The 144179-nt window shown below is 47.1% G+C and overlaps 1 protein-coding gene and 1 long non-coding RNA gene across 4 annotated transcripts; one reads left to right on the top strand and one right to left on the bottom strand.

The window, feature by feature from the left end:
• Window positions 1-14157: 14157 nt before the first annotated feature.
• Window positions 14158-81791, bottom strand: LZTS1 (leucine zipper tumor suppressor 1). 2 transcript variants are annotated; one of them, XM_086414400.1, is made up of 5 exons: window positions 81517-81750; window positions 36709-36843; window positions 23492-23969; window positions 21339-22127; window positions 14158-17943 (listed from the first exon to the last, which is right to left on the bottom strand). In XM_086414400.1, exons 3-5 carry the CDS (start codon window positions 23834-23836, stop codon window positions 17290-17292), a joined length of 1788 nt encoding a protein of 595 aa, XP_086270526.1. In that variant the 5' UTR covers window positions 23837-23969; window positions 36709-36843; window positions 81517-81750; the 3' UTR covers window positions 14158-17289. The 2 variants fall into 2 exon arrangements, with proteins under 2 accessions (XP_086270526.1, XP_086270525.1); XM_086414399.1 differs by lacking the exon at window positions 36709-36843 and having other exon boundaries at window positions 81517-81791.
• A 9240-nt stretch (window positions 81792-91031) lies between these two features.
• On the top strand, window positions 91032-119554 carry LOC147367297 (uncharacterized). 2 transcript variants are annotated; one of them, XR_015169183.1, is made up of 2 exons: window positions 91032-91249; window positions 100318-103195. It is a non-coding gene; the product is annotated as an uncharacterized LOC147367297 (long non-coding RNA). The 2 variants fall into 2 exon arrangements; XR_015169182.1 differs by lacking the exon at window positions 100318-103195 and adding an exon at window positions 118829-119554 and having other exon boundaries at window positions 91048-91249.
• Window positions 119555-144179: the final 24625 nt, after the last annotated feature.

Here is a 144179-nt window from a genome sequence, read left to right on the forward strand (position 1 = left end):
GTGGCTTCTCTTGATGTGGAACACAGGCTCTAGGCACTCGGGCTTCAGCAGTTGCAGCAACCAGGTTCAGGAGTTGCTAGTCCTGAGCTCTAGAGCATCTGGGCTTTAGTTGTTGAGGCACTTTGACTCAGTAGCTGTGGGTCCCAGGCTCTAAAGCACAGGCTCAGCAGTTGTGGTGCACGGGTTTAGTCAATCCACAGCACGTGAGATCATCCGGGATTGGGGATCAAATTGGTGTCTCCTGCATTGGCAGGCAGATTCTTTACCACTGAGCCACCAGGGAAGCCCTGTGGCCCTGGGATTTGAGGTGGAGTCACACGGTGTCACTGGACAGCCAGGTGGGACCCCCTTCTGCCACCCCGGTGCTCTGAACCTCCTTATCACCAAGCTTGCCCAGGGCCGCCTGGAAGTCAGCTGCCTTGAAACAAAGGGCCGCCCCGTGCCCTTCCTCCCCTCCCCCGTCACACACACACACAGCCCCGCGGGGACAGCAGGTATCAAAGCAAATGGGTAACAGGACGGCAGCTGCCGCCGAGCCTGGGCAACACTCGGTTTTCTTAATTCCCTTTCCCGCTAAGTGGTGATTACGAGACAGCCTGGGGCCTGATCCTTCCAGCCACCTGACTTCAGCCAGAGGGGCTGTGGGAGCGCTGGAGCAGCTGGCGGGGCGCATTTCCGGCGGCAGGGAGAGTGGCAGCAGCAGATGCCAGGCCCGCATTATCCCCGGAGGGGCCGCATTTGCACTTCAAAGGGGGTCAGGCCCCAGCGCCCCGTTCTAGGGAGCTGGGTCTATTCTGGGGAAAATCCAGTTGCTTTGAGTGAGTTCCCCACCCGGGTCCACCCTCTTTTTAACAGGAGGGCGGGTTTAAACAACCCAGGGAGTTACAGCCCACCCGCTGGGCCCTCTCAGGGACCCTCTGTCTGTCAGCTCTACTTCTGGTGGGGTCTATTCCAGGCTAAAGGGCTCTGGCGTTTAGCCCCCACTGTTTGAATGGCCTTTCATCTCAGTCCTCCCAACATCCCTCTTTAGGGGATAAATCACCAGCCCCCTATCCCCCACCCCACCCCACCCCCGCAATGTTGACGTCCTAACCCTCAGTACCTGGGAACATGAATTTATTTGGAAATAAGCTCACAGCAGACATAATTAGTTAAGATGGGACAGACCTCTAATCCAAGATGTCTGGAGTCCTTGCGAGAAGAGGAGCGAGACACAGATGGGAATGGCAGGCAAAGACAGAGAGGCGCAGGGAGAACACAGCCAGGGGGAGATGCAGGCAGAGATGGGAGTGATGCTGCCACCAGCCATGGGACACCAGGGAGGCAGAAGCTGGGAGAGGCGGAGAGCAGGTCCCCTAGTGCTTTCAGAGGGAGCATGGTCTTGCCAACACCTCAATTTCAGAAACAGACAAGACATGAACTTGCCCAGTTCTATCCCCCACTGCTAAAAAGCCACTGTCCTGGTTAGCCTCTGGGCAATGGGGCTATAACAGGCACACCAAGCTCAGGTGTGAGGGTCTTTGCATGCTGTAAATGCTGTTGTAAGCAGATAAGGATGTGGGGGCGGGGGGCGGTCCCTAGAGAAAGAGAATCAGACATGGCTCTCTCTCGACAGAAGAAAGGCCATTTTGGGGCTGAGTCATTTTGTGATCCAAGCCTCCCACAGTGAATGTTGAACCATTTCAGTCGTGTCTGACTCTTTGTAATCCCATGGACTGTAGCCCATCAGTCTCCTCTGTCCATGGGATTTCCCAGGCAAGAAATCTGGAGTGGGTTGCCATTTCCTTCTCTGGGAGATCTTTCCGACCCAGGGATTGAACCCGCATCTCTTACATCTCCTGGGTTCTTTATGACTAGTGCTACCTCGGAAACCCTTAGGTCTCAGTAATTAGTGATTTTAAGGGAAGTAAGGGAATGGCAGAACAAAGGGAAAGTAGTCAAAAAGCAACAGTTCAGTGATAAAGCAGAGTCCTAGTTCCTCCTCAAAGAACATATGTATTTTTGAGTTCTGCAGGGACTAAGACCCACACCCAAGTAGAAGATGGAATGATGATGCTGACCCTCCAGACTCTCATCAGCTAAAGCCTGGATTCTGTTCATCTTTGCCCCAGTTCTATGCTGAATTCTCTTCTGCTTAAGCCCCTTAGTGAATATGCATGTATCTTTAGCGTAAGTGTTAGTCACTCCGTTGTTCCTGATTCTTTGTGACCCCATGGACTGTAGCCCACCAGGCTCCTCTGTTCATGGGATTCTCCAGGCCAGAATACTGGAGTGGGTAGCCATTGCCTTCTCCAGGGGATCTTCCTGACCCAGGGATCAAAATCGGGTCTTCTGCATTGCAGGAGATGTGATTCTTTACCTTCTGAGCCACCAGGGAAGCAAAATTTCCCCAATTTTGCTGTTCAGGGAGGCACTGGTTTGGGAAACATGCCCAGTGTTCTCCTGACTTGCTGTTAGAAATGGGGCCTTCCTTCTCCTGCTCCTTGCCTCGGTTGCCTTTGGGCTCCGCATCCAGCAAGAGGCAAACCCCATTTTCAGGTAACACTGAGTCCTGTGAGACCCCAACCTACTCCCGGGAGTGGGTAACCTAACAGATGGGGTTGTGCCCCTACCCACAACCCAGCCCCCCACCCCCAAACCCCCTGGCTATGGCAGAACCACCCCCCTCCTGGTCCTCCCCTTCCGGAGATGCTGGCCATCAGCTTTCCAGGGCAGGGCTAGTCCAGCACTCAGACCTGCAGAAGTTGCTAACATTTTTAAAATATATATATATTTATTTGTATTTATTTGGCTACATCTGTTACAGCATGTAGGATCTTCATTGCAACACATGGGCTTCTCATCGTGGTTCCCATGCTTGCCTGTGGCATGTGGGATCTTAGTTCTTGGACCAGGGATTGAACCCGCATCCTCTGAATAGGAGGGTGGACTCTTAACCACTGGACCACCAGGAAAGTCCCACTGCTAGCATCTTGGCAGGGTAGGGCAAGAGGCTGTAGAGCTAATATTTCTCAAAGTGTCTCTACTGGGCTCAGAAGGTGCAGAAGGAGAGATGAGGGGGACCGACAGACAAGCAGGAACCAAAGGGAAGTGTTGTTCCAACAGTCACTCGCCGTCTGGGTGACTAGACCTCATCCAGGGCACCAATGAAGTGGGGACAGCATTCCTCACAGTGCAGGGTCACTGTGCATCCTGGGAGCTGTGGACCGGCAGCTGTACCACCAGCATACTTGCCCAGCAGAGTCTGCAGTCATCGGCCTCTCCCCACCAAGAGAAAGGAGGGCCAGTTATTGTGCTTGCCCTCATGGGGACACAGAGCAGGAGGACCCCGTCCCAGCTTCTTTGCAGGATGCTGCGGCAGCCTTAATGACCTCTGCCTCATTAGGCTGCTGAATGGACATTCGCTGCCCTCCCCAGGCCAGCCTCCCCATTGTCTGGCCATTTGTCCCCTGGCCTTTTCCCTTTCCGTTATGAACAGCACAATAGCCTGGAAATGGCCACTTCCTCTGTCATTTACTGTCTGGGACAGCCTCACCAGGCAGTCTGAGGATGAGAGCTTTGCCAAGTACTCTCCAGATCACCAGGGCCAAGGGGGTGGGGGACCCAGACCCTTGGAGGTTAAGGGGTTTGATCAAGGTCATTGTGAATTGTGGTGCTGGAGAAGACTCTTAAGAGTCCCTTGGACAGAAAGAAGATCAAACTAGTTGATCCTAAAGAAAATCAAACCTGAATATTTATTGGAAGGACTGATGCTGAGGCTGAAGCTCCAATCCTTTGGTCACTTGATGCAAAGAGCCAACTCACTGGAAAAGACCCTGATGCTGGGAAAGATTGAGGGAAGGAGGAAAAGGGGGCAACAGAGGATGAGATGGTTAGATATATCACCTACCCAACAGACATGAATCTGAGCAAACTCTGGGAGATAGTGAAGAAGAGGGGAAACTGGTGTGCTGTAGTCCACAGGGTTGAAAAGAGTCAGACCAGCTTAGTGACTGAACAACAACAAGGTCATTTAGGGGAACAGGCAATTGAGACCTGCGGGAAGCCTGACCCCCATCCAGAGCCTCCCTCTGAGCACTTGCTGTGGCCAGAGAAGTGCCCAGCCAGTTTCAAAGGCCCCTGCCCAGAAGTCACCTACAGCTGAACTGGTGGGCTGGCTCTTGGGCAACCCTCAAAACACAGAACACAGCACTCCCCAAACCCCCTCCCTTGCCAGCCCCAATTCCTCCCCATTCCGAAAGTCCCAACCCTGGAGATTTGATTGGGACAACCCAAGGGTCCTTAAAAGTGCCCACCATCAGGTACATCAGACATATCCAACCAGTTTTCCTTTTCTTCTCTGTAATTGACCCAAATGTGTAAAAAAGTATGGTTCTCGGCAGGCTTCCCAGGTGGCGCTAGTGGTAAAGAACCCATCTGCCAATATAGGAGACAAAAAGAGATGCAGGTTCTATCCCTGGGTTGGGAAGATCCCCTGGAAGAGGGTATCTCAACCCATTCCAGTGTTCTTGCCTAAAGAATCCCATGGACAGAGAAGCCTGGTGGGCCACACTCCATGGGGTTGCAAAGAGCCAGACACGACTGAAAAGACTTAGCACACATGCATGGTTCTCAGCAGTGAGTGTTGCTGAGTATCTACAGAGTTGTATTTTGGATGTGGAAAGAGCAGAGTTGTGGATGTAACCTGCACTTGAGCTTTGCCAGCTCAGGACTGTTGGCTTGATCTTGGTGGTATCCATGAGGGCTTGGAGGCTGTGGTGGAATAAGCTGGGATGGAGGCCCCCATCCATGAAGCTTTAGTTGGTGGTACTGGTGTTGCAGAAAGGGAGACCCCTTCTAGGACCCAAAAGTGGCCTCTTGCCTGACACTTGGAAATAAATTGTCCGAGGAGACACACATGCTGACAAAACAAGAGACTTTACTGGGAAGGGGCACCCAGAGGGAGAGCAGGAGGGTAAAAAAACCCAGGAAAACTGCTCTGCCACGTGGCCCGCAGTCTCAGGTTTTATGGTGAGGGAACTAGTTTTGGGGTTGTCTCTGGCTAGTCACTGTGACCCAGGGTCCTTCCTGGTGGTGCACACATTGCTCAGCCAAGGTGGATTCCAGCGAGTATTCTGGGAGGACACCTATGGGGTCACACAGAGTCGGACACGACTGAAGTGACTTAGCAGCAGCAGCAGTAGGAAAGGTGGCCTCTCCTTTTGATCTTTCCTGAACTCTTCTGGTTGGTGGTGGCTTGTTAGTTCTGTGTTCCTTACCAGGACCTCCTGTAGTAAAGTAACATACACATGGTTACCGTGGTGCCCGGCCAGGGCGGGCTGTTTCCGTCAGTGCTTTCTTTAACACAGGGTTCTGAGGTGAGGGCGGGCGGTGAAGATGCAGAAGGGGAGGGGGGAGAGAGAGAGGAGGGGGTGTGGTGATCTGGTAGCCCAGACCCCTCCCTCCACCCCCCACCACAGGAGGAGCCTCACCCCCGTCCTGTCCAGGGTGTAGTGGCTGCCACGCTCAGCCGAGTCCTTCTCTGAGTCTTGCCTTGTGTCTACAGCTGCAGTTCAGCCCAGGACTGGGAACAGGAGTAAAGACCCAGCCCTCCTGCTCCACCACGCACTAAGATTAGCGGAGGCTCACAGTGAAGTCTACCTCCATGCCATCCTGCTGGCTTCCTTCTCTGCCATGCAGCCGGGAGAGATTCCTCCTCCAGGGAGACATCCAGGGGAAGCTCGTCTGTGTCAAAGGCACTTTTTGGAAGTTGATCTGTGCCCAGATGAGAGGTGAGGGTGAGAGAAGAGACCTGCAGGGCCTTTCCCCATTTAGAAGTGGCCTCCATCTCAGCCTTTCCCCCACACACCTACATACTCACACCTCTCGAGCCTTAATTTTCTTTTCCTTCTTTTTTTTTTTTTTGGCTGTGTGGCATGGGGTATCTTAGTTCCTCAAGATTAGTTCCAGGGATCAAACCTATGCTCCCTGCATTGGAAGCTCAGAGTTTTAACCACTGGCCCACCAGGGAAGTCCTGGGTCTTAACTCGCTTTTTAAAAATATTTATTTATTTATTGGCTGTAGTGGGTCTTTGTTGCTGTGCTCGGGCTTTCTCCAGTTGTGGCGAGCTGGGGCTCCTCTTCACGTGGTTTCTCACCATGGTGTGTCGGTTTCTCATTGCATTGGCTTCTTTCGTTGCCTCCAGTCACGCAGGCTCCAGTAGTCGCAGCTCTTGGGCTCTGTAGCTTGGACTCTGTAGCTGTGGCACATGGGCCACACGTGGGATCTTCCTGGACCAGGGATCAAACCAGTGTCCGTTGCATTGCAGGGTGGGTTCTTAACCACTGGACCACCAGGGAAGCCTGTGGGGTCCCAATTTTCAACATCAACTTTAAAAACATCTAGAAACCAGAGAAAAGTAGCACTGTTTTTTTGCTGCTTTAACCTTCTGCGTGTGTGTATTTGTGTGTTTAAGAAACGTAAATTAGCTTAGTAGGCATTTCCTTTTCTGTTTTTGGGGGGGCAGTTATAATTAAATTTACTTATTTATAATTGAAGGTAATTGCTCTACAATATTGTGTTGGTTTCTGCCATACGTCAACATGAATCAGCCGTAGGAATACCTATGGCTTTTTCTTTTCTCATAGAGGTATGCCCTTTGGGAATCTGTAGAATTCCCTATGAAACAAAGATATTTGAAAGAAGATGGCAGTGTGAAATTGAGCCTGAGAACGTCTACTTTTCTCGGGTTCAGGAAGAAGGAGGAGGGAGGGAGTAACCAGATTGAGAAAGACAGGTTTTGGGCTGGGGTGGGGGTGGGGGTTGGTTTACTTCAGTTTTCCCGGAGCTGTGTCTCTTTGCAGTGCCAGCTCTCGTTTGGAGCTGGCCAGTTGGCATCGCCGTGGCCCCTCCCGCTTTCTAAGTATAGTCTTTGAGGCCCAGCCAGCTGGGAGGCAGAGCCAGAATTTCCCTGGAAAGCATTTGCTTTCACAGGCCTGGGTAGGGGAAGCTGGTACAGGAGGCTGGGGGTCTGGATGGTTGGCAAAGGTGCTCAGACTCCTCCTGATTCTTGTTTTCTTGGGTGGGCCTGGTTTCCTTGGGCCCCCTGTCTGTACAAGAAGGGCTTGGAGGGATGGTCCTGGGGCTCCTTCCAGGCTGGACCTCTGGGTGGGCAGCCTCTCCTCCCATCTGCATGCTTACTAAGTCACTTCAGCGACCATATAGACCTCTCCTCTGTCCATGGGATTCTCCAGGCAAGAGTATGGAGTGGGTTGCCAGGCCCTCCTCCAAGGGATCTTTCTGATCCAGGGATGGAACTTGTGTCTCTTATGTCTTCTGCATTGGCAGGGGGGTTCTTTAGCACTAGCGCCACCTGGGAAGCCCCTTCTCCCATCTGATGGTGACCAAAGCAGAGGCCAGGAATGGCCGTGCTCTGTGCTGCTCAGACAGGCATTTGCAGGGGCTGGGGGTCAGGTGGCCCCCAAGGGAGCCTGAGCCACTCAGATGGGAGTGAGGGAGAAAGGCAAGGTAGCCTTGAGCAGCTGACCCCCTTGCTGAACCCCTGTCCCATCTGCCCCCCATCCCAACCCTGAAGCCCAGCAATCTCACATGACCTCACTCATCTCCAGTTTGGGAAATACTTCAGAAACCAGTTCACTTCCTCTGGGGTCCCTCTCATGGGATATTGATACTTCTGAAAGCCCAGCCTAAGGACAGGCATTGCTAACAGTGGAATTTCAGGACTCTGTAAGGGACGAGCCTGATTGAGGGGAGGTGGGGAAGAGGAGCTCAGAACACAGCCTTTTATGGCGCTTCCAGATCTGCCTGCTGGTGGAAAGAAGGGTGAAAGGAAGAGACAGGCTCATGCCAGAGCGAGAGACTAGGCAGTGGCCACAGTCAGGCCTGATGCACTGGGGCAGAGGGTAGGGGGCTGGCTTCTCTGAAACGCAGCTTGTGTGTGTGTGTGCTCAGTCATACTCAACTCTTTACAATCCCATGGACTGTAGCCTGCCAGGCCCCTCTGTCCATGGGATTCTCCAGGCAAGAATACTGGAGTGGGTTGCCATCCCCTCCTCCAGGGGATCTTCCCAACCCAGGGATTGAACCCGTGTCTCCTATGACTCCTGCATTGGCAGGCAGATTCTTTACCACTGTGCCACCTGGGAAGCCCAAACACAGCTTCTTCACGTATAAAATGCAGCCCCCAGTGAGGGGCAAACCTCATGTGGATTTGGGAAGTCATACAGCCCCCACCCAGGAACTGGTAACTTCCCTTTTGGGAGTGACTGCACCCACTGGTCCCCACCCCACCGTCTGCTTGCTCTGTTGTTCTCATCGTTCAGCCTGGAAGAACCAATTAAGCCAAGGGAACCCTGGGCCTTGAACCCTCCGGCTACATACTGCCTTGCACTTGGCCCCACAGCCCAGGAGGGTGCCACCGGGTGACGGATGCTGGCAGGCAAATTGTCCTGTTATTTTTTGGTGCAAGGAATTTAATTTGCCTCACCTGTCACTGGTTACAAAAGCTGGCGTGAGCCTACTTACCGCTCAATTAGCCATAATTAAGGCAGTGGAGTTGGGAGCATGGGGAGACTGGAAGGGAGAATACGATGGGGACTGTGTGTGTGTGCATGGGGGCACATGCGCATCGGTGTGTGCAGGGTGGAAAGAGGGGAGGGGCTGTGAGAGCAGAGGGGCTGCCCTGGGGAAGCTGGTGAACTGCCTTCTAACTGGCTCCCTCCAGGCATGGGGTTTGGCCTTTGTCACAGTCTGGCCGGGGCTCAGGCCTGCTCCATCATCACCTCCTCCCCCATCATCACCCCCAACCCCCCGTGCCACCCCAGCAAATCCTTCTTTGTTCCTTTCTTCCCTCAGCTGCGCCCTCTGTCCCAGGAGCTTCTCCCCACAAGTCAGTCTTCTGGAGTTTAGAGCTGGGGAGACAAAGCTGTGGGGTGGTGGGGAGACAGCTGACCAGAGTAAAGTCAGCTGTTCTCCAAGGCAGGGAGCTTTGCTGGGGCTGCAGGAGCCTGGGCCACCACTGCAGTTTATCCCAGCTTGAAGCAGTGACATTATATTAACAAATAATAATAATTATGGTGGGCTTCCCAGGTGGCGCCAGTAGTAAAGAACCTGCCTGCCAATCCAGGAGATGAGTTGGGTTGGGTTGGGTAGATCCCCTGGAGAAGGAAATGACAACCCACTCCAATATTCTTGCTTGGAGAATCCCATGGACAGAGGAGCCTGGTGGGCTAGTCTATAAGGTTGCACAGAGTCAGATATGACTGAAACGACTTTGCATGCACACACAAGCATGCAATAATTATGGTAACAATAAAGTATGATAGCAGTATAAAAATAATAGCAATGCTCGGGCTAACTTTTATTGGACATCATCATCTCACTGAATTGTCAAAACCACCCTCCAAAGCACAAGGAGGTTAAGTCACTTATCCAACATCACACAGCTCAGTAGCAGCAGAGGCTGGAGGTGAACTCAGCTAGCTCTGAGTCTGCATTTGACCCTTGCCGTGCTGCCTCCCATTGAGGCTCCTTGGCGGGGTCTCAGGGTAGAACACAGGACTGGGCAGCAAAGTGTGTTTTATTTATACACTTATTTATGGCTGTGTTGGGTCTTTGGTTGCTGCATGGACTCTGTCTAGTTGCAGTGAGCAGGGCCTACTGTCTAATTGTGGTGCACAGGCTCCAAGTTGCAGTGGTTTCTCTTGTGGAACTCGGGCTCTAGGGCATGTGGGGTTCAGTAGTTGTGGCATGGGGGCTTAGTTGCCCTGAGGCACATGGGATCTTAGTTCCCTGACCAGGAATCGAACCCATGTCCCCTGCGTTGGCAGGCAGATTTTCAGCCACTGGACCACCAGGGAAGTCCGAACGGGTTTTTTACTTTTCATAAATATTGTGTCTGACAAGAAATGTCTTCATGTTTATTGAGCTTATGATGGTAGTTGTGATGTTTTAGGGCTCTGCACTTTGACCTGTGGTTAGTCAGATTTGCTGAGATAGATGTTGGAACCATAAAAGGCAGAGACTTAAAGCCAGCTAAGGGGGCTCAGCCTTATCCTGAGGTTTGAGGGGAGCCCCTGAAGGTTCTGAGCAAGTGGGGAACCTAGTGGGAGCAGCACTGGGGGTATAAACCCGAGTGTTGTGTGTCCCTGGACTTAATGGACCAGAGTTGGGAGGGAGAAACCAGTGGGCATCTGAGAGTCATCAAGGTGACTACGCTCTGTCATTCACTAGCTGTGTGACCTTGAGAAAGCCCTCTCCCCTGTCTGGCTAGCCTCTCTTTTGCACATTTGTAAAAGTGAGGTGGTTGGAACTAGAAGACGTCTAAGATGTCTTGGGCATTCTGTGATTCTTTGGATGACCTCTGCTGGGTCAGTAGATGTTGGAAGAAAAGAGGACAGGAGGAGGGCTTTAAAGAGGGGACTCTAGAGGATGTGGGATCTAACTGGATAGACAGGATGATGGAAAAGCGGTGGTGGGGATCAGTGATGGCTCCAACCTGCAAGGATATATTGAGAGAATAGGGACATTGTGGGAAAGCAGTTTGGATTATACAATAGGCTGATAAACTTCTGCTTTCACACCCAGTAAGGCAGACCTCTCCCACCAAAACAAACAGACCAAAAAATACATAAATACATAGAGAAAGAGATGGCTAAGTTAATTGGCTAAGTTAGTTAAAATCGAACATTTCTCTATCAAGTTACATGGAAAGATGCTCTTTTAGCACTTATGTAAGGATTGTGCTATTTCACAAAATTTGGTTTTTAACTTTTACATGTGGAAGAACAGCTTTTAATGCTCCAGACTTCTCAAGGGTCTTCATGGGACATGCTGGGCGGAGTTGTTTTTGAGTGAAAGGAAAGGGAGGTTCAAGGTTCCTCAGGACTAGGGATGTTTGGGGCCAGTTAACAAGTGGATGCTAAGGTTATGGGAGCATGGTGAGCCACCTACCAGGAAAAGGTCTGCTGAGACCCTGCGAGAAGGTGAAGTTCCCAAGGGAGAGAAATTGGGGTGAAGAGGAGTCCTTGTTAGGAAAGGACAGTGGTTGGCACAGTCTCCCCAAATGTTGAAATGAGGGGATAATTTGGTTTTCTGATCTTCTTTTCCTGAACCAATTCCCCCCACCCTTCCAGACACAGTACCACCTGGGTCCCACTGGCTCAATCACCCTATTTACTTCCTTCATCTCATTTCTCAGAAAAATCACTTGATTTTATTAGTTTAGTTTTTTATTATTAGTTTAGTTCCAGAGTGTGAACTCCATCAGGAGAAAGAACCTTGACTATATTTGTTTGCGGCTGTATAATTCTTGGCCTTTAGAACAGGGCTGGGCATAGAGTTGGAGTTCGGTCAACATGTGTTGAATAGATACATGCATGCAGGCTTTCCAGGTTGCGCTGGTGGTAAAGAACCCACCTGTCAATGTAGGAGACATAAGGTTTCGGGTTCAATCCCTGGGTCTGGAAGATCCCCTGGAGGAGGGCATGGCAACCCACTCTAGTATTCTTGCCCGGGGAATCCTGAGGACATAGGAACCTTGCGGGCTATGGTCCATGGGATCACAAAGAGCTGGACACAACTGAAGCAACTGAGCACAGCACAGCACAGCAGATACACGCACGCACACGTGAATAAACGCAATGGTGATATTTCAGGCCTTGAGAAGCCTGGGCTGGGAAGAAATTTAGGGCAGCATGACCTTCCTCATATAACTCAGAAGGCACCTGCTGCGGGGGCTGCTGGGGACTTTCGCTGGTCTGCCTCCCTCCTGATGGGCACAGCACACACAGTCTGTCTATGGCTCTGTGAGAAACTCTGAGAAGCTATATATATAGTTCCCCTTTTGTTCTATTTTTTCCTAAAATAATAAGGAGGTTTGAGGTGTGTGTGTGGGTGCTCAAGGAAGGCTTACAGCCTTGACAGCACTCCAGAGGAAGTGGCGTGGGGAAAGTCTTTGCCCCCCACCCCTCACTTGGCTGCCCCAGCTGCAGCTGAAGTGGTTTCCCATGGCCCTGTCCCTTTCCAGACACCTGGCTTTTCTGTTAGCCCTTTGGGGCTTCCCAGATGGCTCAGTGGTAAAGAATCCACCTGCAATATATATAGGAGATGCAGGAGATACAGGTTCAATCCCTGGGTTGGGAAGATCTCCTATAGGAGGGTATGGCAACTCACTCTAGTATTCTTGCCTGGAAAATCCCATGGACAGAGGAGTCTGGCAGGCTACAGTCCAAAGGGTGGCAGAGTCAGACACGACTGAGCACGCGCACAAGCCCTGTGGACGGAGAGGGGGTTGCCACGAGGTGTTTCTGTGAAGTGAAAGTGTAATTTTCTCAGTTGGGTCCGACTCTTTGCGACCCCATGGACTGTAGCCCACCAGGCTCCTCTGTCCATGGGATTTCCCAGGCAAGAATACTGGAGTGGGTAGCCATGCCCTCCTCCAGGGGATCTTCCCAACCCAAGGATTGAACCTACATCTCCTGTATTGCAGGTGAATTCTTTACCATCTGAACCACTAGGCAAGCCCACCCTTTTCTGTGCCACATGGTAAATCACCCCCGGTTTACTAAGAGGCTTAAAAACATTGCCATTCCATGTGCTCTGGTAAAGACCCTAGAAGGGCTGAATGGGGGAAGTGAACCTCTGCTTCATGAGGGTTAGCTGGGTCCTGGTCATTCGCAGGACAGTAGGGCCTCTCTTGCTCCAGGGCGTCTCCCAGCAGACTTGAAGGTTTCTCAAATGGCAGCTTGGGGGCCCCAAGTATATGTAAAAGTGGAAGCTGCCAAGCTAGGCTGAAACTGGTGGAGCAACACTTCTGCTGACTTGGATTAATTTAAGTGAGTCCCAGGGTTTGCCTGGACTAGAGGGGAGAGGGCTACACAGGGTCATCAGTGGGGGCATATTCCCATGGGTGTCACCAATGCAGCGGCCTGCCAGCCTTGGGCCAGGTCCAGGAGAAGGGGAGGGGTCCCCCAGGCCTGACATGACATGCCCCAATACTGGGGTTCTGGATTTAGATGTGGGCTCCTGTCCAGGCTTGGCCAGCTGCCTGCCCTTCTTTGCACTTTGATAGCTCATCCCCTACAACCCCCCCCCCCCACCGACCCCCTGCCCACTGGTGGGAAGGGACATCACCTTTCTTACTTCAAATGCAGGAGCTCCAGGGAGCTTCCAGGACACAGCCAGGGGAAGGAGGGTAGCTTGCTTGGGAGGGTGTGACTGCCTCCCCCGCGCCCACCCCCTGCACATCCCCATCGGCCTCGTTGGCCTCATGTGCTCCTCGCTGGCCTGTCACCTATGCAGACAGGCAGGGAGACCACAGCTATGGGAAGGCCGCCCTGGGGTGCGTTTCTTGTCTTCCCTCTCCTCTCCACTTCTCTAATGTTCTACTCATGCCACCAAAGCCCCCTCCGCCCATCACCTTCCCAGAGACCCTGATCTTTCCCACCCAGAGGCACTTACATCTACCCAACACATGCTCCACAGGCTGCCTCGTATTTTTAATTCCCTCTTTACAAGTCCCTTCTGTCTCCTGCCACCTGAGTAGAAAAGCCCTTTGAGTTTCAAATCTGGGCCCAGAGCGGTAGGGATTGCTTGTCAGTGAACAAGGCAGGCTGGCACGGAGAAGGCTGGACAGATGGCCATTGTGGTGACTGCACCTTCCTAGCTGGGAGGCCCGGGGGTGGTGACAATAGCCACCCTGGTCTCCAGCCAATGAGGCCATATGTAATAGGCCAAGGAGCTGGCTGGCAAGGTGAGAGGCTGGAGGGAAGAGGCAGGGAGGTCTGAAGTTGGGGCTGGGGGAAGGGGGCTCTCTTTCGGAGAACCTCTGCCTTTGCAGGGGACCACAGCCCTTGGTTTCCTTTCCACCTCCTCAGGTTCTCCCCAAGACCTGGTCACACAGATAAGGTCACAGGGTTGGTGAGGGGCAGGGACCAGCTGAAGGTCTATCTGATGCCAAGGCCCCTGCTTTCCTACCAGCCAATACAGCCACTATCAAAGCTGTCCCTACCCCTCCACCCCACCCCAACACCCCTCCCCCAACCCGCTGCAAACCACCCCCACCACTGGTGAGAAGGGACATCACCTTTCTTACTCCAAATGCAGGAGCTCCAGGGAGCTGCCATGCCACAGCCAGGGGAAGGAGGGTAGCTTGGGAGGGCATGAGAAATGGCATTCTTTATTCATAAATAAAAACATAAAATTACCAGAAATAGTTTACATGGCCAAAAGGGGGCATCAAAAATAAATCAAAGCTGTCAAAAGCAGAGCAAACCAAACAAGACACAACCAAGAGAAAAATAACTCTGTACATAGTCTTCCAAATGCTAGTCCATCCATAGCCAGCCTGGGCCGGAGTTCCCGCTTAGCCTGCAGAGCAAGCGCAAGGGGGAGCACAGATAAATGAGGAAGGCGGAGCATGAAAGCACACAGGTGCATACACAGGTGCGTGTCCTCCTGGCAGGGACAGCTGCGGCTCTGACCACCCAGCCTGCCTGACCCCTAGGATCTCTCTCCCAAGAAGTGGCCCAGGCTAGGCCGGGAGTCGAGCAGGGGCAGAGGCTCGGTGGGTGCTTCTCAGGGGAGAGGTACCCCCCAACGCAGTCCCCATGGAACTCGGTATTCATGGGGACCGACTGTGCCCAGCAGGGGTTAATCCAAATGCAGAGACCACAGGATAAATCCAGGGTGGGAGCCACATGAGAGTCTGGTCACTCTAAAGCCCAGAGGCAGAGCCCCCCTCGGTGTGGCTGCCTCCTTGCTCACAGCAGAGAGCTTCACCCTCCTTTGGCTAGCAGAGCCGCAGCTCTGATCCAGTGAGCATGCGTCTTAGCAGCCACTCTCGGGGGAAGAGGCGGCGAGCTCCCGCTGGCCCTGGGCCAGGCCGCCTGTTCCGAGGCCTGCGTGGCCGACTTCTCCAGTCCTGCTCAGCCTCTGCTGCTCAGAGGCTCCTTCCGGAGAGAGGCTGGGTCTGGCAAGGTCCAGGAATAGCATGGAGGTTTCAGCACAGGGAGGGGAAGGGAAACCACACCGCGGCGAGGTCGCTATGTTACAGGACACTCTCATTCTGGTGCAACTGGGCCACCCTGGAGCCTTGGGCTGGTGGCACCCCAGGGAGGGCTCCATGGGTTGGCCTGGGGCAGAGATGGGGACAGGGGTGCAGGGCACTGTCACACTGAGGTGGAGCTGCTGTGCCCCTGAGCGCCCTCCCCTGGGGCTTAGCACCCACCTCTTTGCAGCGAGGTCTTGAGGGCAGAGCAATGGGCTTTTGGCTGCCCTTTGGGGGGGTGGTTTCCAGCCCGAGGAGGGGGCAGCAGCCTCTTTCTATCCATCAGGACAGCCTCTGGGAGGAAAGGACTCAGACAAGGCACAGGCTGGTAGAGATGAAGCAACCAGGAGACAAGGGGTGGGAAGTCTTTGATTTGGGGAGTGGGGGTGATCTGCCTGTGTCCTGTGGAGGGGACTGGCCTCCAGGCAGAGAGGGAGCTCTGGGCCTGTGGATTCCGGGTTTAAGTCTAGCCTATGACTAAGAGTAATGGCTTGAAATTCCAGAGAGGCTCCTCTGTCACGTGAAGGCAGGACAGGCACAGCCTAACTTGGGGAATGGAAGGCAGAGCCAGCATCCGGGAAGGCGGCCCTGCTCTCAGTCCAGGCTCAAGGAGGGACTGTGGGGGGACCCTGGCAGGATGGGAGGCTGGAGGAGAAGCAGCTCCCCACTACCACCTGGGGCCTGGAGGGGTCCACAGTCGGGGACAGAACTGGGGAGCAATGGCCTGGGGCTGCTGCATACTCAGACATTCAGTTAACCCCCCTCAGCATGCGGGCGTGAGCCCAGGAATCCAGCCGGGGCTGGCTGTCCCAGGAACAGCAGCTGCAGCTCGAGGCAAAAATAGAACATGGAACAGCCTGGCTGCCTGCGAGATCTGGCTTGTGTCTGAAAAGACAAGAAAGGAAAAAGAAGAAGAAAATTCCCTGAACCAAGCAACTGAGAAACAATCTTTTCTCCGCACATCTTTGAAAGGGAAAACCAGCCTTCTGCAGGCCAGGAGTCCTTGATTATGGGGCTCAGGTGGGGCTAATGCAAGCAGAGGGGGGTGCAGCCGGGGGCCCCAGGGCTGTTCAGAGGCTGTGTTTGAGCCTCTTACTGTCTTTGGACACTGGCACTTTGGGGCCCCTCCCTGACCTGTAAAGACTCTGTCTGTACTTAGCCCTGGAGGTGACAAGGGACATGACCGGCAGCAGGATGGAGCTGAAGGTGAAGGGGGAAGGCCTAGCCCAGATGACCCTGTGCCATCTCAGTGGACAAAGGTTATTCTGAGTTCAAGCAAAGACTTGGTTCTTAGGAATCAAAACCAATGCAGGGTAACTGCTGAGCAACTTGAACAGGAGGGGAAATCCCTATCTCTGGTCTCATGATGAAAAGATCTGGGGGCTCCCCTGGGGACAGCTTGGAGTCACACACTCCCTGCATCATCTTTCTTCCTCAGCACCCATCCCAGGGCCTTGGGGCTATGGCTTTAAGAAGAGATCAAAGGCCACCAGTCATCCCGAGGCTGCTCACGTCCAGTCAGCAGGGCTAGAGGGTCTGGCTGTCACCACCTAGCTTCTCCTTCAGACACCCTCTGGTCTGGCTGAGTCTCGACATCCGCCGGGTAGCCCCAGCTCTCCCCTCCTTTCTGAGACCTACAGTGTTGGGAAGCTCTGATTGCTGTTCAGCCAGGTTCTCCACATCCCACTCCAACCCCTGTCTCTCCATGGCTGGGGGGAATAGATGAGGTATGACCAGGTCAGATTCCAAAGCTTCTGGTCATAAATGCTTGTGTTCTGTTCCCAAGGGGCAAACCCAGTGTGTTGGGAGCGGGGGTGGGAGTCAAGAAAAGTTGTAGGAAAAGAGGTGGAAGGGAGCTTCCGTCAGTCACCACCCTCTCTGGGAGAGCATTTAGGGAACCCTCTAAATGCTTAGAGGGTTCAAAATCTCTAAGCATTTTGAACAAAGACCAAGTTTTAGGAAGCCAGTAACCAAATCTTGATGATCCCAGGACTCCTCTCTTGGCAAAGCTGGAGGTCTGGCCGGCTGCAGGGTTGCTAAGCGCTGGATCTTGGGAAAGGCCAGGAGAGGCCCTGTAGCAGCAACCGTTCCCCACCCCCACCCCGCAACCAATCTCCTCGCCTTGAAGTCTGTACTTCTCTCTGAGGCCTGAGCAGGGAAGCAGGGCAAGGGAGCCCCCATTGACAGACTCAGCACCCCTGCCTCCCAGTGCCAGGTCCCCGGCCCTCTCCCAGGAGGCCCCTCAGATCTCGGTGGCGATGATGTCCTCGTAGGGGATGTCAGCCCCTTCAAGGTCGATCTCAAAGGGCTCCCCTGCGCCGTCCCCCCGGGCCAGCTGCTGCAGTGCCTTCTCCAGGCGCTGGTTCCGTTGGTACATGGCCAGGTAGCTCTGCTGCAGCTGCTTCTGGTACTGGATCACTTTCTCCTTCTCCTCCTTCCACACCAGCCGCTCGTGCTGGAAGCCAGAGGACATCTGGTCATGCCCCTGCCGCTCCTCCTTGAGCTCTGCACGCAGCCTCTCCAGCTCGCGCTGAAGGGCGGGCACGTCGTCCGCGGAGGCGGGACCCAGAGCAGCCGCGTCCCTGCTCCGCTGCAGGGCGGCCTGGGCCCGCAGCTCCAGCAGCTCCTGCTCCAGCAGGTTCACCTTCTCCCGCAGGAGCTCCGCCTCGTTCTTCTTGCGCTGCAGCTCGTTTTCGCACACCTCCAGCTCCAGGCCCTTGGTGCGCAGCGCGTTCTCCAAGTCCTGCGTCTTCAGCTCCAAACTCTCCAGCCGGCCCCGCGTGTCCTTCAGCTGAGCCTTCAGGTTGAGGATCTCGCTGGCCTTGGCGTTGATCTCTGTTTGGGACTCCTTCAGCTGCTGCTTCAGGAGGGAGATCTCTCCGGACTTCTGGCACACCTGCCACGAGGCAGGGCAGGGCAGGGACAAGAGAGAGCCAAAGGGTGAGAGTCCGCACGTACGGGGCACCTGATTGCTTAAAAGCACTTAATCCTATGTGATCCAGTGATTGGGACTCGTGGTTTTCACTGCCGAGGACGTGGGTTCCATCCCTGATCCGGAAACTAAGCTCCTGAAAGCCACCCAGCGCCGCCAAAAATAAAAAGAACTAAACTAGTCCTCACACAGTGCCTGGAAAGAGCCCCCAGCATGGTGGTCTGGGCGACCCACGAAGGCCAAGCCCTGCTGTGAGGCTCCTTTCATTCTGAATCTGGCTAGGTCTGTCCACAAGCCTGCCTCACCCCCCATTCAGTCTAAATCTCAGTCCATACCCAAACTCGTGTCCCTGTTGTTTGGTCGCTAAGTCCTGGTTTTGAGACCTCATGGACTGTAGCCCGCCAGGCTCCTCTGTCCATGGGATTCTCCAGGCAAGAATACTGGAGTGCCATTTCCTTTTCCAGGGGATCTTCCTGACCCAGGGATTGAATCTGTGTCTCTTATGTCTACTACTTTGGCAGGTAGATTTTTTTTTTTTTTTTTTTTACCACTGGGGAAGTCCACCCAAACTTATAGCTATGTATATATTAAGGGCCAGTGGTTTAATCTGCCCACAGCCGGTAGCTCCACTATCTACATTAACATCGATGATGTCAATTTTGGGTCTAACTTCTATCATCTGTGTATATGCTCACACCCTCTGGCCTCACCCCTGCACATATTCTCTTCTCTTTCCTCTTGGGATAAAGACAATATTCACACAATCATGGCTGCACCCCAGCAACCTATTGGGCTCAGAGACAGTGCCCAGCTGGCATCTGCCAAATGATGAGCCGCTGTTCTCCCCAGTGCCCTCCACCATTTCTGCTTCAGTCTCCATCAAAAGTTGGCTGAGAGCAGCAAACAAAACTAATGACACTAATGAGACTGACTCAGACCCGTGTGTCTATGGAGTCCTGGCCACTGGGGGTCACGTGTCCAGGGCCAGTCTGGCTGGCTGTGTCACAAGAGCATTTTCTGCCAGCCTGCAGGAAAGATGGCCAGAATGAAGGCCAGGGTCTGGGCCTCCACAGAATAGATTCTTTGAGCAAGACTGGAAGTATTAATATTTCCTCTTTTCTTCTTGAGGCAGAACCACCCCTTTTTCTCATGCACCACCTCTGAAGTGTGCACAGCCCTACCACCATGCTTGGCTGGGACTGAAACAGCCTTCCGAGGGTGAGCCTGGATTTGCATCATGCAGGGGGCAGCAGAGCCGTGGCTGAGGATGGGGCCTCGCTTTGAATCCTGGCTCTACCAGAGTGACCCGGCCAATTCTGCATCCATTAGCACAGTAGCATTATGAACATAAAACTCTGAACTCTGGGACCTAATTCAGGATCAGATCCTGCCTCTGATATCTGTTATGTGGTGACTTTGGCAAGTCATCTAACAAGCTCTTTGCTATTATAATTGTTCTCCGTGCTTCAGTGTCTTTAACTCTAAATTGAGTTTCACAGGGCTGTTGTAAAGGTTAAATGAAAGAACCTGAGGCCTGGCATTAATAAACACTCTATGAATTATTGTTGTTATGTTTGTAATATATTTCTATGTTTTTGTGAAAATTTACTTCATTTATTGTTTTACTAATAGTCTGACTGGACAACCTGGGAATGAGGTCACAGCCATGTCCAGCTTAGTTCTGGATTAGACAAGCAAGAATGGATGCATAATGCTAGCGTTGGCTTATGTTCTGAGATGGGCCAAAGTGTTCCCAAGTCCTGGCTGAGAAACCATGGCTGGGAAAGGGTCTCCTGAACCAACACTGATGAGAAGAAAGGCACTGGTCCCATGGATGAGGTCCTTTCCTCTTTGGGAAACCTGGCAAACAGAAAGTGACACTCCCTGCCCACCTGTCTAGCGCCTCTATCCATCACTTCCTCAGAAAGGATCTTTTTTCTCTACCCTTGATAACACCTGTCACTCTAATTTCCAGAATAAGTACAGGAGATCAGTTCAGACAGATGGCTGCATGGCTGATGGTGTGTCACCCCTACCTAGGGGTGATGCTGGTCTAACCAGACCCAGTGAGTCCTCAGCCCCTTCCCAGGGCAGGAGTCTTTGAGGTGACTGCCATGTACACGCCTCTTCTGGTCCTTGCAACATCTTTAGAGGCCCATCAGGTGAGAAAAGTGAGCAGGATATGGGGGTTAGGCTGTTCTCCAGTGAGACCAGGTGCAGCCACCTAATTTCCAGGTGTGCCTGAGGATGTGCATGTGTACATGAGTCCTCTTTCTTCCTGTTCTATGCTTCCATCTCAGTCCACCAAACAGAAGCTCCACTTGCACTTCTATGAGGACTGGCCAACTCTGTCCCTGAGACCTGCACAGATGTGACCACTCCCACCAGTGGGTGAAGTCCCTTTCCTCAAATGTCACAGATGAGGGACTTCCCTGGTGGCCCACTGGTTGAGACTCCATGCTCCCAACGCAGGAAGCTTGGGTTCGATCCTTGGTCAGGGAACTAAGACCCCACATGCCGTGTTGTAGCCAAAAAGTTAAAAAAAAAAAAAAAAAATCCCACAGCTTTGGAACTGTGTTTTCAGAGTGCACACAGAACCTTCCATAAAGAAAACAACAACAAAAAGATGAAGAAAAAACATCGCAAATAGTGCTATGGTCTCTTGTGGCTTTGGGACCATCAGGAACCAGGGATGGTTTGCGGTCCTGCAGAGCCTCTGCGATGCACAGAGGTGGCCCTCAGACAGCCTGGCTGGGACTTGGTTCTCTTGTTCTAGTTTCTCAGCCAATGACTCAATTAGTAAATTCAATTCTGGCCATGAGGCATGGGGTTGGGGAGATGAAGAAGCCCAGGCTAAGAAAATCTTCAACATGGTTTACTGGGAAGCCCTTTCTTCGGGTCAGGGAGCCATCATTCCAGCCCAGTTTTCCGGGGCAATTGTGTTCCCACCCCTGTTGCTCCAGTAGCTCAGCTGGTGAAGAATCTGCCTATAATGCAGGAGACCCCGGTTCGATTCTTGGGTTGGGAAGATTCCCTGGAGAAAGGATAGGCTACCCACTCCAGTATTCTTGGGTTTCCCTGATGGCTCAGATGGTAAAGAATCTGCCTGCAGTGCAGGAGACCTGGGTTCGATCCCTGGGTTGGAAGATCCCCTGGAGGAGAGCATGGCAGTCTGCTCCAGTATTCTTGCCTGGAGAAGCCTGGCGGGCTACAGTCCATGGGACTGCAAAGAGTCGGACATGACTGAGTGATTTCACACTTCTCCCTGTTGCTTAGAGCCTGGAGGAGACCTGGAGAAAGTGGTGGGGAATGCAGGCACTGAACCCCTGCCCGTCCCCTGCCCACGCCCTCATCCTCACCTCCCACTGCGTCTCCTCCAGTGCAGGGGCAAAGCTGGTCTTCTCTTTCTCGTAAGACCTGAGTTTGGTCTCCAGCAGGTCCTGCTCCTTCATGAGGCTCTCGAGTTCCTGCCGGAGCTGCCGTTTCTCCTGCTGAAGCTGGAGCACCTGGAGATGCAGGACCTGCTGAGCCCGCTGGCTCTTCTGTGCGGCCACCTTCATCTTGCCCTTGGCCTCCAGCCCCTCCAGCTCGTCCTTGCAGCGCCGCGGCCGCTCCTCGTAAGGTTGGCTGGCGGCCAGCTCCTTCTCCTCGAAGCTGCGGTGCAGCCTCTGCAGCTCGCCCTCCCTCTCCAGCAGCTGCTTCTCCAGCTCCTGGATGGTGCACTGGTCCGTGGAGATGGGGGAGCGCACAGAGCCCTTGTCTTTGCTTGCGTGGGCCAGCTTGCTGCCCCCGTCAGAGAAAGACAGGGCCTTTAGGCTCATCATGTTGCTGTCTTGGAGGACAATGCCCTGTGTGATGTTGTGGGCTGAGCCCCCAAACCGGCTGGCGGGCCCCACAGGAGTGACCAGCGGGTCCAGCTGGTAGCTGCTGCTGGTACTGTGGGTGGGCAGGCTGGACATGGAGTTCCGGCCGGAGTCGGACAGTGCCCCGGAGCACAGGCTGGGCTTCAGCTCCTGCTCCTTGGGCTTGTCCAGAGGCGCAGGATGCAGCTGGTGGCCGGCGCTCTCAGGGGATGAGTGGAGGATGGCGCCTGACCGTGGCAGCACCGGCTTGAAGGCGGTGGGTCTCACAGCACCCTTCTCAGAACCCTGGGGAGGAAAACAGCCATACTGACCCTGTGTCTCCCTGCGATGAGCCCTGAGTCAGGTATGCAGGCCAGCTACATGGCACCTTCCTGGTCAGGGGCTGCAGGTGACCTCACCCGTTACTCTGAAGGGACCAGAAGTGGTGAATTTCCCTCAAGAAGGAGGAATTCCTCCATGACTGTCCTTAAATATCATCAGGCCCTTTGTTCTGCAAACTGCCAACCAGTTTGTCACCAGTTTCTCCGAGATGACAGCCCTTTTAGGTTCACTGGCTGAGACCCCTGTGCCAGGGTTCTGGGGCTCTGCGTGCTGCAGGTAAGGATGCTGGACACACTTTCCTCGGGGAAGTTCATCCCTGCTTCTTCCCCATTACTTCCAGTTGGCCAGCAGCTGGAACTCTGGCCGTGGCCTCCCCCAATGGTTGGGAGAACCGCTTGAAATAACAGTCTTTTCCCTAAAGCCATCATTTTCATTATTAGAGGACTTCAAAGTTTACAAGCTCTTTACTTTGAAAAGTTGAAACTCTATCCAACATGTGGGCTGTTTCCTAGCACATCAATGCATAGATTCATCCTCCCAGGTGAGGCCAGGGTGCTGAACAGGAACAATACTTCTAGCACCGACTGGCAGGACCCATGAGAACTTAAACTGGGACGTGGGCTGGGTTTCTGAGCACCTGGGACTCTGCCCTCATCCTTGCTAGATTGCTGATGATAACAAACCCGAGGGACTTCCCTGGTGGTCCAGTGTTTAAGACTCCATGCATCTACTTCAGGGGGTGCGAGTTCCATTCCTGGTCAGGGAACTAGGATCCCACAAGTCACGCAGCATGGCAAAAAACTAACTACCAAACTCACAGCTCTTATCCCAACAAAGATGCTTTAGGGCTGGTTTGAGTGAGAGCTGCTGTCCCACCAGAGAAGCAAAGGAGGAGAAAGCCCACCTCTGTGAGTCCTCTAACAAGAGAGCCTATCAGATCTCTTCAGGTGGGCTCTCCCCCTGCTTTTCCAGATGGTAAGGGAGCCCTTCCTGCTTCCCATGCACTTGAAAACATGGCTATGGGTCCTGCCTTGGCAATCCTGAGTTATAGCCCAGCAGAGTTCAGAAAGGCTTGCATTCTCTGATTGCTCTGTGCTAAAAAGCTCACCCAGGACTTTTGCATTATGAGACTGATCAATGTGTTCATTCCTTTGTCCAATCTTGCTCTCTGGTGTGGTTAAGTACTCCTGCCCTCTCTGCATCATTCAGTAATGTAAGCGTTCTCAGTGATGTAAGCACTTAAGACCTTCCCCACCACCGCTCTCAGCCCCAGGCCTCTTCCCTGCCTTTCCAATCCAGCCACCCACACCAGAGACCCCTCCACTTACCATCTCTAGCTGATTGGAGAAGGGCATGAGCTTCGGTGGGGTGGATGGGTCAAAGTCCACTCCTGCCTGGCCCCCTAGGTCCCCACTGGACAGTGCCGTGTAATCAGGGCGGTGGGAGCCCCGGGCCTTCTGGCTGACCTTGATGTAGAAGAAGTCTTCGCTCTTGCCCATTTTGGAGCTGGACTTGCCATGTCCCGAGTCTTGGGAGAAGCCGAACCTCAGCAGCCCGTCTGAATAGCGGTTGAGCTTCTTGAGGTGGGAAGACTTGCGCAGCTTGTACTGCGAGGCCCGGCAGTGCTTGCTGTGGAAGCCGTGGCCAGAGATGAGGCTGCTGACGCTGCCCATGGTGACACGGGGGCCGAGGACAGGTGGGGCAGAGCGGGGACCTGGCGTGGCAGGGGCGGCGAGGGGCAGTCCTGGCTCCGAGAAGAGACTGCAGTCATAGCAGAAGCCTCACAGAGCCTGGGAGAGCTGAGACCTGGAAGAAGACATAAGCAGAAGTCAGCCTGGATGGGGTAGTCATGGCACGTCCCCACTGGTGACCAACCTCGAGATCTGGGCAGCAGAAAAAATGCATGTTTCCCTTAACAGAGGCTCAGCCCTGTCTCTGTCTCAATGGGCCCCCCTCTCATTCTTCCTTTGTTCTCTAATTCAGCAAACATCTGCTAGAAGCCTACTATGGGATGGCTCTCTTCTTTTTTTTTTTAATTTTTATTCTTTTTTTAACACCCAAAACATTTTGTATTGGGGTACAGCTGATTAACAATGTTGTGATAGTTTCAGGTGAATAAAAAGGGACTCAGCCATACATATGCATGTATCCCTTCTCCCCTCAAACTGCCTCCCATCCAGGCTGGCACATAACACTGAGTAGAGTTCCATGTGGTATACAAAGGTTTTTGTTGGTTATTCACTTTAAATATAGCAGTGTGTACATGACCTTCCAAAAGTCCGTAACTATCCCTTCCCCCCAGCAACTGTGAGTTTGTTTTCTAAATGTTAGCTTTTTTCTGTTTTGTAAGTCAGCTCGTTTGTATCGTTTCTTTTTGGATTCCACATAAAAGGGATGTCATGATATTTCTCCTTCTCTGTCTGATTTACTTCACTCAGTATGATACTCTCTAGGTTTATCCATGTTGCTGCAAATGGCCTTATTTCATTCTTTTTAATGGCTGAGTAATATTCCATTGTATCTATGTACCACATCTTCTTTGAGATGGCTCACTTCTCAGCACTGGGATGCAGGGGTGAACAGTTACAGTCCCTGCACTCATGGGGCTTGTGTGCGGTGTAGTGTGGACTGGCCATAAACAGATCAACGTATGTGACCTCAAGCGATCTGTGTGCTACAGGGGAAATAAAGCCAAGTGAATGGGATGGAATTCTGTTGTTGTACTAGTTGCTCAGTCAGACTTCTTGTGACCCCACAGACTATAGCCCGTAAGGCTTCTCTGTCCATAGACTTTTCCAGGCAAGAATACTGGAATGGGTAGCCATTCCCTTCTCCAGGGGATCTTTCCAACCCAGGAATCGAACCCAGGTCTCCCACACTGCAGACAGACTCTTTAGAGTCTGAGCCACCAGGAAGAGGAGGTGGTTGTTTTACGCAGGAAATACAAATGAAGCCTCTCTCTGTTTGGTGTTATTTGAAGAGAAATGACACCAAGAAAATGAAGAAGAAAGCATGTGGAGACCTGTGGGGAGAAATAGGAAGCTCAGGGGTAGACCCAAATGCAAAGCCCTGAGTCCCTGAGTGGAATGTGTTGGGCATTTGTGAGATCAGTAAGGAGGCCAGTCTGGCTGGAGGGTAGTTAGCAGTGGGGGTTTGGAGGATGCAGACGTCAGAGAGATAGTAGGTGCCAGGCAACAGAGAGCCTAACTGGCCATAAAGGTTTTGGCTTTAGTCTGAGATAAGAAGCCCCCAGATGGCTTTAAGCAGCTGACAGCTTGATCTGACTTGGGTTGTGGAGGGTCGTTCTGGCTGCTGTATGGAAAAGAGCCACTGGAGAGCTTGGGTGGAAGTGCTGGGCCTGTTATAGCAGGTGAGTGACTAACATGGCTAGGCTAGTGTGGTAGCTGTGGATTCCATTTTTTTTCAATTGTATTTATTTATTCTTGACTGTGCTGGGTCTTCACTATTTTTCTCTAGTTGTGGAGAGAGGAGGCTATTCTCTAGTTGTGGTGCACGGGCTTCTCAGTGCAGTGGCTTTTGTTGTAGAGCATGGGCTCTGGGTTGCACAGGCTTCAGTAGCTGTAGCACATGGGCTCAGTAGTTGGGCTCCTGGGCTCTAGAGCACAGGCTCAATATTTGTGGCACGTGGACTTAGTTGCTCTGCCACATGTGGGTTCTTTCCAGACCCACATGGGTCCAGGAATTGAACCCATGTCTCCTGCACCGCTGAGCGAGCAGGGAAGAATTAAATTTTAGATGTAATTTTAAGGTTGAGCTGATGGTACTAGTTAAAAGACTGAATGTAGGGAGGGAAAGAGTGGAATCTAGGATGACTTCAATGTTTTTTATCCAAGTATCCAGAAGAAGTAAGTTGCCATTTATTGAGATGCAAAAGACCACAGAAGGAACCAGTTTAGGATGAAGAGGGGGTGGAAATAGGACTTTGGCTTAAGACATTAAGATTGCAAAGCCCATTAGAGATCCAAGCAGTGATGTGGAGTAGGATGGGTGTGGAGCAGGGCAAGCTGCAGATTTCCCTGTGTGAGCTGTTTGTGCATAGTCTTGGAGCTTGGTCTGAGACTAGATGAAAAAGCAAGGGCAAGAAGGCAAGAGAAAAGTGAGGACTGGTTCACTGAGGCCGGGAAGATGAGTGGAAATGAGGAAGAGACACTAAGGGGTCTTTGACAGACATGCAGGAGATGCGTGAAAGGTAAGGATGAAGATGGTGTCAAGTGATGCTGAACTAAGATGGCGACTAAGAATTGGTCAATGGATGTGGCTATGTGGAGGCACCAGTGACCTTGACAAGAGTGGTTTTGGTGGAATGGTGCGAACAAAGGCCTGACTGGAGAGGGCTCACAGGAAGAAGAGAGAAACAACTGTACCCCTGAACAATAAATAGTAACTTGGCCGACTTGGTTTGGATTCCCAGTTATGCTCCCTGCCAGCTATGATGTGGGAGGTAAACTCTCTTACGTCTTTACCTTCTGTGTCACAAACCAATTCTAAGATACACTTAAAGTTGTTTTTTTTTTTTTTTAAGTAATAGGACTGCATCTTATAATCAATGCTGAAAACAATAACAACGGCCTTGCTGGTCACCAGACAGAGGAATGCAATAGAAGGCAATGTGGGCACCCTCGTGGATGTAGGCAAATCGCTCAAGCCTGGGTCACCTGATTGTCAGAGCTTGGAAATGCTGTGTGATTGTCATGCATTGAGAAGGAGTATTTCTTAGTCAGTCAAAAGACAGATGATTCAATTAAGAAGCGGGGGGAGGGGAGGGACACGGCAAGTTTAATAAAATAGGAAATGCAGAAGGAACCCTGCATTCTTTATTCTGCTCTAAATTACCCTGTCAACTGAAAGGGGCAGAAGACATCCCAGGTGGGTGATAAGGGGGTATTATGACTGAGGGAGCCAGAAGACTCTTCAAACTCTGAAGACGAAGGCTCAGATTCAAACATGCATTGTCATCTTGAAGAATAAAGTAGCTATGACATGAATAAATACATCCTATATTCCAATCATAAGAGCAACCACACAACAAAACAGCGTTCCATAAGTGTAATATATGCTTTTCTATGAAAAGCTTTTATTATATTGATGGTCTCTTAGAATCAGGGAAACATGATGATACCTCATGGGGCCTTTGCAAGCAGTTTATTGGATCTTACTGGAAGCTAATAGGTCTGATACATTTATTTGAAGCCTAGTATATAGTAGGCACTCAATGAATAGGAGGTATTTTCACTGGCATCTATGATTTATATTATCATTATTGTTCTCTCCAGGCATACATCAGCCCTGTGTTATCTTCAATGGCCACATCTCATTTTCCAGAACTAGTTCTCTCCTCTCCAAATGCAAGTTTCCTGCATCCCATTCCCTGACAGCACTACTTAGGCGCATGAAGTTCCTCTGCTAATTTAACAGCTGACAATGACAAAATGTGTTTCTCATGCCCCAGGTCATCCATCTCTTGCTTAGTTGAGGCCCCAGGGGCCTATGAGGCAATATTTTACTGCTGTCCATATATTGGGAAGCTATTTTTGGCCAAAAGACTCTTGCGCACTCTGCATGCTCTAACAGTTGGACAACTGGTGACTTACTTTTTGCTCATCCAGTTACACATTTGTGAACATCTGCATGGACAGTGTTGTAGAGATAATACCATAGGCTATGGTATCAGAGAGACTTGGATTTGAAAATTAACCTCTCTGAGATTTCTTTGCCACAGAATGGAAATAATCAGAATTTCACAGGCTCAGTATGAGGATGAAGCAAACTCACAGAAGTCAAGTGCAATGCCTCACACATGGTAGGTGCTGTCCAGGGAGTCCATGATCAACTGAAAGACAGGATTAGGGTGCCTTCTAGAAGTATAATAGCTGGAACAGAACTATAATACCAGGAAGACATGTGAAATGAATCTGTTTGCAGCTCATATAATTCAATAATAAAAAATGAACAAACTTAATTGAAGAATGGGCAGAAGATCTAAATAGACATTTTTCCAAAGAAGACATACAGATGACCAACAGGCACACAAAATGATGCTCATCATCGCTAATAATCAGAGAAATGCAAATCAAAACTATAATGAGGTACCACCTCACACTGCTCAAAAGGACCATTATTAAAAAGTCTACAAATAACAAATGCTGTAGTGGATATGGAGCAAAGGGAATCTTATACTGCTGATGGGAATGTAAACTGGTGCAGCCTCTATGGAAAACAGCATGGACGTTCCTCAAAAAATGAAAAATAGAGTTGCCATATGATCCAGCAATCCTGTTACAGGATGTCTATCTGAAGAAAACCATAATTTAAAAATATACACACACCCTGGTGTTCACTGTGGCACTATTTACAATAGCCAGGGCATGGAAGCCACCTAGACGTCCATCAACAGACAGGAATGGTTAAAGAAGAGGTGGTACATATATACAATAGAATATTACTCAGCCATGAAAAGGAATGGAATAACATCATTTGCAGTAACACGGATGAACCTAGAGATTATCATCCTAAATGAAGTAAGCCAGACAGAGAAAGACAAATGACACATGAATACCACTTACGTGTGGAATCTAAAACATGACACAAATGAACGTATCTACAAACAGAAACAGACTCTCAGACATACAGAACAGACTTGTGGTTGCCAAGGGAGGGTGAGGGAAGGATAGATTGAGAGTTTGGGATTAGCAGATTCAAACTTAGTATGTATAGGATGGATAAACAACAAGTTCCTACTGTATAGCACAGGGAACTATATTCAATATCCTGTAAACCATAATAGAAAAGAAAATGAAAAGAAAATAAATACAGATAACTGAATCATTTTGCTCTACAGCATAAATTAACATTGTAAATCAACTATACTTCAATAAAGTTAAAAAAAAAAAAAAGAATCTGTTTGCAGCTCTCCTGCTGCACCACCATCTCCTTTCACTTGGACCCTGAGACAGCCTCCAAATTTATCTTTTCCCCATCTGCTCATCCTAAGCATCTGAAGTGTCGAAGTTCTCCCGCTCACAGGTGAAAACCTTTCAAGGCTTCCCATTACTCGTAGAGTGAAGCAGGCTCCTCATGAGTTCAGTGGGTTTGGCTGATTTGCCCACCACTCCAGACTCCTCACCTCAGTGACGGCCACATTGTTGTTTTTCTGCTGGTGGAACACACCAAGCCTCTTCTCATCAAGGAGTTTCATGCCTGCTGTTGCCTTGCTGACAACTCTCTTCCCTTAGCTCTTCCTCTTCACACAAATTTCCCTTTCTCACGCTTTAGTTTTGAATTCGAATATCACCTCCATGGCTTTCCTAGTTACTCATAGAAAAATCCATTTCTCCCCTTCCTCTCTGTTAGAACCAATCTGTTTATTTCCTTCACAACACTTGATTTAATCAGTCAATTCTAAAGAAAAATCAACCTTGAGTATTCATTGGAAGGACTGATGCTGAAGCTGAAGCTCCAGTATTTTTGCCACCTGATGCAAAGAACTGAATCATTGGAAAAGACCCTGATGCTTGGAAAGATTGATGGCAGGAAGAGAAGGAGGTGGCAGAGGATGAGATGGTTGGATGGCATCACTGAATCAATGGACATGGGTTTGAGTAAACTCTGGGAGATGGTGAAACACAGAGGAGCCTGGCATGCCGAAATCTGTGGGGTCTCAAAGAATTGGACACTGAGCAACAACAAAATCTTTTAAAACAAAACTTTTTATTATATATTGGAGTATAATTGATTAATAATGTTGTGTTAGTTTTCAGGTGTATAGCAAAGTGATTCAGTTATACATATACATGTATTTATTCTTTTTCAAATTCTTGGCCCAATTAGGTTGTTATATAATATTGAGTAGAGTTCCCCATGTCATACAGTAAGTCATTGCCGCTAACCTATAATAATCTGCTGCTAACTTATAATAATAACCACCAGAATTTCAGCTCTATGAGAGCAGAGACTTTGTCTCTAGACTCCTAGGGTGAAAATGAAGCAAAACACAGAGGGGTTAGATGACTTGGCCTTTGTCATTCAACTGGCCAGTGACCAAGGTAGGATTTGAACCCAGACCCAAATTCCATGATATCCACATGTGAGCAGATTGCTGAGGACTATAGGTAGAGGCTCAGAGATAGGGTGCCTAGTTACCCAGTCGCTGACTCTTTGTGATCCCATGGACTGTAAACTGCCTGGCTCCTCTGTCCATGGGATTTTCTAGGCAAGAATACTGGAGTGGGTTGCCATTTCCTGTTCCAGAGATCTTCCCAACCAAGGGATCGAACCTGCATCTCCAGCAGCTCCTGCATTGCAGGTGGATTCTTTACCACTGTGCCACCTGGGAAGCCCCCAGAGATGTTAGGGATCCTATCCTGGAAGGCAGGTCAGTTTCAAGGGTTGACAGAAAGAAAGTCAGGAGGGGAAATTAAGCTCATGGCCTCCAGCCATAGCTTCATTTCCCAACTGGGCAGGAAACAAGGTTCTAGGTATGGGTGAGCTCCTTCACTGACCTGAACGGCAGCCTGGAAGATGTGCGAAGGGCAAGCACTGTGCTGGAGGGAGAAGACAAATGATGCCAGGGAGCAAAGGCATGGAGTGGGTGAAGGATGCTGGCTCTGATCCTGAGAGCATTTCTGTCCCTTAGCCCTGGAGCCTCTGCTCTCCATTCCCCAGGTCTTAACACACAGAAGAGCTTTGAAGTTTGAGATTCTCCCCCAGATATATTTGAAGCTAACCTAATTACCTTTAAATGTCTAGACTTGTTTGGTTTTCGACTTGGAGAGAGCATCACAGAAAACCTGGCCGTGATCCACCCTAGTTCCCAAATCTTGGGTCTTCCCACCCACCCCCTACAAGACTCATTGTCTCTGCCCTCAGGCAGGCAAGGGGAAGGGCACATTTTTCTTCCTGGGAAAGAAATCCTCACTGGCCCAGAGTGTGGGATACGGGATGAAAGTGAGCAACCACACAGATCTTGGAGACTGCAGGAGGGGAAAGGAAGAGGCAAGAAGGACTGGAGAGGAAAAGGTAAAGAAGCTACAGCTCCTCAGGCTGGGCTCAATTACGTGAGCTCCGTGATCTTCATGGATGTTACAAAAGAAATCCAGCAAACATTAGACTTTATAAGAGGAAAGAGAAGGACAGCCAAGAATAGGTCGTGGTAAAGGAGCCCCTAGGACACACGTCTCAGAATCTGGCCCCAGGGAACTGAGGGGACTTGCCTCTAGGAGTGCCATCGCCTCCCCAGCCTGCCACATGACCTTCCCCACCGGGGATGGCTTCCCCACCAGGAATGCAAGGACCTGGAAGCCCTGGACTTTGAGCTGCTGCTACTCCCACGGCAGCTGCTCCCTCCCCATCCATCTTGTACTCTTTTAACCAGGGCTCACGCCAGGGTGACACATTCCTCCCTTTCTGGAATATGGAGCTAGAGACACAAACATGAAAAGGGGTCTGTCAGGACTCAGGAAGGTGAGTATTACTGCATCCCCCCTCATCTCACACCAAGGGGAGAAGCAGATATGGCCTTTTGTTGTTCAGTTACCATTTCGTGTGGACTCCTTGCGATCCCATGGACAACAGCATGCCAGACTTCCCTGTCCTTCACTGTGTCCCAGAGCCTGCTCAAACTCATGTCCACTGAGCCAGTGATGCCATCCAACCATCTCATTCTCTGTCACCCCTTCTCCTCCGGCCTTCAATTTTTCTCAGCATCAGGGTCTTTTCCAAAGAGTCTATTCCTCACATCAGGTGGCCAAAGTATTGGAGCTTCAGTCCTTCCAATAAATATTCAGGATTGATTTCCTTTAGGATTGACTAGTTTGATCTTGCTATCCAAAGAACTCTCAAGTCTTCTCCAGGACCATAGTTCAGAAGCATCGATTCTTCCACTATCAACCTTCTTTATGCTCCAACTCTCACATCCGTAAATGACTCAGGAAAAACCACAGCCTTGACTATATGGATCTTTGTCCACACCAAACCCAGACTTCCTGCCTGGGGAAAGTGAGGATACACAGCTGCCCTCTTGTCTGCCCTCTTTGTCTGGAGAGATCACCTACAAGATCAGGATGCTAGCCTCCAGCCACCCTGCTCCTTCTCATGCCTCGCTCTTTCTCAGTCCAGGTCATTCCCTGACTTCTTTCCTTCCTTTATCCTCTCCCCATCACCACCCAGGCCAGGCTATTGGGCATCTCTATGTTCTCAGCACTCTCCCACCAGGTGCCTCCATCTGGGGCATCCACTGGGCTGGGCTGCTGCTGATGGAGCAGGGGAAGCCCTTGCTGAACCCTGAGGAATTCTCCTCCAGCACCCATGGAGAGGGGGAGGGCGCCCACACCAGAACACACTCCATGGGGTGTTTCCTCAGTGAGCACCAAGTAATCTCACCTTTGGCCTGAGCTGACGGGGTTGCTGTGTAGGGGTTCATTGGGTCACTAATTCAACAAATATTTCTTCCTCATCTGACAAGGGCTAAGTACTATGCAAAGTGCAGGTGGAAGAGGGTGAGGAAGGAAGGAGAGGAGAAAATGCATAGAAGGAAAAAAAGAAAAGCCAGGGATAAGTGTCAGTCGTGTGCGTCTGTGTTCATGTGTGTGTGTGCATGTGTGTGCGTGTGTTCTCCACTTTAGTTGCAGCGTCCAGGGAAGATCTTGGAGAAGATGGTATTTAGGAAGAGTCAGGCTGATGAAGGTTTTGGTAGAATGGTCCCTCGGCTCTGATGCAGGAATGGGCTTAGGGGTTTAGAGCAGAGGGGTCTCCAGGGTGGTGACCTGGCAATATGTGAAGAAAAGACTTCTTTGACTGTCATGACCAGGGGTGCCATGGGCATCTGGTGGCCAGAGCACAGAACAACTCACAGGACAAAGAATTATCTGACCTGAACCCTCAATAGTACCAAGGTTGAGAAACCTGGATTTAGAGGAAAGGAAAGAAAATATGATATTTAGAGCCTCAGGTCTGCCACTCTTGCGGTGTGACTTTGAGTAAGTGGTTTAAGCTCCGTGCCTCTGTTTTCTCACTTGTAAAATGGAAGTAGCCACATTTGCCCTGCCACAGGGCTTTATCATGAAAGGAAGTGAGAGCTTAGAATATACCAGAAAAATCACCAACGCTGGTTATTGTATGATTTCTCACTGTCATCCGGGACAGTTCTCTGAGATATTCTATTATACAATACGGTTTATTTGAGAAGCACCATGTAGCTGCACCCCCAGTACAGACCCTGGCCTGGACACAGAAGTCTCAGCATGATGGCTTGTCTTGCACAGCACCCATGAACTGGGGTGTAGACAGAGACTGGGCTGCAAGATGTAACAATCCTCCCCTCAGTTGGTGCAAAGCTGGGCTCAGTTTCCAACCAGAACAGGAGGGGCTGGATTCAGTTCAGCTCTTCTCTGAGATCTGAGAATTTAATCTCCTAAAATCTCCTGAGAGCTATCCACACCCTCCTCACAAAAATGTCACCTCCCACCCCGACTCCCCCGCACTCCAACATTTTGACTATCATGTCTTAAAATTCCTTGACCCCAAACAGCTCTCGATGGACCTAGTTTAGAAACAGATGAATACATCCTGCTCTGGGGGATCAAACATGAGCTTTGGAGTTCCAGGTAAAGGGGCAATCGTTAAGTCATGGCCAACTCTTTGTGACCCCGTGGACTATAGCTCTCCAGGCTCTCTGTCCATGGAATTCTCCAGGCAAAAATAGTGGAGTGGGTTGCCATGCCCTTCTCCAGGGAATCTTCCTGACCCAGGGATTGAACTCAGGTCTCCGGCATTGCAGGCAGATTCTTTACCATCTGAGCCACCAGGGAAGCCAGAATGAATACTTTGCCTTGGATCATTGACTTAACTAATGACTCCCTGCTTCTCTGTAGAAGCAGGGGAGGAAGTGAACTAAAAGGATTGTGTGTCACCTCAGGGCAGCCCCCCACCTCCTACACTCAGGACCCATGACTTGGACATATCTCAGACCTACTACAAAGGGAGTCATAAGGTAAAAGGCTAGTTGTAGTGGGCAGCTACCTACCTACCTACCAGGGGATGAACAATGCTCCCCCAGGTAAGATTTTCACCAAAGCTTACCCTAGTTACTGATGGGCCATTATTAAAACTTTCTTCTATTCAATTCTAATTTTAATTGATTTTTACAGTACTGAAATCCTATAAAAATCACCTAAGTAACTCATGCAGAACTAACAACTTTGAAAATGTTGTCATATCTGTTTCAGAAATAAAATATCTGCAAGTGGAAATCCCCTTTCCCTGCTCTTTTTCCTGCCCCATCTCTCCCTCCCCAGGGGGAATCCTTATCGTGACTTTTGTGGGTACATTTGTTTATCATTAAATGCATTCTTCACATAAGAGAATATGTCTATGTACTGCTTTGATTTTTGCTTTATAGAAATGTTATCCTGGGACCTAGCCGGTGGTCCAGTGGTTAAGAATCTGCCTTCCAATGCAGGGAGTGAGAGTTCAATCCCTGGTGGCAGAACTAAGATCCCACATATCACGGAGCGATTAAACCCATGCGCCACAACTACTGAAGCCCAAGTGCTTGCTGCTGTTGCTGCTAAGTCACTTCAGTTGTGTCCGACTCTGTGTGACCCCATAGACGGCAGCCCACCAGGCTCCCCTGTCCCTGGGATTCTCCAGGCAAGAATACTGGAGTGGGTTGCCATTTCCTTAGTGAAGCCAAAAGAAATCATCTCCTGTTGTGTGTGTCACTCTGCAACCGTGGTTGCTTTATTCAGTGCTTTATACTCGGGATCCATTTGTATCTTTCCTTTGGGTTTCTAGGTGGCTCAGATGGTAAAGAATCTGCCTGCAGTGCAGAAGACCCGGGTTCGATCTCTGGGTCAGGAAGATCCCCTGGAGAAGGGCATGGCAACCTGCTCTAACCTTGCCTGTGGGGGCAGTGATCCTCACATGTCCTTCACCAGTCTCTGCTTAGATGTTCGCATTTCATTACAAGAACCCTGTTAGGTGATTACTTCTCCACATGTGTGGGAATTTTTCTAAGGTTCATTTTTCTCTGAGTCTTGGAAGCTATTTAGTTTTTAAAGCCACTCCCCACCCCCTTAAGTTGAAATCCTGGAGGAGAGGAAGCATCTGAGACCCTTATGGGCCAAAATGTCAGAGGAGGGCGCCAAGAGTGGGAGGAGCTGGGAGGAGCGCCTCCAAATCACACTTGGAGTGTTACCCTGGGGTGGGGGAGGGGCACACCCGCTGTTATTAACAAGAGAGTGTCACCAGCGCAGCTGAGGCGGGGGAGAGGGACCTGGAGGAGCCTTGGCCAAACAGACAGGTCCTCTGCTGCAGGTGATGAAGCTGCTCTTCCTCGCTCAGAGGCAGCCTGGATGCCAAGGGTAGCATCTTCCCTGATCAAATCCCAGACTCTGGAGCCACATGGGACATTTACCCCAATTCCTTCACCGCCCAAAAGTGACATGGAAGTCCCAGAGCAGGGAAGGGTCACGTCACAACTTCCGGACCTGAAACTAATATCCTTTCCATTCTATCCAGAGCGCAGGACCAGTTGGAATCCATTTTCCAGATGAAGGGTGGGCAGTTCCTGCTTTATGTGGGCCACGTGTGTAAGGAGGAGGTATGGAGTGAGTGTGTGTGTGTGTATGTGTGTGTGTAAGGCTGCCTGATACAAATGAGATTCTGTCCTGTGGGCGGGCGGCATGCTCCATTCAGAGATGCCCAGCCCGTGGGTTCAGTGCTGGAGAAGGCAGAGCCTCAGCCGTGGGTGGCAGGGCTGGCTGGCCTCCAGGAATAGCTGGAATAGCTGGTAGCTGCTGGGCTGGGACTGGAGCTTTGCCTGCATCACCAGCCCAGGACAATTGCTAATCTTGGGAACCACACCTTTGCGTTCTTATGTTCAGTTCCATCTGTGGGACTTAGCAAACTTCACACTCACTATTATTCATCCACATGGTCCTCAGGGTACACCACGTGCAAGCATTGAGTGCTGAGAAGGAGGGGACAAGTCCTCTCACAAAGAACTTGAATGTGGTTGTGAAACCTCAGCTTCCTTTTCTTTTTTCCTTTTTTTTTTTAAGGCTGCAACATGCAGCATGCGGGATCTTAGTTCCCTAACCAGGGATCGAACCCATGCACTCTGCATTAGGAGCATGGAGTCTTCACCACTGGGAAGTCCCAACCTCAGCTTCCTTTGAAAGGAAGACTTCGTTTCCAGACCTGGCTCTTTTCTCTCTACTGTGAGAAGCCCCACTGACCACCGGAAGCCCCCCACTCTGGGCCCAGAGCTGCTACTCAGCTCACTTGGCACTCAGCCTGTAGAGCCTGCAGACAGCTTTTGCATTACTGAGTTTTTCAGAATCTTAGGGTCTTTAAACTTCCTTAAAGGCTGGGATGGCACCCCAAAGCTTCCTTGTATCTCACATGGTATGGTGAACAGTGCTGAGAACACAATACATATTTTTAATGAAATCAGCTCCCAGAGGGCTCAGGCTTTACTGGTCAAGCTCAGTGGGGAGGATAGGTGACTTCAGCTGGGGTCCCATACCTGCAGACTGGAAGCCAAGTCTGTAAAACTAGAATCCAACCCAGACTTCCATCTCTTGGACTTCATTGGAGCCAACTGGTCACCTTGGGAAGAAGGAAATTTACCCTCTCATTGACCTCCCAGTCCTGTTCAAACCTAGGGCCAAAATAAAGAAATACTGGGTTGCCCAAAAAGTTCATTCAGGCTCTTCTGCAATATGAACTTTTTGGCCAACCCAAGAAAAAGCAGAGTTATCTGGTTTCAATTGTTGAGTTGAAAGATAAGACAGAGACACTTAAAGAGAATTTAAAAGGTAGCACCAGTTTAACTAAAGATGCAAGACAAACCAGCAGGAGTTTGCTGGATTAAAGCCAGCTCTCTGACTCCAGCATATGATAAATTTTAAATGTTTTCTCTTATATAGGAGTGAGATAATTGTCTGCTGTGAATGCTTGTGTGCATGCGTGCTAAGTCGCTTCAGTCATGTCCAATTCTCTGTGACCCCATGGACTGCAGCCCACCAGGCTCCTCTGTCCATGGGATTTTCCAGGCAAGAATACAGGAGTGGGTTGCCATTTCCTTCTCCAGGGGATCTTCCTGACCCAGGGATCAAACCTGGGTCTCTTACATCTCTTGCATTGGCAGGTGGGTTCTTTACCACTAAAGCCACCTGGGAAGCCCTTATGAATGTCTGTGTCCCACTAAAATTCATGTTGAAGCCAAAAGTGATGGTGTTGGGAGGTAATTAGTTTTAGATGAACATGTGGGTGGGGTCTTTAAGATGGGATTAGTACCCTTATAAGAGAGAGTACCTGTTTTTGTCTCTTTCCCATTCCCTTGTCCCCCACCACAACCAACGTGAGGATACAGTAAAAAGTCAGCCATCTAAAGAAAAAAAAAAAAAGCCATCTATAAGCTAAGCAGAGAGGTCTCACCAGAGACAGAATCTGCCAATGCCTTGATCTGGGACTTTCCGGCCTCCAGAACTATGAGAAGTAAATGTCTATTGTTTAACTCCCCCAGGCTTTGGCTACTTCATTCTAGCAGTCTAAGCTAAGATGGGCTTCCCAGGTGGCACTAGTGGTAAACAACCCACTTGCCAATGCGGGAGACATAAGAGATGTGGGTTCAATCCCTTTGTGGCAAAGATCCCCTGGAAGAGGACAAGGCAGTCCACTCCAGTAGTTTTGCCTAGAAAATCCCATAGACAGAGGAGCCTGGAGGACTATAGTCTATAGTGTCACAAAGAGTCAGACGTAACTGAAATGACTTAGCATCCATGCACAAGCTAAGCTACTGTCCCTCTCCCTACCCTCCAGACACCCTGGCAGAAGGTGCTGTCTGGGCTGTCAGGTCACCCCATTTCTGGCATTGTCCTTTCCTTATATTCTTCCCTCCTGCTTCGCGGTTCACATGGTGCTGGCAGCCTCACAGCCTGCAGACATGCCATGCTCTGTGGGGAGCTCCATCATGGACAGACACTTGCTGAGAAGTTCAGGTACTCTAATCCTGGTTCTGCACTCCACACCCCTCCACCCCATCCCCAGCTCTCGGACTCCAGCAACCAGGTTACTGTCTGGCCCCAACTGCTATGACTTGCCTGCCCCTTCAGGTTGTGGGTCCACAGGAGAGAACCTCATATATGATAATATATGATAAATACACATTTATCAGATCCCATCCATGGAGCCTGTTCTACTTGCATTATTGTGTTAGGCCCTCAACAGAGAATCACAGAGTGATGGGTCTGTTTTGTCATCTGGCAGAAGAGTGAACCTTTCAGCACCTCTACTTCCTTCTGTTAGATAAGCACAGCTGATTCCCACACCTCACAGAGCAACCGTCAGGATTAAATGAAACCACATTTATGAAAATGCTTGACCACAGTAAAAACAGTACACACAGGATGAATTTAAACCAAGTGCTTGTGGAATTATAAAGCAGTATGGAAAGGTGCTAGAACTAGATCCTCTGAATCTTTAAGTTAAAAGGGCGAATCTTTAGGGAAGGACTACAGCACCCCCACCTTCCACCTCCCACCCCCACCCCCATCTCCTGCTATCTCCCTGTGGCGACAGGCTGGTGTCCTGGGGACCTGGCAGCCGCCAGACCTGCCTCTCAGCCTCCAGAAGGGCAGCTGGGGCTTGCAAGGATGTGAGAGCAGTCTCGTGGCATCTGCCAGCTGGGGCTGGGAGGTGGCTGGGGGAGGGGGCAGCGGGGTGGGGGGCGCGGTTGCAGGCTGCACCAGGCTGGTGGGAGGGCTCCCAGCCAGCTCCCCAGCAGAGGTCTCTCGGGGCTAAATGGGGCACGTGCCCAGGATTAATTGACTCCCCTTTTAAGATGCCTCTCCCCCTGGCCCCTCTGCCCCTCCCCACAGCATGTTGCCTGATTCAGCTTTCCTTATCTGGAATTCCAGTGCTAGTATTCCTGTCCTTGACCTCTCCTCCCATTTGTCACTCCTAAAGGAAGGTCGGGCAGGGGCTGGGGCCAGTGCTGGGGCAGGGGTGAGCCAGGGCGCTGGTTAATCATCTCAGCCCAATCTGTAAACCTCCCAGCACTCACTTGGTTTCTTCTTGCCTGGAGGGCTCCATGTGCAAAGCTACATCTTTTTTTTTTTTTGAGTGAATGGATGAATGAAAGAGAGGCGAGGATGAAGGAGGGAGGGGGTGGCGAGTGTGGGCAGCGAAACGAGAGGTTGAGGGGGAGCAGGGGCCCACGCAGCTCTCAATTAAGTGTACTTGGGTTCCGTGGAAAGGCAGAGAGTGAAAGAAAAATCGCTGGCAGGCTGAGTCACACCATCGGGGTGAACAATCGGAAGCAATTCTCCTTCCCACTGCCGGGGAGGAATCAAAAGCCATTCTGCCCCGCCGCCTTTTGTGTGCAGGCTGGGGCACTGCAGCTGAGCCTTCCTCCGTCCTCGGTGGGCAGCTTGTGTCTTAGCAGTGCTGATTGACGGTTCTCCCCAGGAACCAGATTACCCACCAATCCCAACCTGCCCTTCTCCCTTCCAAAAATAAAGCCACAGTTACATGCAAAGCTCATGCAAATTTAACCCCACAGCTGCTAGAGCAGTGGCTGCTCCCACGTGAGGGAGCAGAAGGCGAGCCTCATGCACATTCATGACTCGGGTACCACCGAGCCCCAGGGCCCTGTGAGCTGGGCAGTGCAGGGGTGAGGGGAGCCGCTTTTCCTCTTGGTCAAGGGGGTGGCATGTAAAGAACCAGATCTTAAGTAGAGGAGACATGAGACATCCAGGAGGGCTGGGAATCTGGCTAGACTCCTTCCCGTCCTCTCTGGTCAGAGATTAAAAACCCAGGACCAGTTGGGCTTTGGAGGCCTGAACGCAAGGGACAGATGGGTCCCCCTGTCTGCCAAACCCTTGCCGGCCTAGAGTACAGACTAAGTGGGTACCTCCTAGAAGAGTAAATTTGAAGGTACTAGGTCTGTGTCAGAACCAACTGGGTCTTGGACAGGCATTCAAACTTAGGTTTGACCTATTTATCATCTCCGAAGTGTTAGTCAGTTGTGTCCGACTCTTTGGAACCCCATGGACTGTAGCCTGCCAGGCTCCTCTGTCCATGGGATTCTCCAGGCATGAATATTGGAGTGAGTTGCCATGCCCTCCTCCAGAGGATGTTCCCAACTCAGGGATCGAACCTGAGTCTCTTACGTCTCCTGCATTGCAGGTAGATTCTTTACCATCTGAGCCACCAGGGAAGCCCTACCTCCCATCTTGGTGGCTGTCTAAAGGATACTGAGTCAGATTCAGGTTCAGTATGGACAGATCTGTGTTAAATCAGCCACGTGGGTCACGGGCTTGGAAAAGGGCCGTGGGGACACGCTGTTGGCTACGTGACACCCCCGGTACATGTGCCAAAGTTGGTACCTGGTTGCTGCTGTTGTTCTTTACTTGCTGACTTCTGTTCAGTGCTTTTGCAACCCCATGGATTGTAGCTTGCCAGGCTCCTTTTTCCGTGGGGCTTCCCAGGCAAGAATACTGGAGTAGGTTGCCATTTCCCTCTCCTGGGAATCTTCCCAACTCAGGGATCAAAACTGAGTCTTCTTCATTGCAGGTAGTCTCCTGCATTACAGGTGGATTCTTTACCACTGAGCCACCTGGGAAGCCCTGGAACCTGGTTAGTCTTTGGCAAATCAGGTGACCCAGCATCTTGAGTGGGAGATGTCTCGAGTTCTCTCAGGATCTCTGACACTGTGGAATGCCTTTGTGGCTCCACCTCTCCAGAATCATGACCCTTCCTTCCCCTGGCCCGGCTCCACACTGTGGTCCTCCTTCACTCTCCAGACCAGGTTCCTGGGTTCTGAGGAAATCAGCAAGGGAGTGACCTCACATTCCATTTCATCCCAGGAGCCAGGGAGAGGGAAATGCAGGGAGCCTCTCACTAGAGGTGCCATTTGAGCAGGAAAAGGGCTTCTGGGGCATCATAGATATACCTACATAATCACTCCACCTGTGCATGAGGTCTATCCTAAGACAGTGGGAGCCCCCAGGGAAATTGGTAGGACAAGAAACAAGTTGGTACCAGACCACAGAATGAAGAAAAGCTTTTAGAGACTAGAGGTGCTGCTTCAATGCTCCCCAGTAAGAGGCCAGAGAGGTGGGGTGACTTGTCCAAGGAAACACAGCAAGGCAAGTACAGAGCTGGGGCTCAAAGCCTGGCCTCCTAACTCCCCAGATGGCTTACTTCCCACTTCCAGCTTTCTCTATCAAGAGAGAAGGAAGGGCAGGAGTGAAAATATCATTCTGTACTGAGAGGTACTGATTTAAAAATACTCAGATTAGGGACTTCCCTGGTGGTCCAGTGGTTAAGAAGCCACCTTCCAATGCAAGGGATGCAGGTTCAATCCCTGGTCAGGGAACTAGAATCCCACGTGCTGCAGGGCAACTAGGCCCACCTCCCACAACTAGAGAAAGCCTGTGGTGTCACAATGAAGACCCAGCACAAAACAAAAAACAACAAACTCAGATCAAAGGATCCAACTAAAGATGAGATGAAGTTCCCCACCCCACATCCCAGCAACCTGCAATGCGTCACCATCAGCCATAAATAGGGGCTGAGGGCAGGTAATAAGTGGTATTTCTCCATGAAAAATCAATGGCAAACTGGAACTTGTAAGTTTGGCTGGTGTAGGGCTGTGACAAGGACTTCCCCGGGGGGCTCAGTGGTAAAGAGTCTGCCCTGCCAATGCAGGAAACACAGGAGATGTGAGTTCAATCCCTGGGTTGGGGAGATCCCCTGGAGGAGGAAGAGGCCATCCACTCTAGTATTCCTGCTGGGAAAATCCATAGACAGAGGAGCCTGGTGGGCTACAGTCCATGGAACTGCAAAAAAGTCAGACACAACTGATCACACACATACAGAGTAGAAAGATCTTGACCACCTACAACACCCTAGGGAGAGCTCTGCCTCAGGAATAAAAGAGGGAGATCTTACAACAAAAGGCTCTGAGTCTTCTAGAAGGTTGGTAGGTGTAAGAGAAGGATGGAGGGTCAGTGCAGGAGGAGAGTGCTTGATCTAAATAAGCTCCCCTTCCCTCCTCACCTCTCCCCTCATCCCCACCACTGACTGGCTTTTATACCCATTGAGTGAATTCAGTACATGGGCTTCCCCAGGTGCCCCTAGTGTTAAGGAACCCGCTTGCCAATGAAGGAGATGTAAGAGACACAGGTTCAATCCCTGGGTTGGGAAAATCCCCTAGAGGAGGCATGGCCACCCACTCTAGCATTCTTGCCTGGAGAATCCCATGGACAGAGGAGCCTAGTGGGTTACAGTCCATCGGGTTGCAAATAGTTGGACGTGACTGAAGTGACTTAGCGTACACAGCACTGAGTGTATTCAGTACGTGTGAGTTTATGCATGGGGTGGGAGTCGGGGTGGGCATCTGGTAAGTTTCAGAACTCAGAAAGGAATTGGAATTGAGGAAGCCCTTGTTCTGGATGCTGGAAATGACCTAGAGGAGCTTGAATAATTTAACCTGGTCCCTTAGGGAATGTGCCCCTCAGTATTTGGAGTTGTCTGTGGGCATCTGACTGTTCTTTGTGGGCTCAAAGGAATGGCCTGTCTGTTGAGATCTCTGTGCATAGCAGGGGAACCTCCCCAAACCCTGATCATTTCTGACGAGTCTCTACAGGTCCTGAGTTAATCCTTTCTTCAGAGCATCTGATGTGTCTGGCTGGGGAGTTTTGACTTCTGCGTCAGTTCTGCCCTGATCTCTCAACCTTCTGCTTCTTCCTCCTCCAGGGCACATTCCTGGCAGTGAACTAGGAGCCAGAATAGGAGCCTCTGGTGAGCATGAAGCACCCCCATACCTTCTTGGAGCCCCTGGCCCACACTGGCCCTGACATTGAAATAGGTAATCTCTCTTCAAAGCCCAGGGATCCCACAGGGCTGGCCCATGGCTGCCCCCTAAGTCTTCATTACTGTCCCCCCCACCACTGTGACACTGTACCTGGTAGACGTTACCACCTGACAGCCACAGGTGTGCAGAGAGGCTCCAAAGTACCACGTGGCGATGCTGAGCCTTGGGGGTCTCTTCCGCTGCGCTTATGACCCTCTTTGCCCTTTGTGCCCCAGAGATGTTGCAGAGCTCCTGGTTGTCCAACTTGCCTCTCAGGGCTTTCTAGCATGCTCCTCCCTCTGCCAGGAGGACCCCCCACCACCACCCAACCTTGGCTACTTCGAGAGGAAAGATGGACAAGCACCCTTCCTTCCCCACTGCCTTCCTCAAATTGTCTGAAGGAAGCAAGGCCAGTTCTGTACCCTGCTAGGAAATCACATTCAAGGACACAAATACCCACCCCCTGCACTCTGGGAAGGAGGAGGGCTGGGTACCTGATTGCTGCTGGGGATGTCCTAGCAGACGCTGAGATCTGGGCTGGGGAAGGGGTTTAGACCAGGAGTTTAAGATTATTGCCCCTGCCCCAGGACTGTCATGAAGACTTCTCAGGCTGAGCTGTCCTCTCAAAATGCAAAACTGGGGCACAGGGTTCTGAGTCCCATTTCCACAGCCCACAGATTCCTTCCAGGGTATCCCTGAGCAGCCTGTGTATTGTAACCCACTGCACTGTACCCAGGTGGAAGAAAGCAGAGGGTATCCGGACTTCCCAGTCCCCACTGGGGCTTTGGGGCTCCTTCCCTGGGGCCTGTGGGCAGTGTCACTGAGAGACCAGGGTGACTACACCCGAGGAGACTTGTATGCAGCAAACATGCCAACCAGACTTGGCTCTCTGTATCCAACTAAAGCCACTGACCTGCAAACATAAGCTTTCCCAGGGACACGCAAACTTTGAACAGAGCATAGGCTCTAGAGAGAGTAGCCATATAATCTGGACACTTTCATAGTTAATGGTTGGGAGGGAGGCTCTAGAGGGAGGGGCTATATCTATACTTATAACTGATTCATTGTTGTACATCCGAAACCAACACAACATTCTAAAGCAATCATCCTTCAATTAAAAATAAAAAAATAAATAAACAAATAAAACAGATAACAATGACAAAAAAAGTTAACGGGATCACTAGAATTAAATAGACTACAACAACGTAACTAGGATGTGTTTACCTATCAACCATATTTCTCGTGAGGGCCAGACCAGGGGTAAGGATATCAAGCAGGAAGTCTGACATCTCTTGACCTCCTGTCCCCTTGCCTTAGTCACTTGAAATTTTGTTGACTACATAAGGGACAAGGAAAGGGAAGCAGCTAGGAAGCAGATGGACCACGTACCAGGTGCTTTGCATACAGTGGTCTGTAGGGAGCTATGGCCCCTGATACTTCAAGCTCCTTTGAATTGGGTCCTGATCTCATCTGTGCTTACTACAACCCTGGTGGCTCAGATGGCAAAGAATCTGCCCGCAATGTGGGAGACCTGGGTTCAATCCCTGGGTTGGGAAGATTCCCTGGAGAAGGAATGGCAACCCACTCCAGTATTCTTGCCTGGAGAATCCCATGGACTGGGAAGCCTGGCAGGAGACAGTCCATGGGGACTCAGAGTCAGACATAACTGAGTGACTAATACACTCCAGGGGTCTCAGCCAGAAGAACTGATTCTAGAAGCCAGGACTGCTGGTCATGGGCCAGAGCTCATCGACAGCCTCGGACAACCTTGTCATAGAGCAGGCAAGGTGAAGGCAGGATGGATCCACCCGGTGGATGCACAACACCTCTCAGTACTTGTGTCAGCAGATGCTTCGACCAGGGTGAACTGCTGGGAGCACCCGTGTCTTTGTTCCACATTCCCAAGTATTTGGTGAGCACTTATTATGTGCAGTCATCATCAGGACCCTGTAGATACAGCATGAGCAGACAGAGTCTTCCTTTACTGACATGTAGAATTGTGTCAGGAAGTGACAAATGTAGCTTGCCTTCAAGGCCCTGTACAATCTCCCTTCTCTCTTTACCTCCCATTATAGCGCTTCCCAACTGGTCAGGGCACAGGGTCGTTGACACTCAGGGGTACATCTGACATTGAGAGTGACCTCCTCGCCAGCATCCCTGATGCCCTCGAAATTTTCCTGTCTCCATGCCTTTGCTCACAGGGCTGCTTCCTATCTGAAGTTCAGATACACACACACACACTCTCTCTCTTGGGTCCAGTCCTCCCTGGTTTCTCCTGTTCAGTAGACTTTGTACTTTTGGGCAGTACTTTTGTCAACCAGATAGTAAATGCCTTTTGAGCCCAGATTCTCAGGGACACACCAAAGAATCAAGATCTCCTAGCAAGCCTGGACTGTGACTACTGCCTTTTGAGCTTCTCAAGTTACATCTATTAAAGCTTCTCTACTCTAAGCCCTGTACGCACTTCTGCATCTTACTACCTGCAGGCAGCTTCATCTCTACAAGCACTGGGAGGAAACTCCATCAAGTTCTTCAACTCCTAAACTTACATGCAATTGACATGATTCTTGCCTGTCTGTGTCTGTCACAGTGAACTTACATCAGGCTAATCCTTCCAGCCCTACTATGATTCCACCAACTCCAACCATCTCAGAGGTCCACCTCTAAGAATCATGTCCTTTTCTTCTATTTCTTCACATTCTTGCTTTCTGTTATTCTTAACAAAGAGCACTCAAATATGCAGAAGCCTGCCAACTCCAAAGCAACATCTGAACTCCATTTTCCCTCCCCAAATTATCATCTTTCCTCCTGTGCACAGCCAGCTTCTGCTACTTCTTTTGTGAAAACATTTATTTCTTTGGTAGCACCAGGTCTTATTTGTAGCACAGAGCATCTTCCATCTTCGATGCAACATGTAAGATCTTTTAGCTGTGGCATGTGGATTCTTTAGCTGCAGCACGCGGGATCTAGTTCCCTGACCAGGGATTGAACCCAGGCCCCTTGCATTGGGAGTGCTGAGTCTTAGCCACTGGACCACCAAAGAGGTCCCCAGCCAAGCTTCTTGAGAAAGAAGGTTATTCTCTCTTTTTCCACTTGTTCCTTCCCACTTGGCTTTAGTCCACAAAAGCTTGGCTTCTGTCCCTCCCAATCCACTAGAATTTCTCTCCAGAGATGTTGCTCATCCAGCTGATACTTTTCAATAGTTATCGAACTTGACCTCCCAGTCACTCCATATTATTTTTTAACACCATCCTTTTGGGAACACTCTTTCCTTTACTTGCTGTGCTCAGTCACTCACATGATATTGTATCTCTTGACTTGTCTCCTATCACCTTCGGCTACTCCCTCTGTCACTTTTATTTCTTTCATCCTGAAAAGCTGGTGGCTCTTAAGGGGTCCACAGTGGACTCTGTTCTCTGCTCCTGGTTGGCCTGTCTTTTACATGGTTTCAGCTGCCCCCACACCATGATTTTTGGATTCAGGTCTGCAGCCCAAACATCTCTCCCAAGCTTCTGACTTGGAACATCCAACTGCTCACCTTCACTGGGATGGGCCAATGCATCTGAAACTAACGTGTCCACAATGGAACTCGCCACTCTCTCCTCCCTGCTGCTACCCACCTCCCCACAACAAATAGGTCGCTCCTTCTGAGTTGCTAGGCTTGAAGAATGGTACAAGCCAGCCAAACCTCTAATTCTGAGAAATCTGACCAAGACGGGAACCCGTGATCCCTTCTTCTCCTTTTACCTTGTATCTGAGCAGTCACTATGTCTTATTTAACTTTTCTAAAACTTAAAAAAATTCATTGCACATCCAGGTGGGAATCTTTAGTTGTGGCATGTTGGATCTGGCTCCCTGACCAGGGATTGAACCTGGGCCCCCTGCATTGGGAGCTCAGGGTCTTAGCCATTGGACCACCAGGGAAGTCCCAATCCCATTTTTATTATTGATTTTCCTCAAAACCATCATTTCCCTCCAAATCCACAGCATTGTCTTAGTCTGTTTCCATTATATTTCCCTTGGGATATTGGTAGGCCTGTATTTTGTGCTTTTCCAAGCTTTCCCAAGGATTCCCTATTGCCCAAAGTTTAAATAAAGTCCAAAGTAGCAGAGAAGCCCTTTGTGATCAGAACTATCTATCTTGTATCTTCATATTATATAGCACCATGCCCTTCCTTCCCTCACCTCCATCCACTTTCTATGGATTTGTTTTGGAAACGTATAGTATTGTCCAATGACATTCATCCAAGTTTTCCCACACTGATCCCTCTACCCAAGTACCCAGGACTTTGCTGAGCTAGGACTTCCAGTCTGAGGCCTTCCTGCATATCCTCAATGTGTCCATATTCCTATCACGGCTTCAATCACCCCACAATGCAGGTCCTCTTCATTCATGTCTCTTTCTCAACAGACTTTTAAGACTATGTTTCATTCAATGCTGTATTCTTAACTCCTAGCATTGTGCCTGATCCAGAGCTTTATAAACATTTTCTGAATGGAGAAGCACATGTTTGAAAATCAAATTTTAGGGACTTCTCTGGTGGTCCAATGGCTAAGACTCTGTGCTCCCAAAGCAGGGGGCCAGGGTACAGTCCCTGGTCGTGGAACTGGATCCTGCACGCCTCAGCTAGGAGCCTTCACGCCACACTAAGACGTGGTGCAGACAAATACACAAATAAAATAAAAACCATATTCTATTTCAGTGCATGGATTCTGTGAGCTGCAACACCACAGAACATTTCACAGTGGTGTTTATAAACATTTTCATCCTAAGCCCGACCCTGGGGGGCTCCCTGGAACACACTAGAGCAGTCTGGAACACAGCTGTGACCATCCCCGCTTGGCCACACTCCAGAGAAGGCTCCTTTGGATGGCACTAGTGTCTCAGAGGCACCACGTGTTGAGTGTCTGGTGGGTACATCGGAGTGTCTTGACCTGCTAGGCCTAAGTGTGTGCACCATATTCAGTGCCCCTATTGGCATCAGGTTTTTCTAAGTCATCTGCACTCTGAACTCCATTTGTGAAGACTGTGGGATTCACAGAGTGACCACCCATCCTGTTGTGCTTGGAACTTCCCTGGGAGGTGAGACTGCAGCACTAAAACCCGGAAAGTCCCAGTAAAACTGAGATAAGTTGGTGGTCTCATCTAGTCTGGAGGGTGGGATTAGTACAAGAGAAGACTGAATTAGTCCTGGCGACACCCTGAGTTGCCGCTTGGCCTCTCACTGAGTGGCTGCTGTCTGGGGTGATGTGACAGGAAACCAAGGAAGGACAGCTGCCTCAGTACCTCTCAGGGCTGCAATCTTGGGCTCCTGGAGGGAAGTGTCTATAGGGAGGGCTGAGTCATGAGTTGGGGTGGGGATTGGCAAAGAAGAATGTACGTGGATGGGATGGGTGATTCGTTACGTTGGAGGGAGAAAGAAAGGGGAGAATTGAGCATATGGGTTAGCCCTCATGCCCAACATTCCAACAGACCTCAGAGAGACAGGGAAGCGGCAAGTGGAGGAAGGACCTGAGAGAGGAAGAAAGGGTGATGAGGAGGAGGTCCAAGAGAATCTGAGATTGGGAGGGTCCAAAAGGCTGAGGGGGACTCTCAGAAGGGGAAAGAGCATGGAAAGGAGACGATGGAGAGGGCGGGAGTAAGACGGGGAGTGCCAGTTGGTCCACTGTGCAGCAGCAGAAGGAAGGACCAGACAAAGCTGCTGGGTGAGGGTGGGGCCTCATTGTGATGTAAATGCAGCGATGGGGAGGGGGAGGCAGCTGCGGAAGGAAGGGGGAGGGTCCACTGCAGAAACAGCAGTGGAGATGAATGCAGAGATTATATCAGAGCTGCTGCTTATGGAGATCTAATTTCTTTTGTGCAGCTGTCACAGGCCGGGTGAGCTGTTATTAACTAAAAGAAGTCAGGGCTTAGCAGAAAGGAGGTGTGTGGTTGAGTGTATCTTAGTATGGCAGGAGAAATCATGTAGCCTGCAGAAACGAAGCTTTCAGGGACAGAGGCACATTTTAATAGCAAGAGACTTCTGAAAAGCTAGTAGCTACTACTCTCTCCCCCACTGCCAAAACCCAAAACATTTAAGAGTAAAAAATAAAGAATAAAGTCAAAATGAATCTTCAAAATCCCCTAAATTAAAACAATTTTTAAATTAAAAGATAAAATAAATTATAGAATCCTTGAAGATACTTGTTTTATTTGTTTTAAAACACAAAATGACTTAGACTTCCTCGGTAGTCCAGTGGTTAAGACTTCATGCTTCCAATGCAGGGGGTGCAGGTTTGATCCTTGGTCAGGGAAGCAAGATCCCACATGCCTCAAGTGATGTGACCAAAAAGAAAAAAAAAAATACAATGACCTGATAAGTAGATAACTATTAAAGGTATTTCCAATACTGGACATCAGAAATGAAGGTAAGTATACAAAAGTGGTGTTTTAACAGGACAAAACCAAGAAAAGAATGGTTTAAGAACAAGGCTTTTACCTGGGGGTTTTCATTCTTGAAAGTCATTGGGTCAAAGGGAAGAGGGAAGAGCACTAGAAAAACCCCAGGAGCCTTGGAATGGCAAACTACTAAAAGCACCATTTTCCTCTTGGGCTTCCCTAGTGGCTCAGAGGATAAAGCACCCGCCTACAATGCAGGAGACCTGCGTTCGATCCCTGGGCTGGGAAGATCCCCTGGAGAAGGCAATGGCAACCCACTCCAGTACTCTTGCCTGGAAAATCCCATGGTCTGTGAAGCCTGGTAGGCTACAGTCCATGGGGTCGCAAAGAGTTGGACACGACTGAGAGACTTCACTTCACTTCACTTCACTTCTCCCCACTGAAGAGCCAAGAATCTCACACAAGCTCCCAAGCCACAGGATGTGTCAGGGCCATCTGTGTCTACTGCTAATCCTGGTTTAGCACAGAGTTTGGGGATGCTGGGGCTGGAGGGAAGAGAGCAGTAAGAGGTTATGTGTGAGAGCCCCTCCGTAAACCAGGCGGGTTCTGGTGCCTTAGCAAAGAAGGGTAGGAATAGCCCCGCTGACTGTGAGTCCCTTGGAATGTGTCACCACTGTGTCATTGAGCATAGTGCCTGGCACACAGTTGGAGCTCAATAAATGTTCAATGAATATATACATAAAACAGATAACCAACAAATACCTACTGTATAGCACAGGGAACTATACTCAGTGTTTTGTAATAACCTATAAGGGAAAAGAGTCTGAAAAAAGAATATATATACATATGACATGACTGAATCACTTTACTGTATACCTGAAACTGACACAAGCTTATAAATCAAATATACTTCAATAAATTAAAAAAAAAGTTTAAAATAACATGTTTTCAAAAAGTTCAACGAATGAATGAACTTCCTACCTTAGAACTCTCCTAGTGCAAATGGATCTTCCCCATTCTAGCAGCTTAAGTTTCATTTCTAAAACACAGACCTGATTGCTTCAGGTTGAGATTCTTTACAGCCTCTCCCCCTTGGCAACAACTGTCCTAATTTCCTTCCTTGGAGACTTGCACTCCCAGGGCACTCATGATTCCACACGACCTACTCCCAGCCCCGCTTTCCAGCTCTGTTTTGCCCTTCACCCTCCACTGACTGCTCACCATTTCCTCCAGACACCTCTCAGTACATCCTACACCCAGGGCTTTGCTCAGGCTGTTGGCTCAACCTAGAATCTCTTTCACCACTTGCCCCTGTCTCCCCAGCCTTCAGCTTGTGAGAACCGCCTCTTCAAGGTCCCACTCAAATATCACCTCCTCAGGAAGTGCTCCTGTGTCTCCCTTGCTACTTTGTCTGTCATTTCACAACGGGGCTGCCTGGAGGAAGATGAAGCCCTGCACTGGTTTCCTTCTTTCTCTTTAAGTCCTTTATTCTTTACTTACATTCTGCCCTAATCTTTGGGCTTCTTGAAGACTAACACTGTTATCTTTGTCTCCATAGACTCAGCTATATGACTCTTAAGAAAGGAGGGAAAGAGAAAGTGTCAGTCGCTCAGCCATGTCCGACTATTTGTTACCCCATAGACTGTAGCCCACCAGGCTCCTCTGTCCATGGAATTCTCCCAGCAAGAATACTGGAGTTGAGTTGCCATTCCCTTCTCCAAGGAATCTTCCAGACCCAGGGATCAAACCTGGGTCTCCTGCATTGTAGGCAGATTCTTTACCATCTGAGCCAACAGGGAAGGAGGGAGGGAGCCAAAGAGGCTCAAAGAGGTTGGAAGAAGAAATGTTAATGGGTTGGTGTATAAAATGGCAGATTTCCCAGACTTCTCTGATAGTCCAGAGAACGATAAGACTCTGCATTCCCAATGCAGGGCCCCGGGTTTGATCCTTGGTCAGGCAACTAGATCCCACATGCCGCAACTAAAGATTCCGCATGCCATAACAAAGATCAAAGATGCCACATGCCACTAAGACCTGGTGCAGCCAAATAAGGAAATAAATATTTTGTTTTAGGGACTTCCCAGGTGGTCTAGTAGCTAAGACTCTGCCTTTCCAATGCAGGGGGCTGGGTTTTGATCCCTGGCTAGGGAACTAGATACCACATGCAGCAACTAAGAGTTGACATGCCACACCTAAAGATCCTGCATGCTGCAAAAAAATAAAACAAAAATAAACCTCAGGTACTTATTCACCTCTAAAATATATAAATATTTTAAAAATGGCTAACTCCCTAGCTTTTTGCCCCAGAAATTGCTGTCATCGGCACTGAACTTCCTTCTCCTGACACAACTTCCATCCCAAGAGGTACAATTACTACTGAGGGGAGCCGGAGGAGGCATGGACCACCCTCCTATCAGGGCAAGAGTGAAGATGCTCTCATTGCCTTAGGCACCCCACCTCCATTCTGAGTTTCATCAGAGAAAAGATGAGGGTGGATTTCCCTCCTTTTCTCAGTTCTTTCTTTGGAAGAATTGGCTGTGATCTTCTTAGAGCATCCTACAGCTGGCCTGTGCCCTTCTTCTTGCTTTAATCTAGCCAGTAATAGCACTAATTGGCAGGACTTGGGCTCTTTCTCCAGTCTTGTTTTGTCAGGCGTAAAAGTCCTCTCTAATTTTCTGGTCGTGGACACTGTTCCCGCTGGCACTCTTCCTTGGGAGCTCCATTGTCACTTGGGCCTCATGAAAGGCCCCTTGCAGCTCGCTCATTTACTGTACCTCATTGTCCACATCCATTCATTGACATTCTTCAGGATAATTCCTTCTCCCTGCTGCCACAGGCAGGGCGGCACGTGCACATGTGTTCAGATCCCTGGTCCCATTAGCAGCGGGGACACTTGAAGCAAAGGACAGTGCTGCCTGAATGGGGAACGGCCCTCCCCCTCTAATAGCTGAGGAGTCCTCTGTGCTCGTGTGATTTCAAGAAGTATCGGGAGGATTGGTATCCTCTGCAGAGCAGGCTGGGAGGAAGGGGCAGGGGGGCTCCTAATCTCAAACACTGTCAGCTACATCAGTCTAGACAGATAGCTTTACCCTCCCATTCCTCCCAGAACCAGCTAGTTCTGTTAGGGGAAACATTGAAACTGTCCACCCTGGCCAGGCACCATAGTAACTTCTCGCCCGAGTTATCTTACAACAGAAGGTTCAGGTAAAGAACACGGAACTAAAAGCTACCACCAACTAGAAGAATTCGGCAAAAAAGAGAGGAGATGCCAGTCCCTATGTCCTACCAAACTCCCAGAATCCTCCTCGCTGGAGTCTATCTTGCCTGAGAGATGCACACACCACCAGGAAGGACCCTGAGTCAGAGTGGTTGACCAAAGATGACCTGGAAACTAACCCCATCACTATAAAACCTGAGACTGTGAGCCATGTGGCAGAGCAGTTCTGGGTTCACGTACTCTGCTGCTCTCTGCCCGGGCGCCCTTTCCCAATAAAATCTCTTGCTTTGTCAGCACGTGTCTCCCTGGATAATTCATTTCTTAGTGTTAGACAAGAGCCCACTCTTGGGCCTTGGAAGGAGTCCCCCTTCCTGCAACAGTTCCAGAGACTCAATCTTCACCTCCCTCTTGGCTGTCAGCCTGGCATTCAAGGCTCCAGAAGACAGCTCTCAAGTGCCTTCCAGGCTTTTCCTCTGTTTCTTCCCTACACTGAATTCCATTCCAACCAGTCAAGTCTGCTTCTAGGATCTGTGGCTCATACTTGGCTTATGCATTCTCTCCAATCACTGCTTAGGGACCAGGTGGTTGTGATGGCAGAATGGCTGTTCTATCTCAGTAACTCAGCAAAAACAGTCTTTCAACAGTTTTTAAGGTAATGGGTAACAAGATGGTTATTAGGACTGTGGAGAAAGTCATTAGAGGAAGCAGAGCAAAAGTAAGTCTCTTATATAGGAAATAAAAGAGAAAATAATCAGTGGACCGGAAGGGCTTTCATTATGACCTAACTCTATCACCTCCCCAGCAAACTATAGGCCCAGCCCCTCCTGACCTGAACCCGGAATCAGGCTTGTTTCTCCCTAATTAGGACAGCAATACTCCCCTGAGTACTGAAATCCCACCACCAGGCCTTCCAGGACCTACTCTAGGCCTGCCGTTTCATGAAAGAACACACTGTTCTGTTCCCCACCAGGGCCTGCAGTCCTTCTGGTGACTGTGGGCTTCATGGCAGTGCCCTCACGCAGCACTCAGAAGGGTCCTGCTTGTGCTAACTGAGTAGGACCCTATGGGGCCTGCCCCAGACAGACCTTCCCGCTTATCCTCGGCTTTAGCTCGTCTGGGAAATACCTAGATAATAGTATTTGATGCACATTTCCTGAGTTGTTTTACTTATTCGAAGCCTCTGTTATTTTACTGCATAATAAACTTGTGAATTAGTTGGAGAAGGCAATGGCCCCCCACTCCAGTACTCTTGCCTGGAAAATCCCATGGACGGAGGAGCCTGGTGGGCTGCAGTCCATGGGGTCACTAGGAGTCGGACACGACTGAGCGACTTCACTTTACAGATGTGACCTGCTCCCCTCCCCCCAAATGGAGGAACTGCTTGATGACCATGAGCACATAGCCCCAGGCGTCCTGGAGCCCAAGGACAGAAAATGCTAAGCCCCATGACATCACCCTCGCCATCAGCCAATCAGAAAACTGTGCACAAGCTGATCAAGCACCCTGTGACTCCCCACCCCACCTCCACCTGGCTTTTAAAAATGCTTTGCTGAAACCTTTTGGAAGCTCAAGGCTTTTTAGGGCATGAGCCATTCGTCTCCTTGCATGTATGCATGAGAGCATATCCAAATGCTTCAGTCGTGTCCAACTCCTTGCCACCCCATGGACTGTAGCCCACCAAGCCCAGAGGTCCATGGGTTTCTCCAGGCAAGATTACTGGAGTGGGTTGCCATTTCCTTCTACAGGGGATCTTCCCAATTCAGGAATCAAACCCGTATCTCCTGCATTGCACTCAGATTCTTTAATACTGAGCCACCAGGGAAGCCTGTCTCCTTGCATGGCCTTGCAATAAACCTTTCTCTGCTCCAGACTCAACGTTTCAGGTTGTTTGGCTTCTCTGTGTGTCGGGTACATGAACTTGTGTTAACACATGTGCACACATAGCTATTCAGATGACAGCCCTGATGTCTGGAGGGAAGAAGCAGGGGCTCATAGCTCTGTGATTCCCTAGAGCACCCTGTGGGAAAAGTCTGCACCACAGCAGCTGCTCCCAGGCTCCCTGGCTGGCGGCGCAGATCCGTGTTTGCTTGCCTAGAGAAATGATGACGTTTGTTCTGCTGGAGATAGGACCTGGTGGGTCACTGCTTTTGCATAGGGGCATTTTGTAGTCAAAAGATCACAGGCTTTCAGATCACACTGATGTGGACTGTACTGTCCCTGGCCATGGACTACTAGCTGTAAGGCCTTGGGGAAGCTACTTAACTGCTTTGAACCCCCAATCTTTCTGTTTTTGAAAATTGCAGTTGAATTTCTTGGGCTAAAGAATTCTTTATTATAAGCTGCAGTCCCATGTATTGCAGGAAGTTTAGCAACATCCCTGGCCTCTATTTACTAGATGCCAGTTGTACTGGCTCTCTGCCCCACCTCCCCTGCCCAGGCATGACAATGAAAAATGTCTTAGGGACTTTCCTGATGATCCAGTGGTTGAGAATCCACCTTCCAATACAGGGGAGTAGGGTTCGACCCCTGATTGGGGAACTAAGATTCCACAAGCTTGGGGGTAACTAAACCTGCCTGCTGCAGCTAGAGAAGACTGTGTGCCACAACAAAGACCCTAGCACAGGAGGAAAAAAAAAAGGCTTAGATAGTGCTAAATATTTCCCATGGGAGGAAAATGGATCCCAGTAGAAAAGCACTGATATATACAGCCTAGGGTTGTTCTGAAGTTTGTGCTTAACTGCTCAGTTGTGCCCAGCTCTTTTCGACCCTATGGACTGTAGCCCACCAGGCTGCTCTCTCAGTGGGATTCTCCAGGCAAGAATACTGAAGTGGGCTGTCACTCCCTTCCCTAGGGCATCTTCCTGGTTCTGAAGATTAGATGGTGTGATAGTGAATGTAAAATAAAGTATCTGCATAGAATAGGTGCTCAAAAAACTTTAGTTCCATTTGCCACTGTAAGTAGAATTTGGCATTTCCCTTCCATCCTTTGGGGCTTCAGAAGTGGGTGGAGTGGGGATGGCTCAGCTAGGTGGAGGATGTTTGAGCCCAGGGACCTCCCCCAGAAGCTTCCTAGGTCTCAGAGGAGACCTTTCATGCATGCTCAGGTGTGTCTGGAAGTATCTGATGGGAAAGGGGCGGTAGACCCGGAGGTCCAGAGATGGATGTGGGTTCAACAGTTTTCTCTAGAAGACTTTTCCAAGGAGACAGCCTGTTTCGGCTTCAATTTCTCCTCCCCACCTGGTTGTTCTGGGGAGACACATGGTCAATTCTAGACAAAGGACCACAGCACACAAAGAGAAGCAGTTCATAGCAGGAAGGACTGTGGAAGTACTGCTGAGATGCTACATTGGGTGGGGCACAGGAAGGCAGGACTCGGAGCCTCCTGGCTGTACTGCAGACCCCAGAGGACAGACTGCCAGCCTGCCTTGGCCTCAGCACATCTGGCCAGTGCAGCTACCAAGTCCTGCCTGCCCAGCTCCAGGCCTTTCCATGGAGGCAGGAAGACAGAGGAAGGAGAGAACTCTCTAGAGGCTTCACTTCCTTCTGGGCCAGAATCCATGGAAATCTTTCAAGTTCACAGTTGGGTTCCCATGGCAGGCAACACTGACCCAATATAGGGAATTTCAGAGTTGCTCATTATACATACCCCTACCACCCGCCTCCCCCCAACTCCTGTGAGAGTTTTTTGGATCTTTTGTTGATGTTGTTGTTTAACGGTGGAGTAGTAAATATTCATCAGAAGGAGTGAAGCTGAAGCTCCAATACTTTGGCTATTTGATGCAAAGAGTGACTCACTGAAAAAGACCCTGATGCTGGGAAAGATTGAGGGCAGGAGGAACAGGGGGTGACACAGGATAAGATGGTTGGATGGCATCACTGACTCAATGGAGATGAGTTTGAGCAAATTCCTGGAGATGGTGAAGTCAGGGAAGCCTGGCGTGCTACAGTCCATGGGGTTGCAAAGAGTCAGACAGGACTTAGCAACTGGACGACAACAACAGCAAGTAATGACAATGGCCTAGAGGCTTAAACTTGCTCCCCTGGGCTGTTGACTAGTGAGGTCTTGCGTGGTTCTGAGTGAGTAATTCTCTCCGAGGCTCCTCTCCATCCTCTGCTCTTGGGCATCGAGGTCAATAGTCTCTCTGATACAGACACTTTAAGAGAATCTGATGAGATCAGAAACCAAAGAGGCTTTCAGTGGAAAGACAGGACTGTTGGTGTATACCCACTGCCAAGTTCAGCCTCATGCTGAGAGCAACAGCCTGCAGCAGAGCCATTTAAAGAGAGTGCTGGGATGAAAGAACCAAGTTAAAAGAGTGAGCACAGACCACAGCTGGCCATCTCTGAGAGACCAGAGCAGACTGTCCTTGGAAGATTAACGAGGTCAGTGTGCTCAGAGGTGGGAGCCCACAGCCTTCTGCTGGGAAAGGGGTCCAGCAGAGCAATGGGCAAGGTGGGGAGAATTTATTGTGTTTGGATTGGCTTTAATCATGAGAAGGGCTTTCCAGGTGGTGCAGTGGTAAAAAATCTGTCTGCCAGTGCAGGAGATACATGAGATGTGGGTTTGATCCCTGGGTCAGGAAGATCCCTTGGAGGAGAAAATGAGAACCTACTGCAGTATTCTTGCCTGGAGAATCCCATGGACAGAGGATTCTGGTGGGCTACAGTCCATGAGGCCACAAAGAGTCAGACATGACAGCACAAAACACAGCAACAACAAGAGAAAGGGTAAAAGAAAGGGACATTTCACAGGTTTTTTTAAAATGGGACACTGAGCTTCAGAAGCCCCAAAGGTACTTTCTTCAAGTGGATCTGTCCTACGCAGAGGGAGCTGTGGATCTGACTGGGTGGGTAACTGACGCATCCTCGCTCTGTACCCACTCCACCCTCCCTGAGCATCTGCATCGTCTCTCCCTGGCACGTGGCATGACCTTTAAGAGGGCCTGCTCAGGGACGTTCCTGGGGGTCCAGCAGTTAAGATCTCATGCTTCTAGTCAACGGGCTCAGGTTTGATCTCTGGTTGGGGAACTAAGATTCCACATGCCACATGGAAAGGCCAAAAAATAATAATAATAACAATTGTTAAAAGGACTTCCCTGGTGGCACAGTAGTTAAGACTCCACACTTCCACTGCAGAAGGTTTTTGGTTCAACTCCTGGTTGGGCATGTTCTGTATGCCATGTGGTGTGGTTGGGGGTGGGGGGAGGGGAGAAAGAGGACCTGTGTCTCTTTCAATTAACCCATCTGAACAAAGGTCTTCTAAACACAGATTTCAACACTCACATCTTATCTTCCTGATAACCTTTTCTTACTCCAAAGGCTTATCTCATCAAGACCCACAGCACCATCTGATAGTATCAGCAAACTTCTGCCTTAAGAGGGGAAATCAAGACTTGTGCTTGATGCCTATCTTCCCACTGACTTCCTCATGGACAGAGCTTGGCCAAGAGTCTTAACTCTCTGAGCCCCTTTCTTATCTTTGAGAAGGACAGAAAGATCTTAGTCAGTCCAGTTCAGTCCCTCAGTCATGTCCGACTCTTTGTGGCCCCATGAATCACAGCACGCCAGGCCTCTCTGTCCATCACCAACTCCCGGAGTTTACCCAAACTCATGTCCATCGAGTCAGTGATGGATCCAGCCATCTCATCCTCTGTCGTCCCCTTCTCCTCCTGCCCCCAATCCCTCCCAGCATCAGAGTCTTTTCCAATGAGTCAACTCTTTGCATGAGGTGGCCAAAGTACTGGAGTTTCAGCTTTAGCATCATTCCTTCCAAAGAACACCCAGGACCTGTCTCCTTTAGAATGAACTGGTTGGATCTCCTTGCAGTCTAAGGGACTCTCAAGAGTCTTCTCCAACACCACAGTTCAAAACCATCAATTCTTTAGGGCTCAGATTTCTTCATAGTCCAACTCTCACATCCATAAATGACCAATGGAAAAACCATAGCCTTGACTAAATGGATCTTTGTTGGCAAAGTAATGTCTCTGCTTTTCAATATGCTATCTAGGTTGGTCATAACTTTCCTTCCAAGGAGTAAGCATCTTTTAATTTCATGGCTGCAATCACCATCTGCAGTGATTTTGGAGCCCCCAAAAACAAACTCTGACACTGTTTCCACTGTTTCCCCATCTATTTACCATGAAGTGATGGGACCAGATGCCATGATCTTCGTTTTCTGAATGTTGAGCTTTAAGCCAACTTTTTCACTCTCCTCTTTCACTTTCATCAAGAGGCTTTTTAGTTCCTTTTCACTTTCTGCCATAGGGTGGTGTCATCTGCATATCTGAGGTTATTGATATTTCTCCCGGCAATCTTGATTCCAGCTTGTGCTTCTTCCAGTCCAGCGTTTCTCATGATGTACTCTGCATAGAAGTTAAATAAGCAGGGTGACAGTATACAGCCTTGACGTACTCCTTTTCCTATTTGGAACCAGTATGTTGTTCCATGTCCAGTTCTAACTGCTGCTTCCTGACCTGCATGTAGGTTTCTCAAGAGGTAGGTCAGGTGGTCTGGTATTCCCATCTCTTTCAGAATTTTCCACAGTTTATTGTGATCCACACAGTCAAAGGCTTTGGCATAGTCAACAAAGCAGAAATAGATGTTTTTCTGAAACTCTCTTGCTTTTTTGATGATCCAGCGGATGTTGGCAATTTGATCTCTGGTTCCTCTGCCTTTTCTAAATCCAGCTTGAACATCTGGAAGTTCACGGTTCACATATTGCTGAAGCCTGGCTTGGAGAATTTTGAGCATTACTTTACTAGCGTGTGAGATGAGTGCAATTGTGTGGTAGTATGAGCATTCTTTGGCATTGCCTTTCTTTGGGATTGGAATGAAAACTGACCTTTTCCAGTCCTGTGGCCACTGCTGAGTTTTCCAAATTTGCTGGCATATTGAGTGCAGCACTTTCACAGCATCATCTTTCAGGATTTGAAAGAGCTCAACTGGAATTCCATCACCTCCACTAGCTTTGTTCGTAGTGATGCTTTCTAAGGCCCACTTGACTTCACATTCCAGGATGTCTGGCTCTAGGTCAGTGATCACACCGTCATGATTATCCGGGTTGTGAAGATCTTTTTCGTACAATTCTTCTGTGTATTCTTGCCATCTCTTCTTAATATCTTCTGCTTCTGTTAGGTCCATACCATTTCTGTCCTTTATCGAGCCCATCTTTGCATGAAATGTTCCCTTGGTATCTGTACTTTTCTTGAAGAGATCTCTAGTCTTTCCCATTCTGTTATTTTCCTCTATTTCTTTGCATTAGTCGCTGAGGAAGGCTTTCTTATCTCTCCTTGCTATTCTTTGGAACTCTGCATTCAGATGTTTATATCTTTCCTTTTCTCCTTTGCTTTTCACTTCTTTTCTTTTCACAGCTATTTGTAAGGCCTCCCCAGACAGCCATTTTGCTTTTTTGCATTTCTTTTCCATGGGGATGGTCTTGATCCCTGTCTCCTGTACAATGTCACGAACCTCTGTCCATAGTTCATCAGGCACTCTATCAGATCTTACATCCATGAAATTAAAAAGATCTTACATCCATGAAATTAAAAGACACTTGCTCCTTGGAAGAAAAGCTTTGACAAACCTCGACAGCATATTAAAAAGCAGAGACATCAGTTTGCCGACAGAGGTCCATATAATCAAATCTCTAGTTTTTCCTGTTGTCGCATATGGATGTGACAGTTGGACCATAAAGAAGTTTGAGCATCATAGAATTGATGCTTTGGAGCTGTGGTGTTGAAGAAGACTCTTGAGAGTCCCTTGGACTACAAGCAGATCAAACCAGTCAATCCTAAAGGAAATCAATCTTGAATATTCATTGGAAGGACTGGTGCTGAAGCTGAAGCTCCAATACTTTGGCCACCTGATCAGAAGAGCTGTCTCATTGGAAAAGACCCTGATGCTGGGAAAGAGTGAAGGCAGGAGGAGAAGGGGGTGACAAAGGATGAAATGGTTGGATGGCATCACTGACTCAATGGACATGAGTTTGAGGAAACTCCAGGAGACTGTGAAGGACCAGGAAGTCTAGCATGTTGCAGTCTGTGGGGTCACAAAGAGTTGGACACAACTTAGCAACTGAACAACAACAACATGGCTATGCAGTGAAGATCAGTTACTCAGTGGATAAAAACTGTAAAGAGCAGTACCAACATTATATCCTGTTCAGGTCTCTGGGACCTCTCTCAAGGTAGATTCAAGGTGGTGTTCTGGGCTCTTCTCGTGTCTCAGTGGCAGTGAATCCGCCTAACAATGCAGGGGACCCAGTTTTGATCCCTGATCCGGGAAGATCCCACATGCTGCTGAGCAACTAAGCCCATGCACCACAACCACCTCTAGAGACTGGGAGCCTCAGCTACTGAACCCACGTGCCACAACTACTGAAGCCCGAACGCCTTAAAACCTGTACTCTGCAGCAAGAGAAGCCGTCACAATGAGAGGCCTGAGCACCTCCACTAGAGAATAGCCTCAGTTCACCACAACTAGAGAAAAGCCTGCCTGCAGTAACGAAGACCCAGCATAGCCAATAAATAAATAAATAAAATTACAAGGTAGTTTTCTTATGGTTCTTGTGTTGTTTCTCTCCATATGGATTCACCTTCCTTCAACTGGACCAGCAAATCCTGCCCTCGAGAGCTCACTGACTTTCCCAACCTGATGGCCTCATCCCCTTACTAAACGTACCCTTAGTAGCGAGTCCCTCACCTGCCTCATCTTTGGCACACAGATAGGAGTTGGCTAGCTCTGACAATGTGCTGGGGGTTTACCCATTATCTCATTTAACCCTTGAAATAAATTTAGAAAAGTCTCTGGATACAAAGCCAGTATATAAAAAACCATTGACTTCAGTATACTAACAATAAAGAAAGAAAGAAAAATTTTAAACATTTTAAAAAATGTGTATGCCTGGAAACAACAGAAGGTATTCATGACCTCCACACCACAAACTGTAAAGTATTATTGTGATAAATTAAAGAAAGTCTGAATGAATGCAGACATATGTCAAATTCATGGATTAGAAGAGTCAGTATCCCAAAGATCTGAATTCTTTCAAAACTGACTGATACGATCCCAGTCTAAACTCAGCAGTTATATATATCAGAATGCAAAAGATCAAAAATAACCAAGACTACCCTGAAAAAGAACAAAGCTGGAGGGTGCATGCAGCCAGATTTCAAGATTTACAAAATAACAGTAATTAAGACAATGTAATTGACATAAAGGCAGGTAAATCAACAAATAGAATAGAGTGGAAATATTCTTGCACATGTACAATTGCGTGATTTATGACAAAGAGGACAATGCAGAGCAATTGAAAAATAAAGATCATTTTTAAAATTGCTGCTGGATCAGCTTGTATCCATCTATTTAAAAAGTGAATCTTGATTCCTACCTCATACTGCACACAAATAATTTCAGATGAACTGTAGATATAAACGCAAAACATCACACACTAAAGCATCTAGAAGGAAGCAGAAGAATAATTTCTTGGCTTTGGATAGGCAAACATTTCTTTACCAGGACAGAAAAAACAGTAACCATAAAGAAAAATTACTGAAAAATGAAGAATCCATCTTCATCCAAGGTCTCCACTGACAGTGAAATGGCCAACCAGAGAGTGGAAGAAGGTATTTATAATACACTTAACTGACAAAGAACTGCTATCAAAACACAGAAAAGAACTCGTACAAATCTCTAATAAAAAGACAGAAGCCAGGGGCTTCCCTGGTGGTCCAGTGGTTAAGACTATGCCTTCCAATGCAGGGGACACAGGTTCAATCCCTGGTCAGGGAGTAAGAACCCACATGGTGTGGAGAAACAGGGCCCACGCACTGCAACTACTGAGCCCACGCACGATAGAGCCCGCACACCACAACTGGAGAGAAGCCTGGTGCCGAAAACCAGGAGCCCACACTGCAGTGAAGACCCAGCCCAGCCAGAAAAATAAAAAAACAGCAACCAAATTAAAAATTAACACCAGATTTGAATTAGGCACTTGATAAAATAAGATATGGAAATGGCCAAAATGTATACACAGGTGCCCAACATGACTGGTTCAGGAAAATGCAAATTAAAACCATAATTGCGTGTGTTTAGTCACTCAGTTGTGTCTGACTCTTTGTGACCCTTAAGACTGTAGCCCACAAGGCTTTTCTGTCCATGGAAATCTCCAGGCAAGAATACTGGAATGGGTTGCCATTTCCTCCTCCAGGGGAACTTCCCAATCCAGGGAATGACACCTCTCCTGGTGTCTTCTGCATTGCAGATGAATTCTTTACCCATGCACTATAAGTGAAGTGAAGTCGCTCAGTTGTGTCTGACTCTTTGCAACCCCATGGACTATAGCCCACCAGGCTCCTCAATTCATGGAATTTTCCAGGCAAGGGTACTGGAGTGGGTTGCCATTTCCTTCTCCAGGGGATCTTCCTGACCCAGGGATCGAACCTGGGTCTCCCACATTGCAGGCAGACGCTTTACCATCTGAGCCACCAGGGGAGCCTATAAAGGCAAATGAAAAAGTCCTCCTGACAACATCAAGCATTAGTGATGATGTAAAGCAAGTGACATCTCCTATACCATTGGTAAAAGTGCAGATACGTTTAGCCACACTTGAAAAATATTTGGCAAGGTCTATTTAAGTTGGACATATGCACACCTAATGACCCAGAAATCTCACTTCTAGATGCACACCCAGTAGACGCAATCACATGTGTTTCCTAAAAAGTCCTAGCAGCACTGTAAGAGTCCCAAACTGGAAATACCTGGAAACCTACATTCTATCCAAAGTAGAATAAATGAGCCATGACCTATTCTTACAGTAGAATGTTATGGAGCAATAAGAATGATGGAATTACTGCTATATGGACCTGTCTCTCAGAAATGAGTGCATACTATTTGATTCTATTAATAAGAAGTTTAAAAAGAGGTACCAATTATGGTGCCATGGTGAGTGACTGGTAGGGGGACCAGAGGTGTTTCTAGAATACTTCTAATGCTCTATATTTTAACTTGAGTTATATTTGTATGAAGTTTTTGAAGTTCACCTAGTTTTTCATTCATGATTTGTGTACACTTCTGTATATAAATTATACTTCAATAAAATTTTCACTTAAAATTATTCTCATAATAACTTCTCCAAGATGGTTCTTTCTTTCTAACTCACCAATGAGGAAATGAAACTTGGAGAAAACAAAGAACTGGTCCAGTGTCACATGGGGATGAGAGGCAGATGAGGATTCAGGTCCACCCTGTGTGCATTCCTGATTTTACATGCAGTGCTGTTCTCTTCCAAGTGTTCCTCACTGGGGCTTTGTCCCCTCAGAGGCAGGAACCCTCATTTCTACTGGTCTTGTGCTCCAAAGGCTGGACACTACAGCCCAACATACGCTCAGTGCTATGGATTGAATATTTCTGTCCCCTAAATTCATGCATCAAAGCCATAACCTCACATGGATGGTATTTGGAGGTGGGCCTTCGAAGGTGATCAGATTTAGATGAGCTCATGAGGGTGGGGCCCCCATGATGGGATTAGTGCCCTAATAAAGAATAGAAAGATATTAGAGCTTCTCCTTCTACCACTCAAGGACACAGCAAGAAGGTAACCATCGGCAAAGCAGGAAGTGAGCCCTCACCAGACACCAGATCTATAGGCAACTTGATCTTTGACTTCCTGGCCCCCAGAACTACGAGAAATGAATGGTCAATTTTTAAGCCATCTACACTATGGTATTTTGTTATAGCAGCCCCAGCTGACTGAGGCACCCAGTGAGAAAGAGAGGAAGGCCAGAAGCTAAATCTATAAACCTGGCCACCTACTCTTTTTCTCTCCCTCCCTTCTACTCTCCTTTACTTCCTGGTTCCCCAAAGTGCTCCCGAGCTTGCCTGGTTCTTGACTTGGCCTCCCTACTTGGCAGAGCGATGTCATCTTTAGGACATGGGAGGCAGGGTGACCTCAGCAGAGCTCCACAGTTGGAGTGGTGGGGGAGAAGGGGGAGGAAGAATGCTGTCCTGGCTGCCTGCCTCTCCCTCAGGCCACCTGCACCTCCCACCACCAGGCAGGATAGGGTCTTTTCCACTCAGCTGCTCCTGGCGAGGTCCTCAGGGTGAGGGGAGGGGCTGGACTGACCTGCTCAGCTCCCCTCTCTGGGCCTCCAGCGCGTGGCCCTGCCTCTTCCACCTCCAAGTCAGCTTTTCTCTTCTGCCCAGAGAGAAGAGGGAGTGAAGCTGCTGTCTGTGATGGCAGATTACCAGAGCAGGGATTCCTTCCCTCCAGCTCCCTCCCTCCCCTGCACAGTTTGGGGGTGTTTGAGTTTCTGCCTCGCTGAAGAATCAGGACCTGGATATAGTCAGGAGCCTCCTCTGAACAGGCTGATCACCAGCCTCCCACAGCTTAGAAAGGGAGTCGCTGCCAGGAAAGGCTGGGGGTGGGGGACAGCCGGCTTCTCCTTCCATTTCCTCTGGCCAGAGGAGAGCGCTCAGCTGACATGCAGAGTCTGAGGATGTCCAGCAGGAGGACTGGTTTCCTCCCAAGCTCCCACTGCTGTCTCCTCAGGTCTTGGGCTAAGCACTATACATACACGATGGGCTGCAAGCTGCACCCCAAGGTGCCCTGAAAGGGCACCATTATTATCCCCATCTGACAGAGACAGAAAATGAGGCCTTGGGTTTGAAACCTAGCAAGTGGCCATGCCTGACTTTAAACCTGGCTGAGGCCAACAGAGCACTAGTTCTTTACCTCCAACGGCGTCACGGTCAGGCATGCAGGGCCTGGCTCAGGGCAGACCTCACCGCCAGTCAGGGAAGCCAGCTCCCACCCAGGCTTGCAGGCTCCTCTAGACCTCACCTTAACTATGTTTGCTCTTTCACCAACCCCTGTACCCCGGGTTGGTCTATACTCTCCTTTAACCCCTTTCATCCCTAGTCTTGGGACCTTGCTCTAAGCTTCTTCCTTGCTTGTAAACTGGGGCTGACCTTAGTATCTACTCCATAAGGTTTCTGTATGTACTGAATGACTTTTTTTTTTAAAGATCAAATGAGAGTTTGTTACAATGCAATTGACAAGAAAATTTAGTTACTTCTGTGTCACACAACATTATAGGATAATAAGAATTACAGTAACATTATACCAGGACATATCATATGTTCTTAAATTTCATGTAATTTCTAAAATACTTACATTAATAATGTTCATCCATACAATATAACCTAAGACTTTTTCCAGGTAATATAAAGTACCAGATAAACCTAATTAACGTAATATGTCTCTTTCTCTCTCTTGTGATGTTTTATTTGCAAATTAGTCAGGATATAATTAAAAGCTTAGTAAATGGCAGCTAGTTTTTGTTTTTGTTTATTCAACATTCAGGATTTGGTAAATCAAGATACTTTGGGGGGTCTAACCCTAGGCTCAAACTCTTGATATATTTTTCTCCAACTTTCCCTGGGCTCTATTTCTTTTCCTTCATTATCTAAGGAACTGGAGACACTTCCATTTTGGACCTTTGGAGACTGTGTGTGCTGTGTTCAGTTGTGTCTGACTCTTTGCAACCCTGTAGACTGTGGCCCACCAGACTCCTTTGTCCATGGGATTCTTTAGTAAGAGTACTGGAGTGAGTTGCCATTTCCTCCTCCAGGGGATATTCCTGACCTAGCAATCCAACCCACAAATCCTGTGTCTTCTGCATTGCAGGCAGATACTTTACCTCTGAGCCATTAGTTTTTTTTTTTTTTTTAAGGGGAGTAATCAGTATCCATTGTTAGTCAATATTGTTCTTAAAGTGCTTAGAAATCACGGATCTGACCAATAGATAGTAAACTCCCTGGGGGGTAAATATCCCTGGGGACTTAGAGTCTGCCAGGCAGGAAGAACTCAGCATATTCAAGGAGAGGAGGAGAGTCAAAACATGGTTCAGTATGTCCAGCATCTTGTTAGGGTGATACAGAAGGTCAGAGGTTAGGGTGCAGCTGGAGCCACCTCCTTGTGCCCCCTGTAAGCCCCCTGAGTCCCAGCCAGGAACACCTGCTCAGGCCCAGGGATGGATGAGATGAGACTTCTCTGCCTCCCCTGGAGGCATTTCTGGGGTCTCTGGCTTTGATGTTCCTTTGGGCCCCCCCTTATCTTTTGCCTCCATGTTCAGCTCAGGTTGTTTTCATCACCACCTCCTTGTTGTTTAGCACGAAGTTGTGTCTGACTCTTTGCAACCCCATGGACTGCAGCACAGCAGGCTTCCCTGTCCTTCACCACCTCCTGCAGCTTGCTCAAACTCATGTCCATTGAGTCAGTGATACCATCCAACTATCTCATCCTTTATCTCCCCTTCTCCTTTTGCCCTCAATGTTTCCCAGCATCAGGGTCTTTTCTAATGAGTTGGCTCTTGGCATCAGGTGGCCAAAGTATTGGAGCTTCAGTTTCAGCATCAGTCCTTCCAATAAATATTCAGGGTTGATTTCCTTTAGGATTGACTGGTTTGATCTCCTTGCTAACAAGAACCCTTGTGGGTTTCCTTTTCACCTGAGTCCAGGGAGGGGAGAGGGGAGGACAGAGCTGAGGAATCCAGGGTACCACCCCCACTTAGCAGCTGAGGGCACGGAGAGTGACATGGAGCAGTGCCAAGGCTGGTATGCACCCAGCAGCAATGCTCAGTTTCCCAAGGGATCTGGTACATGCTGAACACCCTGAGATGAGATTTTCTGGCCAAAGAAACCTTTACAGTTACCACTCTTAGAAACCAGACTCTCCCTCATGGTGGCAACATATTTGTCGCAAAGACTGAGATCTTAAAAGGCCTTTCTGGTCCTCAGAAGCGGCTGATCACTGGAGTCCCTTTGCTCCTGTGGCCTCAAAAACGCTGAGCAGCCTGGACAGGCCTGTGCAAGGCAGGGAGACAGTGCTGTTGCTCCCAGAAACCGCCATGGCCTCCTTGTCCCTATCATTCAGCCATTCCTGGGCCAGGCAATAGAGCACGGTCCTTGTTGCTGGTGGAAAGGATGGCAGGGAAGAAAGTGAGGGAAGAAGGGTTCTGGGCTAGTGTTGTCATCTCTTCATCTTAACTTCCTGTCTTAGGACACATTTCCCTGCGGCCCTGCTGGGTGGAGAATCTTAACATATACCACTATATCCAACTCTTGGCAGACTTCCCTAAAATCACATCATGCCAATGAGACAAGACCTAATTTTGGGTTGCCTCATGTGGCTTTCACAAGCTCTACATCTCAGCTTCTGAATCCAAGAAGCAAGGTCAAGTGGGAGTTTAATAGCTGCCGGCTGGGATGGTGCAGAGGGCAGTCCTTTGAACTATGTCTCCAAGGTTCAAGGGAGGTTCCCACCATCCCTTAATTTAAAGGAGGAGACAGAGATAGCCTGGAGGCAAGTCCCATGGTTTCCTTTGTTCTAGGCAGCTCACTGAGGTCTCTTCACGTTCTCTAAGTCTTAGCACTTGCTGGCCCCTCAGCTGAGTTAGCATCCCCTCTCCCAAAAGCTCCTAAAAACCAGGTGCTCTGTCCTCAACAGATCCCAACATGCTAGAATGGAGAAATTGCTGGACTCTGAAGATAAGACCTAATGTCAGATCAGGTACAGGAAGTCACCTCAATTTTCTGGGTCATGCCATTACCACGGGAAAGCTTTCTTCACTAAACACACACACAGGGACTTTCCTGGTGGTCCAGTGGTTAAGAATCTGCCTTTCAATGCAGGGGACCAGGGTTTGATCCCTGGTTGGGGAACTAAGATCCTACAAGCCTCAGAGCTACTAAGCCTGCACCATAACTAGAGAGCCCAGGCACTACAAGGAAAGATCCACAGGACACAGAAAAATCTTCATGACAAAACTAAGACCTAATGCAGCTAAAAAAATGAATATTTACACACAAACACATACACACAACCACAGAGGAGGAGGATAAAGAAGGCAATATTGAGCTCTCCTGGAAGGAGCATGAAACACCAGTTTGCTTGTTTCACTAGAGAGGACTCAGGTATGGGATCCTGAAACTGACTCTGTCCCAAAAAGGAGCCATTTTTCCTGGGTCCCCCCAGACTGCCTGCTCCCATCTTAAGTGCCATTTGTGTGCGTGCATGTTCAGTCACTTTAGTCATGTCCGACTCTTTGCAACTGCATGGACTGTAGCCCACCAGGCTTCTCTATCCATGAATTCTCCAGGTAAAAATATTGAAGTGGGTTGCCATGCCCTTCTCCAGGGGATCTTCCCGACCCAGGGATTGAAACTGCATTTCCTGCACTGGCAGGCAGTTTCTTTACCTCTGAGCCACCTGGGAAGACCTAAGTGCCACTGCTGCTGCTGCTGCTGCTAAGTCACTTCAGTCGTGTCCGACTCTGTGGGACCCCAGAGACAGCAGCCCACCAGGTTCTGCCGTCCCCGGGATTCTCCAGGCAAGAACACTGGAGTGGGTTGCCATTTCAATAAATGTCCCTCAGATTCTCCAATGTGGAATTCAAACCCCTCAGCCTTTTGCATCCTCTTATGGGAGTCTCTGCCAGACCTGGACCGTCTTGCAGCTGTGCATCTCCCACGGACAGAGTGCAGAGACAGAAGTTTCATTTTATTTGTTTTTCTTTCTTCCCCCTTTCCTGACCATACATGCTATCTAATCCAGAAAACATCCAGATCGTAAAAACATTGCCTTTGAAGCCAGAGGCAGGAGAAAGAAAGGGATGCAACCTAAACTGCTTCTCTCCAGCCATTCACCCTGGGGAGAAATCTTCCTCTCCTAAACTCTGCCCCACACACGTGCACAAGATGGCTTTGTGGGGTCTTCCTGAGGCAGCAGAAAATCCCAAGGTTTCTGAGTACCCCCCTCGCCGCTCATCCTCCTCTGCACACACATTTGGTACACGCCAATGTGAGCATCAGGGCTTACCTGGTGGCTCACAAGGAGAAGAATCTGCTTGCAATGCAGAAGAACCGGGTTTGATCCCTGGGTGGGGAAGATCCCCTGGAGAAGGGCATGGCAACTCACTCCAGTATTCTTGCTTGGGAAATTCCATGGACAGAGGTGCCTGAGGGCTATAGTCCACGGGGTCTCAAAGAGCCAGACACTATTAAAGCGATTTAGCACAATGTGAGCAAGAGATTTACTTTCAGTGCTGAGCCTTGATGTCGGAGCAGTCAAAGATGTCCTGTTCATCTGTTCTACATAATTTTATAAGTCAATTTTAATGTAGTCAATTTGACAATGGCGGTGGAGATCCAGAGTGACAGAGGTGGTAGGGATTCCCTCCCATCTGTTTTCAGTTACAATTACCCCCTTGCACCAGAGTGAGCAGACAAGAGGGAAGCTGTCACAGGCATCATTGCCTGACCCCTTGGCCATGTACCTGGGCCAACGGTTCATGACCCTTCTGCATGGACAACTCAGCCTCCTGCTGGGTTTCTGCCCTTGGAGCTGATGGAAAGGGGATGAGACTGACATAAATTGAGCTCCTACTATGTTTCACATGCTTTGACTTATACTCACTCTTGTAATTTTCATAAAAATTCTATGTGGGACACAAAAAATCTTACAGATGAGACAACTGAGGCTCAGAGAGGCTAAGTGACTTGCCCAGTATCACACACAACTCTTATGTAGCAGAGGTGAGATGTGAACGCTGGTCTGATTCCCAAATATACATTCTTTCTGCTGTCCCCTCCCAGACTCATCCATAGTACTGGCAAGCATGAAAAAAATCTATGCTTTACCTCTATTAGGATTTACCTACTCTCTCTACTAGAGCTGAAGGTTGCCATCCAGGTGAGAAAGAACTGCTTTGGGAGCCTAAGAGCAGGTGGCATAGGCTGGAGTGTTTTGGGAGAAAGAATCTGTGTCCAGGTGACACCTCACTGGAGACGTCACAGGACACTGCCACAGCCTTGCCCCTCCCTTGGCTAGCCAGGTTTTAGCAGGTAAGAGGTAGCTAGCTCTTGGGTAGATATCTTGTTTGAGGAACCTTCCAGAGGAAGATGAGGAATGGTGTTCCAAGAGCTTCAGAGATAAGGGCAGGGGACCCCTGGCATCCTGTCCTTCTGAAACTGAAGGAGGTCCCTGATTGATGAGACCGGCCTCTCCAGGCCCTGGAATGCACACCTGCCTCCTGTCCAGGAGTCTCTCCTGATGTGGCATCAAACATGCTGGGTGGCTACAGTGACTGGTGGCACCTGCAATCTTCCCATTTAAATGTCCCAAGCTGAAACTGAGCTCCAATCCTTTGGACACCTAATTCGAAGAGCTGACTCATTGGAAAAGACCCTGATGTTGGGAAAGACTGAAGGCAAAAGGAGAAGGAGGCAACAGAGAATGAGATGGTTGGATGGCATCACCAACTCAATGCACATGAATCTGAGGAAACTCTGGGAGATAGTAAAGGACAGAGGAGCCTGGCGTGCTGCAGTCCATGGGTTGCAGAGTCAGACACGACTTAGCAACTGAATAGCAACAACAAATCTTCTCATTTAAACTGAGCACATGTGAGACAGAGGCAGAGACCTCATTTCTCATTTTTGAAAGACGGCAACTGGTAACTACAGCCAATGGCCACGTAAACCTTACTCTCATGTTAGCCAGGAGCCCCTCAGAACTCTTAAGACAAAGGAACCATCAGAGGAAGAGAAGGAAATAAAGCATCTGAAGCACTCAGAGAAACAAGACAAGAGAGAAAAATGGAGACTGTGGGTATCAGCTGTCTCTGGCATACAAGGAGAAAGCCTCAAAGACTGAGAGCATCCCACCACTGACAAGCTCTCAGACATGCCCTTGGGCAAACCTTCCTGAGGCCCCAGGTTGGAGGACCTGATGCATCCTACTAGCCCCCAGTCCTTGTCTGCAATTAGCAGTGGGTGAATGAAAGGAGTCTGAAGTGGGAGCACCAGTCCTGGTTCTACACAAACTAGCTGTGGGACCCTGAGCAAGTAAGTCCCTTTCCTGCCTAAGTCTCTGTCTCCATCCATTAAAAAACAACAACAACAAAAAGCCCTGGGCTTCCCTGGTGGTCCTATGGTTAAGAATTCATCTTGCAATGCAAGGGACACCGGTTCGATTCCTGGTCTGGGAAGATACCACATACTGCGGAGCAACCAAGCCTAAGGGTCGCAACTACTGAAGCCTATGCACAGAGCCTGTGCACTGAAAGAAGAGAAGCCACTGCAATGAGAAGTTCGCACACTGCAAAGAAGAGCAGTCCCTACTCGTGCAACGAGAGAAAGCCCTCATGTAGCAATGAAGACCCATCACAGCCAAAAGATCCCTCCCCCTCCCCCACCCACTCCCTCATCCTCCTTGATTTCTTCCAGGTCCAAAGCTATGAGGTGTTGCCTGTATCTTTTGTCATAAATAAGGCCTAGACCCTGCACACTGACCTCTGACCTTTGAACCTGGACTAGGAACTCCTCTTTCCTTGAAGCCTCGGCCACACTATGTTTCCAGACTGCGTGGGATCTCTGGGAATGTGTTCCATCAACTGGGACATGGGAGGAGACTAGAAAAGCATTCTAATAAATGTTATTTCTAGAAAGAAGCCTCTCTACCTCAAATCCATCCTACACTCCGTTGCTAGATGAACTTCTCAAAACCAAGGTCTGTTCAATGTCACTCTTCTCCCTAGGACTTCAGTGGCTCCACGCTGCCTGCCGAACTCTGAGCCAGGCACACAAGACCATTCTTGATCTAACTCAACTTGCTTTTGTCTCCCTGCCATTTCGGGTCCCTATCTGTGCCACCCACTCCCCCATCTCTTTGAATCACACCCAACCCACAGGGTCCTTCTCAAATCTTCCAAGATGATTTTAGACCAGCTGGGCTTTGTACTGTGGTTTTGTAAAATGTGTCTGTCTCCTGTCCCAATACAGGATGCTCCAGGATTCAGCAGAGTATTTGACACGAACCTAGCATTCTGTGACTTTAAAAGAATGAAACTAAAAGAGAATGAATTGTGTTCCTGGATTCTGATACAGCAGCTCTTAGGGGTAAGCAGAAAAAAGACTTGAGGAAGGTTTTGTTGCAGATAGATTGGGATTTAAGGAGATTCCCTAGCGGTCCATTGGTTAGAACTCTGTGCTTTCACTGCCAAGGGCACAGGTTTGATCCCTGGTCAGGGAACTAAGATCCCTGTAAGCCCTGTGGTGTGGTCAAAAAAAAAAGATATTTAAGGGTCCTTTCCACCCAGAGACTTTGTGTTTTATGCAGAGTAGGTTGCACTTCTTCAAAGAAGGCTCTTTAATTTCCTAATAAATCTTGGAACGCTGGCCTTGATGGTCCTGTGACAGCTCTACCATAGAAGTGAGTCTATCATCTAGAGAAGGTTCTAAGTCAGCAGATGGCTGAGGCAAGGCTAGGAGGCCTGGGGACACTGACAGCCCTGCACTCCTGGTTATCCTTGTAGATGAGACATCGGCTCGGGAAAAGCCAAGCACCCTGTCCTTGCCTGACTGCAGCTGGCCCGGAGCCTTTGAGCAGGGCAGCTGCAGGCCCTCTGAGGGGAGGGGCGCTGGCAGCTGGGGTGCCTTCCTGGGTCCCTAGGCTGGGGTCCTCCCTTCTCTGTGCAGGTGGAGGGCTGGGGACTCTGCCCACTGGCTCTTGTTTTCCCCACCTGCCTGCAGTGCGGTTTGCCTGCCGGCGCCGACAAGGCGTAGGGGCTGGGGGAATTTGATCAGCAAGGAGGGGGAGGTTGTCTCCCTGAGATATGAACACAGTCTAATCCCTCCCTCCCTCCTCCAGGGCAGGCAGGCTTGCTGCTGAGATGCTGGGCAGGCGGGGGAGCAGACAGGAGCTGAGGCTGAATTAGCTGAAGGTTACCATGGGTCAAGAGGTGCCCTGGTTGCCTAACTGTCCTTCTGAACCTGTGCTGCCCTGACCTCTTGACTGCTAAGGTGCTGAGGCAGATGTGGCCCAGGCATCCTCCAGGCGCTGTCTCTGAGCGATTGGTGGAAGGTCAAGGGCAGGTTCAGGGCTCCTTCACCCAGACTTATGCCCTTTGATATTCTCAGCATGGTTCCCTGGTGTCCCTACCTCCCTAGCTGTGCAGAGGCTTCTGTTCACAGGGTTTTCCCATTATCTTTCTTGAGAAAAGGGTGGGAGGGAAAGGAGGCCAGGTCATGGGCCCACCAGGTTTTAAGCCAGCTGGGGTTGGCACTGAGTTCTTCCAACCTCTCCCAAGAGACCAAAAAAATGTTATCAGTGACTCAGAGAGCCTCCTGTCAAGGTCACTCTGTTCTGCCTGATGCTGTCTCTGCTGTTTGACGAGAACTGACTCTGCTGTCCACCTCCCACCAGCTCCAGTGCACTGCCCAGGCACTGGGTGACCTCTCTCCATAACAGTCTTGACCCCTGGCTGGAGATCACGGGGCCTTCCATGCCAGGACAGAGGGCCTCCAGGTTTCTGCTTCCTTCGCTGTTCTGTTCTTTTGTGGTATTAACCCTTTCCCTCCCTGAAACTTCCTCACCCAGATAGGAGACCAAGCCCTGAAAGCTCCCTTGGGATTCCTCCTCTTCTCATGTGCCTGAGATCCCAGACCCTATGGTCCTAGGGCAGCAGGTAAGGAAGTGTTAGTCTCTCAGTAGCCCCCCATACTCCTCTGTCCATGGAATTCTTCAGGTAAGAATACCTGAGTCGGTAGTCATTCCCTTCTCCAGGGGATCTTCTCCACCTAGGGATCAAATCTGGATCTCCTGAATTGCAGGTGGATTCTTTACTGTCTGAGCCACCAGGGAGGGAGACCTGAAATGGCTGGCTAGGAAGGACCACCATAGCCCTCACTACCCTCAATCTCGACTATGTGGGGCTCAGCCCTGAGTATGTCCAGGGCCTGGTGCTAGGCACAGGGGGCATGACACACTTTCCTTTTCAAGAAGTTTATCTCCGAGAATTCCTGGGCAGTTCAGTGGTTAGGACTCCAGGCTTTCACTGCTGAGGGTCTGGGTTCAATCCCTGGGTGGGGAACTAAGATCCCACCCTTGCAATATTGCTAAAAATAAAATTTTAAAAGTTTATCAACTAGGCAGGGAGGAAGGATATATAAGTTACATTTTAATTCATGGGAACAGATGTTCAAGGGAGAAATAAAGGACCAGACTGGGCAGGGCAGCCCCAATAGTGAGCATACCCCTCTCACCCTGGAAGGCCTGGGTCTCCTAATAGTCCAGCACCCACTCACCTATGGCCCATTGCCCCACCACCCAGGGTGGCTGGGGTCACAGGGACAGGTGCTGGCAAGCCTGAGCTTTGTTCTCCTGCCTCCCTTGCTTTCTCTTACCTCCTTCCCTCTCCCCTTTCCTTGCATGCCTATGCTCAATTCTCTCTCTTCAGCAGGAATATAATGTTCGGCTGCTTTCCACCCACTCTCTGAATGCTGCCAGCGAATAATGACTAAGGTGGTGGGTGGAAGTACAGCAAGTTGAGACCAATTTAGCAGTCCGGGGTGCCAGGAGGAGGGTGATTTAGCAGCAAATAGCTTTGCAAACAGCAAGGAGAGTGAAGATGCCCCCAAAGCCAACAGACCAGTGAGCCAGGTGCACAGCCCTGCCCAGGTGCCTAGGGCAGGGACTGCCTCAGCTGCCTGGCAGCCTGTGCAGGGAGGTTAGGTCATGTGAGGGGCAGGACTTGTCCTGAAATGCCAATTCATTTTCAGAGTCATGCCCACCCCCAATCTCAGCTCTATTTTGGACGTCTTTGAGGGGTCCACGTTCCTGTACACCCCTGGGGCTGGCAGTTTCACTAGTTAGGTCCTTCTTCTAATGGATGCTGGGGCCTCAGAGGATCTACAGCCCTGAGGGGCTGATGGGAACTGGAAAGACTGCTCTGGGCATGGAAGAAACAGAGGTCCTGTGGTTTTGGGGGAGGGGGCTGCCCCCAGCATGCTGTGGACCATGGCCCAGAGAGAGGCCAACCCAGGTGGACACTGGTGTGGGGCTTGCAGGGCAGGCCAGCTGGGAGTCTTGAGGACTGGTATTATGGGATATGACTGCAAGTGTGGTGGGTATCAGAGGAGAGCTTACCTGAGATGAAGAGATGATGAGAATGCATGGGATGTGTGTGTGTGTGTGTATGCGTGTGCGCGCGCGCGCGTGCATGTGTGCACATGTCTGCCCACAGTCATCTTAAAGGCAGTTCTCTTCTTCCACAGTGATTAGCTGACATGGAAGCAAATCTGTGGGTGATCTGGGGAGGGCGGCTCTTTCCTGCCTTTGTTCCAGACGCTGGACGAAACCCACATCACATCTGTTCAGACACCAATTTGGCCTGTCACTTATGAAGAAAAATCACCTCTCTGCTGGACTGATTAGGACAATTAGTTTTAGCTGTTAGGGTACGTATGCACCCGCACATAAACACACACACTCACTCTCTCCTCTGTCTCTTTCACCCTCTCCCCATTCCCCGCCCCGCCCCCCCCCACCCCCGACTCCCTTGCCTCCCCTACTTGGAGCCCCACTGCACTCTCTTGCCACCAACCCTCCATCCAATTCTGTCATCTGGGAGGCAGCCTCCGTATGTGACCACCCCTGAAGTCTGGTTTCCACACGCTGCTCACACTACCAACGAAGAGACCGCTAATCCCATTTTAGTTTAGGACTTTGTTGCATATGGATAAGGTGGGAACACTGAATTAGATTATAGATGAAAACTCGGTATTCCAATGAAACGTCATTAATTCAGACTCTGTGAAGACAAAATCTGCATAATTTCAACACGGCATGGACTAAACCTTATGAGTTGACTAGCTATAAAGAGAAAGAACCGACATAAAATACATTTCATTCCTTAAAGTGCATCTCAAGTGGAGATGCCATTATGCCAGATACTTATTTCTTGTTTATTGAGCTTAAGCTATATGCATAACGAGTGCTTGGGGATAAGAAGGGGGCGAACAGAAAAAGGGGAGAAAAGTCTAAGACTTTCATCAAGCTTGAATTATAATAAATATGGAAGTAAACAAGTTCTTATAATTTTAAAAATCTTTATTCTTTCCGTACGTTAAACACTTGACAACAATTCACTGAACCTAAATCTATTTACTTAATTCGGCTGCGTGGTTACTGCTCAGATTGGGAGTCAAGATAGCCCAGTTCAACCCTGAGCATTCCACTTAAAGTCTTGGGTAAAACTCCTTTACTTCTCATCTAATTTTCTCATCTGTCAAATTGCAGAAGAAATCTCAGAGTTGTAAATAATAATAATAATCCTTTTGAAGTTAAAAAGTGCTATTAAAATCATTACAATAGGAAACCCAGGGATGGTCAGGCTGTCTGGTGGGAGCCTATCATCTGGCAGGAAGTAAGAAAGAGAAGTAGGATGAAGATTGCAGGTACACAGGCAACTATGCAAAGCAGCAGCAGCTAGAAGCCCAACTCACCCCACCTGACTCTGGATGACAGTCAGCAGGCCGACTTTTCCGGACCCCTGGAAGAGCCCATCCGTGGCTAAGCACTCACTCTGCTGGAGGCAGTTGTAAAGAGCAGAGTTACCTCCCACCCGGCATTGCCCAGTTTTGTCTGGTCTGCATGGCTGGTCAAGCCAGTTTAAAGGAGGTAACAGGCTCCCTCCAGGGGCTCCCCTTGGAGAGAGAGACTCATCTCCTGGACTGTGAACTTGCATCTGGGAGCTATGACCTTGTTGCTGCTATGCTTCCTCTCTATAGGAAAGGTATAAATTCCTTCCTTAGGTTCAACTTCAAGGTCTCATTCACAGCCACCTCCACCCTAGAGTCTTCTAGCTTACCTCCCTCCTGGGGAACAGCTGCCATATTCAAAGTTGTCCCGATCTAGTTTTCAACGTACTTGTCACTGACTCATGGGGGCTGGCTCCTCCTCAATCCTCATCACAAGTTTTATTTAGCAAGACCATTATTTAGTCATTTTGTTTATCCCCCATCACCTTGGCACCTTGCATGGATAAGACTTTTAATAATGAAGCAACTTAGGACGCATGCACCTCCATATAAGGTGCCAGGGAGATGAGGGATAAACTGGGCTTCCCTGTTGGCACAGTGGTAAACAATCTGCCTGGTAATACAGGAGATGCGAGTTTGATTCCTGAGTTGGGAAGATCCCCTGGAAAAGAAAATGGCAATCTATTATAGTATTCTTGCCTGGAAAATTCCATGGACAGAGGAGCCTGGTGGGTTATAATCCATGGGGTCATAAAATAGGCAGACACGACTGAGCAAAAGAATGAAAGAACGCGACACATGAGATTTTCAAACTTGGGTGATGATCTTTGAAAGGAAAATGAAAATCATCAAGGATCCCTGAGAAAGCATGTGAAATACTGACATGAGGAATAACGGGGTGGTGCAAAGAGCATGGGAAAGGAGTCACCGGACTCTGAACCGTGTGACCTTGGGCAAATCACAGCCTGATGACCTCCCCAAGCATGGGAGCAACTCATACTCCCAGCAGAACTGTGAGAGTGTCCATTCCAGAACAGTGTTTTTTAAACTGCAGCAGCACAAAAATCTATTCAAAAGCCAGATCAGTGACCCACCATGTAAATCGTCTTAAGATGTCCCAGGCAGTTGGAAAGATTTCCCAGGTTTGTTGGCCAGACCCCAGAAACACCTCATCACTGCCCTGGAACCACTGCCCCCTGGGGGTTCCAACTGCAGGATTTTGAAACCTCAAATCTAGATCACACCTATCACCTCCTACTTGTATAATTATACTTCTCGGTCGAAGGACCTGGAGATATAGTGCGTAGGCTGGCAGGGTGGATGGAGGCTGGGTTTTCTTTAGGCTCCCAAACTACTGGAGGCAGGAATCAGGATGGAGGAGCTCCAGTTAGGCAGAAGCCCTGAAACAGCTGGCCCAGTAATACAGACAGGAAAATCAGAGGTCATGCCAGTCAAGTGTCCTTCAGCAGAAACCTGATGCTGGGAAAAGTGCTCCCACCAAGTCTCTGATACCTCTTTTCTGTCCAGTTATTTTATTAAACACGCATTTCCTAAGGACTTCCTCCTAGAAGCCAAACACTACTCTGAACTGGGAATTGATGACATAATCTCTGCCTGTAGGAACTTTGGAGGCTCTTCAGGAGCCTGTGGGTAAATGTCAGGAGAGCAAGGAATGACGGGAAGGCAGGTGACCCAGACTTAAAGAGAGAAGGGACAAATTGTTGGAGGAGTTGCTCCTGTATGGTTAAAACCTGAAGTACAAACGGGGGCTAATTGGGTGGAGGTAGAGGAAGAGGGCAAGAATATTTTGCACAGAAGAAACATGTTCAAAAGTAACAGAAGAATGTGCAAAGAGCCAGGGTCAGCGCTAAGCTGAGCTGAGACCCTTGCTTCTCCATTTCCTATCCTAGCAATGGGATTGACGTCTCCTCCTCTAATAATCATACATACCCTGTGGGGCTGTGCTGAGAATTAAAGGAGATAATGAGCCAAAAGTACTGGGCACACAGGGTACTTAGTGAAGGGTATTAAATGTTGCTAAATATTTCCCACTACACTAGTCTGTAAGCTGTGTAACCACTGGCTTGCCATCACAGGTTTATTCATCCTTGTAGACTCACTTTTAGGCCCAGGGCCTTGCCTTTTGTAGACACCGAATGAATATTTTTAAAATGAATGTTGAAAAAGTGCAAAGGAGTATATCTATGTTTTGGGGATCAGAAAGCCATTTTTCCATAGCTAGAGCCCATCTATCTCTGTGGCCATATAGGCAGATGCATGGTTTCTCGAAATAGCTCAGCAAATTTTCCCCTCACATGGTCCCAATGCACTGGCTCTCCCCAAGCCACACTACCCAGCCGCCCCCCTTCAACGGCAACTATCCTGACACATATCCACAGGGACGCATGGGCAGACAAGGGGCTCTTCCTATAGACAGACAGGAGCAGAAGCTGAACTATTAAAACAGGTTCTACCTTGTGAAGCACAGAGGCTGCCATCAACATTCAAAAACCCCACCATCTCAAATGTCCCATCCTCCCTCTTGCTCACATGCTGGAACCTTCAAAGAGACACCCTTCTTTTCCAACCTGAGTTTCTTCTCATCACCAACAGATGAGTGTCCCCGGCTCACATCCACCCAGCCCTGATCCCTTCTGCTTGGACTCCTATTTGTTATGCCTGACTTTGCTCCCATGAACTGTGGACCTCAGGAAAGTCCTGCCGCTCTGTGGCCTCACTTTTTTCACTGTCAGAACACAGAGAGTCAGCGATGCTCCATGCTCACCTGGTAGTTATGTCTCAAGGGTAAGGGAGATAACAAATGAGATAACGTCTATGATGCACAGAAAACACCTCAAGAAGAAAGGCTCTGGATAAATACAAGGTGTAAACGCCACACCTGATTAGCGTGTATGCCTCTGTCCACAGACTTCAACCATAGATTCCTCTCTCCTCCATCCCTGAACATAAACACCCTTCCTGCCTGTAATCACTGTCTCTGCTACACATCTTCACGTGCGTACATATACCCACAGACTTTCAGCACCTATATTTCCCCCAACATGCCCAGGGAAAATTTTTTTTTTAACTCAGAGGAAGCTCAGGTTACAAACACTCCCTTGCCCCTACACACAGGCTCTTTTTCAGGACGCAGGAAGAAGTGCCAAGCAGACAGCTTATCTCTCAAGCAGGGCATTTCAGCTCCCACCATGTGGCTTCAGGAGATCCTTACCTGGCACAGCTCCTGCCAAGGGCTTTCCAGGACGAGGTAACTCCTTACTAGTTTGCCAGTACCCAAGACCAGAACAGAGCAGCTGATGGCAGCGAGAGGATGTGGCTGGAAGGCCAGAGCAAGGACCCAGACACTTTAGATGCTCAGCGCCCTAAGTACTGCTCATTCCTGGGAAATTAAGGCCCCGAAATCAACGAATCAGGAGCACTTTCCTAGGCACGACACAATCGTGAGCAAGCAGACCGCTCAGGTCCTCCCAGTTTAGTCCTTTCCACTTGGAGCAGCAACCGGAAAGCCTGTAGTGGTTGGTGTCTGTTGCTGCTGAGTTCTGTGCTCTAAAGGCTGGAGTTAAGCGTGTGGAAGGGTGAGTGTGTGTGTGTAGGGGAGTGGGGAGAGAGTGAGGGGCTGGCTGCCTGTGGTGGGTGAGGGAAAGAAATGAATGTGATATGTGTGTAGGTGGGAGACTGTGTGTGTGTTGCTTTGGCTGAATGAGTCCAGGCAGTGCTAATTTGCTTCACTCGTGTCCGACTCTGTGAGACCTTGTGGACTGTAGTCCTCCAGGCTCCTCTGTCCATAGGATTCTCCAGGCAAGGATACTGGAGTGGGTTGCCATGCCTTCCTCCAGGGGATCTTCCTAAGCCAGGGACCGAACCGGTGTCTCTTACCTCTAACCTGCATTGGCAGGGAGGTTCTTTACCACCAGCGCCACCTGGGTAGCCCCAAGCAGGCAGGGGGCCACTTAAATACCCAGGTTCATCACCCACCTTCTCTATCGATCTCAGCCCCTGTGACCTATTCCTTCAGTGGAACATTCTAAACCTCCAGCTGCACCCGTGTCCCCGCCACCAGTGCAGACACACACAGCCCGTCTCTAAAGTTCCAGACAGCAAAGTTCAGTGGCCCGGCCGCGGCTGTCAGACCCTGCCTGAACATCTCCCGCTTCCTCATTTCTGGACTTCAGTGTCACCCAACAACTCTGCCCTCGTAGATCAGACTCGGGACGGGGAGTAGATAAACCCGGTCTGTAGGAGACAAAGCCGGAAGGACGGGCGCACCCTCCTTTCTTCCAGGCGGGGACCAGACTCGCCGCACGAGCCCGGGCAGAGGGGAGACCCTGACAGTTACATGCGGAGACAAAGACACCTGGACAGACGCCGGCACAGACAGACAAAGACCCACTGACGCGCTGGCACGCCGCGGGGAGCGCAGTTTCCCGGGAGCCCGGCTCCCTCCTTGGAAACTGAGCGAGACCCCTGTCCACCTCACCTTATCTGTCCCTGCTCCTGGGGCTGACTTCAGGTTTTTTTCTTTTCTTTTCTTTTCCAGTGTGTTTGGCGATGTGCTCCCGTCTCTCTTCTCGCGCTGGCCGGGCGGGTCCCGAGATTGCTCTCGGCTCCGGCTCGCTAGATGAGGCGAGCAGAGAAACTTTCTACCTCGCCTCCCGCCCGGCGCCGCCCGGCCGCCTGCCCGCTCGCTGGCTCCCTGAGCGCCGGCCCCAGCGCGGGTCCGGGAGCCTCGGGCAGGCGGGAGGGCAGGGCGGGGCGGGCGGACCGGGGCGGGGTTGGGGCCGCTCATTGGCCGGGGCGGGGCGGGGCGGGGCGGGGCGGGGCCGGCGCCGGCGCCGGCGCCGCTCGTTGGCTAGGGCTGCCGGCGGCTCTTCCCAGCGGCTCGGCGGCCTTTGTTCCCAACTGACAGCTGGGGTTGCCCTCCACCTCCCGCTCGCCTGCATCCGCCTACCGCGCGGGGTCCCGACTCCCCCAACTCTTCGATCTCACTTTCAGCAGATCCCTCCGGGTAGCCCCGTCTGCTCGATCTTTTTCTCCCCCCTCTTTTTCTTCCCCCATTCCTTTTTTGTCTTTTTCTTATTTCCCCCTTCTTTTCACAGCCTTCTTACAATGTTTCATTTTCCCCAGCACCATCTCCCCACTTCAGTCCCCTGGATTTCTAGGTTCAAAGAAGGTACCAGCAGCCTGGTAAGAGGCATTGGCTCGCCAGGATTGCAGGTTGGAGCCTAGACCACTGGCACTCCCACTCCGAAAAGTTTCAGGTGAAAGTTGAGGACTGTTTATAGCTAGTAATCTTACCCAGTACCTTTCTAACACTATCATTTTCTCCACCACCCACTTTCAACTTCTAGCATTTGAGGTAGGAGAGGACCCAAGTTTACAAGATTTGGTTGGACAAAGGGCCAGTTTATTGGGTTTCCAAGGGTTGGATGAGGCTGGGGTCCTGAAGATGCATGGAATCTAATTCATTAAAACCAGGCATGACTCTGCCCAGGGAGTGTCGAGGGCCGGGGCGGGGGGGGGGGGGTGTGGGGAGATTGAAGTGCCTGGCTTCTGATTATAAGTAGAATGATGAGGGAAGATGGCCTGAAGGGAACCACACCATATTGTTTCTGCCATTTCTCCACCTGAAACCCTGTAGAGGATCCTCACTGTCTCCAGTTCTTGATCCTAAAGACTCCATCTTTCAATCCTTGGCTTCCTAGGAGACAGCGAGGCATGAGGTTTAAGGGGTCAGTCAGACAAGCTCTGCTACTTATCAACTCTATGACCCTGAGTCACTGCCTTAAATTCTTTATATCCCAGTTCCTTCCTTTATAAAATTGGGATAACAATTCCCAGAATGTAAACTCCCTGAGAGCAGGGACTTTCTCTTTTATTCATGAATGAACAACTTGATTCCTTTTGTTCACATATATCCCCAACACTCAGAACTTGATACATAGTAGGCACTCAGTAAATAATTGTTGAATGAATGAATTACTTATTTATGGATTTGTTGTGAGGATTAAATAAAAATCCCAGTATGTGGTAAGTATGGGCTTCCCAGGTGGTACTAGTGGTAAAGAATACACCTGCCAATGCAGGAGACATAAGAAACGTGGGTTTGATCCCTGGGTTCAGAAGATCCCCTCGAGGAGGAAATGGCAACCCGCCCCAGTATTCTTTTCATACTGTCATGAGGTTCTCAAGGCAAGAATACTGAAGTGGTTTGCCATTGTCTTCTCCAGTGGACCACATTTTGTCAGAACTCTCCATTTTGATCCGTCCGTCTTGGGTGGCCCTACACAGCATGGCTCATAGTTTCATTGAGTTAGACAAGGCTGTGGCCCATGTGCTCAGTTTGATTAGTTTTCGTGATTGTGGTTTTCATTCTGTCTGCCCTCTGATAAGGATAAAAGGCTTATGGAAACTTCCTGATGAGAGTCACTTAGCACACATGCAAACGCGTGGAAAGCACATATGTGTGCATGCTAAGTCGCTTCAGTCGTGTCTGACTCTTTGCAACCCTATGGACTGTAGCCTACCAGGCTCCTCTGTCCATGGAATTCTCCAGGCAAGAATACTTGAACAGGTTGCCATTCTCTTCTTCAGGGGATCTTCCTGACTCAGGGATTGAACCCACATCTCTTATGTCTCCTGCATTGGCAAGGGGGTTCTTTACCACTAGCGCCATCTGGGAAGCCCTGAAAGTGCATATACATGGCAGCAATTATAAATCTTGGGGTTGACACAGAGACATTGTAGCATTGTTTATAATAGCTGCCATGAAAGTACATATACAGAACAGCTATTATAAGTAATACTACAATTGCTTTGTGTCAACCCCAAGACGGGTTACTCAGCTTTCTCAGACAATACTTCCTACCCACCTTTGTATGTACTCATCCCTCATTGGAAAAGTCATTCTCTATTTGTCAAAATTTAAGACCTAAAATGCATTCTAGGGTTTGATGTACAGCCCACTTAGAAGGACTGAGTTAGGCAAAGGGTCTGGGCAGAGCAGTGATGTGTGTGAGAGGTGAAATCCAGAAACAGTATGGAAGAATAGAAACACCCTGTGCAGGGAAGCTTCAGAGATAAAGTGGGGTGTATGGAGAAAGGGGGCAGAGTAAGGATGAAGAATGAGAGAGGAGAGCCATGATGGTACAGTGTGTGTGCATGTGTGTGGTCAAAAAAGCCTCAGGAATGTGGTCTCCTGAAGTTCGAGGCCATAATTAGCTTCCTGATTCAGCTGTTGGGTATGGAAATGCAATGCCTGGGTGTGTCTGCCTCCGAGACCTCTGGTGGGAGTCTCACTGTGGCTCCTCTCCTGTTGTCTAGTGACGGCGTGTCATCCTTCTAGGTCCTGGCTATCCCCCTGCCTCTCTCAGGCTCTCCCTTGCTTGAGGTGAGTCTAGAAAACTGGGTCACGAACTATGCTCTTATAAAATATTCCCTGCCATCTTCATCAACTCATTATCTGAGGCTCAAATGGCTTACTGTTCTAGCTTATTCTGTTACTTATTCTGTTACTCAGCTCTAGGACCTCAGACTGGCCACGGAGGACCAAGCCCATGGCCCAGTAACCCGACAGCTGGTCTGAGCTAGAAGCACCTCTGCTTTTTTCAATGTACTTTCTCCTATCACAATTTAAATAACCGCCTGACTTCTTGTTTGTCTTCAACTCTCCTGTGAGTTTCTTATTCAAAGCCCAACATCTTTCTTATTTGACATTGAATCCCCAGCATATTGTTAGTATGTAGCAAGCACTCAAAGAGTACTTAAATAAATTATATGGTGGAAGGCAGGATGATGTTGCAGAGAGAGGAATGAACTCGTATACAAAAGATTCACATCTATTCCCGCTTTTTCAAACTTGTAACCTTGTAGTCACCGTATTGAGACTCAGTTTGCTCATCAGTAAAATGGGCCTAGTAATATTTGCCCTGTCTGTGGCACTGATGCAAATATGAAAACCAAAATATGAAAATATGAAATCAAAGTGGTAAGAAAAGTAAAAAATGTTAAATAACAGTTTAACGTTATTTTGAGTCTAAAAATTCAGCGCTTTGTGTTGGGAGGTAAGAAAGGATGACTGTATTTAACTGAGGCTGGGTAATCTCTGAAAGCAGGTGAGAAAATATTATTATGCTAGAGCATGTGGCGCTAGTGGTAAAGAACTCACCTGTCAGTGCAGGAGACATAAGAGACATGGGTTCGATCTCTGGGTTGGGAAGATCCCCTAGAGAAGGGCATAGCAACCCACTCCAGTATTCTTGCCTGGAGAATTCCATGGACAGAGGAGCCTGGCAGGCTACAGTCCATGAGGTTGCAAAGAGCTGGATAAGACTGAAGTGAGTTAGCATGCAGCAGAGCATTGAGAAAAGCTTTAACGGATCAACAGGCTTCCACTACTCCATCTATCTTCCAGCTAGCCTAGGGAAGTGGGGGTAGGTTGATTTTCCTTCAGGCAAAGCCAATGCCTCCTGATCTTAGAAGATGCCCAACCAATGTCCTGTCTCCCTCCAGGATGTGAAGCTCTTAGAACCAGAATTTACATTTCTTGTACATCTCTGGGCACCTTACATCTCTTATCTCTGGATATCACTAAACTCCTGTGCTTTGAGAGGGCCATCTCTTCCCTTGACTTCTCTACCTGTTAAGAAAACAAGTTAGATAAAATGCAAATAGTCTTTCTCCTCTCCTAGAAAGTACTACACAACTTCCAGAAGTTGTTTAGCATTATTGTTATCACCACCATTATCATCGGTGACATTATTATCTGACATTATTATATTATTACTCTGAATTCTTAACCTATATTCCCATTCAGGAGACCAGGGAAGTTGTGGAGGGAACAAACACACCTCCAGGCCCTGGGGAGAACGTGCTGACCTCAGAATTCCTATCCTGGGATGACTCATCTCCATTAAGATGTTCAAGTCACCTTAGGAAATATGTCCACCCCATTCTTTCATCTAAAGGAAAACTGAGTCAAAGAGCAAGATAAGAAATTGGCCCAGCTTCACTGGGACGCCAGGGTCTAAGGCATGGCTCCTGTGCCAACTCAGCAACCGTGTGACTGATCCAGTGCCTGATGTGCTTTGGTTTGGGCAGTGGAGACCACAGGTAGGCAGCCTTCCCCTGAGCAGAGAATAGTAAAGCAGTCACCTTAGCTAAAGCAAAGGGTTCAAATGGTGATCATGCATTTTAAGTTGCTTCAGTCGTGTCCAACTTTTTGTGACCCTATGACTGTAGCCTGCAAGTCTCCTCTGTCCACAGGATTCTCCAAGAAAGAATACTGGAGTGGGTTGCCATGCCCTCCTACAGGGGATCTTACTGACCCAGGGTTCAAATCCACAGCTCTAACATTGCAGGATTCTTTACCGCGGAGCCACCGGCAAAGCTTGCTCAAATGGCACTAACTAGCTTTAGTGTGAAGAGGTTTTGTCCAGCCACCAGCCACCAAAACTCACAAGATAACTGTTTAGCAAAAGCTTCAATGTAAATGCAAGGTTAAACTAGATTATGGAAAAACTGAGAAGAAAATATTCTGACTTGATTCCTCGTATCCCAGCACCATTTTCAGTAGGAGGTGGTTGGTTATTTCTCATTCAGCATCCTTGCTTTGAAAGGTTCTGGGCTATATCACTTGTTAGGGAATCTGTCTCTTCCAGGGTTTGGACTAGTTTATCTAAAAGTCTGAAGCAGGCAGATGTTTCCATTTTGTTTCTATTTATAGTATTAGGAAAGCTTGAATCAAACTGGGTTAAACAAAAGGAAGAAAACCACTCATGAATGAATAAGTGAAGAGATCAGCTCCCAGGTTAGTGCATACCGTGGATTCACAATATCATCAGAGAACAGGTCTCCATTTCCTGGTTTGGTATCTTCAGAGTAAGTGCTTTGCCCTCACAATGATTGTTTAGGACTATAGGCTGGATCTTTCTGTCCCATTGGTACACCCAAAATCCAGCAATGGTCTGAGGATTAAAGTACTTTTGTTTCTGAATCTCTGTCCTAGGATCAAGAAAACCTTTCCTGAAAGGTGAGAAAAATCTTTCCTGCTGACACTGAACAAGCTTAGCCACATCAGCAAGCAGGCATTGGCAAATCCAGTGAGATTATTTTGATTGGCTTTTACCAAGGGATTGGAAGTGGAATAGATATTGGGACATACCTGTATCTCTTGTCTTCAAGTGAGAAGGGGGAACCTGTGGCGAGAATTGACAATCATTGCTTGTCTATTTCATCCCTCTACTTTGCTGGGCATTTTATCTACATTATCTTACTTAGTTATAGAAATCATTATTATTTCTATTTTCCAAGTGAAGAAACTGCAGCTAAGTAATTTGCCCCAAAGTGTAAGTGAAAGTGAAGGTGTTAGTCACTCAGTAGTGTCCAACTCTTTGCGACCTCTTGGACTGTAGCCTGCCAGGCTCCTCTGTCCATGGGATCTTCCAAGCAAGAGTCCTGGAGTGGGTAGCCATTTCCTTCTCCAGGGGATCTTCCCAACCCAGGGGTTGAATCTGGGTCTCCTGCATTGCAGGTGGATTATGTACCACAGAGCCACCAAGGAAGCCCTCCACCATCAGGATTAAACTTCTTTCTTAGCATCTCTGCCGTATGCCTCTTTCTTACCTATGCATTCCTTTTCCTCCCTCCACCCAACAGATATGTCTTTTTACTTCCACACAACTTCCCCACCTCCATCAAGGCCACCACCATGCCCTTGCCTTCCTTCAGGGCAGAATGGAAGTATCTTTCAAGGCCCTCCCCAAGCCCTGACCCCGCCCTCCTGTATCCCCTACTCCCACTCCATGATTGGAAGTCCTAGCAAATGTGTCATGTCTGTGTCCTGCTCTTCTTTCCTTCTTGCACACTTTGTGACTTGCGCTTTCTTGTTTTAGGTGAATGCACCTTATTTTCCTACTAGATTTTTCAGTGGCCAGCTCCATGCTTGGTCCATGAGAGGGCCTTCCACAAATAGTTAATGACTAACTGAGGTCAGCGACCACCTCTTACTTCTTTATCTCTCTCGTAACCCTCAGTCTGCTGCTGCCCGTGGATGGTGACTAATGGACTAATTGGCTTTGGGCTGATTCCTCCCCAGGGCTGAGGAACGACAGGCAGACAAAGAAGCTGGCATGACCTTTGTCAGTACTGAGAGAGGCCTTGGGTAAATGGGCCCCATCAAGCCCACATTTGCTTGTAGCCCTCAACTCATTTAAGCAAATAGAGCATATGAGACCGTGACTTCTGGGTAATCATTTAGTTCCCCTATGGAGCATGTTGGCAGGCTCATTTCCCGTGCCCAGGGGGAAGGAAAAAAAAAAAATAGCAGAGAGGCTTTTGAGACCCTTTGTGCTGAAACAGAACTTACACATTTACTCAGCTCTTTCTGAAGAAGCAGTTCAGGGAGCCCTAGACTGAAAGGCTGATGCTGTCCCCTAAGAGTTGGTGACATCAAGACTGGTCGCCTGGGACCTGCCCTGGACTTGAGCTCCCGCTGGCCTGCCTGGCTTTCTTTTTTTTTTTAGAGGGGGGGATGTATGTACTGGATCTTCATTTATTGCTGTGTGTGGGTTTTTCATTGTGGCATGTGGGCTTCTCTAGTTGTGGCACTTAGCTGCCCTGTGGCATGTGGGATCTTAGTTCCTCAACCAGGGATCAAACCCAGGCCCCTGCATTGGAAGATGGAGTTTTAGCCACTGGACCACCAGGGAAGCCCCCTGCCTGGGTTTCTAACTGAATCCTCCAGGTCACTCCACTCCTCAAGTAGCATTGCCATTCTTCCCTCCCATCTTCTGGGACTAACTTCACTGCCTTTACTTTGTGTATTGAATTCTCTAGGTGTTCACCCTGTATTTTGCCTTTATTCCCCGACTCACTGTATTTGCTCCATGCTGACCATTTCTTTTGCTTTCATTCCCAGAATGATTGAGAAGGCCTCCATCTCACCAGCTCCAAAAATAGAGGGCAGAAAAGGGGCAGAGAAGGGAAGGCGGTGGGTGGCTGTACCAGGTGATCTCTGAGGTCGCTCCTGGCATTTTCTGACTCTTTTACCTAAGGTGGCTGCTGCTGCTGCTAAGTCGCTTCAGTCACTGGGAGCAGCAAAAAAGGACAGCTGCAGGTGCCACTTGAGCACTTTGGCAAGAAGAGGCTCTTGGTGATCTTGAACTAACTTTTCCTGTGAGAGAGCCTCAGTTTGCTTGAAGTTCCCTATTACACCTGCCTTGCAGAGTCGCCTTGAGTGTTTAATGCATCAACACTTGTGACAAGCTGAGCCCAGCATCCAACCTATAGGAAAACCCTTCAGCTGCTCTTGGTTCTCTGTGCAATCTCTCCTCCCCCCATCAGAAACGCAGGGCCTTTTCTGCCCTATTTCTTCCAATTAAAAAATCCTCACGATTTGGCCCAAAACCCATTCAGCATGGTGAAGTGGAAAAGAGAACATTTTTAAAAATTCATTATTTATTTATTGTTTTTGGCTGTGCTGGATCTTTATTGCTGCATGCTGGCTTTCTCTAATTGCAGAGACCCAGGGCTATTCTTCATGGTGGACGTGGGCTTCTCATTGCAGTGGTTTCTCTTGTTGCAGAGCACAGGCTCCAGGGTAAGCGGGCTTCAGTAGTTCTGGTGCACAGGCTTAGCTGCTCTGAGGCATTTGGGATCTTCCTGGTTGAGGGATTGAACCTGTGTCCCCTTTATTGGCCGGTGCTTTCTTATCCACTGCACCATCAGGGAAGTTCTGAGAACAGCATTTTGAGTCTATCGATTGCAGCTGCAGCCTTGAGTTTGAATCAGACTCTGCCCTCAGTCCCTATGTGATCTCAGCCAAATCTCTTGCTCCCATATCCTCTGCTTCTGGCACTTTTGAGTGATTTTAACACTATAATCTCACAGAGAGGGATGCAAGAAAAAATTACAGGTGATTAAAATAATATCTACAGAACTTCCCTGGTGGGCCAGTGATTAAGATCTGCTTTGGGGTGGGGTGGATTCGATGCTTGGTCAGGGAAGTTCCATACACCTCAAGGTGCGGCCAAATCAAACAGCTACAATTCTGTGGGTACTGTGATTGTTATTTTTTTTTTAATTTTTATTTTTTTGGTCTTAGTTGCAGCACACAAGGGGCTTCCCAGCTTGGCACTAGTGGTAAAGAACCCACCTGCCAATGCAGAAAATGTAAGAGAGGAGGGTTTGGTCCCTGTGTCAGGAAGATCCTCTGGAGGAGGGCATAGCAACACACTCCAGTATTCCTGCCTGGAGAATCCCATGGACAGAGGAGACTGGCGGGCTACAGTCCAGGTGGGTCATAAAGACTTGGACAAGACTGAAGTGACTGAGCACACAGCACACAAGATCTTCCCCATGTCATGTAGAATCTTTCCTTGTGGCACATGGCCTTTCTAGTTGCCAAATCTGGGCTCCAGAGCCTGCAGGCTCACTTCTGCTTCATGTGGGATCTTAGCTCCCCAACCAGGGATGAAACCCCTATCACCTGCATTGCAAGGTGGATTCTCAACCACTGGACCACCAGGGAAGTCCCCCATGATATGAAAGAGCCCTTCACACCAGAGTGAATATGATTCGTCCTCCACAGATTAGGGCTGCTCCTTTTCTGTTCCACTTCGTGCCCACCCACTGCCCTAAGGTCTGAATTTTATCACAGAAGATAATCAGTCTCAGTGAATACAGCAGAGGGCACTTCCTGGCAGTGGGTGGAGGACACTCATCTGTCCTTGAGCTCCTAGCGAGGTTCTGAGCAGAGAGCTGTAACACCCAGTGGGAAAGAAGTAGCTGGAAGTCAGGAGGGCAGCCGGGGGAATGAGTCCAAAATGGCAGCTTGAGAGGAAGTAGCCGGCTGCTGGTTCTGGAACCTCGCAGAGCAGTGTTTAGAATGTTCTCTCTCATTAATCCTATTTAAAGCCTGGCTGCTGAGAGGGGAGGGGGGAATCCTGTTTCAACTAGCAGTGCTGAGGTTCCCCGCCACCCCCGCACCACCGCCCCGCAGTGGGAGGGGAAAGGGGTTCAATGGGGCCACCCTGCCGGCTCTCACAGCCTCTCAGAAGAGCGTCTCCAGCTTCCCCTCCCCCGAGACCTGCATTTATTGGCCTGCCCCTGGACCCAATCTGTGTGGAAGGAGCAGCTGCTTGCTAAGAAGGCGGGAGGTGTGGACTGGCAGGCTGCCCTGCTGGTGATGAAGGGGTGAAGGGGTGCTGGAGAAGGTAAGGAACCCTGCACTGAGGTGCAGAGGGAGGGACAAAAAGTGGGGGCTCTTGTACAAGAGGGATTTCTGGGAAAGTCCCGCTCCCTCTGGCATGGGGAAGTCTCTCACTGGTTTAAAAGCTAAGAACAAACATTCCTAGCTTGTCTCTTCGAGATTCTCATGGAAAAGCCAGGTCTAGGGAAAGGGGGCCTCCCTGGCCTTGAAAGGAAAAGTGTGAGTGAACCTACCGTTTATAATGCAGGATCAGTGGCAGCCTGGATGGGAGGGGAATTTGGGGGAGAATAGATACACGTATGGTGTCCTGCGCTCAGTCACTCAGTCTGTCTGACTCTTTAAGACCCCATGGACTATAGTCCACCAGGCTCCTCTGTCCACGGAATTCTCCAGGCAAGAATACTGGAGTGAGTAGCCATTCCCTTCTTCAGGGGATCTTCCCAACCCAGGGATCAAACCCAGATCTCCTATACTGCAAGTACATGCTTTACTATCTGAGCCACCAGGGAAGCCCCAGATACATGTATATGTATGACTAATACATAATATGACTAATACTAATACATAGAACATATGTTGCTCCTGCCCAGTCACAACACTGTTAATCAGCTATCCTCCAATATAAAACAAAAAGTTAAAAAAAAAAAAAATAGTGCAGAGTCAGCCTTTTGCAGAGAGAGAGAATAACGGACAGTGTTTCCCTCTGTGGTATTATTCCTGGGAGACCAAAAAGAGCCTTTCCAAATAAATCCCTGTAAATGTGAGTCAATCCTTGAGATTTATTTGTGAACAAAACAGCATCTTCTAGTGTTGTTTTCCAAAGGCCAGAGTTCATGAGTATCTCTATCTAGCTGCATGACCACTAATATCATTTAACCTCAGATGATTAGCTGTAAAGTGGAGAGATTCCCCCTCCTCCTGGTCAGCCCTGCCCCTCACCCCCATCTGACACACATCTCACTGAGTTATTACCAAGACCAAATCAGGTGACAGTGTGAAAGTGCTTTTGAGTTGAAAGTCACTGTCTACACTTGAAGGGCGCATCTTTTTAACTCAGAGTTTCCTCCTGTCTCAGGCAGACTTTAAGCCCCTCGCTGGTGCTTGTTGCCCAGTATTCTGATCAGCTATAAGAACCAACACTGAAATTTCACAGAAGAGACAAGTCTGCTCTCCTGGTTACTTTCTCTTGTTCTGAGACACTTTCTTTGCTTGGGCCTCTCTTGGGTTGTCTGAGAAGGTGCCATGAAAAAGGTCAGAGCCTTTCCTAGCAAGACTGGTCAGGATTGAAAAGTCTGCATGCCATGATCCTAAGAGTGGATTGGAAGTACAGTCAACCGATGGGAAAGGCAGAGTCATCGAAATGTGTCTGAAGATATAGGAATAAGAGTACTGGGCCAATAGGAAGCCAGATTTGTAGGTTTAGGTCCAGCCTTGCTAGGATCCAGGTACTGTATTATTGTTTAGTCTCTAAGTCAGGTTCAACTCTTTTGCAACTCCATGGGCCGTAGCCCGCCAGGCTCCTCTGTCCATGGTATTCTCCAGGCCAAAAGACTGGAGTGGGTTGCCATTTCCTTCTCCAGGGGATCTTCTCGGTCCAGGGACCAAACCTGGGTCTCCTTCGTTACAGGTGGATTCTTTACCACTGAGCCACCAGGGAAGCCCAAGGCACTTTACAAAGGCATTTAATTGTTTTGTACCTTAGTTTTCCCTCTCAATTTAATAGGAAAAATAAAACCTATCTTGTGCATGAAGGTTACAGGGAATTGTGAATGAAAGGCTACAAATGTATGGTTATTTGGGATTGTCAGGCTGCCCTTGATAAATGCCCATTTGGCGGTGCTGTTGCTATCTTGAAGAACAGTCAACTTCACTACAATTTGTTAAATTCCCACCATGGCAGGCACTATTCTCATTGCCTTGAAAGCAGTAAAGCGGTGGGGTAGAATATGCTATTTTTAGCACTTAAAACTGAAAAGCAAAAAAAAGAAAAAATCAATGTGTGCATAAAGGGATAATTTAACAGGATTGTGCTCATGAGGGAAGGGAAGACATTATGTATTAACTTCTACCCAAGTGGAACTTGACATTTATGTAGCAAGTGAAATCACCACAACTAAAAAAACAAATTAACAGCCCTGTTATCACCAGGCAGGGAGACAGAGAGAAGTGCAAACTATCTCTGAGATGTCTAGGGGGATTTGAGGAAAAACACCCTTGTTTTAGATTGACAGAATCTTGGCCCAGGCGTCAGATGTGGGACTTTAAGATTTCCTTTTTCTCAACAGAGCAGAGACTTAATCTATTTGTAGAGCACTTCATACTTTTGAACTTCAAACATTCTCTTGTTTGATCTTTGCCAACCTTGTAATGTAGGAAGGGTAGGTATTATTTTCTAAAAACATATTGACGTAGAGTTGACTTACAGTCTCAAGTTAATTTCTGCTGCTGCTGTTGTTGCTCAGTCATCCAGTTGTGTCCGACTCTTTTTGACCCTATGGGCTGCAGCACACCAGGCTTCCCTTTTCCTTCACCATCACCCAAAGTTTGCCCAAGTTCATGTCTGTTGTATTGGTGATGCTACCCAACCATCTCATCCTCTTGATGCCCCTTTCTCCTTCTGCCCTCAATCAGGGACTTTTCCCAGCAGCAGGGACTTTTTCCAATGAGTCGGTTGTTCACATCAGGTGACCAAAATACTGGCATTTCAACTTCAGCATCACTCCTTCTGCTATACAGCATAGTAATTCATTTGTACATATATACATATATATATGTATATTCTTTTCATATTCTCTTCCGTTCATATTATTTTCCATTATGGTTTATCACAGGATATCAAATATAGTTTCCTGTGCTATATAGTAAAACTTTGTTGTTTATCCATCTTATATATATGAGTTTGTATATGCTAATCTCAACTCTCAGTCCATCCCTCTCCCACCTCCACCCTCCTTGAGAACAACCTAGAGAACAACCATAAGTCTGTTCTCTATGTGTGTGAGTCTGTTTCTGTTTCCTAGTATGTTCATTTCTGTTGTATTTTAGATCCCACATATAAGTGATATCATATAATATTTGTCTTTCTCTTTTTGACTTACTTCACTTAGTATGATAATCTCTGCATCCATCCATGTTGCTTCACATGGCATTATTTCATTGTTTTTTATGTCAAGTCAGTCATTTCAACAAGGATCCCTGAATCCTTTTATTGGAGAGTGGTAAACCAGCATTTGCTCTAATCTCATTGTTTTGAAATTGGAATGTCATTGCCTTTAGGCCCTGTCAGTGCTAGAAAGTAAAAAAGAAAAAAAAAAATTAAGTCATTCAGTTGTGTCCAGCTCTTTGCCACCCCATGGACTGTAGCCCACCAGGCTCCTCTGTCCATGGAATTCTCCAGGCAAGAAAACAGGAGTGGGTAACCATTCCCTTCTCTAGGTGATCTTCTCTACCCAGGGATTGGATCCAGGTCTCCTACATTGCAGGCAGATTCTTTACTGTCTGAGCTAGAGAGTAAAGGTATGTATTAATATGTTAAACTGTGTATCCATACAAGTCTATGTTATTTCTACTATTACTCACCATTTCCTAAGTTAAGCTAAATAAGAATTTCCACTGACGTCACAGGCTGTAGTTCAGAACTACATGGTTCATTTTAGTCTTTGCCCCTTATCTGTAACCTCCTACTCCAACTATGAGAAATGTAGCTTCTACCATTCTCTATCCTTTTATTTATTTTTTCAATCCCAGTGTTCAGAACTCAGGGTTCTGACTACTAGTCCAGTACTCTAGTCCCTACCATGCTCATTCTGCTCATTGAGCAACCCAAGTAAACAAATTCCCTTTTCCACTTGAAAACCTTGCAGATTTTTAAAAATCAGAATCTGGTCCATTTTGAACTACTCATTTCCAAATTTAACGTTCCCATTTTTTCCCCCACCATTTTACTTATGTAATATGATTTTCTTATTTATTCAACAAATATTTCAAGAGAAGCAGTCATGCTTTTCACTGTGCAAGGAACAGGGCAGTGAGCAAGACAGATACGTCCTTGTCTTCATGAAACTTACAGTCTTGGTAGGGAATATGATCATTGAGTAAGTAAAAGAGGGTGCAGTAAATGTGATGCTGTAGGAGGTACAGGGAATCCAGGAACTATGTTGAGGAGGCTGCCTAATCTATGCCATCACTAATCTTCCTTATATCTGTGTGTCACACCTATCTAATTAGGGTCACCATGAAGTGTGAGGCCCTGAAGAGGTCACATTAATTCAAATATTTTTTTATTGGAGTATAATTGCTCTACAATGTTGTGCTAGTTTCTGCTATACAACGAAGTGAATCAGCTGTATGCACACATATATGCCCTCCCTCTTGGATCTCCCTCCCACCCTCTTCCCATCCCACCCATCTAGGTCATCGCAGAGCCCTGAGCTGAGCTCCCTGTGCTATATAGTAGGTTCTCATACATATGGCAGGACAAATACATCAATCCCAATTTTCCAATTTCCCCCCCATCTACATGACCACATATCTGTTCTATATGTCTGTGACTCTATTCCTGCCCTGCAAATAGGTTCATTGGTACCATTTTTCTACGTTACACATATATGTGTTAATATACGGTATTTGTTTTACTCTTTCTGAATTACTTTACTGTGTATGACAGACTCTAGGTCCATTCATGTCTCTACAAATGACCCAATATTGCTCCTTTTTATCACCGAGTAATAATCCATTTTGTATATGTAGCACATCTTCTTTATCCATTCATCTGTTGATGGACACTTAGGTTGCTTCCATATTTTGGTAATTGTAAGTAATGCTGCTGTGAACATTATGGTGCATATTAGTGTTTTTGTATTTTGTTTTATTTTTTCAGATATATACCCAGGAATGAAATTGCTGGGTTTTATGGTAGTTCGAATTTTAGTTTTTTGAGAAACCTCCATACTGTTTTCCACAGTGGTTGTACCAATTTACATTTCCACCAACAGTGTACAAGTGTTCCCTTTTCGCCACATCCTTGCCAACACTTCTTACTTATGTTTTTTTTTGATGATAGCCATTCTGACAGGTGTGAAATGATACCTTACTGTGGTTTTGATTTGCATCTTCCTGATGATTAGTGATGTTGAGCATCTTTTCATGTACTTATTAGCTATCTGCATTCTCTCTTTGAAAAAATGTCCATTCAGTTTTCCTGCCCATTTTTAAATTGGGTCTTTTTTTGATTGTTGAATTATATGAGCTGTTTGTATGTGATCGATATTAACCACTTATCAGAACTGATATATTTTTATTTTTTATTTTATTTACCTATTTTTTCAGTTGCAGCATGTGGGATCAGGTCCTTGACCAAGGATCAAACCCTGGCCCCTTGCGTTGGGAGCACAGAGTCTTAGCCACTGGACTGACAGGGAAGTCCCCAGACTTGATTAATTGTTAAATGGAAATTAAACCATTTACAGTTTTCCCACATATTTTTGGTTTGGGCCCAAGATTCTAGTCTGTAACAATTTCTTCTTGACTCTGTTTCTGTTAACAAAGATATCTTTGAAAAAACTAGAAACCTGCTCAGGTTATGTCAACTTATGGGAGCTTACTGTAAAGACAAGAAAAGCTTCTCCAGACCTCAGTCAGGGTTCTCAGAGGAGGAGAGGGAGGGGCCACAGCAGCTGCATAAGGTGAACAACCCTGGGGCCCGCCAGCCACTTATGCATCCTCACTCCTCCACCTCTTCTTCCTTCTCTACTTCCTTTTCTTTTCCTATATCTGCCTGTAGTTTCTTTTCATTCTTGTTTGTTTTTTTCTTGTTGCCTTTTCTCTGTGCCTTTCTACTTCTACACTGTTCTGTCAGCTGCACTGGCTGCCTTTGAACATCCAGAAGATAAATCAGCCCCGTCTCTCCAGAATCAAGTGCCCACATGGGCCTGGCTATTTGGATCAGGCAGTCCTCCTGATCTAATCAGCTATGGGCAGGACTGTGGCCTTCTGTGGGAGCAAGTACACTTGCCTGCACATAAGGAATATCTCAGAAGAGGTGTGTGGATGCTCCAGCTCCAGAGTACAGATTCTTAAAGACCCTAAAAGTGACTGAGTGCTTCATAATTGTCTCCTCACCTGCATAAGGATTCCTGTTTTTTGAGCTTCATCAACTCGTGTCTCAGTTTCAGACCTGCTACCTCTTTACAAAATGAATACTTTCAGGGACTTCCCTGGTGGTCTAGTGGCTAAGATTCTGAGTTTGCATTGCAAGGAGCCTGGGTTCAATCCTTGGTCAGGGAACTAGATCCCACATGCTGCAACTAAGAGTTCACATGCTGCAGCTATGATCAAAGATCCTGTGTGTGGCAACTAAGATCTGGCATAGCCAAATAAAAAAATACAAATAAAATATATCCCAACCATTTGTCAATTGAACAAGAGATTTTTTTTTTTTCTTCTAAATGATGCCTGTTATAACAGGAATGTCTTGAAGTGAAAGTGAAGTCCCTCAGTCGTGTCTGACCCTCCGTGACCACGTGGACCGCAGCCCACCAGGCTCCCCCGTCCATGTGATTCTCCAGGCAAGAGTACTGGAGTGGGGTGCCACTGCCTTCTCCAAATGCTTATCTCAGTTATGTTAAAATATTCATGAAAAATAGTCATAGTAAAATATGCTATGCTAAGCTAAGTCACTTCAGTCGTGTCCGACTCTGTGCAACCCCGTAAACGGCAGCCCACCAGGCTCCCCCGTCCCTGGGATTCTCCAGGCAAGAACACTGGAATGGGTTGCCATTTCCTTCTCCAGTGCATGAAAGTGAAAAGTGAAAGGGAAGTCGCTCAGTCGTGTCCGACTCCCAGCGACCCCAAGGACTGCAGCCCACCAGGCTCCTCCGTCCATGGGATTCTCCAGGCAAGAGTACTGGAGTGGGGTGCCATTGGCATCAACAAAGATATTATCCAAATCTGCGGTGGAATTGGCAGCCATTCCATTTCTCTTCTTGTCATTACATCCAGCCTTTGAAGGCCAACAGGGAAATGAGACTCAGAGGCTGATTTTCTGAAGGGATGAATGCATCTGTGGCCTAACACTGTCTGTAGAACTTGAAGCTGCCATTCAAAATGATACCTGGCCAAGTATTCATTGGCTGTTGCCTACCTCAAACATGGGATATGATTCCTCCTTCAGTTGAATGAAGGTGAAGTATACCAGTGGCTGCTGCTGCTGCTGCTGCTAAGTCGCTTCAGTCATGTCCAACTCTGTGCGACCCCATAGACAGCAGCCCACCAGGCTCCCCCATCCCTGGGATTTTCCAGGCAAGAGTACTGGAGTGGGTTGCCATTGCCTTCTCCAATAAGACTTTATAATATATGTTAAAGATTGATAAGGTGAGAGAGGTCCTTAAAGTATGAAATCAAAGTGTTATCCAAAGATAGATGTATCTGTGGGATCAATATGCTCATCTTTTGTCCTGTCATTTTCTAAGTGTGGGACCTCATTCAAGATGCAGATTATTAGGCACCACCCTCTTCTATTGGATCAGAAACTCTGGGGGTGGAGGCCACTAGTTTGTGTTTAACAAGTGGTTTTGATTCACATTCAAGTATGAGAACCACTGCTTTCAGTCTGAGAACTGGAGTCATTTTTACTTTTGCAAATAATACTAACCAAGGTAAGAATCAAAATAGATGGACATTCTAAACATTTATAATGGTGAATAATGAAGCTGTATGTGTGTGTGTGTATATTATAGTGTATATATATATTTAAAATATGTTACATATTATATTTATATATATCATATGTTGGAGAAGGAAATGTCAATCTACGCCAGTATTCTTGCATGGGAAATCTCATGGACAGCCTAGCGAGCTGCACTCCATGGGGTACCAAAGAATCGAGCATGACTTAGCAGCTGAGTACATCATATGTATTTCTTATGTATGTTTCCTGTATGCCAATATTTACTTTCACATTTTATGAAATTATTTTGCATAATGTATGGAACCATATGGAAAAATATAAAATATATTTTATTGATAATATTTATAAAATTCATATTGTATAGTACACACATGTGTGTGTGAATACAAATATGAAATAAGCCTTGTAAACTGCTATGCAATTTGAAGATGATGTTCTTTTGGGGATTTGAATAGCATCATTCTTTTTTACTTCACACTTACAACCAGTTAATAGGACAAAAAGAAAGTGAATGTGGTTGAGAAATCGACGTACTACCTTTATGCCTAACAAAGAATAGATTGGAAAATGATGATTGAGTCAGTGGGCAAAGAACCTCTTAATATACCAGGAAACCTTCCTATGTAGAGATAGAACACTTCACGTTTAAGGAAGTATCAAGAATGGGGACAAATAGGGAAGGATCAACCGTTGAGACTGGGATTACATATGCATACTACTAGGCTGCGGCCAGCACAGCAGGTAGGGATCGAAAGTGGTCGACACACAGTTTGGGAAAAAGAAACTAGAGACAGAATTAAAGTTTTAAAGATGGGACCAGGGGACTCAAGACCTCTTGGGTCAAGAACCTTGTTTCTCGGAGTCCCATCATTTTATTTAGTGTTTTGGCAAGCAGAAAGTATCTGTTGTGTTATGATGAAGTCAGCCTCCTGTGTCCCTGGTCACATCTCCCATTTTATTGATTACTTTAAACTATCTTTCTTATTTTCTTGCACAAGGGCTATCACCTAGCTGGAGATCATAGCTGGAGACCCACATATGCTTTGGGAAAACATCTTAGTGTGTGCACAAGCAGTGTTCTGCACTGGCACTTACCTGGTGTTAAAAGGTCCACACTATGTTTTTCCTTAGCTTAGCAGGGCATGACAACCCCAACTGAGAAACCTGATGTACTTTTATTTGGGTTATGCTGTATTGCTATATTTTGTTTTTATTCTTTTCTCATGGTGATTTTCTCATGGCTTAGCCAGAGCAAGTGGCTGACTATTAACCCCTGCACTACTATATATACAATAGAGAACTAATAAGGACCTAGGAATCAGCGAACTGAAATGGATGGGAATGGGTGAATTTAACTCAGATGACCATTATATCTACTCCTGCAGGCAGGAATCCCTCAGAAGAAATGGAGTAGCCATCATGGTCAACAAAAGAGTCCGAAATGCAGTACTTGGATGCAATCTTAAAAACGACAGAACGATCTCTGTTCATTTCCAAGGCAAACCATTCAATATCACAGTAATCCAAGTCTATGTCCCAACCAGTAATGCTGAAGAAGCTGAAGTTGAATGGTTCTATGAAGACCTACAAGACCTTTTAGAACTAACACCCAAAAAAGATGTCCTTTTCATTATAGGGGACTGGAATGCAAAAGTAGGAAGTCAAGAAACACCTGGAGTAACAGGCAAATTTGGCCTTGGAATACGGAATGAAGCAGGGCAAAGACTAATAGAGTTTTGCCAAGAAAATGCACTGGTCATAACAAACACCCTCTTCCAACAACACAAGAGAAGACTCTATACATGACTATCACCAGATGGTCAACACCGAAATCAGATTGATTATATTCTTTGCAGCCAAAGATGGAGAAGCTCTATACAGTCAGCAAAAACAAGACCAGGAGCTGACTGTGGCTCAGACCATGAACTCCTTATTGCCAAATTCAGATGTAAATTGAAGAAAGTAGGGAAAACCACTCGACGATTCAGGTATGACCTAAATCAAATCCCTTATGATTATACAGTAGAAGTGAGAAATAGATTTAAGGGCCTAGATATGATAGATAGAGTGCCTGATGAACTATGGAATGAGGTTCGTGACATTGTACAGGAGACAGGGATCAAGACCATCCCCATGGAAAGGAAATGCAAAAAAGCAAAATGGCTGTCTGGGGAGGCCTTACAAATAGCTGTGAAAAGTAGAGTAGCAAAAAGCAAAGGAGAAAAGGAAAGATATAAACATCTGAATGCAGAGTTCCAAGGAACAGCAAGAAGAGATAAGAAAGCCTTCTTCAGTGATCGATGCAAAGAAATAGAGGAAAACAACAGAATGGGAAAGACTAGAGATCTCTTCAAGAAAATCAGAGATACCAAGGGAACATTTCATGCAAAGATGGACTCAATAAAGGACAGAAATGGTAGGGACCTAACAGAAGCAGAAGATATTAAGAAGAGATGGCAAGAATACACAGAAGAACTGTACAAAAAAGATCTTCACCACCCAGATAATCACAATGGTGTGTTCGCTGACCTGGAGCCAGACATCCTGGAATGTGAAGTCAAGTGGGCCTTAGAAAGCATCACTATGAACAAAGCTAGTGGAGGTGATAGAATTCCAGTTGAGCTATTCCAAATCCTGAAAGATGATGCTGTGAAAGTGCTTCACTCAATATGCCAGCATATTTGGAAAACTCAGCAGTGGCCACAGGACTGGAAAAGGTCAGTTTTCATTCCAATCCCAAGGAAAAGCAATGCCAAAGAATGCTCAAACTACCGCACAATTACACTCATCTCACACGCTAGTAAGGCAATGCTCAAAATTCTCCAAGCCAGGCTTCAGCAATACGTAAACTGTGAACTTCCTGATGTTCAAGCTGGTTTTAGAAAAGGCAGAGGAACCAGAGATCAAATTGCCAACATCCTCTGGATCATGGAAAAAGCAAGAGAGTTCCAGAAAAACATCTATTTCTGCTTTATTGACTATGGCAAAGCCTTTGACTGTGTGGATCACAATAAACTGTGGAAAATTCTGAAAGAGATGGGAATACCAACCACCTGATCTGCCTCTTGAGAAATTTGTATGCAGGTCAGGAAGCAACAGTTAGAACTGGACATGGAACAACAGACTGGTTCCAAATAGGAAAAGGAGTACGTCAAGGCTGTATATTGTCACAATGTTTATTTAACGTATATGCAGAGTACATCATGAGAAACACTGGACTGGAAGAAGCACAAGCTGGAATCAAGATTGCCGGGAGAAATATCAATAACCTCAGATATGCAGATGACACCACCCTTATGGCAGAAAGTGAAGAGGAACTAAAAAGCCTCTTGATGAAAGTGAAAGTGGAGAGTGAAAAAGTTGGCTTAAAGCTCAACATTCAGAAAATGAAGATCATGGCATCTGGTGACATCACTTCACGGGAAATAGATGGGGAAACAGTGGAAACAGTGTCAGATTTTATTTTTCTGGGCTCCAAAATCACTGCAGATGGTGACTGCAACCATGAAATTAAAAGATGCTTACTCCTTGGAAGGAAAGTTATGACCAACCTAGGTAGCATATTCAAAAGCAGAGACATTACTTTGCCAATAGAGGTTCGTCTAGTCAAGGCTATGGTTTTTCCTGTGGTCATGTATGGATGTGAGAGTTGGACTGTGAAGAAGGCTGAGCGCCGAAGAATTGATGCTTTTAAACTGTGGTGTTGGAGAAGACTCTTGAGAGTCCCTTGCACTGCAAGGAGATCCAACCAGTCCATTCTGAAGGAGATCAGCCCTGGGATTTCTTTGGAAGGAATGATGCTGAGGCTGAAACTCCAGTACTTTGGCCACCTCATGCGAAGAGTTGACTCATTGGAAAAGACCCTGATGCTGGGAGGGATTGGGGGCAGGAGGAGAAGGGGACGACAGAGGATGAGATGGCTGGATGGCATCAACGACTCGGACGTGAGTCTCAGTGAACTCTGGGAGTTGGTGATGGACAGGGAGGCCTGGCATGCTGTGATTCATGGGGTTGCAAAGAGTCAGACATGACTGAGTGACTGATCTGATCTGATCTGATTTGAAGGACCTTCTGTATAGCACAGGAAACTCCATTCAATACTTTGTAATAACCCATATGGGAAAATAATCTAAAAAAGAGTAGATGTGTGTGTGTGTGTGTGTGTGTGTGTGTGTGTATATACATACACATAACAACTTATTCCCTTTGCTATATAGCAGAAACTAACAAAACATTGTAAATAAACAATTTGTTGTTTGTTTATTGTTTAGTCACTCTGTCTCTTTGCAACTGCATTGACTGTAGCTTGCCAGACTCTTCTGTCCATGGAATTCTCTAGGCGAGAATCCTGGAGTGGGTTGCCATTTCCTTCTCTACGGGATATTCCCCACCCAGGGATCAAATCTGTGTCTCCTGCATTGGCAGGTGAATTCTTAACCACTGAGCCAATTATCAGTTCAGTTCAGTTCAGTTGCTCTATCATGTCTGACTCTTTGCGACCCCTGGACTATAGCACGCCAGGCCTCCATGTCCATCTCCAACTCCCTGAGTTGGAATCAAACTCATGTCCATCAAGTTGGTTATGCCATCTAACCATCCTCTGTCATCACGTTCTCCTCCTGCCTTCAGTCTTTCCCAGCTTCAGGGTCTTTTCCAATGAGTCACTTCTTTGCATCAGGTGGCCAGACATTGGAGTTTTAGCTTCAGCATCAGTCCTTCCAATGACTATTCAGGACTGATTTCCTTTAGGATGGACTGGTTGGATCTCCTTGCAGTCCAAGGGACTCTCAAGAGTCTTCTCCAACACTACAGTTCAAAAGCATCAATTCTTCAGTGTTCAGCTTTCTTTATAGTCCAACTCTCATATCCATACATGAGTACTGGAAAAATCATAACTTTGATTGGACAGACCTTTGTTGGCAATGTCTCTGCTTTTGAATATGCTATCTAGGTTGGTCATACCTTTTCTTCCAAGGAGCAAGTGTCTTTTAATTTCATGGCTGCAGTCACCATCTGCAGTGATTTTGGAGGCCCCCAAAATAAAGTCTGTCACTGTTTCCACTGTTTCTCCATCTATTTGCCACCAAGTGATGGGGCCGGATGCTATGATCTTAGTTTTCTGAATGTTGAGCTTTAAGCCAACTTTTTCACTCTCCTCTTTCACTTTCATCAGAGGCTCTTTAATTCCTCTTCACTTTCTGCCATAAGGGTGGTGTCATCTGCATATCTGAGGTTATTGATATTTCTCCCGGCAATCTTGATTCCAGCTTGTGCTTCATCCAACCCTGTGTTTCTCATGATGTACTCTGCATGTAAGTTAAATAAGCACGGTGACAATATACAGCCTCCTTTCCCTATTTGGAACCTGTCTGTTGTTCCATGTCCACTTCTAACTGTTGCTTCCTGACCTGCATACAGATTTCTCAAGAGGCAGATCAGGTGGTCTGGTATTCTCATCTCTTTAAGAATTTTCCACAGTTTGTTGTGGTCCACACAGTCAAAGGCTTTGGCATAGTCAATAAAGCAGATGTTTTTCTGGAACTTTCTTGCTTTTTCAATGATCCAGTGGATGTTGGCAATTTGATCTCTGGTTCCTCTGCCTTTTCTAAATCCAGCTTGAACATCTGGAAGTTCACAATTCACATACTGTTGAATCCTGGCTTGGAGAATTTTGAGCATTACTTTACTAGCGTGTAAGATGAGTGCAATTGTGTGGTAGTTTGAGCATTCTTTGGCATTGCTTTTCTTAGGGATTGAAATGAGAACTGACCTTTTCGAGTCCTGTGGCCACTGCTGAGTTTTCCAAATTTGCTGGCATATTGGGTGTATCACTTTCACAGCATCATCTTTTGGGATTTGAAATAACTCAACTGGAATTCCATCACCTCCACTAGCTTTGTTCATGGTGAATCTTCCTAAGGCCCACTTGACTTTGCACTCCAGGATGTCTGGGTCTAGGTGAGTGATCACACCATCATGGTTATCTGGGTCGTGAAGATCTTTTTTATATAGTTCTTCTGTGTATTCTTACTACCTCTTCTTAATATCTTCTGCTTCTATTAGGTTCACACCATTTCTGTCCTTTATCGAGCCCATCTTTGCATGAAATGTTCCCTGGGTATCTCTAATTTTCTTGAAGAGTTCTTTAGTCTTTCCTATTCTATTGTTTTCCTCTATTTCTTTGCACTGATCACTGAGGAAGGCTTTCTTATCTCTCCTTGCTATTCTTTGGAACTCTGCATTCAAATAGGTATGTCTTTCCTTTTCCCCTTTGCCTTTAACTTCTCTTCTTGTCCCAGCTATTTGTAAGGCCTCCTCAGACAACCATTTTGCCTTTTTGCCTTTTTTTTTTCCTTGGGGATGGTCTTGATCCCTGTCTCTTGTACAGGTCATGAACCTCCATCCATAGTTCTTCAGGCACTCTGTCTGTCAGATCTAATCCCTTGAATCTATTTGTCACTTCCACTGTATAATTGTAAGGGATTTGATTTAGGTCATACCTGAATGGTCTAGTGGTTTTCCCTACTTTCTTCAATTTAAGTCTGAATTTGGCCATAAGGAGTTCATCTACTTCAGTAAAAAGAAAATAAAATGAAGAACCCTATATTGCAATAAAAAGAATCGGGACAAGTATTTCCCTCCAGTCACCCTAGATATTTAACCATGGTGCTTAACCATTAAACCAAGAGTCAACCAAGAATATGGTCCTACCCACCAAGGCTGGGAATCAGCACTAAATTAGGTCAGTGGTGCTTCCTCGCTTCAGTCTACTTCCCAGGGACCAGCTATGGCTTCTTTGAGAACCTTGCTGGAACTTCTGGGCAGTTTAAAATTTATCCTCAAAAGCTCTGAAATGGATCAGAACAATCCCCTTGTTGTATAAGCACAAGACTCCTCTGTACCTCTGGTTGACAGACAACTCCCTTTCCCATCCCAAATTATGTCTGACCATATTTTCTAACAAAGCATATCAGAGGTTCTTTAATAAAATTACATGACCCACTAAGACCTTCCAATTATAAGTTATGTAAAGACAATTCAATAACAAAATGTCAACAATTTAGGAATGCCTCAGATTTGAATATAAATGTCCTTCTTTATCGAATTCCCAGGGAGAATTTAAAGTTCAAAAACTAAATTTCCTCGCCAAGTCAAAGTTCAAAGAAGCTGATCTCCATAATCAAATTCTCTTGCTTTTATAAGTTACAGTTCACAGAAATTAGACTCATCTTCTTCTAGCTCTTGCTCTGCCTAGACTCAGCCAGAGGATGGTTGTGTAAATGAGGATTCCTTCAGCGGCTGCACCCTGGACTCTCCCTGGATGGTGGATTTCCTTCAGAGCCTCAAGAGTTTTATTAATCCAATGCCAAGCCACAACAATCTCACTTTTAAAAAGCTTGTTTGCTTAATAAAGCACATAGGTTGTCACAGTGGAAGCTCCATGTATCCCACACCACTGACAAAGGTTGTCTCCTGTTTTTTTTTTTTTTTTTTTTTGATTGTTTACTTATTTGACTGCCTCGGGTCTTAGCTGTGGCACGTGGGACCTTTGTTGTGTCATCACCAATAGGTTTCAGCAGTTACTGCATGCAGGCTTAGATGCTATGAGGCATGTGGGATGTTTGTTCCCTAACCAGGGATCAAACCAGCGTTCCCTACATCACAAGACAGATTCTTAACCATTGGACCACCAGGGAAATCCTCAAAGATTCACTTCTTGACCAGACTTTAATCAGTTTCCTCTGAGCTCTTTCTCAACTAATCCTGGTCCTTGGCCATGTTCTCAAGAGCCCAATTTTAGCATGAATCTTTCTGAGTCAGTTTAGCCGGAATCCCCCATCCTTAATATATGATCACCCTAGCCAGCCTTCAGCAAGAATCCTCTTAGGATAATTTAATGAAAATCTCCCCTTCCTCCTGACGTTTCCTTTTAGTAATTTTCCATTCACTGACACCCTGACCCTCTACCCCTAGTCCTGCTCTTTGGCTATAAATTACCACTTTTTCTTCTTGTATTCAGAGTTGAGCCCAGTCTCTCCCTTACTGCAGTAATTCCTATAACCTATTGTGAAAGTTCCTCCAAACAAAGTCTGTCTTACCATTCTTTAACAACCAATCTGAATATTTTTGTCTTTCAGATCAGATCAGATCAGATCAGTCGCTCAGTCATGTCCGACTCTTTGCGACCCCATGAATCACAGCATGCCAGGCCTCCCTGTCCATCACCAACTCCCAGAGTTCACTGAGACTCACATCCATCGAGTCAGTGATGTCATCCAGCAATCTCATCCTCTGTTGTCCCCTTCTCCTCTTGCCCCCAATCCCTCCCAGCATCAGGGTCTTTTCCAATGAGTCAACTCTTCGCATGAGGTGGCCAAAGTACTGGAGTTTCAGCCTCAGCATCATTCCTTCCAAAGAAATCCCAGGGCTGATCTCCTTCAGAATGGACTGGTTGGATCTCCTTGCAGTCCAAGGGACTCTCAAGAGTCTTCTCCAACACCACAGTTCAAAAGCATCAATTCTTTGGCACTCAGCCTTCTTCACAGTCCAACTCTCACATCCATACATGACCACAGGAAAAACCATAGCCTTGACTAGACGGACCTTTGTTGGCAAAGTAATGTCTCTGCTTATATCTCCGATTAAGAAAACCAGTCAAGGGACTTCCCTGGCAGTCCAGTAGTTAAGACTCTGTGCTTCACTGCAGAAGAGTTCGATCCCTGGTTAGGGAAATACGATCTCATATGTCTCCTACATTGCAGGCCAATTGTTTACCCATTGAGCCACCTGGGAATGAATCTCAATAAAGCTGTTAAAGTGCAAACTTGTGTGCTTCAAGAAAGCAGAGGCTCATGCTTCTTTGTACAGTGAGTATGAACGAAGGAGTGGGCGTCCTTGATTTTGCCTTTGGTTGCACTCCCACCTGACAAGGCTTGATAGCGTTGAAAACAGTGAAAAGATTCCATTTCTTTTTTCTTTTTTTTGCTTGGCCTTGCTCAATTGCTTCAGTCATGTCTGACCCTTTGTGACCCCATGGACTGAAGCCTGCCTGGCTCCTCTATCCATGGGATTTTCCAGGGAAGAATACTGGAGTGGGTTGTCATTTCCTCCTCCAGGGGATCTTCCAAACCCAGGGATTGAGCTCCAGTCTTCTGCATCTCCTGCATTGCAGGTAATACACCTGCAATATTCTGCCTTACCATTCAGCATATAGGATATTAGTTCCCTGACCAGGGATCAAACCCATGTTCCCTGCACTTGAAGCAGGGAGTCTTAACCACTGGACTGCCAGAGAAGTCCCCCAAAAGGTTTCATTTCTTAATGACAGTTCTGAAGACTGCTTATCGAAGTGGAGTTCCCTACCCAGCCTCATCTTTCTTTTGCAGATTTTTTAATAAAGATTTTTTTTGATGTGGATCATTTTTAAAGTCTATTGAAATTGTTACAATATTGCTTCTGTTGTTTCTGTTCTGGATTTTTGATCCCAAGTCATTTGGAATCTTAGCTTCTAGGCCAGGGATCGAACCTGCATCCTCCAGAATTGGAAGGCGAAGTCCTAACTACTGGACCACCAGGGAAATCTCCTCTTAGGAGTTTCATTAAGGAGTTTGAGGGAGGCTGGGTCCAGAAATACCAGGAACAAGCACTGGAAGGCCAGCCCCCTCCTGTGTGTGCCATGGCTGTTGTACAGTCCATTGCAGTTGAATTGGACCTAGCCCTGACCCTGTTGGTCACTGTCATTCACAGTACAGGGGTGCATGATCAGTGCCTCAATTCTGTCTAGACAAGTGAGGGACCCTCCATGCAGCCCTGAAGCATGAGCTCTCACAGGGTCTGCTGGTGACCCTCCATTCCTGGAGAACCTCTGCCCTCAGACTCGTCCACAGACATTCCCCTGTCTCCTTGTACTGAGCACTGACCCTAATACCACCTCCAGAAAACCAAGCCCGAGGCTCTTACCATGTTGAACCCAGAGCATCAGTTCCTTCTTCTGGCTGCTTCCACCATCATCTTCTTCCCTTCTCCACCCTCTTCCTAGAGTTTCCAGCTTCTTTTTTGCCAAGTGGGATCAGGTATGACTTCACAGAATTTGAAGTCAGAGAAACCCTAATCAGCACCTACCCTCCTCCTGTTATCTGTGTAAACTCAGTGAAGTTACTTAACCACTCTGAGCCTTTATTTTAATTATTCTTAAGTAGTGATAATTACAACTTCCTGGGGTAGGGGGACTGAGTGATGATGGTGCGATGATTAAGTAAGATCATGTAACTAAGGCATTTAGCATAGTGTCTGGCCCCTGGGAGGCGGTCCAAAATTGGTAGCAGCTGTTATTATTTGTGCCTTGGACTTGGGCCGGAAACTCACTCCAGACAGTGGGTGTGGAGGCACCCTAGGGTGCTCAGCCCCACAAACCTCTTTGTCTGTGTTGTTCCCAGGGGACTGGGCTTGGAGGATCTTCCTTCCCTCTCTTTTTCTTTTAATACTTATTTATTTGGCTGAGGCATACAGGATCTTTAGTTGCAGCATGCGAATTCTTAGTTGTGGCATGTGGGATCTTGGTCCCTGACCAGGGATCAAACCCAGACCTCCTGTGTTGGGAGTCTGGAATCTTAACCACTGGACCACCAGGGAAATCCCTTCCTTCCCTTTCTTTATGAATTAGCACCCCCCCAAGTGCTTTGAGAAGGAGAGGCAGTTTGCCCAACCCCCACATACAAAACAATGCTTTCCCAAGTTTGGCATTTCTAGGTTATTCCTGGGGTGAGAGCTGGAACAGAGCAGAAAGGGCTCACAGCTGTCACCCCATATTTCCACTGCCCTGCCTCAGGACACTCATCTATACCCTTCAAATCATTCAAAGTTGGAGAAAAGCCAGCTGTTCTTAGGACATGTTTGCATATGCAGGGACTTCTCTGGTGGCCCAGGGCTAAGACTATGCTCCCAAAGGAGGGGGCCTGAGTTCAATCCTTGGTCAGGGAACTAGATCCCATTCCACAACTAAGACTTTGCACGCCACAACTAAAGATCTTGCGTGCTGCAGTGAAGATTGGAGATCCTGAGTGTGGCAACTAAGACCCGGCACAATCAAATAAATAAATATTTTCAGAAAATGCATTCATGCACTGAGACCCTTTGGTTCTAGGCACTTTCTAGCAACTTCCCATCCCAAGCCTCTCTCCAGCCCCACACCCTCCAATTTGGCCAGAAGTGTTCTTTCCCAGGGCTAATGGGGTCCTTGCAAAGTCCCCAAGCAGCTCTGAAGCCCTGGACTTGAGATATTCCTTCTTGTTTCCTCCTACTACACAGTCCTTGGGCTGTGCTCAGTAAATATTTCTGGACTGATTAGTTAGCGTGGGCTACTTTCCTTCCCTTTCCTCCCCTTTCCTCCTCTGAGAGCCCAGCTGAGTATGGAATGAAAGGGAAATGAAATAAACATCTCAGGCCCTGCAGCCCACTGGGGTCAGGATATTCACAGTGCTGCTGTGAGTCAGAGCTGACCCTTCTTTTTCATCTACTGAGTCACCAGAACTGAGAGCATAAACAGAGGCAGAAGAGGAGGAGGGTTTCAGAACAGGGGGATTCATCCCTGGGTAACGCTCTATCAAAACCCACAGCTTTCAACAATAAACTTCTAGGAGAAATGCTTTTTAGGCCAGACCAGTTGGCCAGTGAGCTTTTGAACACAGCATCCCATGAAATCTTCATAATGCCTTTGCAAGGGGCAGTTTTTGACAGTAATTCAGTCAGAGCCATGATTGTGTTTTGTGCTAAGTTGCTTCAGCTTTGTCTGACTCTTTGTGACCCTGTGGACTGTAGCCTGCCAGGCTCCTCTGTCCATGGGATTCTCCATGCAAAAATACTGGAGTGGGTTCTTCTCCAGGGGATCTTCCTGACCCAGGGATCGAACCTATGTCTCTTTCATCTCCTGTGATGCCTGGCAAGTTCTTTAACACTAGCGCCACCTGGGAAGCCCAGAACCTATGATCAAGTCCTTCAGATGACTTTCTCCTTTACCTTATTTTCAAAGAATTTCACTGCATTAGAGAGGGAGTTATGCACTCTGTCTAGTCAGGTATGTGGCCAGGACTTGGGAAAGGGGAACAGATGCTTCACCATTAATTGTTCCTCATTGTCTGGGGGTTCATGATTCAAAGTTAGGCTTTCAGTTTTGTCCACAGGCATTTAATGGAGGCATTTTAGGGCCATTTCCTTGGGGACTTGTAATAAATGTTGAACTGAAAGCTTTTCTTGAATTGAAACCTTTTCTTACACTTTTTGGTTTACAGATGCCTGTCAGCTAGAGTTAGAAGCATTTAAGTGACTTGCTCAAAACACTACAATAAGTTGTGATGTGATGAAGTGCTAAGTTGCTTCCATCATGCCCAACTCTTTGTGACACTATGGACCATAGCCTGCCAGGCTCCTCTGTCCATGGGATTTTCCAGGCAAGAATACTGGAGTGGGTTGCCATTTCCTTCTCCGGGGCATCTTCCTAACCCAGGGATGAACCCACGTCTCTTACATCTCCTGCACTTGCAGGCAAGTTTTTTTTTTTTTAACCACTAGTGCCAACAGAGAATTACAATAAATTAGTGTCAGTAGTAAGACCAGAACCAAAATTTTCTGGTTCCCAGTTCATGACTCTTTTCAACTTATCAAGCTGGTTGCTCCAGAAGTCTGTGCCTTATTTCGCCTTCAAAGACTGTGAGCAGAGACTTGGAATGCTTGCTGGCCTCTCCTTCAAACCTTAGACTCAACTAACTGGGTTTAAGGGGGTGGATGAACAGAAAAGAGAAGAGTTTAAATCTCCTGCCAAGGTCAGCTTTGAAGAACACAGATTGTGGCAAATGGCTCAGAAATGCAGGGTTCTGTTGATCTGGCTACTGCCAAGTTTCTATAACAAATAATCCCATGCAATAAGCGATTCTCTTGGCCCATGTCTATGTAGTCTTACAGTGAAATAACATATATGTGAACACTTACATCTGATGAGAGATATGTTTGTAGTTAGTCACTGACCTGGTATGGTTAATATCACCTATAGATGATATTTCCTGATTAGATCATAACTTTCTTAACAGTGAGGACTATTCCTTACATTCCTTTGTAATTTCACAATATCTAGCAATGCTGAATGTTATGATCATCATATTGTTAAGTGCTAGAGTATGTTGCAGGCTTCCCAGGTGGCATAAGTGAGTGGTAAGGAACCCACCTGCCAATGCAGGAGACGTAAGAGATGTGGGTTTGATCCCTGGGCCGGGAAGATCCCTTGGAGGAGGGCATGGCAACCCATTCCAGCATTCTTGCCTGGAGAACTACATGGAGAATCCCAGGCTCAGAGGAGCCTGGCAAACTACAGTCCATAGTGTTGCAGAGTCTGAGTGACTGAGCACACATGCAGAGTGTGTTGTAGAGTGGATGCTGAACAAACATGAATTAAATGGGAGTATAAACAGAGCTGGGATGAGCTCTCCTGGGTCCACTATTAATTTGTGCCAGTGCTTCTGCTTGCTTAATCTCTCACCTCTTCAAACATTGCAGACAGTAGACTGGCCACTTACAGATCAATTTTAGAAACCATGAGCTAGGTTGGAGGAGAAAAAAGAAAGTTCTTGACTGCATATGGAGATTTAATAACTGATAAGATGTTAAAGGTATGAAGACACCACAGGGATGAACTAGCTAGAAGCTTCTCATTATTTTTCTTCTGAAGCCAAAGCAGAATAAACATCTCCCCAAGAATGGTACATATACATTTCTTTGAATTGATGTGCTTTTTATTTTAAAAATCATGTATCTATGCCTGCTGACTTTCTGCACCCTCTGGGCTATAAGGCCTGCCTCTAAGCAAAGTGAGAGAAAGTCACTTAGTCATGTCTGACTCTTTTGAGTCCCCATAGACTATACAGTCTATCGAATTCTCCAGGCCAGAATGCCGGAGTGGGCAGCCTTTCCCTTCTCCAGGAGATCTTCCCAACCCAGAGAAGATGAACCCAGGTCTCTCGCATTGCAGGCGGATTCTTTACCAGCTGAACCTCAAGGGAAGCTCAAGAATACTGGAGTGCGTAGCCTATCCCTTTGCAAGCAAATCTTGCCAACCCAGGAATCAAATCGGGGTCTCCTGCACTGCAGGCAGATTCTTTACCTACTGAGCCATCAGGGAAGCCTCTAAGCAAATTTTTCACTTAACTAATGCATTGGCAGACCCCTTGTCCAGGCCAGGGTATTCAGATTCAGTCTATTGGGGAATTTAGAATTTAACCCAAGACAGACTAGGAGTCTAGAAGGACTTCTGCAGCTGAGGTTTTCATATTTGCCCTGGCTCCTACCCTTACCAATGCCACAGTGTTCAGACAATGAGATTCTCCAATATCCTATCAATACTTCCCTTTTGTTCTTAAGCTAGTTTGATTTGAGTGGACATCTGTTCACTTGCAAGTACAAGCTCTTTAACAAATATATGTCTGTTTTATACTCAGTACTGTTCTCCCAAACAATTATTTCTGACATTTTAATTTAATTAATGAAATCTTTTCCCCCTGATTTAGATAATCTATGATTTTTACTAGTGTAACACACTTTGCTAAATAGCAGTTCACAAATAAATGGAAGAGAAAGTGTCTCGGACTGAATCATATTAAATTGCTGATATGTGACTATTTTTGAATCTCTAGCAATTCCAGATAGTTACAACTAATATATCTTAAATTAACTGGAAAGAATAACACGGGATGTATGAAAGCACCCAGTCATTCATCCTCTCAATAAACATTCACTGAGCATCCTTCTATGCAGTTCAGTCCATTAGAAGCTTAAGGACCACAAAAAGGAATGATATATGGACTCTACGCTCTAAAGGTTTATAGAAGGTAGACAGTGATGTATATGATAAGTGAGGTTTAGATTAAGTACCTGAGAGAGGAGAGGAGGATTTTTTGAAGAATATTGAAGTTTTCATGAATGTGATTGTGTCAGAATTGGGCTTTTAAAGATAGGTAGTACTTCTGAAAGTGAAAGTGTTAGTTGCTCAGTTGTGTCTGATTTTTTGTGACCCCACAGACTGCAGCCCGCCACCAGGCTTGCCTGGGATTCTCCAGGCAAGAATACTGGAGTGGGTTGCTATTCTCTTCTCCAGGGGATCTTCCCAACACAGGGATCATACCCGGGTCTCCTGCATTCCAAGCAGATTCTTTATCATCTGAGCCACTAGGGAAGCCCAGGTAATAATTTTACATTTAAATATTTTGGATAAGAAAAGTATTCCAGAGACAGGAAAGAAAGTATGAGCTGGGAGAGAAAGAAGAAAACTGTGAAATTATAGTTTGTACCCAAGAGCCAGAAATAAATGTCTTGGATAGAACACAGGAAAGGAAAATCATGGTGCAAAACATCATAAGAGAAGATTGTAGCCAAATCATGGAGAACTTTGTAGCAATGAGGAATTATAAAGGTTTTTCAATGACAGCATGCTGTAATTAAAGTTGAATTACAGTAAGTTCCCTACATACAGCAAATTTCTTTCTGAGAGTACATTAATTTGTAAGTCCAAGTTAAGTCCAACAAAGTTAGCCTAACTAACTAGCCCAACTAACATTATCACCTATGGAGTACTCTACTGTAATAGGTTTATAATACTTTCCACACAAATAATACATGTGAAACAAACACAAAAGATAAAACATTTTTAATTTTACACTACAGTACCTTGAAAAGTACAGTAGTGCGGTACAACAGCTGGCATGTAGGAGCTGGCCTCAGGTGAACAGGGAAGAGTTACTGACGGGAGGAGGGAGAGGACGTGGGAGGTGGTGGTGCGAAGGATCGTCAGCAATAGGGGATGGAGGGCAAGCTGCAATTTCACTCACACCTGACACTGATGGAACACATGTTTGCATTTTGAAAGTTCACAACTTGAAGATTCATATATGGGGACTTACTTTATAGGAAATAGTACCAGAAAGCATGAGGAGGTTGAATTGGAGTGGAGATGACCCATGGCAATAGTCCAGGAGCACGCCGATAGGAAAGAGCTTAAGGCCACAGCTCTAAGATAGACTCTTGAGACTTTGCCTGGTCTCACTAGACCAAAGGGACCATGCACAATGTTGATTCTCTTTGATGCTTCAGAAATGAAGATCAGTCATATGGCCTCCAATCTACGAGATTCTTAGAGAAGGGACTTGCCTCCAACAGGCTTCTTGCATTAACCTGAAGTCAGCTGACAGTCAAAAGGACTTGTGTTAAACAAGAAAAAAATACCAATTTGGAACTCATTTATTATAACTTTAACTACATATTTAAATATGCATATATATATTTTTATATCTAGAAAAATAAAAGTTAGAACTCACAGGGTGTGTGTGAGCTCAGTTGTTGCAGTTGTGGCCGATGCTTTTCGACCCCATGCCCTGTAGCCTGTCAGTCTCCTCAGTCCACAGGATTCTGCAGGCAAGAATACTGGAGTGGGTTGCTATTTCCTTCTCTAGGGGTGAACTCACTAGTGAGGCCTCAATTCACTTCTTTTATTTGCTCTTAGGCAATTGCAATCCAGTGTTTCTCAGACCTATGAAAACCAATGTACAAAGAATTCTGAAGTTATAGCCAAGAAAAGCTCTCCAGGTGAAATAGGGTGACAATAAAATAGCTCTGAATGTTCCTCCTGTATTTAATCTTCTTGGAGGTCTCCCACATGTAGCCCTGTTGGCAGAGCCACACTGGGTGTTTGGATACTGTTCTGGAGCTCTCTGTTGCTCAAACCAAGGAAGTTTTGGTGGCTATAGACAATTAGAAAACTAGAAAAAAAGAATCTGAGACCATAGTTTTTTTACATTGCACAATAGATAGTACAGGACTGTGGTCCAAGAGAAAGAAAAAAAAAAAAAAATGGTGAGCTCTAAGATTGTTCTAGCTTCCTGACTAAAGGCACTTTCTGGATGTCATCACAGGGAAATCATTCCAAATGGAACACAGTAGCCTTTCTGAGTGGAGCAAATAGAGAACACAATTTGGGAAAGCTAAGTAAGTCAGAATTTCTGGAACTATGTGCCAGAAATGAGTAAGCTGCTTGGCAAAAGAGACCCAGAAGTCTGTATACTAGTCCCCTTAAATCTATATCTTAGTATTAGACTACACATGCATAGGTTGAAACAAAGACGGGCTAGTCAAAGGATAATTCAGGAAATCGCTGACCTTAACACAGTCTGGAGGTGTTAGAGTTTGACCATGTGGAGAGGAGAGTCCTCACTGAGCACTCAGGGCTTCCTGTGGAAACTCCAGAGATGTCCTGCCTTAATAGTGAGGCTAAACTAATGATAATGTAAGGGTTTTTCTAAACCTGCTCTAATAAAGTTTAAAAACAAGCTTTGAAAGAATCAAACTGACCCACAGTGAACTGCCAGAATAAAGTCCAATACTCCCAATACCTTTAAAAATCCAACACATAAAATATAAAACATGATTTCTAGCATCCAGTTAGAGATTACTAGATATGTGAAGACGCAGAAATATGTAACCCATAATCAGGAAAAGAATCAGCCAATAGAAATAGACACAGGAATGATGGAAAAATTGGGGTTAGCTGACAAGGACTTTTGAAACAACTAACACAAATATGCTCAGGAATTCAAAGGACTACATAAGTAAAAGAAAGAAATCTATCAGAAAGGAAACAAAAGGAATTTCTAGGAATAAAAAACAAAAACATGACTGTAAATATCCACTCAATGGAATGGACAGAAGTTTAGATTCTCAGGGACAGGGAAGTCTGGCATGTTGCAGTCCATGGTGTCACCAAGAGTCAGACATGACGTGGCAACTGAACACCAACCAAATAGAGATTGCAAAAGAAAAGATCAGTGAACCTGAAGATATGACAATAGCAACTTAGTCAAATAAGCTGGACTTCTACTTAAAAAATATAGGGGGGGGGAATGAGCAAATCAAACCTAAACTAAGTACCTAGAAGGGAAAACAAAGAACAGAAAGAAGTGAAATACGTAATCAGCAAAAATAAGGGAGATTTTTTAAAAAGCACAGAACAAAAGCTTATTCTTTAAAAAGACAAATAAAATGTATTAATCTCTATTTAGACTTATCTCAAATAAAAAGAAGACATCAGTTAATATCAGGAGCAAAAGAGAATACGTCCCTACAGACACTGACGGTACGGGCATATTTCTTTGATGTGTGGGCAAGACAATATCTGCCCTCATGAAGAAGCAGATTGAGAGGAGAAAGAAGGGACAACAGTGAGAAAGCGTTAGCTGTATTTTGGATAACCCTTGCAGAAATCTTAACTTAGTCTAGTCATGGAGCTATGTTACATTTAAAGAGTAACAAGGAGGACATCAGCTTCTTACTGGTATCTCCCACAGTTGTTCAGAGGAGTGTAAGTACAGTCTGTTTCGCTTAGTCACTAAGTTGTGTCTGACTCTTTGTTACCCCATGGACTGTAGCCTCTGCCAGACTCCTCTGTTCATGGGATTCTCCAGGCAAGAATACTGGAGTGGGTTGCCGTTTCCTTCTCCAGGGGGTCTTCCTGACCTAGGGATAGAACCTGCATCTCCTGCATTACAGGTAGATTCTTTACCGCTGAGCCACCAGGGAAGCCCACAGTCTGTAGAGTCTCCTATTATGTAACATCCTCTGTCCTCACCTATTCTCTAGCATTTAGAAATTCTGGGAAGCCTCTAATTCACCTATCCTAGAAAATAATCTTACTCTCCAGGCTTTCTTGTCTTTACAATATTGCTTTCTTCAACCATCTTTCTTGATCTGTCCAAGTTCTACAGAAATATGTGCTTCAAATACTTGATCCCTCTATCCTGCTATGTAAAACTCCCTAGGGAGTGTGTTTCATCTTCTTTTTGACTACTTTTTATTTTTGGAATGAAAATTCTTTGGATTTTGTCCATGTCTTGCTCTTAAAATAGAGGAAAAGATGAAGCCTGTGGTATTGGTGCTGATAGTGGGATAAATTTTTGAATTCCCACACAAACATTTTTAATTGACATACTTGTAAAGCTTGGTTACTTAGTTCAGTGTTATTTTAGGCATTTATTTTCCCTTTTTATTCCTAAACTTTCAGAAATACTTTGTTGGAAGTTTTATCCTTTGTGCTATTAGAAAGAAATAAAATTTGTAGATATAAATTAGCATAGTGTATCCCAAACCTTAAGAATATGCTTTTCTAAGAAAAAAAACTTAATGAAATCATTATGAAGTTGTGCAAGTAAAATATCTACAAGAATATTTCTATAATAATGTTTATAAAAAGTAATGTATTAGAAAAAACCCTGGGACTTCCCTGGTAGTCCAGTGGTTAAGAATCTGCATTCCACCTCTAGTTGGGGAAATAAGATCTCACATACCTCAGTGCAAAACTAAGCCCTTGTGCAGCAACTACTGAGCTCATGGGCTCCAGAGCCTGTGCTCTGCCACAAGAAGGGCCCGTGTGTCCCAAACAAAGACCCAGCACAACCCCAAAAAAAGTCTAAAAAGATAGAAACTGATGTGAAAAATAGTGGAAACCAAGTGGAAAAGGTTAATAAAATAAGTTATGATAGGCATCATCTAAAATTATGCTATGGAGTACTTCTTGATGGCAAGGTTTTAAAATGATCATAGAACATATTATTAAATAACCATGGAAAACAATAAAACATCTCACTCTTTAATTGAAGAATGTAGTTTATCTTTATTCAGAAAAAAAGTGTCATGTGCAACAAAACATCATAGTAGTTGGGTAACAGATGATTTTTCACCTTTGTGATTTTCTCTGTCTTTGACAATGTACATGTATGTATATCAGTTAGGAATATTCTTGGATTCCTATAAATTATAGATACTTGACTTTAGTGGCCTACTTAAGTAGATTCTCCTTTCTTTTATTAGAAGGCTGAAATGGATGGCTGCCAGTCCAGGTTCTTGACAGCTGGAGAGGACAATCTTTGAGATTCTTGTGACCTTTTCTTCACATTTGCCACCTGAACCACAAAATGGCTGCTGAAGCTCCAGTGGTCACGCCTGCATTCCAGCTAGAAAGAAAGAAAAAGGGGAACGTGGCTACACAACAGATCATCACTTCAGATTAATTGGCCAGAATTGGAACGTGTGTCCTCTGCTCCTCCTCAGCTCTGCTTTAAAGTGAAAGTTGCTCAGTTGTGTCTGACTCTTTGCCACCCCATGGATTGTAGCCCGCCAGGCTCCTCTGTGCATGGAATTCTTTAGGCCAGAATACTGGAGTGGGTAGCAGTTCCCTTCTCTAGGAGATCTTCCCAACCCAGGGATCAAACCCAGGTCTCCTGCACTGTAGGAATCTGTAGGCAGATTCCAATTGCAGGCAGTTTCTTTACTGTCTGAGCTACCAGGGTAGCACTCAGCATCAAGGGATGCTGGCAAATTGAGTGTTTTAGCTTCTCCAACCTCATAACTACAGACAAGAGGCAATTGTTCAAGAATGTCTGGTTAAGCCAACTTCTGGTGTTTGTACTATTTTTCATGTGATATGTAAGTCTGTTAGTATGTATTACTTTGATAAAGAGATTAACTTTTAAAGAGTATACTAAAAATCAAATGGTCATTTTAAATGGAGACGAATAAATAATGTAGAATACAGAATGTGATATCTTTCAATGAGTTGTTTTGTTTATAACATTTGTTATATACACAGCATTGTGCAAAATGGTGTGAAGGAAAAGGACACAGTGGGAAATTGAAGACTTATAATCTAGCCTAGGAGATATGTCCTACACTCAGAAAATAATCTAGTATAGATATAACAGAAAAAAATGTGTCAAGCTGATGGTAAAAGCAAGTACCTGAACCTGAATTGTCAGCAAAAAAATGTTAGGTATGACCACTGGAGGAGAGACCACCTGAGCTGGGTTTTAAAGCATGTGAGAATTCAGAAATGTGGGTATAAAGAAGCAGTCCTTTTTTAAAAAAACTATGACCTGACTTCTGGGGATTAAGCAGGTATATTTTAATAAATGTTTTTATTTATTTGACTTAGCACCAGATCTTGGTTGTGGCAGGCAGGATCTTTGATCTGTGTTGAGGCATGTGAATCTTAGGTGCGGCATGTGGGATCTAGTTCCCCGACCAGGGATAGAACCGGGGCTCCTTGCGTCGGTAGCTCAGACTCTTAGTCACTGGACACCAGGGAAGTCCCAGGAAGACTTCAAGCAGCCCCGAGGAAGACTGGAGATGTCAATGGAAATGCCACATATGAGTCTGCATGGGAGTTGGGTGAATTTGAAGAGTAATGGGTGCTATGAGGGACTTGAAAAAGTTTTCAAACGCATATTAGAATATTTTCATTCCAAGGTGACGGGAAGGCCAGTTTGTGCTCCAGGGAGCCCTGACTGCATTCCTGGGACATCTGTCTTGCTGACTCAGCATCTCTGCAGGTCTTTTCCTGTTGTTTCCAAGGGGCTTGGATGCCAAGAGCTAACACCTGCCATCAGGCACCTGCCTGCTCTTTCTGTCTCCCCAGGGATGGCCCAGCTTTGGCCTATGGCTCCTGGCCTCATGCACCTGCTTTGCCAACTCTGCCAACTCTGGTTTTCTACCATCCACCAGGAAGAGACCAGGCCAAGACTTTGTGAGGCTGCTTCAAGTGCCAGCATCTGGGGTTTGTGCTTTATGCTGTGTCACTGGGATCCTTGACAAGATGCTTGAAGAAGGTGATTTTATGCCCCATTGGAAATAAGAGATGAATGATAAGTGTAGTATTGACCACAGAAGTATTAGTGGACCTGTGTGCTCAGTCGCTCTGTTGTGTCCAACTCTTTGTGACCCTATGGACTGTAGCCTGCCAGGCTCCTCTGTCCATGGAATTTTCCAGGCAAGAATACTGGAGTGGGATGCCATTTCTTATTCCAGGGTATCTTCCCAATTCAGGGATCGAACTCGCATCTCTTGTTTCTCCTGCATTGGCAGGTGGATTCTTTACCACTGAGCTACCTGGGAAGCCCTCTATTGGTTGTAGTGGTGGTGGGATTGTAATAAATCTACAATGAAAAGTGAAAATTGCTAAGTTGTCTCTGACTCTTTGTGACCCCATGGACTATACAGTCCATGGAATTCTCCAGGCCAGAATACTGGAGTAGGTAGCATGTCCCTTCTCCAGGGGATCTTCCCAACCCAGGAATCAAATCCAGGTCTCCTGCGTTTCAGGCGGATTCTTTACCAGCTGAGCCACCAGGGAAGCCCAAGAATACTGGAGTGGGTAGCCTATCCCTTCTCCAGGGGATCTTCCCGACCGAGGAATTGAGCTGGGGTCTCATGCATTGCAGGCTAAGACTCTGAGCTCCTGCTGCAGGGGGTCCAGATTCGATCCCTGGTCAGGGAATAGATCCCACAAGACACAACTAAGAGTTCACGTGCTGCAACTAAAAGAACCTGCTTGTCGCAACAAAGATGGGAGATTGCTCATGCCACAACTTAGACTGAGTGTGGCAGTCTTAGTATTATAAATAAAAATAAATACTAAAAAAAACACTGCACCTCAAGTTGCTTCCAACCTGAGGAGGCAGACACATACGTTAATACTGAAACATAGTGAGGTTTCAGAGGGTTAAGTCAGAGAACTGAGAGCTCAGTGATTCGGGAGAGGTTCCATAGCAGAGAGGATGTCTGAGCTTAGCCTATTGTGAGGAGTAAGTGTTGAAAAATAGAGCGGTGATCAAATGTAAGAGACAGTTATTACCTAATAAAGCTGCCAGGGACACGGGTCATTGACCATTAGCTCCTGGAGACTGGCCCTACTCTGCTTCTGTTTTACTAGTTGCTTCTTTCACACATAGGTAAGCAGGAAGAATATGAGACATGGAATTCTCAGCTACTAGTAAGTGATGGTATGACCTGGGCATGTGCTCCATCTGTCTGCATCACAGTTGCCTCTGCTGTGAAACGGGGCTGGGGGGCGGGGGGCAGGGGGGTTGATGGATATTGCCACTGAATTTCTTCCTTGGTTGGGAAATCCCCCACCCAAAGACTCTTGGTCAGAATGGAAGCCCACATCTCACTAAAGACAGTAAAAATGTACTTGTTTCCTGTCCTCCTCTGCAGCCAGGGTGGAGACTGGTGACCGAGGCTCTCCTGGTCAGATGTGCACTGGTCAGAGTCTGATCCAAAGGAATAGAGGACAGAGGAGGATCCTCCTGGCAGCAGTAGTTTCGCAAACAGGACTGCTTCACCTGGCAGCAGCAGCCACAGTGAAAGCTGAGAAGTTCTGGGCCCAGGGAGTGGTCGAGGTTTTCTCATCCGATCCGGATGTTGGGCTTTGCTCCAGGCCTGGGTCTCCAGCTCTCCCAGTCTCTGTCTTTTTTGTCTTGTTTTTAGTATTTATTTATTAGGCTGTACCAGGTCTTAGCTGCAGCACTCAGGGTCTTTTAGTTGCAGTGTGCAGGGTCTTTGGGTCTTCCCAGGTGGCGCTAGTGGTAAAGAAATTGCCTGCCAATGCAGGAGATGAGAGAGAACGTGGGTTCAATCCCTGGGTCAGGAAGATCCCCTGGAGGAGGGTACGGCAACCCACTCCAGTATTCTTGCCTGGAAAAATCCCATAGACACGGGAGCCTGGTGGACTATAGTCCATAGGGTTAGTCGCAGCCTGTGGGATCTAGTTCTCTGACCTGGGATTGAACCATGGGCCTCTGCATTGGGAGCTCAGAGTCTTAGCCACTGAACCATTAGGGAAGTTTCTACCCATTTTTTGATAGGTAAGAAGTAGATTTATTACTATCCTTCTCAAAGAGGTTGCAAAAAAATCAGTCAGTTCAGTCTCTCAGTCGTGTCCGACTCTTTGCAACCCTATAGACTGTAGTATGCCAGGCTTCCCTGTCCATCACCAGCTCCAGGAAATTGCTCAAACTCATGTCCATTGAGTCGGTGATGCCATCCAATCATCTCATCCTCTGTCATCCCACTCTCCTCCTGCCCCCAGTCCCTTCCAGCATCAGGGTCTTTTCCAATGAGTCAGTTCTTTGCATCAGGTGGCCAAAGTATTGGAGTTTCAGCTTCAGGATCAGTCCTTCCAAAGAATATTCAGGACTGATTTTCTTTAGGACTGACTGGTTTGATCTCCTTGCAGTCCAGGGTATTCTCAAGAGTCTTCTCCAACACCACAGTTCAAAAGCATCAATTCTTCAGCACTCAACTTTCTTTAGAGTACAATTCTCACATCCGTACAGAAGATGTTGATGTTCCAGGTCTTGGGCGAGTTCCTGAGATGAGCCACCAAGTGAAAGGTCCTTGGCTTGGAGCAGGAAAAAATTCAAGAGCAAGCCATAGTAAAGTGAAAGCTGGTTTATTGAGAGAGATACACATTCCATAGGCAGAATGCAGTCTGTCTCAAAAAGTGAGTGCAGACCTGGGAGATACATATTACTTAGACAGACTGTCTCCGTATTGTCCTTTTTTCAAAGGATTTTTTTCTTTTTTTGATTTGGACCATTTTTAAAGTCTTTATTGAATCTGTTACAATATTGCTTCTGTTTTATGGTTTGTTTTGTTTTGGCTGTAAAGCATGTAGAACCTTAGATCACCTGGGTTTGGATCAAGTTTTCTCCAAGGTTCCTTCCAGCTCAGTGTTCTGTGATGCTAGAATTTGTCTTCAGACCAGCAGATGTAGTGCTGGCCCCTTAGTGAATGCATATTGAACAAGGGACCAAATGGGCACAGGATCTCAGCCATCGACTTTCCCTTCCTCATGCTTTCACTATCTCACTCAGTGATCTAAATGATACCCACATGCAGGCAGCAGGAGTCACATCAGTGAGAAAGAGAAATGCTGAACTGCAAAGCCCTGTAATATTAAAAAAATTTTTTTTTTTTTTTGGCAAATCAGTCAACACAGAAACACTGTCTCCTTGCATGGTGCTCATCCCAGGAGGATGCAGAAGAGGTGGGAGACATGTGGTCTGTCCCCAAAGAGCTAATAATTAGAGAGATGTGTGCATGCTCAATCAGTCATGTCTGACCCTTTCTTACCCTGCGGACTGTAGCCCACCAGGCTCCTTTGTCCATGGGATTCTCCAGGCAAGAATACTGGAGTGGGTTGCCATACCCTCCTCCAGGGTCTCTTCTCTACTCAGGGATTGAATCCATGTCCCCTGCTTCACAGGTGGATTCTTCACTGCTGAGCCACCCGGGAAGCCCATTAGGGAGATGAAACTAGCACATTTTAAACTTTTGGTGCTGGACAATGTGAAAGAGACATAAAGACTCAGAGTGGAGAAATCAGTGAATGGATAGAGGCAGGGAGGAAAGGTCAGAGTAGAGAATGTGAAAGTTTGAGTAGTATTTAGATCAGCAGAATGGAGATTGTGTTTGGTGAGGAGTGCAGCACCAGCTGGGGTGGGTGACCCCCAGAGGCAAGAATGAGTCAGAAAACTATGCAGTTTGCATAACTGTGGGGCAGAGGGTTCACAATGCAAGGTGGCGGGGATAGAGGTGGAGTCTCCGGTATTCTCGCTTGGGAAATTCCATGGATGGAGGAGCCTGGTTTGCTACAGTCCATGGGGACACAAACAGTCGGACACAACTGAATGCTGTACTGCGCTTTCAAGTGCCTTGATCGCGCAATGATTTGGGGGAAAAAACACAGTTTACATATTTTCCTTCCTTCCTTCCTTCCTTTATTCTCCTTCTTTCTCTCTTTTTCTTTCTTTTTTTCCTCCCTCCCTCTTTCCCTCCCCCCTTTCTTTTTAAATTGAAGTATAGTTGACTTACAATATTATGTTAGTTTCAGGTGTACAGCAAACTGATTCAGTTATACATATACATCTGTATTTCAGATATTTTCCATTATAGGTTATTTCAAAATATTGAATATTGTTCCCCATGTTTTACAGTAAATCCTTGTAGTTTATTTTATATGTCTTGATGTGTCTGTTAATCTCATACTCCTAATTTATCCCCTCTCTCTTTCTGCTTTGTTAACCATAAGTTTATTTTCTATATCTGTGGGTCCGTTTCTGTTTTGTAAATAAGTTCATCTGTATTATTTTTAGGATTCCACATATAAGTGATAGCATATAATATTTGTCTTTCTCCGTCTGACTTCACACAGCGTGATAATCTCTCGGTCCATCCATGAAAATGGCACTGAAAATGGCAATACGTCATTTTTTTTAAGGCTTAAAAAATTGTGTATGTGTATGTACATATATATACATACACACAGATATATATCACACCTTGTTTGTCCATTCATCTATTGATGGACACTTAGGTTGCTTCCGTGTCTTAGTTATTCCAAATAGTGCTGCTATGAACACTGGGGTACAGGTTTCTTTTCAAATTTGAGTTTTCAGCTTTCCTAGGTACATGCTCACATACTGGATTGCTGGGTTATATGGTAACTCAATTTTTAGTTTTTTAAGGAAACTTCATACTGTTTTACATAGTGGCTGCACCAGTTGAGATTCCCACCAATAGTGAGGAGTATTCCCTCTACTTTGGCCACCTGATGCGAAGAACTGACTCATTGGAAAAGACCATGCTGTTGGGAAAGATTGAAGGCAGAAGGAGAATGGGGCGACAGAGGAAGAGATGGTTGGATGGCATCACCAACTCAATAGACAAGAGTTTGAGTAAGCTCTGGGAGTTGGTGATGGACAGGGAAGCCTGGCGTGTTGCCTTCCATGGGGTCACAAAGAGTCGAACACAACTGAGCGACTAAACTGAACTGACTAACTGATTCCTTTTCTCCACATTCTCTCCAGCATTTATTATTTATAGATTTTAATGATGGTCATTCTGACCAGTGTGAGGTGATACTTCATTTTGGCTCTGATTTGCATTTCTCTAATAATTATCAATGTTGAGTACCTTTTCATGGAGCACATTTTATTTATGGGTTCAGAAAGCAAATAAATAAAAACATCAACAACAAAAAAGGAAATCACTAGACCTAGTTCAGAAGAAAGTTATTCAGAGACTAAGGAGGAGAATTTACTTCAATTCTATAAGTATTTTGCTTATACTGACCCTACTATGGGTCAGATACTGTTCCAAGCACAGGGGTACAGCCACAAACAAAATGAGTCTATTTTGGGGGAGCTTGTGTTCTATCAGGATCAGATAGATTTCTCTCTCACATACACACACATATTAGGAAGCCATGAGTGTCTGAAGAAATTAAAGCCATTCTAAGGGTATACTGAGTGCCACTGTGAGAAGAAGGTGACTTGTATATGGATTATTTGGATAACTTGTCTATTCTAGACAGTGGAAACAGGTGCAAAGGCCCTGAGGCAGGAGCATGCTTGTGTGTTCAAGGAACAGGTAGGAGGCTGGTGGGGCTGAAGCAAAATGAGCCAGGGCTGAGTGCCGGGAGAAAGGCAGAGAAGTAGTGGGGTGGTGGTTGGTGGGCGGAGGGGTTGATCCTAATGGACCGTAGGAAAGCACACTTGAGGAAAATAGCCCAGGCGATGCACCAGGGTGACCCTATCTGCATTTTGGTGATTCCCATCATTGTGTGAGGTCTTCCTCAGAACGTCCCACGTCTTTTGCTCTTTCACACCATCAGCAAATCTCAAACCATCAGGCAGGAAGCTGACTTGAGCTTATGCTATCTCTGGGCCTCTCCTTGTCTTTGACAACAGGAGATGGGAGCTGATTTTCTGCAGGTAACTACAGAACCAACAACTGGTGAAGGTTTCCTCAGGAGTTATGCTTTGGGAATCCATTTAGGCAGTGTCAGCAGTCTCTACCTGGCTGGGGCCCCGTATTTGGTCCACTTCATGCTTCACTGCTCAGCCATAACCGATAGCAGTGACTTCACTCTGCATCAGGGCACAACCCCAGCTGCACTTTTGACAGACCTCTGAGTTTCTCTCCACCTCCCGCTCTCTTTCTAACATACTTGTTTTTATTTGACTGCACTGAGTCTTAGTTGCAGCACACAGGATCTTCATTCCATCATGTGGGATTTTTCACTGCAGCCTGTAGACCGTCTAGCTGTGGCACGCAGGCTCCAGAGCACGGGCACTCAGTAGTTAAGGTTGCATGGGTTTAGTTGCTCCAGGGCATGTGGAATCTTAGTTCCCCAACCAGGGATCAAACTTGCATCCCCTGCATTGGAAGGCAGATTCCTAACCACTTCCCTGGAGGCTTCCCTGGTGGCTCAGATGGTAAAGAATCTGCTTGCAATGGAGGATACCCAGGTTCAATCCCTTGGTAGGGAAGATCCCCTGGAGAAAGAAATGGCACCCCATTCTAATATTCTTGCCTGGAAAATTCCATGGACAGAGGAGGCTGGTGGGTGGGTCAGTCCAAGGGGTTGCAAAGAGTTGGACACGAATGAGCAGCTAACACTTTGACTTTCTTTCCTAACCACTGGACCACCAGGGAAGTCCCTCCTCCCCTTCTTGAAGGGGACCCACCAGGGTCTTGGTTCCCTACGAGGGGTGGTGGTTCTTTTCCTGCAACCCCAGTCTCCTCAACAATTAATGCTAAGAGGGTCCACCCTTTCCTAGCACCTTCTGAAGATCTCCCCTATCCTCACTAGACTCCCCCCTTTTCTTTTCCACCACTTACTCACAGGACAGAAGAGACAGATTGTGTGGTTGTCACCAGGTGATTTGAAGGTTAGGAGGGAGGTGGCTTTGGGAATTTAATAGCAACAGAGCAGAGTGGAATTGCACAGAAACTTAAAGTGGGGAGAGTCGGGGTTGGAGCTGTTAGGGTTTTCTGTTTTGGGAGCCTGGCTAATCTCAGGTAGGCAGGAAAACCAGACTGCCTCTCAGAAGTTCAATATCAGCTGACTCTGAGAGCTCGAAGGAGGGGGTCGGGATGTCCTTATAAGGAGAGGGATCCCAGAAGTGGGAGTGGTGGCTCTGATTGAAGTGCCTGGCACTCTTCAACCACTCCCCCTCACCTGGGCTCTGCAGTCTCTCAGTGACGTCATGCCCTTTCCTCAGTCCTTCCACCCTCAGGTACCCTGTGACTCTGACCTGAGGTGCAGTACAGAGAGTAGAATGCTTAAACACACAGATGGCCTGGCTTCTATCTGACTCTGTAGCTTACTAACCTGAGACCTTGGGGAACGACTTACCTCTATGCCTCAGTTTTATTATCTACAAAGTGGGCATAATGACAGCCCCTGCTTCAAAAGACAGTTCATGTTGGTAAATACAGGCAAAACTCAGAATCACTGACACATGGAAAGAATCCAGTACTTATTATTGTTGTTGTTCATTGTTGCTCAGTCGCCAAGTCATGTCTGACTCTTTGTGACTCCATGAACTGTAATATGTCAGGCTTGCCTGTCCTTCACTATCTCCAGTTTGCTCAAACTCATGTCCATTGAGTCAGTGATGCCATCCAACTATGTTATCCTCTTATCCTCTATCTTCCAGCATCAAAAGGGTCTTTTCCAATGAGTCGGCTCTTCCCATCAGGTGGCCAAAGTATTGGAGCTTCAGCATCAGTCCTTCCAATGAATATTCAAGGTTAATTTCCTTTAGGATTGACTGGTTTGATGTCCTTGCTGTCCAAGGGACTCTCAGGAGTCTTCTCCAGCACCATAATTTGAAAGCATCAATTTATTAGCACTGAGCCTTCTTTTACTGATATAAATCACTCCACAGCACTTGTTGGTTCCATCTCAAGGTCTGGGGGGACCAGGGTTGTGCTCATCTCTGGCCAGAGCTCCCCCATCAGGAACTATGCTCACAGATACAAGTACTCAGCTCTCCTTAATGAACAAAAAGATAAAGAACATGGAAAGCCTCAGATCTCCAAGCAAATGGATAAGTTCTCCTTGGAGCTACAGGTTCATTTTGCCTTTAACAGGAGAATCAGGGTGAGGGAGAGTTCAGGAAAGTGGTCTTGTGCAAAATGAGACCCTTCAGTTTTTATACTTGGCATTGGACTAGGCCACCATAGAGAAGATTTAAAAACAAACCAGGGGCATCCCTGGTGGTGAAGTGGTAAAGAATCACCTGCCAATGCAGGAGACATGGGTTCGATCCCTGCTGGGAAGATCTCACACGCCATGGAGCAACTAAGCTCATATGTCGCAACTGCTGAGCCTGTGCTCTAGAGCCTGGAAACCACAAATATTGAGCCCACATGCTCTAGAGCCTGTGCTCCAAAACAAGAGAAGCCACAGCAATGAAAAGCCCACATGCTGCAATGAAGAGTAGCCACTGCTTGCTGCAACTAGAGAAAAGCCTGTGCAGCAACAATAATCTAGCACGGCCATAAATAAATAAAATTATAAAAAATGAAAACAAACAGATAGGATTTCTGCCCTCTAAGAACTTATAGTCTTATTAAAGGATAAGATGAAAGAAAATTAGCTATTGAATCACAGGGAGACTTAGAGATGAATATCTATGAGGATTAGAGTCATCTGGGAGAGGATCCTCATGGCCAACATGGAAACATCAGGGATGAGGATCGAGACATTTGAACAGATAGAAGAGAGTTCATTTCAGGGGTAGAGCAGACACTAAGTCAAGAATGAACATATATTTATTCATGAAGAGAACCAGGAAAGCAATTTTACCTTCCAAGGATGGTGCATATACATCATTTACATTCCTCTCCAGGCTGTCCTCTTAGTTTGGGGTAGACCAGAAGTTTGGATTCTCACAGAGACCTTTTAACATCCTCAGATTATAAACATAGTCTGAAGAATAAATTCAACTCATAGCTGTCGGGGCAGTCTTTTAAAGTTGACATCTGTAATACTCTTTCACAGTGACGCTGAAGTTGATTTTTCTGTATATGTGTATTTTACAGGTGGCATCAGGAGACAAAGGTATAGATCCAGCCTGCAGAGCTGGTGAATGGCAGAACTGAGGTTTGAACCCAGCACTCTGCTGATGTGTTCTTCCTACAGCACCTCACTGCCTTAAATACCCAAGGCCTCTGACTTGTTGCAAAGTAAGGTGAGCAGACCTTTATGGTTGCTCTCTCTCCCCCAAATGGTGAGTCCACAGACAGTCATCTCTGGACCACCTCGCACACTTCCCTGATCCTCTTAGCTGCCCTTCTCCTCTTTGCAGCAGAATGTTTCATGCTCCCAGAACCTGGGGCCGGGAACTACGGGGGTAATGAACTCAGGGTGAACAAGTTTGGCAGTGAACGTCAGCAGAAAATGGGGGAGGGGAACTTCCCTGGTGGTCCAGTGGCCAAGACTCTGCACTCCCAAAGTAGGGGACCCAGGTTCAATTCCTGATCAGGGAACTAGATCCCACATGTCTCTCATCCTGCAACTAAAGATCCTGCATGCTGCAGTTAAGACCCAGTGTAGCCAAATAAATAAATATTTGTTTAAAAAAAAAAGAAAAAAAAATGAGGAAGGAAAGCACAGGCCTGGGAATCAGGTTGCTTGTTCTGGATCTGCTGTGAGTTGTGACTATGTCACCCTCATTGATGAGGTTCGGTTTTTTTACCTTTAAAATAAAAGGTTTGGACCAATGGAGCATGTGTATTATTTTTTGCTCTAGAATTTTAAGGCTGGTGAAGCTGTGCGGATGAAATTGCAGGATTCCTCTTTGCTTTATGCTCTCACTATGGGCTGGTAACACTTTCATTCAAGTTGGGGACTGGAGGCTTCCTCTTGGTTTCTGTTCCTTGTCCTTTTTGCCAGCTCTCTTATCAGCAGCCTGGGGGCTTCCCGGGTGGTGTTAGTGGTAAACAAAGCGGGTCCCATCCCTTGGCCCGAATGATACCGTGGAGGAGGGCACAGGAACCCACTCCAGTATTCTTGCCTGGAGAAGCCCACGGACAGAGGAGCCTGGTAGGCTACAGTCCATGAGGTTGCACAGAGTCAGGCATGACTGAAGTGACGTAGCATCAGCAGCCTGAACTGTCTGAATCCCCCAGGAGCTGTAGAATCAGGAGCCAAAGATGCCTTTCTTATCCTAGTGCAGATGCATTTCCCTGGGGTGAGGTGCAGGAAATCAGATTGGCTTGACACTGGCTCTCTGGTTCAGGCAGGTGGGGGAAGGCAGAGAATTGCTGGTTATATTCAGTGTCAGGGGATTTAGGGAGGGGGGACCCGGGGGCCTGGCAGAATTTCCTCACAGCTTGGAGGCCCCTGGGACTGGGGGCACTGCCTGCTCAATTCCTAGCACTCAGGCACAGATGGCTGCTGTCAGCCCTTGAATGGGGGCTGGTTCTCACTCTGGTGAGTCTAGGGGGAGGGGTCTCCAGAGGCCTCTGGCCAGCTGGCTATCTCCTGCCTGAAACTGTTTAGTGTAGAAGGAGGAGGGAGCAGGACCAGATGGGCCAAAGGCTTTGGGCCTCAAGGTGCAAACTCTATCCCAATCTCCATCCTATTGAGGAGGAAGGGCAAACACCTCATTGTTAGGCAGCTGTTTGTTTGGCAATTAACCTGGGGGTTTGGAGAGCACTCAGGATTAACACCAGAGTGTAGCAGCTAGCTCTGTCGTTCAGATCTTAGTGGGGTGAGGTAGGGGTAAAGAAGAGTCCTTACAAGCTGGCTGGCCCATGCTGGGTGCCTGGACACCGCCCAGTGAGATTTCTGTTGCAGGTGGGAGGGCCATTTGGAGGGGATGCTTTGGGGAGGAAGACAGTGCTCAGGGAGAATGAGGAAGCACTTTTCCAGACTCTGTTCTGGCTCAAGGTTTCAGGGGAGCTATTCCTCCAAAGCAAATGGTCCAAGAGAAATTTCTTGGGCTTGTTAGTTGCTCAGTCATGTTCAACTTTTTGAGACCCCATGGACTGTAGCCCACCAGGTTCTTCTGTGTATGGAATTCTCCAGGCAACAATACTGGAGTGGGTTGCCATTCCCTTCTCCAGGGGATTTTCCCAACCGAGGGAAGGAACAAAGGTGTCCTGTATTGCAGGCAGATTTTCTACTGTCTGAGCCACCACGGAAGCCCAAAATAAATTGTGAGCCTTAGTTTAGGGCTGAGATTAAAGCCCTGGAGGTGCTGGGAGTTGAACTTTGGGCTTAGTTGGTTAGAAAGCCCTTGACAGTCATTTTCCTCCAAGGTTGCTGCTGTGATGTTTTGCTGCCTAAAGCCATTATTTTTTCTGCACAGAGGCTGATCCTCTGTCTCCTGAAGGCTCTTGGGACAGAACTGTCCCTATCACCAAGAGGGTTGTCCTTTCATGCTGGCATGGGGCCTTAGAAACCAGAGGGCTGGAGAGAGTCTGTGCCACCAAACCTGGGCACCTGCTTTGAGCTGTCCAGGAATTCCCCATTGCCATGGCTGTAAGGGAGGTGATGGACACTGGTGGGGGTGCGCTCTGGGGAGCTAATGAGGCACATCTAGGGTTTTGCGTCTTTCTTTCCCACCTGGTGTGCAGTGGTAAAGAATTCGCCAGTCAATGCAGGAGAAACAAGAGACCCAGGTTCAATCCATTTCCCCCTGGAGGAGGAAATGGCAACCCACTCCACTATTCTTCTCTGGAGATCCCAGGGACAGAGGAGCCTGGCAGGCTACAGTCTGGAGATAAGGGGTCAAAAAGAGTCGGACATGATTGAACATGCATATACACACAGAGCTAAGGAAACCTGAGCAAGTTGCTTAAATCTCTCTGAGCCTCAGTTTTTTGAGAAAAAAATGACAGTAATAATATTCAGTGGGTAGATCTGAGGATGAAATGAGTCAATACAGATATATATGCTGTATAGACTGTCAGATACTAGAAAAATGTTGTTTTTTAATGTTGTATCATTTTTTACTAAGTAAAGAAGAGATGGTGAGAATAACTTTGGGTGTGAGGACCAGGAGAAGGTTGGGCAGTGCTGACTATGCTGGGGGTGCAATTCTAGCTTGTAGTAAACAAGAAAAGAAGAAAAGCAAAATATACCTTGCAAGTGCCGATTGCTCTGCTGGTTCAGCAGGTTAAGAGAGATTATGGGATGGAGATCAGGGTCCTTAGCTAGTCCAAACCCCTGAGGACTTCAAGGTAAATTATTTCAAGGGGTTTTCTAATTCAGAGGCACAGGGAATATTTTAGTCAGTGTGAATAAATAATGTTTCCCTGTAAAACTGTTTTTCCAAAGTGCATAGCTACTGTTGTGATGATTAAAATATAGATTCATTTAAAAGCATCATGGAGCTCATGGTGGCTTTTGGTTTGATGAATGCTCTTAAGTAAGAGAGAGCCTATTTGGTGGGGATAATGGAAGATTTGGTAACTCTAAAGGATGGCTGGGAAAAGACACAAAAAGGGTGGATGGGGACCACTGTTGCAGGTGTCCTCATGGAGATAAGAGAAGATGCATCTGGGGCTTCCCTGGGCGCTCAGTGGTAAAGAATCCACCTGCCAAAGCAGGAGACATGGGTTCAGTCCCTGTTCTGGGAAGATCCCACATGCTGTGGAGCAACTAAGTCCATGAGTCACAACTATTAAGCCTGTGCTCCAGAGCCCAGAAGCTGCAGCTACTGAGCCCACATACTGCAACTACTGCTGGTTTCGAGCCCTAAAATCTGTGCTCAGCAGCAAGAGAAGCCGTGCACAGCAAGTAGAGAGTAGACCCCACTCTCTGCAACTAGAGAAAAGCCCAAGGAGCAGTGAAGACCCAGCACATCCATAACTAAACAAATTATAAAGAGAGAGAGAGAAGATGCACCTAAAGAGAGAGGGGCTAAGGACCCAGGGCCTGGATGAGGGGTGAGGGAGGAGGCTGGGTGATAGATAACAGACTTGTGCAGTCACACCCTGGGAAAAGTCTGAGCCCAGAGGCTCAACCAGGACTGGCTTCAAATCCCAATTCTGCCCCACCCCCACCCTCATATTGGCCTTGGGTAACCCACTCCAGTACTCTTGCCTGGAAAATCCCATGGATGGAGGAGCCTGGTAGGCTGCAGTCCATGGGGTCGCTAGGAGTCGGACACGACTGAGCGACTTCATTTTCACTTTTCACTTTCATGCATTGGAGAAGGAAATGGCAACCCACTCCAGTGTTCTTGCCTGGAGAATCCCAGGGACGGGGAGCCTGGTGGGTTGCCGTCTATGGGGTCGCACAGAATCGGATATGACTGAAGTGACTTAGCAGAGTAAACAAACATATGCTGTAATCTTCAGCCTTCATAGAATTTATAAGGATCAAATGGAAGACTATTTTAAAACCATACTAAAGCCTTGAAAGTGTGAGTTGAATAACAAAAAGATGGCATTCTCTCTTTGACAGAATACTTCTCTTATATTTTCTCTAGTTCTCTGTTCCCTAGATTAGGAGCTCAAAGAAGCAGCTCTAAACTTAGAGAGTTTAATTAAGAAGAAAAACAACCTACGGTGTTTATTTTCTCTCTAAGAAGCGAGGAAGTCCATTATTTAGCCCTTGTTTCCTTGAAGGAAGGAGCTGCACAATTTTTGATGGGTTTTCTGGCTGCATCTCAGTCGTCTGGTCAACAATGCTGGTCGTAGGGGTTCAAGACCTGGATTAAACATCCTCCCTACCATCAGGGGACCTTTCCTGGTGGCTCAGAGACAACGAATCCACCTGCAAAGCAGGAGCTGCCGGAGAAGTGGGTTCGATCCCTGGGAGGGGAAGATCCCCTGGAGGAGGACATGGCAACCCACTTCAGTACTCTTGTCTGGAAAATCCCAAGGACAGAGCAGCCTTGTTGGCTATGGGGTCACAAAGAGTCGGACACGACTGAAGCGACTTGACATGCACACATGCACCACCATCAGGAGCCCATGAGGCTGCCAGTGATAAGTGACGACCTGAGCGCCCCTGACCTGAGGTCTGGGACTGTCACTCACCTCCAGCTCAGAGTAGACGCTCGTACCCGGGCTGATGGATGAACAGATGAATGAAGGACTGAATGGTCAGCCCATGCCTTGTCTTGCCTGGGAGGCTGCTAGAGTTTTCCAAGTGGTCCCCTCTTCTTTCTCCTGCCCAAATGGTCACCCAGGCCCGAGTCAGAGTCTAGTTTGGGATCAGGGGTTGTTCTGAGTTTCCTTCTCCCAAATGAGTGTGTGCTTAGTTGCTCAGTCATGTCCAGCTGTTTTTGACATTGTGGACTGTAGCCCGCCAGGCTCCTCTGTCCGTGGGATTCTCCAGGCAAGAATACTGGAGTGGTTTGCCAGTTCCTCCTCCAGGGGATCCTCTCGACCCAGGGATCCCACCTGTGTCTATTCTGTCTCCTGCACTGCAGGTGGATTCTTTACCTCTGAACCACCGGAGAAGCCCTTCGCCAATTCGCCAAGGTGGTCAGACCCCCAGATGCAGGCTGTGTAGGAGCGGCACTCTCACTGGGCTGTCAGGCCCTAGGATTTGAGTCTCAACTTTGTTCCATGATGGCAGGAGAGGAAACAGATGCCTTTTTGTTTTTTGTTGTTGTTGTTGTTTTTTCCTGAGGCAAACTATAGTAGGAGGGGGGGCTGCCAAAATCACAAAGTTTGCCCCTCCCCTGCCCCCTCCTGTACCCCTGACCAACCAGAGTGCAATTAAAGATGCCAGACCAATTCACATCCCTAGTATTAAGGTGCTAACAACTTGGATTGAGATCTCTTGGGGGGACATTTGCATTTGAATGTTTAGGGCTGGGCTTGGAAGTTTGTGAACTAGGAGTCTGGAGGTTTGAATTAGGTCTCCAGGGTACAATAGACAGACAGCCCTTCAACCTGTGGGTGAGTGATCTCTCTCTTTCAGTTCCTCTCTGAATCTTCCTCTCTCTCAGTCTGTAAATTTGAAATAGTTGAACTAGATATAACACCCAATATAACAGAGTTAGAATTAAGTGGTGCATTTTTTGTAACAATTTTATGAAAAGGGCACTATTAATGGTACCATTTTACAGATGAGAAAACTGAGGTCCAGGGAAGCGCCTTGCTTGAAGTAGGTGGCAGTTTAGGAGCAGAACCAGGATGCAAACCCAGGCCATATTCTGCCAGCGTCCACCTATCACCTCACTCCCTTCACCTTCTCACTCCCTCACCTACTCACCTCACTCCTCACCTTCACTCCCTCTCACATTCAAAAAACAAATAAATGTGTGTTGTCGCAACAAGGAGGAAATCACCGTGGGTGAGCGCTGAGGGAAAGTTTGCTTAGAGTCTGTCAGGTGTCTCCCCTCCTCCTCCCTTCCCGCCCCAGGGAAGTTGGAGTTGGCTGGAGTTGGGTAGTTTGATGGATGTATGGTGTTTACAGTTTCATGAAAGGCGGTCCCAGGCCTTTTAACCAGCTCCATGGCCCGGCCCCTCTTTCACGTATCAGGTAAAATCTTGCACAAAGTCAGATCTTTGTTAGCACCGGTTTCATTTTCTTTCCTTTTTTTTTTTTTTAACAAGGAAAGATTTGCTTTATTTTTCTTACACGTAACAAACCCCAAAGCATTTTGCCCTTAACATCAGATTATTACATTTAGAATGAATAAACAACAAGGTCTTACTGTATAGCATAGGGAACTGCATTCCATATCCTGTGATAAGCCATATGGAAAAAATTGCGAAAAAAGAATGTCTATATGTGCATAACTGAGTCACTTTGCTGTACTGCAGGGATTGGTGCGTTATAAATCAACTATACTGCAATAAAAAAAAACGCAAACAGTGTCTAATGATGATACTGGGTTTCATGAAAACAAAGATTCACCCCCCCCCACCACCATATCCTGTGTGTGAAAACATCATAACCAACTATAAGAAATGACAAATGGAAGCAATAAAAATAGAATTAGATTATTGAATATGCTAATGATGGGGTATGGAATGAAGGGTTGAAGCTGAGAAGTATGTCCAGCAGGGATGTCCTCCTTCCCCACAGGAGCCTCGGGACCCAGGACCCCAGGACATAGTGGTGGGAGGTGTGGGTGGGAACAGAGAGGTGCCCACACCTTGGCCTGGGATTAGGGGAAGGGGAGCGAGGTAGCGGGGAGAGAAAGTCGAGTTTCCTGGAAGACCTGTGCCAGCTCCTTGGGAAGCTGTTTCGATGGAGTTCAGGAGGCCATGAGCATAGATTTAAACTCAGAAGCCAGAGGCCACCTGGGGGACAGACACTGTCTAAAAGCCTAAAAGAGAACATGCAGTTAAACCAGAGTGAAGAGGGAAAGAAGCATAAAGACATCTCATGTAAACCTCCCTGGAATAAGACGGAAGTGCTGACAGTGTGGATCCTTCGAGGAGCAGCCAGGGCTCTAAGCAGTCACCACTGGCCCTGCCCTGTGGCTCCCCACTGTTATCCCTGCTTTAGACGGGGCTCCAGAGCACACAGGCCAAGACACTTACTCTTGGTCAAGGCTGGAACCTGCACTTGAACTAAGGCTGACTTAGAGCCATGCTCCTGCCCTCTCTTCTGTACCTAGAACAGCAGGTTGACAACAAGGCAGAGGAAATGACAGTGGATATTAGAGGGGAGGGCAAGAGGAGGTCAGAATCCTAGGCAGGGAGGAGCCCCACCCTCTGTAAAGGCAGTGAGAGATGCTCTATTCACAAAATGGGGCCCCTCAGTTAGGCTTCACTGGGGTCCTTCATTGGCCTCCTTTTGTCAAACTTCTTAAAGGTGAAGAAATTCTGATGGGCTACACAGATGGACAATCTAATTTTGCCAGCTTTAAAAGATCATTCTCATTTCTTCTTAAATTAGGATACCTGAATCTGGACTCCCTAGGGGACCTCAGTGTGGGTCATTTTGTCCTGAGTTCAGTCTTGGAGGAGCAGGTACTACTGTGGATGGAATGGGGTAGGGACCTGGGGATCCAGGCAGTCTGTGCACGGACTTTGATCCACCTCCCTTCTTAACCTTGCTTTCTGGATTTCTGGAACCTCTCAGGAATCTACAGGCAAATTGTCTCTCATCTTCTTGGTATTTCTCTCTGCAGGGTTTAAGTTATAAACATATATAACTTGGTATATAAATTGGTTAATCTTTCTCCAGCCACTCCTTTTCAACAGCTACATGCTGTGCTGTGCTTAGTCGCTCAATTGGGTCTGACTCTTTGTGACCCCATGGACTGTAGCTCACCAGGCTCCTCTGTCCATGGGGATTCTCCAAGCAAGAATACTGGAGTGGTTATACTGAGATGTAATTGACATAGAATAAATCACATGTTTCAAATGTACTCCTTGAAAGATGTATCTCACACACACACAGACAGACACACAGGGGAATACTACTCAGCCATAAAAAAGAATAAAATAATGCCATTTGCAGCAACTTGGATGGACCTAGAGATACTAAGCGAAGTATGTCAGACGGAGAAAGACAAATATTGTGTAGTATCACTTATATGTGGAATTGAAAAAAAATGATACAAAGGAACTTATTTACAAACAGAAACAGACTCACTGACAGAAAACAAAACAAAACAAAAAAACTATGGCTGTCAAAGAGGAAAGAGGGGAATGGATAAATTTGGAATTTGAGATTAAAAGATACACTGCTGCTGCTGCTGCTAAGTGGCTTCAGTCGTGTCCGACTCTGTGCGACCCCATAGACGGAAGCCCACCAGACTCCCCCATCCCTGGGATTCTCCAGACAAGAACACTGGAATTGGTTGCCATTTCCTTCTCCAATGCATGAAAGTGAAAAGTGAAAGGGAAGTCGATCAGTCATGTCCGACTCTTAGCGACCCCATGGACTACAGCCTACCAGGCTCCTCCATCCATGGGATTTTCCAGGCAAGAGTGCTGGAGTGGGGTGCCATTACACTACTATATATAAAAGAGACAATCAACAAGGACCTACTATACAGTACAGGGAACTATATTCAATATCTTGTAATAACCTATAATAGAAATGAATCTGAAAAACAATATATGCATTATATATATAACTGAATCACGTTGCTGTACACATGAAAGATTGTAATCGACTGTACCTGATAAAAATTGTGCTCATTGATAAGTTATGGCAAATGCACACACCTGTGAAACCATCACCACAATCAAGATGTCCATCACCTCCAAAGTCTCCTCATACCTCTTTAATCCACCATCCCATCTCTCCCTAAACACACCTGCCCAGACTCCATTATCAGCTTTCTTTCACTTTCAATTTGGTGACCTTTTCTAGACTTTATGCAAATGAATTCATATACTAAGTACTTTTTTGTCAGCTTCTCTAAGTATATTACTAATTCAAATATGTTAGTTTTAGAAAACAAGTTCCTATTTAAAATAAAAAGAAAACAATGTGTCCATTCAGTTGCTAAGAAATTTTGCATCCCCAGTACCCATGTGCCTGCCTCCAGAACAGTCCTTAGTCCTTGCCTTGGTTGCTCCAGGTTGAGAACAGCATATTGCTTTGAGATTCATCCAGCAGTTATTTTCCATAGCTCATATCCTTTAGTCACTGAGGAGTATCCACTGCATGGTGGGGCTGCCTATTCAAGGCATCCAGTCCCCAGTCTAACCACATCCTACATCTAGAGGCAGATTCTAGTGCTCTGACATCCTCATTTTTGCTTCCCTGGTGGCTTGGTGGTAAAGAATCCACCTGCCGATGTAGGAGATGCAAGTTTGAACCCTGGGTTGGGAAGATCCCCTGGAGAAGGAAATGGCAACCCACTCCAATATTCTTCTCTAGGAAATCTCATGGACAGAAAGGAACCTGGTAGGCTACAATCCATGGGGTCACAAGAGTCAAACATGACTAAACAACAACAGCATCCTCATCTTAAAAAATTAAGCATAATTGTATTTTTTAAATTTATTTTTGACTATGTTGGGTCTTAGATTGAAGAAAGTAGGGAAAACCACTAGACCATTCAGGTATGACCTAAATCAAATCCCTTATGATTATACAGTGGAAGTGAGAAATAGATTTAAGGGACTAGATCTGATCTGATAGATAGAGTGCCTGAAGAACCATGGACGGAGGTTCATGACATTGTACAGGAGACAGGGATCAAGACCATCCCCATGGAAAATAAATGCAAAAAAGCAAAATGGCTGTCTGTGGAGGCCTTACAAATAGCTGTGAAAAGAAGAGAAACAAAAAGCAATGGAGAAAAGGAAAGATACAGGCATCTGAATGCAGAGTTCCAAAGAATAGCAAGGAGAGATAAGAAAGCCTTCCTCAGTGATCAATGCAAAGAAATAAAGGAAAATAATATAATGGGAAAGACTAGAGATCTCTTCAAGAAAATTAGAGATACCAAGGGAACATTTCATGCAAAGATGGGCTCGATAAAGGACAGAAAAGATATGGACCTAACAGAAGCAGAAGATATTAAGAAGAGGTGGCAAGAATACACAGAAGAACTATACAAAAAAGATCTTCATGACCCAGATAATCACGATGGTGTGATCACTCACCTAGAGCCAGACATCCTGGAATGTGAAGTCAAGTGGGCCTTAGAAAGCATCACCATGAACAAAGCTAGTGGAGGTGATGGTATTCCAGTTGAGTTATTTCAAATCCTGAAAGATGATGCTGTGAAAGTGCTGCACTCAATATGCCAGCAAATTTGGAAAACTCAGCAGTGACCACAGGACTGGAAAAGGTCAGTTTTCATTCCAATCCCAAGGAAAAGCAATGCCAAAGAATGCTCAAACTACCGCACAATTACACTCATCTCACACGCTAGTAAAGCAATGCTCAAAATTCTCCAAGCCAGGCTTCAGCAATACGTAAACTGTGAACTTCCTGATGTTCAAGCTGGTTTTAGAAAAGGCAGAGGAACCAGAGATCAAATTGCCAACATCCTCTGGATCATGGAAAAAGCAAGAGAGTTCCAGAAAAAACATCTATTTCTGCTTTATTGACTATGCCAAAGCCTTTGACTGTGTGGATCACAATAAACTGTGGAAAATTCTGAAAGAGATGGGAATATGAGACCACCTGACCTGCCTCTTGAGAAACCTATATGCAGGTCAGGGAAGCAACAGTTATAACTGGACATGAAACAACAGACTGGTTCCAAATAGGAAAAGGAGTATGTCAAGGCTGTATACTGTCACCCTGCTTATTTAACTTCTATGCAGAGTACATCATGAGAAACGCTGGGCTGGAAGAAGCACAAGCTGGAATCAAGATTGCCGGGAGAAATATCAATAACCTCAGATGTGCAGATGACACCACCCTTATGGCAGAAAGTGAAGAGGAACTAAAAAGCCTCTAGATGAAAGTGAAAGAGGAGAGTGAAAAAGTTGGCTTAAAGCTCAACATTCAGAAAACGAAGATCATGGCATCTGGTCCCATCACTTCATTGCAAATAAATGGGGAAACAGTGGAAACAGTGTCAGACTTTATTTCTGGGGGCTCCAAAATCACTGCAAATGGTGATTGCAGCCATGAAATTAAAAGATGCTTACTCCTTGGAAGGAAAGTTATGACCAACCTAGATAGCATTTTCAAAAGCAAAGACATTACTTTGCCAACAAAGGTCCGTCTAGTCAAGGCTATGGTTTTTCCTGTGGTCATGTATGGATGTGAGAGTTGGACTGTGAAGAAGGCTGAGCGCCGAAGAATTGATGCTTTGGAACTGTGGTGTTGGAGAAGACTCTTGAGAGTCCCTTGGACTGCAAGGAGATCCAACCAGTCCATTCTGAAGAAGATCAGCCCTGGGTGTTCTTTGGAAGGAATGATGCTAAAGCTGAAACTCCAGTACTTTGGCCACCTCATGCGAAGAGTTGACTCCTTGGAAAAGACTCTGATGCTGGGAGGGATTGGGGGCAGGAGGAGAAGGGGATGACAGAAGATGAGATGGCTGGATGGCATCACTGACTTGATGGACGTGAGTTTGAGTGAACTCCGGGAGTTGGTGATGGACAGGGAGGCCTGGTGTGCTGCAATTCATGGGGTCGCAAAGAGTCAGACACGACTGAGTGACTGAACTGAACTGAACTGATGTTGGGTCTTAGTTGGGGCACATGGGATCTTTTGTTGGAGCAGTGGGCTTAGTTGCCCCATGGCATGTGGGATGTTCCCAGACCAGGGATTGAACTCCAATCCCCTGCATTGCAAGGTGGATTCTTAACATCTGGACCATGAGGGAAGTCCCAGCACAATTGTGTTTAGCAGATGATAAGCTCCCAAAGACACTGTTTTAGATGGTTTTTAAATCTTTTCAAATATTTTAAATGGCGGTGTAATAATAAGCTGTACTGATTGATTCTTCTGTCTATATTTTCAAAGTTGGTTGATACCAGGCCATTTCTTTCTGAGAAAAAGTGTTGCTGGACTACTAATCCTTTTCCCCCACCATTTTACCTATCTCCAGGATAATTATATGAACAACAAGATGTTTTGTTTTTATTATCATTATCATTGTTATAGGACTTTATTTTTCTAGATCAGTTTTAGCCTCACAGCAAAATTGAAAGGAAAGATCTGTTTCCATAACCCCCCTGCCCACCTCACCACAGGCATAGCCTCTTAGATTAATCGGTATCCCCCATTAGAATGGTGTTTGTTACAATTGGTGAACGTTCACGGATGCATCATACAAAGTCCGTGGTTTACATTAGGGTTCACTCTTACATTAGGGCGTTGTACTTCCTATGTGCTGTGCTGTGCTGAGTCATTCAGTCACGTCCAACTCTTTTCAATCCCACGGGCTGTAAGTCCACCAGGCTCCTCTGTTCATGGGGATTCCCCAGGAAAGAATACTAGAATGGGGTGTCATGCCGTCTTCCAGGGGAACTTACCAACCTAGGGATCGAACCCAGGTCTCCCGCATTGCAGGCAGACTCTTTACCACAGAGCCACCAGGAAAAGCCCCAAAATACTGGAGTGGGTGGCCTATCCCTTAGCTAGGGGATCGGCCTGACGATCCTCTAGGAATCTAACTGGGGTCTCCTGCATTGCAAGTGGATTCTTTACCAGCTGAGCTACCAGGGAAGTCCTGTACCTCCTATTGGCTTAGACAAATGTATAATGATCCATCATTGTATACCCATCATTATGGTATCATACCAAGTTTTTTCACAGCCTTGAAAAATCCTCCATGCCCCACACATTCATTCCTTACTGCCCCCAACCCCTAGCAACCCTTCAGCTTTTTATTCTCTTCATAGTTTTATTATTTCCAGAATGTGATATAGTTGGAATCATACAATATGCAGCCATTTCATACTGGTTTCTTTCACTTAGAAATACGCTTTTAAGTTCCTTCCATATTTTTTCAGGGTTTGATAGCTAATTTCTTTTTTAGCACTGAGTAATATTCCATTATCTGTTCACTCAGTCATGTCTGACTCTTTATGACTCCATGGACTGTAAGTCTATCAGACTCCTCTGTCCACGGAATTCTCTAGGCAAGAATACTGGGGTGGGAAGCCATTCCCTTCTCCATGAGATCTTCCCAACCCGGGGATTAAACCTGGGTCTCCTGAATTGCAGGAAGGTTTTTTACCATCTGAGCCATGAGGGAAGCCCCTGGATATACCACAATTTGTTCATTCATCACCGACAGGACATGTTGGCTGCTTCCAAGTGTTGACAATTATGAATGAAGCTGCTATAAGTATATCCACATCAGGGTTTTGTGTGGACATAAGTTTTCAGCTCCTTCTGATAACAAGGAAAGGGGTTGCTAGATTGTATGGTAAGAGTATTAGTTTTGTGAGAAACCATCAAACTGTCCTCCAAAGTGGCTGGGCTGTTTTGTACTCTCACCATCAGTGAATTAGAGTTCTTACTGCCCCACATCCCCACCAGCATTCGGAGTTGTCAAGTTTCCAGATTTTGACCGTTTTAGTAGGTGTGTACTGGTATCTTATTGCTTTAATTTGCATTCTCTTGATGACATATGATTTGAATATATTTTCATATGCTTTTCGGCCATCTGTTAATCTCCTTTGATAATGTATCTGTTAAGGACTTTGACCTTTTTAAAAATTGGGTTCTCTGTTCTCTCATTGTTGAATTTAACATGCTAATTTTTACCAAGAACTGTTTGTTAGAGGGATAAATGCTTAGCTAAAGTTCCTGATTCACTACCAGAGATATCAAATGTCAAAGCTGGAATGACTCTACAGACCAAAAGTTCCTGATTTGAACTGATTTATATCCTCCCTAAATTTCTATGTTGAAGACCTAACCTTTAGTAGTACTTCAGAGCATGGTTGTATTTGGAGATTGGAACTTAACTAGGTTAAAGTGTTAGTTGCTCAGTCATGTCCAACTCTTTGCTACTCCATGGACTACAGCCCACCAGGCTCTGTCCATGGGATAGACAAGAATAGAATAGAATGGAATGGGTTGCCATTTGCTTCTCCAGGGGACCTATCTGACCCAGAGATTGAACCTGGGTCTCCTGAAGGCAGATTCTTTACCATCTGAGTCACCAGGGAAGCCTGGTAAATGGTAAATAAGTTAAGATTGCTGCTGCTAAGTCACTTCAGTCATGTC

The sequence above is a fragment of the Bos grunniens genome, chromosome 8 (genome assembly GCF_055505025.1).
Source record: "Bos grunniens cultivar Pamir isolate PY7600 chromosome 8, Bosgru_T2T1.0, whole genome shotgun sequence".
Classification (NCBI taxonomy): Eukaryota; Metazoa; Chordata; class Mammalia; order Artiodactyla; family Bovidae; genus Bos; species Bos grunniens.

What these genes read in the sequence shown, in the direction of transcription:
- LZTS1 (XM_086414399.1), bottom strand. Translation starts at nt 23,836, where the DNA reads ATGGGCAGCGTCAGCAGCCTCATCTCTGGCCACGGCTTCCACAGCAAG. An exon ending in TCTCCAATCAGCTAGAGATG is followed by an intron (nt 22,128 to 23,491) that starts GTAAGTGGAGGG and finishes TTTCCTCCCCAG; the next exon opens with GGTTCTGAGAAGGGTGCTGT. An exon ending in TGGAGGAGACGCAGTGGGAG is followed by an intron (nt 17,944 to 21,338) that starts GTGAGGATGAGG and finishes GCCTCGTGGCAG; the next exon opens with GTGTGCCAGAAGTCCGGAGA.